The sequence below is a fragment of the Psammomys obesus genome, unplaced genomic scaffold (assembly GCF_907164565.1).
Source record: "Psammomys obesus unplaced genomic scaffold, mPsaObe1.curated_primary_1811, whole genome shotgun sequence".
Taxonomy (NCBI): Eukaryota; Metazoa; Chordata; class Mammalia; order Rodentia; family Muridae; genus Psammomys; species Psammomys obesus.
Genome location: NW_026585687.1, coordinates 3,344,807 through 3,488,985, shown reverse-complemented (window position 1 = coordinate 3,488,985; position 144,179 = coordinate 3,344,807). Strand labels below are relative to the sequence as shown.

The 144,179-nt window shown below is 39.3% G+C and overlaps 3 protein-coding genes and 2 pseudogenes across 3 annotated transcripts; 4 read left to right on the top strand and 1 right to left on the bottom strand.

The window, feature by feature from the left end:
* Window positions 1-35,455: 35,455 nt before the first annotated feature.
* LOC129665593 (fibronectin type III domain containing protein 3C1-like) lies at window positions 35,456-92,971 on the top strand. The gene is made up of 26 exons (XM_055592354.1): window positions 35,456-35,533; window positions 36,682-36,798; window positions 37,140-37,215; window positions 60,534-60,610; window positions 64,589-64,862; window positions 66,250-66,867; window positions 68,076-68,131; window positions 68,945-69,084; window positions 71,072-71,131; window positions 71,576-71,714; window positions 72,402-72,455; window positions 73,510-73,631; window positions 73,735-73,909; window positions 74,929-75,015; window positions 75,217-75,355; window positions 75,939-76,010; window positions 76,468-76,586; window positions 76,710-76,815; window positions 77,222-77,328; window positions 77,541-77,654; window positions 78,641-78,790; window positions 87,349-87,623; window positions 87,935-88,147; window positions 88,624-88,790; window positions 91,753-91,874; window positions 92,636-92,971. The coding sequence occupies exons 1-26, from the start codon at window positions 35,456-35,458 to the stop codon at window positions 92,969-92,971; spliced, it is 3,993 nt and encodes a 1,330-aa protein (XP_055448329.1).
* A 1,475-nt stretch (window positions 92,972-94,446) lies between these two features.
* On the top strand, window positions 94,447-94,843 carry LOC129665306 (biogenesis of lysosome-related organelles complex 1 subunit 1-like; annotated as a pseudogene).
* A 10,881-nt stretch (window positions 94,844-105,724) lies between these two features.
* Window positions 105,725-109,902, top strand: LOC129665474 (U6 snRNA-associated Sm-like protein LSm6; annotated as a pseudogene).
* A 7,308-nt stretch (window positions 109,903-117,210) lies between these two features.
* Taf9b (TATA-box binding protein associated factor 9b) lies at window positions 117,211-125,218 on the top strand. Its single transcript, XM_055592694.1, has 7 exons — window positions 117,211-117,314; window positions 117,896-117,977; window positions 118,492-118,628; window positions 118,705-118,839; window positions 119,871-119,946; window positions 122,100-122,210; window positions 123,232-125,218. The coding sequence occupies exons 1-7, from the start codon at window positions 117,264-117,266 to the stop codon at window positions 123,402-123,404; spliced, it is 765 nt and encodes a 254-aa protein (XP_055448669.1). The 5' UTR covers window positions 117,211-117,263; the 3' UTR covers window positions 123,405-125,218.
* A 1,683-nt stretch (window positions 125,219-126,901) lies between these two features.
* Window positions 126,902-143,934, bottom strand: Pgk1 (phosphoglycerate kinase 1). The gene is made up of 11 exons (XM_055592681.1): window positions 143,741-143,934; window positions 138,448-138,498; window positions 136,365-136,520; window positions 136,093-136,237; window positions 134,046-134,149; window positions 132,705-132,824; window positions 131,022-131,136; window positions 130,475-130,654; window positions 127,958-128,135; window positions 127,622-127,720; window positions 126,902-127,317 (listed from the first exon to the last, which is right to left on the bottom strand). Exons 1-11 carry the CDS (start codon window positions 143,803-143,805, stop codon window positions 127,277-127,279), a joined length of 1,254 nt encoding a protein of 417 aa, XP_055448656.1. The 5' UTR covers window positions 143,806-143,934; the 3' UTR covers window positions 126,902-127,276.
* Window positions 143,935-144,179: the final 245 nt, after the last annotated feature.

The window sequence follows — 144,179 nt, the reverse complement described above, 5'->3', positions numbered from 1 at the left end:
AGAGGTTAAGAGCACTGGCTACTCTTCCAAAGGTCCTAAGTTCAATTCCCAGCACCAATGTGGTGGCTCATAACCATTTATAATGAGATCTGGTGCCCTCTTCTGGTGTGCAGGCACACATGCAGGCAGAACACTGTATAAATAATAAATAAATGAATATTAAAAATAAAGATCATAGAAAGAACAGAAATGAAGGAAATATACCTCAACATAATAAAGACAATATAAGCCTACAGCCAACATCATCCTAAGTGAACAAAAACTCTAAGCAATTCTGTGAAAATCAGAAGTGAAATGGGGTTGTTCACTATCCTCACTCCTTTTCAATATAGTGATTGAAAAACTAACAGGAGCAATAAGACAAGAGAAGAAAAATTAAAGGGAGAGAAATAGAAAAGGAAGTTAAATTATTTCTATTTGCAAATTATATATTATAAATAGAGATCCCAAAAATTCCACCAGAAAACTTCTAGAAATGATTTTAAAATTCAGCAAAGTGACAATTTACAAAAATTAGGTCCTTTTTTATACACCAACAAATACTCTGAGGGTAACCAACAGCTATCTGAGCAGACTTAAGCCAGCTCAGCAGGAAGAAAATGATACCTATTACTGTAAACCTTGCCAACTACCAATGGCTGGTAAGGTCATGGGCCATAGAGGAGAACCTATGTCAGTTTCCTAAACCAGTTTAATTTCAAATTGCATTCTAAATGTTTATCTTTATACCCACAGATACGTTTAATTCTCATTCCTCACCAAAGGAGCTTTATCAAGCAGCTAGAGACCATCACAGAATTCACAACTGGTCAAAGTGCAGAGAACATTTAGAATTAACTGAAACAGGGAACACTCATGAGGAATTTTCAGTTAACTGGATCATTTGAGGTTTATAACGTGAGTACAGAAGACTCACGTTTAAGCTTGGCCACACCTTCTGGCAGCCAGTCCCAAATGATGTATCTTCAGCACAACACCCACATCTAAGGCTCAGAACACATCATGGAAGAGGGAATGGAAAAATTGTAAGAGCCGGAGGAGGACAAGTATGTCTGCTGTGAGACAATGCTTCTAGATATGACAGAGAAGATGCACCCATGAAATTTCAACAAATATGGTCACCTAGACAAGACTTGAACAACACTATCAGTTGGCATGCCACCATGGATAGTAGATTCTCACAAGGCCCCTACATAAAGAACTATAGGCTACTAATGGATGTTGAGAGAAAATGAATCAGTCTTCTGTAAGGATGAGTTCCCTGATAAATTGTCCAATCCCAAATGGTATATATATATATATCACCAAAGGACTCAATAGGCTGTGTGTCTGTGAGCACGCACGTGTGTGTGTGTGTGTGTGTGTGTGTGTGTGTGTGTGTGTGTGAGAGAGAGAGAGAGAGAGAATAATTGAAGAGGTGGATGTAATGAATTTGAGAGGAGATCGAAGAGACATTGGAGGAGTTGCATTGGGGAGAGAAAAAGGTAGAAATGATGTAAAACAACACTCAAGTAAGAAATTCTCATCTCTTTAATTTAAATAAAATATAAAATAATGACTATAATGATTAAAATTTTACTATATATACAACATAAAATATTAAATGAAGTAGAATATAAATTTTGTATACTGTTAAACTTATTAGATTAAAATAGAATTTACAACTGTGAAGATTTTTTTGTAATCCTCATTTAACCATTGTATGTATTAGTTGTGGTTCTCTAGAGAAACTGAACTGACAGAATTAATAATATGGAGAGATAGAAGATATAGCAAGCAATAATAGATTAGATTGGGTCCAGTTAGTCCAAGAATTTCTGTCTCCCAATAGAAAGTCCAGGAATCCAGTCCATCATGAGGCTGAATGTCTCAGCTGGTCTTCAGTATATGCTGGATTCCCAAAAAAGTAGGCTCTAATACGAGTGAAGGGATGTGTGAGGGCAAGCCATGAAAGAGTTTACTTCTCCCTTGTCCTTTACCTAGGCTGACAGAAGTTGTGACCCAGATTAAGAGTGGGTCTTCTGACCTCAAGTTATATGGACTTAAGGTGAGTCTTCCTACCTCAGGTGATCCAGTTAACTAATCAGTCTTCACGAGTGTACCCTGCTTTAGTTAATTCCAGATGTAGTCAAGTTGACAACCAAAAGTCGCCATCCCTATTGGAAACCTGTTGTGGGGCTCTGCTGAATAAGGTCCAGATAGCCATTTATTTGCTCTTGGGCTATGATGATAGACTTCCTTTTCTCAGCGGGATTTTGAAAGTCTCTCCTGATCTGGGTGTTTCCAAGTCATGTAAGGAGGTCCCATAGCCCTCAGGGCAGATCAGGCCGGACCAGTCCCCTGATAAGGAAACTGCTCTAGCAGGCACCTACGATTCCTAGAAACTCCCCCACCCTGCTAAGGATCTTAGTCCTGCAGTGGCCTTCAATTGTACTTGGAGCTCGGCCACCCACCCCCATAGGATAATTAAGTACAGTATTTTCCTTCTTGTAATAGGACCATTAAATATCCCTGACCACCTAATCTCAGCAAATCAAACACATTCACCTTCAAAATCTCTCCCTCTGCCTAGGGTTTATATTACCCTTGATTTCACACAAATAAAGGTGTCCGCTGTTTTACTTCAAGACCATCTGAGAGTCATCACTTATCCTCCACCAGGCCTGACCTCTAACCCACTGGGCCTGGGCCTCACTGGGCCTGGGCCTCGCCAGACCTGTGTCTGGGCTGCAAGTCGACCGACCAGGCATGGGCTTTGGCCCACACCTCTGCGGTAATCAGCAAAGTAGCTTGATCAAGAGCTGTAACACTTTGGTATCTCAATAGAGTTTGGAATGCCCAAGCTTCCATTGCCACCAGTGACCTCATGCTAAGAAAGCTAAACTGTAACACTCTGTAGAAAACCTTTTCTACACTCCGGCTTAGCATACTTGGGTCTCACCCCAAGGTTCTCCAGCTGCTCCTAAGAGAAACCGAACCCCTGTTCTCCATCTGGAAGTTCCAGAACCCCAGGCAAGATCCAGAGTCCCGCCGATCTGAGAACAACAACCTGTAGCTAGGCAGGAGGCTGAGGCAGGAAGATCATAGGTTTCAAACTATCATGGAATACACAGCAAAAAAAAACCCTGTGACAATAAAAATGAAAGAACAAAAAGATAAATAAATGAGTAAAATAATTATTAACATTCAACAAATAACAAAGGAAAATGGCAAAAAGAACTAAAACTGAGACAGATGTAATGAAAACAGCTTTTATCCATTAATAACATTTCAAACACAAATAGATTAGCGTCTATAATAAAAAGATACAGACTATACTCAGGAAACAGACATGAAAGAATTAGGAGGTTGAGACTAACTTGAGAAACTATCTTTTAAAAAAAACAGTAAGTATACAGACACATGAACATAAATGAAGATAAGCTGCTATGTGCTATCTACTTTAGAATTAGTCACTTAGAGACTGGAGAAGAAGGAATAAAGAAAGATATTCCATATTAATGACTACTAAAAGAGAGAAAGAGTGACTGTACTTTATCAAGCAATCAATGGAAGAAAAAAACAAGTATATCCATTTTGCTAAGATAAAAAGGACAATTCGGCAAGACTCCATCAAATATATATATATATTACTATGCATCCAATATCAGTGTACTTAAATAAATAAGGCAAATGTTGACAGATGTAAAACTATAAAAGCACAATACAATAAAAGCAAACGTCAATATTCTCTCTCAACAATGAGCAAAACTTTTAAACAGAAAATGACTCAGGAAACAGCATGTTTGAACTATGCAAGCCTGGCAACCATGCCCGGTAATCCCAGCACTCAAGGATGCAGAGGCAAGCAGATCTCTGTGAGTTTGAGGCCAGCCTGGTCTACAAAGAAAGTCTAGGACAGCCAATGCTACACAGAGAAACCCTGTCTTGAAAAAAAGGAAAGAAAGAAAGAAAGAGAGAGAGAGAGGGAGGGAGGGAGGGAGGGAGGGAGGGAGGGAGGAAGGAAGGAAGGAAGGAAGGAAGGAAGGAAGGAAGGAAGGAAGGAAGGAAGGAAGGAAGGAAGGAAGGACAAAATATTCTACCCAACAATGTGTTTTTCTGAATAATGCATGTTTTTCTGAAGTTTACAGAGAACATTCTCCAGATGAGAATAATCTCTCCAGGCTAGATATGTTAGGTAATTAATAAGTAAAAATATTACAATGGAAATGATACACAATGAAATGAAGCCCCAAATCATTAATATAAGAAAACCCAAAATTCGGAACTGTATGGAGGATAAACGAGGTAATTTAAACTATTGAAACAAAGAATAAATCAAAACCAAGTATAAAACTCCGTCAGCCAAAAGAAAATGAAATGCAATATACCAAGATGTACAGTATGTAAGCAAACACTATGAAGAGGAGAGTGAAGTAATAAATATTTCCAGTAAGAAAGAAGAAAGCTATCAAATGAATAACAAGTCTTTCAAACTAAAGGGATTAGAAAAAGAACAAATTGAACACAGAGTTAGCAAGAGAAAGGAAATAACAAAGAGCAGGGCAGAAATAAATACACACACACCAACATTACAACCTGATCCTGGCATTCCTTCATTCATGCTCACCTTCCAAGTGACTCTAGATTGTGACAAGATGACATCTAAAACAAACCATCACCAAATATATGTACGCTCATAAATAAACAGAATGAAAGACAGAAAATATACAGAGAACAGGAATAAATTAGGATAAGTTTTTTATGGAAATGAAGTATAACTAACATGACAAAAGAAAGATTACTAAGAAACGCAGTACACGCCTTAAATCCAAGCATTTAGGGAGCAGAGGCAGGCAGATCTCTGAGATCAAGACCAGGCTGGTGCACAAAGAGAGAGAGTTCTAAGGCTACCAGGGCTATTCCAAAAATAGCCCTGACTGAACAAAAGAACAAAACACTTTAAAAATGCAGTTAAAATCACAAAGGCAAGTGGACATAGTTGTGAGTATCTATACTTGTAGTACGGAGAAAGTGGAGACAAAAGGATCACAGTCTAAGACTACCCCAGTACAAGGTCAGCCTCAGCTACAAATTAAGACCCTGTCTCAAAACACTAAAAGCTTGGAATATATCTCGGTGGAATAGAACTAGCCTAACTTTGCAAAGCAGGTAAAGATGCTTGCCAACAAATCATCTTCAGAATACACATTCTCTCAACTCGTACAGAACATTCATTGAGACAGATGACATAACAGCTTGTCTAATTTTTTAATTAATAACAGAATCACAAAAAACATGTTCTCAGACCACAATGAGATTAAAACAGAAATCACTATCAGAATTATACCTTATAACCTCCAAATACATAGATTTATTCCTTTTAATTTGTTAATTTATTTTATCATAATTTATTCACTTTGTATCCCAGCTGTAGCCCTCTCCCTCATCCCCTTCCAATACAGGCCTCCCTCCATCTTCTCCTCCCATGACCCTCCCCAAGTCCACTGATGGGGGAGGTCCTGCTCCAATTCCATCTGACCCTAACCTATCAGGTCTCATCAGGACTGTTTGAACTGTCTTCCTCTGTGGCCTGGTAAGGCTGCACCCCTTCGAGGGGAGGTGATCAAAGAGCCTGCCACTGAATTCATGTCAGAGACAGTCCCTGTTCCCATTACTAGGACACCCACTTGGACACTGAGCTGCCATGGGCTACATATGTGCAAAGATTCTAGGTTATCTCCATGCATGGTCCTTGGTTGGAGTATCAGTCTCAGAAAAGACCCTTGGGCCCAGATTTTTTGGTTCTGTTCCTCTCCTTGTGAACCGCCTGTCTCCTCCAGGTCTTTCTATCACCGGCTCTTTCATAAGATTCCCTGCACTCTGCCCAAAGTTTGGCTATGAGTCTCAGCATCTGCTTCAATACCCTGCTGGGTGGAGTCTTTCAGAGGCCCTCTGTGGTAGGCTCCTGTCCTATTCCCTGTTTTCTCCCTCTTCAGATGTCTATCATGATTGCCTTTCTGAAAGAGGATTGAGCATCTTACCCAGGGTCCTCCTTCTTGCTTAGCATTTTTAGATGTACAGATTTTAGTATGTTTATTCTATTTTATATGTCTAGTATCCACTTACTAGTGAGTATATACCATGAGTGTCTTTCTCCTTCCAGGTTACCTCACTAAAGATGATAGTTTCTAGTTACCACCATTTGTGTGCAAATTGCATGATTTCCTTGTATTTTAAGAGCTGAGTAGTATTCCGTTGTGTAAATGTACCACAACTTCTGTATCCATTCCTCTGTTGAGGGACAACTAGGTTGTTTCCAGATTCTGGATATTATGAACAAAGCTGCTATGAACATGATTGAGCAAATGTCCTTGTTGTGTACTTGAGCATCTTTTGGATATATGCCTAGGAGTAATAGACCTGGGTCTTGAGGTAGCACTATTACCAGTTTTCTGAGAAATCTCCAGGTTGATTTTCAGAGTGGTTGTACAAGTTTACATTCGCATCAGCAATGAAGAAGGGTTCCCCTTTCTTCACATCCTCTCCAGCACGGGTTGTCACTTGAGTTTTTGGTCTTAGCCATTCTGATGGGTGTAAGGTGAAACCTCAGGATTTTTTTTTTATTAATTAAAGTTTTATTTTTTATATTAATTGCAGTTTATTCACTTTGTATCCCAGCTGTAGCTCCCTCCTCCTCTCCTCCTCCCACCCCTCCCGTCATCTCCTCCTATGCCCCTCTCCAAGTTCACAGATAGGGGAGGACCTCCTCCCCTTCCATCTGACCCTAGCTTGTCTTGCCTCATCAGAACTGGCTGCATTGTCCTCCTCTGTGGCTTGGCAAGGCTGCTCCACCATCCAGGGGAGATAGTCAAAGAGCCAGCCACTGAGTTCATGTCAGAAACAGTCCCTGTTCCCTTTACTAGGATACCCACTTGGATATTGAGCTGCCATGGGGTACATCTGAGCAAGGGTTCTAGGTTATATCCAGGAATGGTCCTTGGTTGGAGTATCAGTCTCAGAAAAGACACCTGTGCCCAGATATTTGGTTCTGTTGCTATGCTTGTGGAGCTCCTGGCCTCTCCAGGTCTTTCTACCTCCCCCATCTTTCCTAAGATTCCCTGCATGCTGGCCAATGTTTGTTTATGAGTCTCATTATTTGCTTTTATACAATGCTGGGTAGAGTATTTGGGAGGCCCTCCGTGGTAGGCTCTTGTCCTATTTCCTGTTTTCTCCTTCTTACAATGTCTGCCCCGTATTCCTTTCTGAGTGAAGATTGATCATCTTACCCAGGATACTGCTTCTAGTTCACCTTCTTTAGGTGTACAGATTTTTGTAGGTTTATCCTATATTATATGTCTAGTATCCACTTATAAGTGAGTATATACCGCGTGTGTTTTTCTGTTTCTGGGATACCTCACTCAAGATAATCTTTTCTAGCTCCTACCATTTGCCTGAAAATTTCATGATTTCCTTGATTTTAATTGCTGAGTAGTATCAGGGTTGTTTTGATTTGCATTTCATTGATGAGTTAGGATGCTGAGCACTTCTTAGTGTTTCTCTGCCATTCGATATTCCTCTATTGAGAATTCTCTGTTTAGCGCTGTACTCCATTTTTGTAATTGTATTACTTTATTTGTTGCTGTTTAACTTCTTGAGTTCTTTATATATTCTGGATATTAGCCCTCTGTCAGATATAGGGTTGGTGAAGATCCTTTCCCAACCTGCAGCCTGGCATTTTCTTCTGATGACAGTGTCCTTTCCTTTACAGAAGCTTCTCAGTCTCATGAGGTCCCATTTATTGATTTTTGATCTTAGAGCCTGTGCTGTTGGTGTTCTGTTCAGGAAGTTGTCTCCTGTGCCAAGAATTCAAGGTTCTTCCCCACTTTTTCTTCTAACAGGGTTTAGTGTGTCTGGTTTTATGTTGAGGTCTTTGATTCACTTGGTCTTTAGTTTTGTGCAGGGTGATAAATATGGATCTGTTTGCATTTTTCTACATGTAGATATACAGTTAAACCAGCACTATTTGCTGAAGATGCTATCTTTTTCCATTGTGTGGTTTTGGCTTCTTTGTCCAAAATTAAATATATGTAGGTGTGTGGGTTTATTTCTACGTCCTCTATTCGATTCCATTGATCCTCCTTTCTGTTTCTATGCCAGTACCATGCAGTTTGTATTACTGTTGCTCTATAGTACAGCTTGAGATCAAGGATGGAGATACCTCCATATGATCTGTTGTTGTACAGGAATGTTTTAGCAATTCTGGGTTTTTTGTTTTTCAATATGAAATTGAGAATTGTTCTTTCAAGGTCTGTAAATATTTCTGTTGGTATTTTGATGGGAATTGCACTGAATCTGTAGATTGCTTTTGGCAGGATGTCCATTTTAAATATGCTAATCCTACTGATCCATGAGCATGGGAGATCTTTCCATCTTCTGACATCCTCTTCAATTTCTTTCTTCAGAGATTTGAAGGTTTTTTTGTTTTGTTTTGTTTTGTTTTGTTTTGTTTTGTTTTGTTTTGTTTTTCAAACAGGTCTTTCACTTGCTTGGTAACAGTCACACCAAGATACTTCATTTTATTTGTGGCTACAGTAAAGGGTGTTGTTTCCTTAATTTCTTACTCAGCCCTTTTGTCTTTTGTATACAGGAGGGCTACTGATTTTTTGTAGTTAATTTTGTATCCAGCCACTTTGCTCAAGGTGTCTGTCACCTGAAGGAATTCTCTGGTTGAATTTTGGGGGTTGCTCATGTATACTATCATATCATCTGCAAATAGTGATACTTTAACTTCTTCCTTTCTGATTTTTATCGCCTTGATCTCCTTTAGTTGTCTTATAGCTCGATCTATGACCTCAAGTACTATGTTTAAAAGATATGGAAAGAGTGGGCATCCTTGCCTTCTCCCTGATTTCAATGGCATTGATTGAAGTTTCTCTGCTATAAGCTGGCTGTATATTGTCTTTACTATGTTTAGGTATGTGCCTTGTATCCCTGATCTCTCCAAGACTTTAAACAAGAATGGGTGTTAGATTTTGTCAAATGCTTTTTTGGCATCTAAGGAGATGATCTTGTGGTTTTTCTCCTTCAGTTTGGTTATATGCTGGATTACATTGATGGATTCCTGTATGTTGAACCATCTCTGAATACCTGAGATGAAACCTACTTGGTCATGGTGGATGATATATTTTATGTGTTCTTGGATTCGGTTTGAGAGTATTTTGTTGAGTGTTTTTGCTTCAACGTTCATAGTGAGACTTGCCTGAAATTCTCTTTCTTTTTTGGGGTCTTTGTGAGCTTTAGGTATCAAGGTGACTGTAGCCTCATAGAATGAAGTTGCTATTGTTCCTTCTGTTTCTATTTTTGTGGAAGAGTTTGAAGAGAACTGGAGTTAGCACTTCTTTAAAGGTCTGGTAGAATTCTACATTGAAGCCATCTGACCCTGGGCTCTATTTGGAAGGGAGACTTTTGATGACTGCTTTTATTTCCTTGTGTGATATAGGACAATTTAATCTATTTACTTGATCTTTATTTAATTTCAGTAAATGGAATCTATCAAGAAAACTGCCCATTTCATGTACATTTTCAAATTTTGTGTCTTATAGCCTTTTGTAGTAAGACCTATGATTGTCTGGATTTCCTCAGTGTCTGTTGTTATGTCCCCCTTTTTGTTTCTGATTTTGCTGATTTGGATAATTTTTCTCTGCCTTTTAGTTAATTTGGCTAAGTGTTTGTCTATCTTGTTGATTTTTCTCAAAGAACCAGCTCTTGGTTTCATTGATTCTTTGAATTGTTTTCTTTGTTTCTAGTTCATTGATTTCAGATAGGTGTTGGATTATTTCTAATTGTCTACTCCTCTTGGGTGTGTCTGCTTCTTTTTTTCCTAGGGCTTTTAGGTGTACTCTTAAGCTGCTTGTATGAGATGCTTCAAACTTCTTTTTGAAGGTACTTAGTGCTATGAGCTTTCCTCTTAGCACTGCTTTCATTGTGTCCCATAAGTTTGGGTAAGTTCTACCCTCATTTTCATTGAATTTTAGGAATTCTCTAATTTCTATTTTTATTTCTTCCCTGACCAAGCTGTCATTGAGTAGAGAGTTCTTTAGTTTCCATGTGTATGTAACCTTTTTGTTATTTCTATTGTTGTTGAGGTTTAGTTTTCATCCATGGTGGTCTGATAGAATACAAGGGATTATTTCAATCTTCTTGCATCTGCTGAGGCTTGCTTTGGCCCTACTACATGGTCAATTTTTGAGAAGGTTCCTTGAGGTGCTGAAAAGAAAGCATACTCTTTTGTGTTTGGGTGAAAAGTTCTGTAGACATCTATTAGATCCATTTGATTTAGGACCTCTGTAAGTGTCATTATTTCTCTATATAGTTTCTGTCTAGATGATCTGACAGAATGAATGGAATGTTGAAATCTTCCACTATTAAAGTGTTGGGATTGATGTGTGATTTAAGCTCTAATAATGTTTCATTTATGAATGTAGGCGCTCTTGTATTTGAGGCATAGATGTTCAGGATTATAATGTCCTCTTATTGGATTTTTTCTTTCATGAAAATGAAGTGTCCCGCCTTATCTTTTTTGATTAATTTTGGTTGAAAGTCTTTTATTAGATATTAGGACGGCTAATCCAGCTTGTCTTCAGGGTCCATTTGCTTGAAAAGCCTTTTTCCAGCCCATTACTCTGAGGTAGTGTTTATCTTTGTCAAAGAGGTGTGTTTCTTGGATACAGCAGAATATTGCATCCTGTTTCTGCAACCATTCTGTTAGTCTGTGTCTTTTTATTGGAGAGCTGAGTCTGTTGATGTTGATAGAAAATAGTGACCAATGAATGTTAGCTCCTTTTATTGTGGAGTTGGTGGTGATAGTGTGTTTCTGTGCTTGTTTTCTTTTAATTTTTTGTTGTGAAGTTATTTGTATCTTGTGTTTTCTTCGGTGTAGTTGATTTCGTTGGATTGGAGTTTTCCTTCTAGTATCTTCTGTAGGGCTGGTTTGCTGTGTTGATATTGTTTAAGTTTAGTTTTTTCACGGAATATTTTGTTTTCTCCATCTTTGTTGCTTGAAAGCTTTGCTGCGTGTAGTAATCTGGTTTCACATCTGTGGTCCCTTAGAGTCCGCATGACATCTGCCCAGGCCCTTTTGGCTTTCATAGTTTCTGTTGAGAAGTCTGGTGTTATTCTGATAGGTCTAACTTTATATGTTACTTGGCTTTTTCCCTTGTTGCTTTTAATATTTTTTCTTTGTTCTGTAGATTTACAGTTTTGAATATGATGTGACATGAGGAGTTTCTTTTCTGGGCTAGTTTATTTAGTGTTTTGTAGGGCTCTTGTATGTTTATGAACATCTCTTTCTTTAAGTTGGAGAAATTTTCTTGTTTAATTTTTTAGAGAATATTTTTTAGACGTTGGAGCCTGGAATCCTTTTCCATCTATTCCTATTATTCTTAGGTTTTGTCTTTTCATGGTGTCCTTGATTTCTTGGAAGTTTTGTGTCAGGACCTTTTCTGATTTTATGTCTTTTTTGAGAGATGTATTGATTTCTTCAAGTGTTCTTTCGATGCCAGAGATTGTCTCCTGCATATCTTGAATTCTGTTGGTGATGCTTACCTCTGTGGTTTTTGATATGTTCACTACATTATCCATCTCCAGGAGTTTCTCGGTGTGTGAATTATGTTTTCATATCTCGCACCATTTCCTTCATCTGTTTGAATGTGGATTCCTGTCTGCCCATGATAACCTCTATTTTTTTTGTTTGTTTCCTCTATATGCCACTATATGTGCCTCTATATGTTCCTTTACATGTGCTTCTATTTGTTTGGCTGTATTTTCTTGTGTTTCTTTGAGAGTTTTGTTCATTTCTTCTTTATGTGCCTCTAATAACTGAATAAGCATAGATCATTTTCCTGTGTTTCTGATTAATTAAAATATCCATTGATTTTGGGGGTTGCTGATGAAGCCATAATATCATGATTTTTGTTGGAAGTGTTCTTACATGAGCCTCTAACCATGTGCTTATCTGTAACCTTCGCTGTTGGTTCCTGGAGCCTATAGTGCAGACGGGTCCCTCTGTCTCTGGTGTCTGGAGTATTCTTCAGGAAGATGAGAGAGGTCTACTGGTTTGAGAGTGGATGTTGGTGTTTCAGCTGTAGTCAAGGGAGGAAGGTCTCAAGCAGGTGTGTGCAAGTGCAGGAGTGTGTATGAAAGTGTGCCTTGAAGGACAGGGTACTAGTACATGTAGATGCCTGGCAGTGTGGAGCATAAGCACAGGTGGGAGTGCTGGTGCAGTTCGCAGGCTCAATGCACATGCGCAGGTGCCCTGAATGCCTCAGTGGCCCAAAGGCCTGTCATACTGTCCTCCAGGCATTCAGATCTGTCTGGGTTGCACCATCTTGGCTCTGGGCCCCTGGGAGACTGGACACCATCCTGGCCTCTGGGCCTGGACTCCTCTGGGAGACTCATAGAACAGGGGATTCAGTGTTGAGATAGCTGTCCTAAGGATCCCTATGTTACCCACAGTAGGGGGTGTAGGTGGGAGGGATCAGATGTCTGGCTGCTAGCATAGAGGGACCCTGGATCTGGGGCTCTGCACACACTCACTTGAAAGAGCACTCACTGGTTTGCAGGCCTATGTGGAAAGAACCAGGGTCCTCGTCCCCAACCCCCCCCCACCACCCTACTCCTCACCCCACCCCCATTCTCTACTCTCAGATTTGGGCTGGCAGAGGCAAATGAAAGTGTAGGAGATCTGTCAGTGGTGTCAGCTGTTTGGCTGCTTGGCAGGGAGACCATGCTTGGGATAAGAAACAGTGCAGGGAGTCGAATATTTCCCACTCTCAGACCCTAGAGACATCCACAGGCAACCTGGATCCAAACTGTCCCAGCTCACAGGTTGTCCCCTATGCTCAGGAAACCTCAGTATCAATGTTCTGGCTTCAGCCACCCTTCCACTCTCTAGTTTCTGAGTTTTGGATCCTCTGCCCCTCAGATATGGTGCCCACTGGTCATCGCCTTCTTGGACCCTCACCCCCACCCCAAATACATAACCAGTATACTTCTAAATAATGTCTGAGTTAATGAGAGAATATCGAAATAAATCTTAAAATATTTGAAAATAAATAAAAACTCAACTTAGCAAAATTTGTCAAATGCAGCAAAATTGTGTTTATACAACATTCTGCCTGCCCACCAGATCTTACTATAGATGGTTATGAGCCACCATGTGGTTGCTGGGAATTGAACTCAGGACCTTTGGTAGAACAGCCAGTACTCTTAACCTCTGAGCCATCTCTCCAGCCCAAGATTCATATTTTTAAAAGAACAAATAGTGAAAAACTTGTCACCTAAGATTCTACTCTAGGACACTAAAAAAAAAAAAAAAAAAAAAAAAAAAGTAAATTAAATCCAAAGGAAGAAGAAGAAATAGAAAAAATTAAAAATTAAGTACAAATCATTGAAACTAGAAGCAAGGAACAGAAAATTATTAAAACCAAAAGTTCCTTTTTTGAAAAGATCAAGAAAATTTATAAGTCTTTGGCCAGGCTAACTAAGAAGAAAAGAGAATTCTGTGAACATTTTTAAATTAATTAATATCATTCTGACTTAAACTGTTCCAAAAAAGAAACAAGGAAGAACACTTCTGAACTAATTTTATGAGGCCAGAATTATCCAGATTCCAAAACCAGACAAAGATACTACAAGTAAGGAAAATTAAAGCACACTCTCTCTGATTAACACAAATATGAGAATACTCAGCAAAATATAAGCAAATCAAATCTAATAGAACATTTTTAAAAGCATTATTATGAACAACTGAGATTCAGCTCACAGATGAAAGGATGATTTAACAATGCAAATCCATGAGCAAAACACACCACTAGCAGAATGAAGGACAAAAACCATCTGAACATTTTAATAGGTGTTAAAAGGTATTTGACAAACACAGTAACTTTTCATTATTGAAACTCATAAATTAGCTAGAAGATGAATTATTCTAAACTTGATAAAGACAATATATGACAGTCTGTAGCTAACGTTGTACTCTGTGGCATAAACCAGAAAAAATTTTGTCTACAGTCTAGAAACAGGAAAGGAATGCCCCATCTTGTCAAAAAATATGTAATAAGCAAAAAATGAAATTAGTTCCTTACCTTACAGCATAAACAATGATCCACCCACAATGAATTAAATATTTAAGACTTAAAATTTTAGGAAGAAAACAGAAGATAAGATCCATAGTATTGGGTTTAGGAGTCCTCTTTTGGATATGACACCAGAAGCACAGCAAGAAACAAAGCGAAAGTAAATAAGTAAGATTACATCAAACTAAAAACGTTCTGCACAATAAAGGAAACAAACAACAAGATTAGAAGACAACATATAAGATGGGAGAAAGTATCTGCAAACCGTTTACCTAATATGGAGCTGATATCCAGAAAACATAAAACTCACAGCAAATATACATAGATAGATAGATAGATAGATAGATAGATAGATAGATAGATAGATAGATAGATAGATAGATAGAGATAGATAGATATTTAAACTACCAATAGCCTAGTTATAAGATAAAATAGATGAAACACTTAAGTAGATTTTTTTTTCAAAGAAAACTCAGAAATGGCCAACAGGTACATAAGTGCACTACCATTATTCATTGTCACAGGAAATCAAGACCACAGTGAGGCACCACATCTATTAGGATGGCTATTATCAAAAGTCACAAGATAACAAATGCTAGTAAAAATGTGGAGAAATAGGAAACCTTATACATTGTTGGTGGGAAGGTAAATTAACACATCATGGAAAATAAGCATAGAAGTTACTCAAGGTGCTAAAAATAGAGATAACATATGATCCAGGAAACCTACTTCTAGGAGTATGACCAAAGGAAACAAAATTAACACCTCATGAGGATATCTACACTCCCAGGATCACTGAAGAATTATTCACAAGAGCCAAGACATGGAAACAACCTATGAGTTTACAGGCATAGAAAATTACTATAAAATATTATTCAGACCCAGAAAAATAAATGCTATCTGATTTCATTGATATGTGAAATTTTGAAAAATGAAACTCATAAATGTTGAGTAGAGCTGAGGTTTGCAGATCAAAGGTAGAGTAACAGAGAAATGATGATAAAAATTACAATTTTTGTCTATAACACAAAATTCAGAGGAATTCTAACCTCTAGCATAATGACTATAATTAAGCAATGCTTAAGCACACTCACCACAGTCACGTAAGTGGTAACCATGTGAGGGTATCATGGATCTCCTCACAGCAAATATCAAAAGATCACATTATACACCTCAAATACATATAATTTTTCCATAGATAATCTTGATTCAACAACTTTGTTTGTTTAGGACGTGCCTGGAAAATTAGAAAAGCATACTTCTAAGCATGCATGTGAAGTCATTTCCTGAAAAGAGAAATAGAAGAAAGATACACTCAAGAAGACTAAACAGAACAGGTAACATAAATTGCTGATCCCTTTACATGGGAACAACTCTGAAACTGACTGAGACATAAAATATGCCTCCAGCCAAAACTTCAACAATACATAGCCAATAAATCCTTGGCTACAATAACCTCAAAATTTATTATGCCATTCTTTTAATGGGCATGGATAAAATTGGTTTACAATTTAGTTTCATCCTGCACATCTCACACATTTATAATTTTAGAACTGTATAATACTTGTGAGAAGTTATAGGTTTGCAGAACAGGAGGGATTGGAACCATGAGGAGAGATGAACCAGACCTAAGGTATGACTAAAAGCAAGTATAATGGGTGAAATCTGAATGGTAGGAAACTATGGAGGCTTGGAGGTTTAGGATGGAGTAACTATTGTCCAGCACTATGCTCTAGAGTAATTAAATAAATGGTAGTCTCTGTGTGGTGATCTGGGTATGCAGCTGGTGTAGGAATAACCCAGGCTTAACTAAAAGATGAATCAATAATAAATATTAATAACCCACAACAACACACCTTCAATATGAGTTACATATTCCTCAGGTGCTAGGCTCAAAGGGAATAAAAGAGAAAGCCAAGATGCTGGAGAGAAGGCACAGTGCTTAAGAGCACTGTCTGCTCTTCCAGAAATCCTGAGTTCAATTCCTAGCAACCACGTGGTGGCTCACCACCATCTCCACTGGGGTCTGATGCCCTCATTTAGCATAAAGGCATACATGTGTATAGAGTACTCATACATAAAATAAATAAAATCTTTTAAAAGAGAGAGAGAAAGAGAAAACCCGGTAGCAGGATTACACAAATGCTCATATTCATTCTCCCTCCCTCACCTCTTCTCCTCCTCCTCTTTATGGGCCACTGTAATATCAACTATTCTGCCACTATAATATAAATTCCTCTGCTACCATGATACTCAGAGTGTACTAGCATACCAGGTACTCTGCTCTGTCATATTCTCTATACCGTAGAGGACTGGCTCTCCTGAAAGCAAGAGTTAAGATAAGTCTTTCCTGCTCTTTTAAGTGGTTAATTCAAGTACTCTATAGCAACAATGAAAAAGTAATAAATTTTTGTTCTCTTTTATACCTTAATAAAACTAAAAAAAAAAAAACTTCCCTGTTATAAAAACATGGAGGTAATCCCCAAATAATTTCATTGTGTAACTTTCATATTTCTATTATAAATTGCTTAACATTGGGCTATAAATACTTTCAGATGAAGAGTGTATTATATGACATGCTTTTTTTTTTTTTTCTTTTTCTTTTTAGTTACATTTTGTTAACTCTGTGTCCCAGCTGTATCCCGCTCCCTCATTCCCTCCCCAACCCCACACTCCCTCCCTGGTCTCCTCCCTGCCCCTTTCCAAGTCCACTGATAGGGGAGGACCTCCTCCCCTTTCATCTGTCCCTGTTTTATCAGGTATCTTCAGGGCTGGCTGCAAAGTCCTCCTCTGTGGCCTAACAGACTGCTCCTCCCCTGGGGGGAGGTATGACATGCTTTTTAAAATAACTACTATTAAGTGCACTAAGATTCCTGGATTTAGGTGTCACAAATAATATTTTATACTAAATCTGCTACATGAAGTCTCTTTCCGGTTCACCGGTTCAACCTGACACATCTTTACAATGGCTTTGTCCTTTTTGGAGTAACCACAATCTGTTGATAGCCTAGCATAGGAACTCACGCCTGTAAGCCTAGCACTCCAGAGACAGAGGCAGGAGGATTATGGAGAGTTCAGTGCCAGCCTGGGCTGCATGTAAATTCCAGGCCACACCCAGTTCACACTGTAAGATTTTTATCTCAAAAAAACAAAACAAAACAAAACAAAAACTGAAAAGCCAAAAAAGTTTTTAGAAATGCTAAACAATGCTTATTTGTTATTTGGATGCATGTTTACACTTAAGAACTACCTTGACTTGTTTTCCATTCTGTAGTTTGATAGTAATTTTGGAGCATTCTTTAAAATTTTTCTCTCATTTGTCACCCAATTCCTTTCAGTAAGGTTACTGTTTATAAACTGTTTGGAATAAGGCTCACATTTCCAGAAGTCCAACTCAACTTCTATTAGAGAGAGGCATGTGCATCTATGCGTAGGACGTGACTATTTGCTAGGATACTGCCGGCCTCTAAGAGTTTTTGACTATTGAGTTACTTAGGCTTAACTCGGCCACTGAGGGTACTTTCGGTGTACGGTCTCTACATACCACTTCTTTTTAATTTAATTTTATTTTTTTCTTATCAGTTACATTTTATTCACTCTGTATCCCAGCTGTATCCCGCTCCCTCATTCCCTCCCAATCCCACCCTCCCTCCCTCCCTCATCTCCTCCCTGCCCCTTTCCAAGTCCACGGATTGGGGAGGACCTCCTCCCCTTCCATCTGACCCTGGTTTATCAGGTATCTCCGGAGACCGCCTCTTTTTAAAACCCTCTGTTTCATGGTTGCCCAGACCTAGACTACATTCTTTTAAGTAGTATGTCCTAATTAGCTGTCATTTATCTGGTGAATAAGTTATCTACCTCTGTATAAGCTTTTGAATGCCTCTACAAAGAAATTGTCTCAGATCACATATACTGATTAACACAGCACTTGGGGAGCCATAAGCAGACTCCCTTGCTTTACTTTTTTTTTTTTTTTTTTTGAATCAGTTAAAACAGGAGATCATGAAAGGGATAGAAATATTAGTAAGACATGACCCTTGCCCCTCAAAAGGACTTCTTTCAACTGTGGCAGCCTTCCGCGGTCCTAAAACATCTCCTTCACCAGGCAAGGTGCAGTGCTGCAAACTGAAACATGGGCCTCTATGCCCTACACACTGTGAATGTTTATGTGGAGAACAGCACAAAGTTGATAATCAAGAGACCAATTTTGCCACTAAAGAGCAAGCCTCTTCACTCACTGTCTTTTACTACTTCCTTCAATAAAAAATGCAAATGATTAGCTTAGCTGTCCTTAGCTGTCTTCTAAGTTACAGCTGTCAAGGCATGTTCTTTTAAATCATTGGCCCACTGAGCCTCTCCCAGAAACTTCTTGTGTCTGCCCTGCATCATACAGATTAGTTCCTATGAGAGCTTAAACATCAAGGTCCCATTAACTTCCCTTATAGCTTCCGGTTCCTAGTTTCCAGGACCTGCCTAACTCTGTGAGCTCACTCTGTTCTTATTGTTCCTTGTCTCTTTTTGCACTAGTCTTACCTTTATCTGAGACAGGTAGTTCCCATTCCATTCCACAGATCTGTCGTGCTTGTCTGATGGCTTCAATCTTCGCTACTGGGAGATAGTCTCCCATTCCCCCACACTACCTCAGTTTATGGAGTTGGGAGTATATCCCTTTCTATCTGATGCCAGCATCAGAGGGCTCTAAATTATAAGTCAGCTGAATTGAATTGAATTGAATTGAATTGAATTGAATTGAATTGAATTGAATTGAATTGAATTGAATTGAATTGAATTGAATTGAATTGAATTGAAATGAATTGACTGAACTTCCTTCTTGAGAATCACCACATCACAAACCAGGCTCCTGGCACTTGTCTTCTGTCAGACATTAGCATCCCTACAACTCTTTTTTTTTATATTAAATTTATTTTTTTATTTATTACAATTTATTCACTTTGTATCCCAGCTTTAGCCTCCTCCCTCGTCCCCTCCCAATCCTACCCTCTCCCTCTTCTCTTTCCATACCCCTCCCCAAGACCACTGATAGTGGAGGCCCTCCTGCCATTCTCTCTGACCCTAGCCTATCAGGTCTCATAAGGACTGGTTGCATTTTCTTCTTCTGTGGCCTGGTAAGGTTGCCCCTGCCTCCCCGGCTCAGCGGGAGGTGATCAAAGAGCCAGCCACTGTGTTCATGTCAGAGACAACCTCTGTTCCCCTTATTAGGGCACCCACTTGGAGACTGAGTCTATGAGCCACATATGTGCAGGGGTTTTAAGTTATCTGCATGTATGGTCCTTGTCTCAGAAAAGACCCCTGGGCCCAGATTTTTGGTACTTTTGCTCTCCTTGTCGACCTCCTGCCCCCTCCAGGTCTTTCTACTGCCCGTTTCTTTCATAAGGTTCCCTGCACTCTGCCCAAAGTTTGGTTATGAGCTTCAGCATCTGCTTTGATACCCTGCTAGGTAAAGTCTTTCAAAGGCCCTGTTCCTGTCCTGTTCCCTGTTTTTTCCCTCTTCCAATGTCTATCATGATTGCCTTTCTGAAAAAGGATTGAGCATCTTACCCAGGGTCTTCCTTCTTGCTTAGCTTCTTTAGGTATATAGATTTTAGTATGTTTATCCTATATTATACGTCTGCTGCTGGTCTAACTGGATATTTATTGTAAAAAAATGCAAATAAATCTTCAACTCTTAAGGGCAGTTTGTTTGTTTACTCTGGCCCAAGACAGGCTAGGGAATTTTTCAAATCCTCTTATTAAAGATGACAGGAATGGAGGGGTGGAAGTTGGCAGAGAAGCGGGAGCCTGGCCACACCATTCTTTCTGAGTTACAGCATTTTATAAGTGCCCTTGCTCTTTCCCTTCGCAAATCCTTTTGTTAGAGAACACTTGTGTCCAATCCTATGATTCAGCAATTTCCTCTTCTGGACCCTTTCACTTTTGAGCCGCAGCTGCCACAGACCCTTAAGAAACAGAAGCCACACAATAAAATGGCCAAGGAGATAGGTTTGCAAATTGGGAGTGCTAATCTCTCAAGAGAAAGCAAGAAAAGGTTGGCTGGTCCCATGATTGCGCAAATTAGTGAATAACGTCATATACAAAGAGGCAAAAAGGCCCTGATAGGAAAGAACTCGCAGCATTGGCTTTCCATCCCTGGGCCTGGGGGTTGGTGGGGTAGACACACACCGAGTCAATGTCCTTTGATGCCCATCGATGAGTTTTAACCCGCTTTCAGAAAGCCAGGCTGCAGAGGCTGGCAGCTGTAAGGGACGGATCTGGGGTGGACCAAGGACCACCTGCAGAGTCGGTAGACTCACAACTGTCTACATTTGGGAATGGGAACCTCTCTCAACACACAGACCCTGGCCAAGAAAATGAGAACCGCTGCACAGTCGCTACTAAATTCTCAGCCCAAGCGACCTAGAAAATGCCAAAAGGACAAGAGAAGAGCAAGTAGATAAAGTTTGGTTTGTATTATTCTTTCCCTGTTTTTTTTGGGGGGGGAAGGGGTGAATGGGGTGCAATGTCTTTTAGGAAACTCGCTTTGTTACCCAGCCTGGCACTCACTTAGGCTCATTCTGCCTTGCCTAGACCTCAGAAGCAGAGGTCCTTCTGTACTCCCAAACCTCAAAGGTTGAAATCTAGGAGTGCTCAATCCACCACTCCCAGTTGTTCCTTTAATAACTTGTTGCTTGCACACTATAGCAATGAGGTCCAGGGCTTTCGGAAAAGCTCAGGGGCTTAAAGGACAGAGAAGACCCAACAGGGATAATAAGAAAGAATGGGATCTTTGTCAGCACGGGTTGAGAGGGGTGGTCAAGGATCCACGACCAGTTACCGCCCCCTCCCTCCCTTTTCCCCTGACCTGGTGGCCTGGTTAGTCTGTTGGTACCCTTCTGGGGCCAAGGGCCTGTGACCCTGCTGCGAGGACAGTGGGGGGCGGGGGGCACAGCAACTCTTTTTTTTCCCCCTGTCACTTTTTCTTTTCCACCCCTCCCTTCTCAGTCTTAGGGCTTGGAACAGCTGCTGCAGTAGCTCCTAACTTTGTGCCTTTCTTCTCCCCGCACCAAGGCTGTTGGCGTCTTTGGAGACACGAGCTAGCCACCCCACCAAGGGGGCGTGAGCAGCCTGGACCAGGACGAGTGCATGCTGAAGGGGCTCCAATAGTGCGGTGGTGACGGGATGGAAAGGGACAAGGAGCACCAGGAGGCTAGAGAGGGGCGGGGAGGGGAGAGGGGGCGGGGAGGGGCGGGACAAGCAGGCCAGGGGCTGGATGTGCCTGTTGCTGAGATGCTGATGGATAGGGTTACGGGGCTGTTGGGGCCCGCTCGAGGAGGTGAGGGGATATTTTTAGAGGGAAGAGTTTCTGAGTTTGGGATTGGGAGTGGGGGAGGGCGAGAGGACACCAGAAGTTCCTCCTACATGTGGTCTTTCATCTGGATTGAGACCATGTAAATGGCGCGGGCCCCCGCTAGCCATTGGGTGCCACATGGACCTTCCAACTGCTCTCTAGTGCCGTGCGTCCGGCGCTCGGCCCCTTAGGTCCCGTCAGCTCTGTCTTTCTTCCCTTAGCTTCGCTTGCTTGTCTTTGTATTAGTGACTGTTTTCCAGCCTGATCTTTTCTCTTTCTTAATCTTGAATTGGTCACTGTTGCCGAAAAACTTGCTATCTGAACTCAGAACGAGAAGTACCTGAATGAAGAGTGACGCTTTGGGAGAAGCATTTTTGTATCTGCTTAGCTATGCTCCTTGACTTTGCAGCAACTATACTTTTCCATGTGCAATTAGTCACAGAATTCGGAGCTCTTACTCTCTGTGAACGCTTTGCAGGAAATCTTGTCTAATTCTGTCCAGGGCTTTTTTTTTTTTTTTTTTTTTTCGTTATACATTGACTGGTAAGTGAACTAGGTGCTTATTTTATTGAGGGGAGAAATTTAGATTCTCTGAGGAATGTACATAAGAGGCTTGCCCTGCTCGGGTCATCATTTATTTAGACACCTAAGGGATAAGTATTTATGGCTTGGTGGGGAGAGACTGTTTGGAAATCATTGGTGTTTTGTTTTATTTTGCTTTATTTCTGCACTTTTGTTTCCCGCCTTGAGGGTATTGTTATTTTCATGGATGTAAATATTTTTCCAGCGCTTAAAAGAAAAGTAACTGGTTATGTCCTTGCATTTTCTACCTAGTTTATTACTGTTGCTGTTATTACTTGCTTGCTGGCTTGAATGAGGTACCTTGTGAAATCAAGTTGCCTGGCTCCTTCCCGGTGGTACAGTTGAAAATTTTTCATCTTGAATTCTGTCTATTTAACAAAAGAACACATTAATTATTTTCAAAGAGTTTTTTTTACTCTGAATTCACTGAAGAAATTAGCAGTCATTTTCTCCAGTATTCTGGTAGATTAAAAGAGATCAAGAAACTTAAACATTGATTCGAAATTTAAACACCTGAAAAGGAGATATCGACCTTTTTGCTACCTCAGGGCTGGGTTTCTGCGCACCCAAGTTTCCTGAGTCTTGCAGGGCTCTGGCGCACTCTACCCCCTCCCTTGACCAAGTTCCACATAATGAATACACTTGAAATATGATTCTCAAAGTAATATCTGTGCCATATAGCATGAGTAACAGGAATACCAAGGAGCTTTCATGGTTTATTTTTGGAAATGACCAACACGATTATTTTTTACAAATTTGTTACCTTTTTGTTTTGCAAAGAACAGGAAATTAGTTCTCAGAAATGTATGCTCATGTCTTTCTCCACAAATGGAATATATGTTACCTTGAATCATTAATCAAGGCATAAAATGTTCATGAAGGGTTGCAAATTAAAGATAGTTTGTCTCCTGAGAATATTTTTATTTGAAAAATTTCTAATAACAACTTTTTCATTCAACAGTAAATAGAACCCTGAATGGCAGGATTGTAAAGCATACCTTTAGGTGACTTTTTTCCAGCTGTTTTTGTGTCCACCTCAAAGCAAGCCTGTGTTGAAGTCTTTCCAGACCAATGTGGCTCCATGCAGCTCATCACTGCTGAGTGCCAGATTTTAGCAGAAGAGTAAGTACCTTTTACTGCATTGACTTATTAAACCCTTGAAGCACTGAGTGTAAAAGCAGTATCACCTCTTATTTTAAATCACTCTGTGCCCAATAATACAATCCTGACATCCTAGGACCTCAAATCCAGCTTTAAGCTCTAGGCAAAACTACTTATGCTCTATTTCAGTAAAATTAGATTAAACAAGAAAACGAAATCTCAACTTCCCTTCTATTATATTGGAACTGTGTAAATTGCAAATTGCAATTGCAGTGCATTATGAAATTTATTCTGGAAATATTTGAGGGAAAGTACTTTTATAGTGATATGCTGCTTAGAATTGCCACCTTTCACGATCTCTCAAATCTTCACACAAAGAAGTTTTGTGTTTGTGTGTTCATTCAGTGTTGGTGTGTGTGTGTGTGTGTGTGTGTGTGTGTGTGTGTGCGTGTGGGTGTGGGTGTGTGTGCTTGCTTTCATTTGTTTTGCTGTGGTTTAGAATAAGAGTTTGACACTATCACCAAAATTTTCATTTCAAAATAAAAACAGATTTTTCACAATTTCTCATTCTGTTGCAATTACACTAGTGAATTAAATAAATTAAAAGACAGATTTAAACGTATTAAACATAAATTCGTTGCTAGTTTGCTAAAAGTTTTTCTGATTAAAAGATTCAACAATTAAAAGTAATTCAGCTATGTAAAAGTTCAGATTTTTGAAATGTACAATTTAAGATATTGTATTTTGGTTACACTTTTTGATGTTCAGCATAATTTGATGCTTAATAATAGTTTAAGTACATGAATTAAATAGATTGCCTAAAATTAAAGAATAAACAGCATTTTAAAAATCAGCCTTTTTAATGATAACATCTTGTTCTTCTATAGTAAGAAAGGCTGTGCTCTTCAGTATAAGAAATTCAATTTTAAATAGGAATATATGACAAAATAAAACATATTCAAAGATATCTTACCCAAATAATTTGTACATACTAATTCTTTAAAATTCTTTTACCAGAAAGTATCCTTTCTTTTGTCAAAGGGAACAACATTCACATCCAGCTTCTTGAGTCCAGGAAGGACACACACACAAAATATGACCCCACTGACTGTTGCCAAAGCTAAACATAACTTCTCAATTATGACTGGCATTTGTAGTTTTGACTTCTCTTGGAGGCATTACCTTTAAGTTGTAACATAGGTCAGATGGAAGGGGAGGAGGATCTCCCTTATCAGTGGACTTAGAGAGGGGAATGGGAGGAGATGAGGGAGGGAGGATGAGTCTGGGAGAGAGGGAAGGAGGGGGTTACAGCTGGGATATAAAGTGAATAAACTGTAATTAATATAAAAATAAAAATTTAACTTAAAAAGATGTAACATAAGGATTTCTTCCTGGAGAAAATTTGAAGTTAAAAATGCCATTCTGGATCAGCCCAATGATCAACCATTCCCATAATCCAAACCTGGTAGTGACACCAAAAATGTTTTGTGAAGAATATATCTGATTCTTATCATAAGCCTCAGAACACTAGATTGGCATTTTATACATCCTTGGTTTCCATTAATAACCCAAAATTGATCAATATTTTAAAATTTTATCTAGCTTCTCAGGCATATTTGTATGCTATATTCCCATAGGCATTCTATATTTTAAAAATATATATTCTCATCTACTTGAATGATGTATCAGTTATTAATTTACATTTGTCTTTAAAATCATTATGTCAGCCTTGAGTTTCCTCCAGTCAGTGCACACCTCCATGAATGGGGGATGGAAAGGTACCAAGAAGAAGGATCTTGATTTGGGTATTTCAACGCATGTTGTAAAAATGCTCATTTATCCTACATTTGCTCTCTCTTTTTCTCCTTTATGCTTGAGTTTACATTTTAAAAGTGAAATAGGAAAATAATTTTTTTAAAACAATATAAATCACTTGTCACACCATCCAACAAGAGTCAGCCACTGGTAAAGCCCAATTATAGTAGTGTCCAATCTTTTTTCTGCACATATGCACAGAAAAGTACTAGTCACTGTTGGATGCATGCTAAATATAGTTTGTTTGGGTTTTGTGCTTGTTTGAAAGTTTTTTTATTCATTTTTATATTTGTTTTTGGTTTGGGGGTTGTTTGGGGTTTTGAGAGAGTTATGTATGTGTGATTGTTTTTTGTCACACTAAGCCCTGTGCTCATTGTTCCTTAACCTCTCTTGTAGCTTGAATTATGGATTGCACCACTGTTGTTCTTTATCTTTCTATCCTAAAGTTCTACCTTTTAAAGTCAGTATTTAGGTATGCCTAAAATACTTAAGCACTGAGGTTTGGAATCATTTTTTATTACATCTGAAGTGTTATTTCTCTGCTTATTTCATTGAAAAACAATATATTCTACTCAAGTGTTGTGTCTTTTGGTTAACAACCAATTCCTGAGAAGTTCTCCAATGATATTTAAATTTGTAATCAACATCTTTTGCAAATGTATTCTATGCAGAAATTACTGAACAGGACACTAAGTATTATCTTTAATTTTTTTGTTTTCATCCATATAAAGTAATAATAACATGTTAAATCCCTGATTTTTTTCTTGAGAAAATGTCTCCCTTTGTAGTTAGGGCTGGCCTCAGACATGATTCTTCTGTCTTAACATCCTGAGTGCTGAGATTACAGGAGAGTACCACCAGGTCCAAATTCTACATTTTCAACTTTAAAATTTTCCATTCCCTAAAATGTGATAATTTCAAATTTTTAATTACATGGAATTTTATTTTTATTTTCAAATATTACCTCTTGCACCCATTTTTAGGGAAACATCTCATTGATATTATTTGTAATTTTCAACCTAATTTTGTAAATTTTTTTCACAGAACATGTTTTTTATCAAGCTAACTGGCTAACCCATAATTACTCAAGTATTATAAGTATGTGTTTCTAGAGCTAAGTAATTTTGGAAAACTTTGAAATAATGCTGGTGGTGATGGTGTATGTGTGTGCCTGTGCCTGTGTCTATGTGTCTGTGTCTCTGTATGTGTCTAGTCTGTGTTTGGCTTGATCCTGTGCCATTGATTTTCCACATTCTCCAAGAACTACTGTAGACTCCAATGGAGGCTGTGTTAAACATTTATGTAATTACTGTTACAGAAGCAAATGAATAGTTAATAATAGTCCTCTAATTTTATAAGAGAAAATAATTTAAGATGAAAGGTTTGAAATGTGTCTTCTCTGTTTTCTAATCTTAGAATAGTATTCCTGTGTTTTGTCATTTCTTCTATAGTGTATTGTATATATACATAATATTCAATTATAAACTATGTTTTTCTAGATACATACTTCACATATATATATATATATTCTAACTTAATTAAATATTTGATCTATCATAAGAGGTCTTTAAGTTTGCTAATAAAAATACATAGTTTATAGTTCATTCAAGAACCATTTATCGATCATTTTAAGCATCACTGATCTCTCCCTTTTCTTACTGTTTCTGGAAGTATTGTCATTATTATATGTTTTAATGTTTTACTGTACTTGGTTTAGCATTTTGTAACCCCACTTAACAAATAAGTTTGTGCTTAATATGTGTAGACTCACTAATCTGGAAATTTTGGTGCATTTTCACAAATAATTAATAGCACAAAATAGTAATTAGAATCCCTAGAAATTTAAAATCTTTCTTGAATTTTGAATGCTGGAACTTAAAGGGCAAAATGAATTAAGTTAAAGTATACTGAAAGAGTACTAAGACACTGGAATTCTTTTTTTTTAATGTAAGTTTTTATTATTTGAGGATTTTGTACTTGTATACAATGTATTTTGATCATACCCAACACCTGCTCCACTCTAACTCTCTTGTCTTTTGTTTTATAACACACTGAGTACAAAGCAATACTTCCAGAAAGCACATGGGTGTGGATCAGCAAGTGGCCAATGAGCACAAACCGGCAGAAAACTGGCTCTCCTTCCCCCAGCAACTATCAACTGCCAATAGCTCTTCACCAGGGGTGAGGTCTCGTGAGACCCTCCCCGGTGACTGGCTGCTCTGTCTTCATGAGTGCAAAGGCCATAAGATATGGGAATTCTTAAGGAACTTCTAGATAGAAGTAGAGAGCTAGCTCAGCAATTAAGGGTACTAGCTACACTTGTAGAAGATCTAGGTTCAGTTCCCATCACCCACATGGGGGCTCAAAAGCACCCAATACTCCAGATTCTAGGGGATCTGCTCTACCTCCTGACCTATGTGGGCACCAAGTACACATGCAGTGCATATGCATACACAGAGACAAAACACTCATACAAATAAACTAGAATAAATAAGTCATGCTTTTAATTTAAAAAAAAAACTAGGCGAGCAGGTAGAGAACATTTGTTTGCCATGTGCATTTTCATTAGTAAATTTAATACTTTGTTTTAGACCTCTTACCCTCATTACTTTTTATTAACACATGAGGGTAAGGCATTTTCCCTTCTGAGACCTGCAGATTGAAAAGCAATTTTTAATGGGAACTATGCAAGAGTGAAAAGTCAAAGTTAATCTGCATAGGAGCTAGGTGCTGGAAGCACACGCCTTTAATCACAAGACCCCTGAGGTAGGTGGATCTCTGTGAGCGAAACTAGCCTGTGGATACACAGAGAAACCTTGTCTCAAAAAAAAAAATCTGCACAGTCTTATGTGGGTGAATTAAGCAATAAGTATAAGTAATAAATATAGATATGATATGTTGCGAGGTAAACTGAGTTAGAAGATGAACTGAAAGAAACTGATTTTAAGTCAGTTCTCCATTTTGGCCTCCAGATTATTTGAACAGAGAAAAATGAGAAGTCATGAAATTCTTACACTGTGTTCTCTTTGTCTGAGCTGGGAATGTAGCTCCAAGATAAACCACTTGCTCAGTATGTGCAAGGCCCTGGCTTTGACCCTCAACACTGCAAAGAAGGAGGAGCAAGAAGGGGGGTGGAGCAAGTAAGGAGGAGGAGGCAGCCAAGGAAGAAAACAACGGAATGTCCTTCCTTAAAAGACTTTAAACTCCTCTAGTTCCACACACTATCAGGCTTATGTCAATCACATGTTAGACGCTTAGTACATAATAACAATAGAATAAAATGCCTACTTCATAAGCTACTGTAATGATTAGAAGGATTTATGTTTGAATAATGCTTAGAATGGTGCTTAGCATATATTGAAGGAACAATGTATTCTCTGTTATTATTGCAATTTCAACTCTTTTTAATGCTAGTTTTCATGTATGTGTGAATATATGAATGTGTGTGTGTCTGTTTGTGTGTGTATGGTGTGTGTGTGTGTGTGTGTGTGTGTGTGTGTGTGCGTGTATAGGTATGTGTGCATAAGTGTATATAAGTGTACTCACACACAATAAAGTACATGTGGAGACCAGAGGTCACTGTGTCTTGCTCAATATCTCTCCACCTTAGTTCTTTGAGATGGGTTCCATAATTACACCTGCAGCTTGCTGATTAATAGACTGGTTAGCTTGCAAGCCCCAGGGATCCACCTGCCCATCCTCAAAGTGCTGGGATCCTATGCATGCACTAGTGCAGCTGGCTCTTCACTGGGTACTGGGACTCTGACCTCAGAGCCTCATGCTTGGGCTACAGGCACTTTACCCACGGAGCTATCTCTCCAACCCTTTATTGTTTGTTTTCTTTTTTCAGATGTCTTTTCCTCCATTGTATGTCTTTTTATTTTGCAATAGTACTATAGACAAAGAAATGCCAGAGAAAACTTCATCTACAAGGTAGCATTGCAGAACTTAATACCACCATAGGTGACTGTCAAAGTATTTCTTACATCTTCACAGTGATAATTACCTGAGATTTGAAGTCATAATTTCCCACTATCACTCTAACTTCAGTTCTCCATAATCTCTTCAATGACATCTCCAACTCTCATGAACTCTGAGATGACATCATAAGGACAAAGCCCTTCACAGGAGCTTAAACCAGTGAGTACAGAGCACAGGATTCCTTAAAATTTGTTTGTTTTACTTAATTAAACTTCTTGAAATACTCTGAAAAGTCCATTTGGGGCAAAAAAAAAAAAAAAGCACATGTCCTCGTGAGTTAATAATGTATATAGCAGGATGAAAATAATTAATAACATTGTATTATATTACTTATCTCAAAATAGAAGGAATGTGAGTGTACTCATCATGAAGAAATGATAAAGGTTTAAAACAATGGACATGTTGGTTCCTATGACTTGATTTACTACATGAATCAAAGCATCCCATTCTACCTCATAAATATGTATAAATATAGTATGTCAGTCAAAATGTAATGTACTTTTTAATAAGGATATTTAATGAGTACTGTCTAGTAAACATTGCCTTACAGTGAGCATGGACTTTAAGCTCCCCTTCAGAGTTAAACTTGTCTTGAAACAGGGACTAGGGTTGACTTAAAAGGAGCCTGGAGGTAAGATCTTACTATGTCATCTGGTTAATTGACCACTTTAGGCCCCCTAGAGTGCTAGAAATATTAGCCAGAAGAGCTAGAAATATTAGTAATTGCATCATTCCTGAGGTTGTCATCTTCAGGGTACATTTCCTGGTCGAGCTGTTGTATTAATAAGAAAATGTAGGTGGAATGAGCTTTCAATAGATAACGTTACAGAAATGTACTCTTTTAAATTTAAATAAATTAGATATCTCTGATATTATCCACTTAAAATAGCAAATACCTTTTTTGCAGAAATAGTTTTATCTCTAAACTGGAAATTTTTCCTTTTTAATTTGAAGCTTGAACATTTGTTCATGTTATGCACAGGGAAAGCCAGTGATCCTCAAGATAATAATTAATTTATATAGTAAACTATTGGTTTAGCAAGCGCTCTTGTCTTTGGAAATAGAGCATTTGATTTTTTGAACACTTTGTAACTAGAACTATTTTGCCGTGATTGACTGCTAGAGTAGGGCATTTGCAGGTAAAACCTCCTTTTAAAAGCCTTTATTGAGCATTTCTGAAGTGCCTGCTAAGTACTCAGCAGCGTCGAATGCAAACAGAACAGAACTAGCTTCATTAGGAGCAAAGCCAGAATTTGGCCCCAGGTCTTTTGACCATCAGACTTTTCTATAAAACAATGCATCCTACCTTCTCTAACATAAAGCAAAAAATATTAAAATGTTAACATCACCTGTTCTCCTTCACTAAGACTGAATAAGCCCTTTATCAGTTATCTGCATAATTAATGCGGATATCAAAAAAATACAAATTGTGATTTATATAAAGTTAAAAGTTAAATCATTTCCAATGATAGCAAGCAGTGTTTACAAGGACCAATTCCTAATCAGGTTACATGTATGGTACTTTTTTTTTCTGCTTTTCAATAAAAGTTGAAAATAATGTCTAAGGTTCATGTATTCTCTTTGAAATGGCTCACACGTGGACTAGTAGAACACATACATAGGTAACTTCGCAAGCATTCTAGTTGTTGGAGCAGACACAGCGACAGATATCAAAGCTGCCTATTTGAAATATCCTTATTTTCTTACAATATAATAACCGTGGATATTTCTGTCGAATCATTCACTTAATTGAACTATAAAAAATTCCCAGAGCAGAATGATTTCTTGCAATCCTTCCTTTTGCTACGTTGGATGTTTATGATAAATGTGCCCAGTCACATAGCTTAGCTTCAATGTTTATGTAATGAGGTTTTTTTTCATTAAATTTTTATTTTTTTACATTAATTACATTTTATTTGCTTTGTATCCGAGCTGTAGCCCCCTTCCTCCCTCATTTCCTCCCATGCCCCTTTCCAAGTCCACTGATAGGGGAGGTCTTCCTCCCCTTCCATCTGACCCTAGCTTATCAGGTCTCAGGAGGACTGGCTGCAATGTCCTCTTCTGTGGCCTGGTAAGGCTGCTCCCCCTCTCAGGGGGAGGTGATCAAAGGGCCAGCCACTGAGTTCATGTCAGAGACAGTCCCTGTTCCAATTACTAGGAAACCCTATAGTGAGTTTTTTTTAATGCTTTATTGCTGACTGAGATAGGGCACCAGTACTTTTTAGTAACAGTTTCTGAACTTCTGAGATTGAAAAAGCATGAATCTAGAACCACCTTGAAATTAAAAGTATAAAAACATCTAAGAAGCCTAAATGTGTCTGTTGTAATATTTTCTGATCAATTTCTAAAGCTTTTTCTGCTTCTGAAAAGCACGTTGTTTCTCCAGGTTTTGTAATTCCTTATTTTGGCCACAGTTAATAAATTTTGTTCATATGAAGCAAATTTAATGAAATGAATTTCAAGGGACCTGTAGTTGCACAAATGCCACTCACAGTTTTTGTACTTTTTCTGACACAGCATTTTTCTTCTTTAGAATTGTTTCATGTTAACACATTACATTCATAGGCCAATTACAGTACAAATTAGTAGCAGAGTAATAGTGAATTTGTGAGGAAAATGGAACAGCAAAATGGAAGCATCTGTGGGATTTTTTTTCCCAAGAGATTTCAAGAGCCTAAAAAAATCAAAACTATTAAAGCTTCATTCAGAAAGGTACTTCACCTTACAGAGCAGTTAACTGACCTACTTAATGAGGTGGAAATTAGTTTAGTTTGGGAGAGAGGTATTTAATGAAGCAACCCTTGAAATTCTCTACACTAGAAGAAAAAAATCCTTTGCAACCAAGCCTTTGTCAAATTGTCCTCTATTGTGTACTTACTTATCTTACTTGTACCTAAATGGATGAAAGTTGTATTTAAAGCAATTGTTAGACCAACCACATTGTAGATAGGAAAAGTGTATACCTTTAGTCCACTTTTTTTCTATAATAATAATGATATAACTGAAAGTTCAGTTCTAGAGATTTTACACTTTGAAAATATTTTCTTGTGTATGCAAAAAGGATAAGTGTGTCTTCATTGAAATAATTGTGATAGTATGTTTAAAGTTTGGTGGTGGTTATATAAAGTCATAGTATGTTACAAATTTTATGACCATTATTTTGTGCATGTGCGAATATTTTGCCTATTTGTACACCATTTGCAGGCCTGGTGCCAATGCAAGGCAGAAATGGGCACTGGATCACTTGGAACTAGAGTTACAGAAGGTTGTAAACGCTATAAACCATCACGGATGTTGAGAATCAAACCTGTGTCCTCTAGAAAAACAGCCAGTGTTCTTAATCTCTGAGCTATCTCTCCAGCTCAAAAATAGTTATACAGTCTTTAAGAAATTGAAGATCTAAAGATGATTTTAACAGTTAGTTGTTTAATAAAATTAATGATCAAGTTATAAGAAGAAAACATAAGTCGCTACCCATACTCTAAAAAGGAATTCAATTCCTTACATAATAGAGATAACTTAACCTATAAGGCTTAACAATTTAAAAGTCCAGAAGGGAACTGAATACAATATAATGTTTGGTTATGGGGAAAGAATTTTAAGATGACCCTGTTTTAGAAAATCTGATACCAATTGTAGTTTCAGAACAAGTAAAACTTCTTTGTCAGTTTTACTGAAGAGTAGTTCTCTCCCTCAACCTGTCCACTGTGAATCTGTATATGGATGTCATCCACAAGCCAACAGATTTTAGCAGTGACACAGGAAATTATATCAATTTAAGATTACTCATGTACAAACGATTGGAAGTTCTGATAAAACTTAGCACATTATAGAGTGAGAAAGAGGAGACGGAGAGAAAGACAGGGAGAAAAGGAGAGGGGAGAGAGGACAAAAGGAGATTTAAGGAAAGAGAGAAGACACAGAAAGAGGAAAGATGGGAAGAAAAAAAGAGAAGGAAAGAGAGAAGAGGAAGAAAAAAGAAAGGAGAGGGAGGAGAGGAAGAGAAAAAGGAGGTGGAAAGAGAAAAGTTGAAGAAGTAAAAGAGAGAGATTCTGATTTAAAATGGTATTTTAAGTTGATCGATCCAGCCATCAGAATAGACCACAAAGCAATGACTTTTGCCCTAAATTAAGCCAATATCTCAATTACAAACGAGATATTTAAAATAACGTAAATTGCTTGGCACTCTTGAGGAGACATTTTAAAGCTCTTACAGAGACAACTAGTCACTATCTCTCAAACATAAAAGTATGTGTTTTTCCCTGCTAGATACAATCTAGATTTCTTCATGACTCCAAAACAGTTTTCTTTTCAAGATAATTATCTTTAATTTGGGGAAAAATATTCAATAATTAGGAATATCCTAGGACCACTTTAAAAGCTTGGAAAGGAAAGGAAATTATGACTTATGAGTGTTCTTTTGCTAAAGGTCTGTGGAATTGTCACAGGACCCTCATTTCCAGACTTGCCTCCTTCCAGAAAGGTTCACTCTTGAGCATCTTCTCTATCCTGAAAGTAACTACATTTTCCTTCCTGTTTTTCTTCTAAGTGTTGATTTTCTTGTTCATTGTCATCTATAGATGAAGTGTTTCAATCAAAAAAAAAAAAAAGAAATACAAGTTTAAATGTTTGAGTTTGAAGATTGACATTAGATTTGAGAAGTATGGTTTAGAGTACAAGACAGCTAAGGCAATTTTCTGTATTTCTAACATAATGTGAACTACTTAGTTCTTACAGCTATCTTTATAATATAAAACCTTATTTATTTTTTACATAACAGCTTCATTCGTTTTTTATTTTTATTTTTATTAATTACAGTTCATTCACTTTGTACCCCCCCGTACCTCCTCCCCTCCTCCCCTTCCAATCCTACCCTCCTTCTTACCCACCCATGTCCCTCTCCCGTTCACTGATAAGGGAGGTCCTCCTCCCCTTCCCTCTGATCTTAGCCTATTAGGTCTCATCAGGAGTGGCTGCATTGTCCTCTTCTGTGGCCTGGTAAGGCTGCTCCCCCCTCAGGGGGAGGTGATCAAAGAGCAGGCCAATCAGATTATGTCAGAGACAGTCCCTGTCCCCATTACTATGGGACCCACTTGGACACTGAACTGCCATGGGTTACCTCCATGCAGGGGTTCCAGGCCATCTTTATGAGTGGTCCTTGGCTGGAGTATCAGTTTCAGAAAAGACCCCTGTGCCCAGACTTTTTGGATCTGCTGCTGTCTTTGTGGAGCTCCTGTCCTCTCCAGGTCTTACTATCACCTACTTCTTTCACAAGATTCCCTGTACTCTGCACAAAGTTTGGCGATGAGTCTCAGCATCTACCTCAATACTCTGGAGGGTAGAGCCTTTCACAGGCCTTCTGTGGTAGGCTCCCGTCCTGTTTCCTGTTTTCTCCCTCCTCCGATGTCCATCCTCTTTGCCTTTCTGAATGGGGATTAAGCATCTTAGCCAGAGTCCTCCTTCCTGATTAGTTTCTTTCAGTGTACAGATTTTAGTATGTTTATCCTATGTTATATTTCTAATATCCACTTATGAGTGAGTATATACCCTGTGTGTCTTTCTGCTCCTGGGATACCTCACTCAGGATGATCTTTTCCAGTTACCACCATTTACCTGCAAATTTCATGATTTCCTTGTTTTTTTTATCACTGAGTAATATTCCATTGTGTAGATGCACCACAATTTCTGTATGCATTCCTCAACTGTGGGGCATCTGGGCTGTTTCCATGTTCTGGCTATTACAAATAAGGCTGCTACAAACATGGTCAAGCAGATGTCCTTGCTGTATACTTGAGCACATTTTGGATATATACCTAGGAGTGGTATAGCTGAACCTTGAGGAAGCGCTATTTCTAATAGTGCTTGTCTGAGAAAGCACCAGATTGATTTCCAAAGTGGTTGTACCAGTTTACATTCCCACCAGCAGTGGAGAAGGGTTCCCCTTTCTCCACATCCTCTCCAGCATGTGTTGTCACTTGAGTTTTTCATCTTAGCCATTCTGATGGGTGTAAGGTGAAATCTCAGGGTCTTTTGATTTGCATTTCCCTGATGACTAAGGACGCTGAACATTTCTTTAAGTGTTTCTCTGTCATTCGATATTCCTCTATTGAGAATTTAAAATCTTATTCATAATTCATGTCATAAATTAGAAATCAGTTGTTTGAATTAGATGTAAATGGATCAAATAGTCAATAACTTGTTTAATTAGACCCTTATTCATGTTGTTTAATGAGCTATCTTTGTCTTCACATGAACGAAGAGAAAACAATCAAGCAGAAACCGTCAATTCCATGCTTGGTTCTGTCCTATATGTTGCTTTAAATGATGTCTTAACATAATTCCACTTATGTCAAACATTCCTAAAAAGAAAAATTAAGATGTATTTTCTCAGAAGTACCTTTTCATGTTTTGTCATTTAAAAACATGGTTCTGACTACATTTAATTAATCTGTAAGTTTCTGTTTATTTGTTTTAGAAATATTACTTAATGTGAAAGTCAGTCCTTTTAGAGTCAATGGAACATCAACTTCTACCCATTCTTTCTGAAATCCCTCCAACAGTGCCAATTATCAATGGAGATCCCATGTACCCTGTAAGATAAATTTTGCTTCTTTTTATTTTCACTGTAACTGGTTAAAATATTATGAAATCTAGCATTGATTTTTATGATCACTTATTTAGAAAGTTTTTTTTCTTGTCTTTCTAGCATTGATTAGTTTCTTCGCAGGCCTTTCAGTGGACTTGGAGTGGGGCATGAGAGGAGATGATAGAGGGAGGGTGAGGTTGGAAGGGAATGAGGGAGGGGGCTACAGCTGGGATACAAAGGGAATAATTGTAATTAATATAAACAGAAAAATTAAAATTAAAAAAGGAAAATAACTTAAGACATCCAACACTAACTTATCCTACATAAAATTTCCCTTCGAATTGATTTAGCTGCTTTTTATACTCCTTTGCCTAGTTGTATGATATAGGCCCAGTCCTATATCATCATAAAGTTTCTACTACCTACAGTTTCATATCAAAACATTCTGTACCTACACTGACAGTCTTTTTTGAAATTGTGGGTTTAATGAAGACTAACATTCATCATAACTCCATGCTCATTCAGTTGTAAGTTCAGTTATCTAATATTTGAAAGTATTGTGTTTGAATAGCAATGATTTATATGAATAAGTTTGGTTTCTAGAAAGAAAGTGTTCTTCAGCATTTGCTCCTTTAATAGACTCCAGAAAAGGCCTAACGTAACATATAATGTAAAGAGATGACCAACTTTTTCTTCTTGAATTTAAAAATAAGCAAAGATGGTACTTTAGCATAATAACATGGACAGAAATGATTGAGATTGTATGCATGAAATGTCAAAATGACTAGTTTATTATTAGTGTATGATAATTTTTTGAGATAATTTTACTTTTCATATACAGTAAAATGTTTCATAAATTAATGAAAGGAGTATGTAAAATGTGAACCTACAAACAATAAAATTTAATAAAAACCAGGCATGGTCTTTAATCCCAGCACATAAGAGACAGAGGCAAAAAGATCTCTGTGAATTCAAGCCTAGTCTGGTCTACAGTGAGGCCAGCCTAGCCAGAGTACATAGTGAGACCCTAACTGAAAAGAAAAAGCAAAAATAAACTTACTATAATTATGTAGAGTCCTAATGTCTTATTTTTATGATAATAACAAGTTTATCCTAAAAGTGAAAAAATTGTAATCAAAATTACATTATTTTAGATGGAGAATTATCTTCTGGACCCCAATGCCATGGCAGCGTATTCTAATTATCCACAGATCATGACTCAGCCCAAGATGTATAACACCTGGCCTTCTTGTCCCCAGTACTGGCCTCAAGTATGTGTGAATTTCACCTTCAGATAAATTGTCTTTGCTGGGGTTTTATTTGTTTGTAGAGGTTTTGTTCTGGGGCTGGATGTAGAGGACAATGCTGTCTTTCCACCTCAATGCATCTATTTTTATGACCTTATTAAGATTTACTTGGGAGGGGGAATGAGCTGTTCTTACTAAGAGGTATTGAATTTCTCCTAAGTGTCCATTGACCCGATTACACTCTACTCCTTGAGCATTTTTAAAACCCCATAATTAGGGTAGCTGAATATTATTCAAAAGGGTAATAATGACTTTTTTCCATAGATTTACAAAAATATATGCCATTACATCTTATCTATTTCTAGATCGTATTTGTTCAAGTTAACCCCGGAGAGATCCTTACCATAAAGGCTGATGACGGATCCATTCAGAACATTCAAGGTTTGTCAAATTAGAATTAAATATGTTTTGTTTTACAGTCAGATCAAGTGAACCCAAATATTGGTGTAAAATTGCTAATAATTCAGTAATTTTCTTACTACTTAGGAGACGGAATACTCTTAAAACATTCCTCATTAGTAGCTTAACATCAACAGAAGACCCAGAGCTAATCTTGCTAATTTTTCTAGGAATCTTCAAAATGAACTTTTAAAACATGAAAGTCAGTTGAAGAATTGTATTTGAAAAAGACCAGACATTACAGCCATTGATTTTTACTTATACTTTTACTTCTGACTTCAGTGTGGGAATTTAATCACTTACCTTTCAATATGACCTGTGCTAAAGCTTTTAATTTAACAGTAAATTATTTGAATTAATATACTACAGGTTAATACAGAGGACTATATTTTATGTCCATTGGGATGTTTGGCATAGTTGTCAGACTGGAGAATACCAAAAGTTAATGAAAATAACTGTATATACATTTATTATTTGCACCAAATTATAAGGCCACAAAATGGCAAGTTGACATGTCAGGATATGCAGGCTAGTTTTTATACAGTTCTATATTTGCAAATATACATATATTTACAAATTTAAATGATATATGAATTATAGTGAATTATATATTCTTATCAAAGTTAAATTCAGGTTCATTGAATATACAGCTCAGTATAACTGATGAACAAAATAAAACATAAATTATTCAAAGGCAAATGTCATTAGATATTCTCCTCTTAATGGCATTTTCTCCTCTTTTAAAAAGATGCAAACATTTTTTTTTACTTCATGTATGTACATAACATATTATGATCATATCTTCATTGCTCTCTTTTGCTCTCCTCTCACCAATGATGTCCTTCCTTTTTCCTCTTCTACTTTCATGGGTGTACTTGCTTGCTTTTGGTGTCTCATTGAGTTTAGTTAGCATTACTTTCATGAGCATGAGCAAAGGGTTTTTAATAGAAGTATGGGCATCTTAGGAATGGCTATACTACTAAAGAAAATGTCTACCCCTTATAACCACCATTAACTGCCAATAGTTCTTCAGGGAGGTGTGAGGTCTTGTGAACTCTTCCCCTCTAACAACAGTTAACTGCCTGTAAATCTTCAAAGACTATATCTACATTCTAATTTTCTAAACATGCTGATAAATGGTAACCTGTCTTGTTAACCACCAATCTTTACAATCTATAGCAACAAAACTAGATATATTTTATATAAATATGTATCATATACAATGAGTGTTTAATTGATCAATTTTAGAGTGTTCTACAGATGGTTCCTTCAGACAGCTCATGTATTCACATTTCCAACAAGTATTTCTTTAATGACTAGCATGTACCATCATTGCACTATATGCATAGTAATAATAATGTTCAAGAAAGAGGACACACATATAAAGTTTGTATAAGTATTTTATATAAGTATTTAAATTATACAACCATATTTTGTTACGTATATATACAAAAATGATCTCAATTTCAGTTCAACAATAGAGTGTATTGCTTTATTTTCAGTCTTATTACTAACTCTTTTAAATTAAGATGTTTTGTTTTACGCAAATTTTTATATTCTAAAGTGGTTTTGATCTGCTGCTGTGCCAGGAATGACAGTAACAAGCCAGAAGTCCAGTAAATGTCCAGACCAGGCAAGAACAGATGCAGAAAAGATTGATTAAATCTTCAGAAATAGAAACACAGTGAGCAATTTGTAACAGAGAAAATCAACCCCTAGAAGGGAATAGGGTTCTTTTATACAGGTAAGGAAAGTTATTTAGTGCGGCTTCATGTGCCATTTGTATCGATCTGTATTTGCATACATGAGTAAGCCCCTCCCTAGCTTGTTAAGTAGTAAATTGCACAGTACCACTTGTTGTGGGTTTGCTCATTTGGGATAAGGCACCATGGATCTTGAACACTTTTTAGACTTTAAAACACGGTGTAGTCGTATACCTTTAATCCCAGCACTCAGGAGGCAGAAGTAGAGCCTAGGAGTATCTACCAGGATCTACAAGGCTAGACTTGTCCACATAGAGAGTTCCAGGACAGCCAGGGTTACATAGAGAGACTCTGTCTCCAAAAAAGATTTATTGGGCTTTAAATGTTTACATGAGGCTTCACAAGGCACTTTGGTTGGATTCCAAGTAGTGAGAGGCTAATGGTTAAAATAGGGGTATTGCTTTTATTTTTAGCCTTTTATCTTTAAATTTGCTCACTGACAGACCAGCAGAGTCATGTCATTGAGAAGGGGCAAGTATCATGTCCAGAGCTCAGAAGGGTTGTCAAAGGGGATTTATTAATGTTGCTGATATATCATACTGTTTGAAGACTGTGGGCAAAACATAGAAACCTTAAGAAGCACTTTGGAGGAGAAGGGGGAATGACAATTTCAAGTGGTTGAAGGCCTAACTAACATCAAGTTGGAGACTGCGAAGTCCTTGATGGAGGAAGACAGGCACTGATGTCAGTGGTAATAGGAATGAGAATGGGAATGGCCCTGCAACAGTATCTTGGGAAGTTAATGACCTTCATTCTGGAAAATACCAATTATACTAGACGGTTAAGCAAGAAAAGATGAGGGAGGTGGCATTATGTCTGTGAGTGAGCCCAGGAGAGAAAAGCAAGTCAGCCCCTTGTGTCCTTCCATAGGAGCCATCCATCAGAGGCTCTCTCCCTTTAATTACATGCCTGTTCTTTTAGTCTTATAACTACATCCTATACTATCCCTACTTAATTATCACATACATAACATTTCTGTTCCAGAACCAGGCAGGTAATTCTTGAAGTACTGTAAAAAAAAATAAAATAAAATCCTACCAGTTTAACTTTCCAAATGAAGCCTTTAGAAAATTAAATTGGTCCTGAAGGGATTTTAGGGCTACTGAGATGTGTTCTACTCCTCTAGATTATTTTGGCCAGCAAGTATGATAAGCATAAGGAGCCAATGTAAGTTCTCTTATTCTGGTACCTATGCCTGCCATCATGGCTCATCCCACTAGGAAGAGTATCAGCTGAAAAGCTCTTCTAGGTCAAGAGATCCTGAAAGATGGTACTGGGAGGAGCTAGATGAAAAGAGCAACTTGTATATCAGGAGCAGTAAAGGCATTGGTACGGGTATCAGATGAATTAGTCAGAAGACAACAAGAGAGCTTAGTTCTACATAGGAAGGAGGCTGCTGAGGAAATAAGGTGCATGCTGATAACTAGATAGAAAAGTAAGTGTAAAAGGAGTAAGTTGAGGCATAAAAGGAATTGTGGCAAGCCAAGACTATTCCGGATAAGAACTGAAGCTGAGTAATTTTATGTCAAAGTAATGAGAATGTTTGCTATATTTTTTTAATACTGATAGAACTTGGGTAGATCAATTTGGGCCAACTATCGGTCATCGGAGAGAGTGGAAACATGAACGGCTTCCTGAGAAGAGTCAGAATCTTGTCAAAGAGACAGAATGGGATGACCTAAGTGGCTAACTTGATGGAATGGATAGTTTTTATTTTGAGTTTTGTCTGAAGTGATTGAGAACGCATGCCTGCGAGAGCTGTACATTTTCTTGGATTTGGGAGTATGTTGTTTTGTCTTTTTGTCCTGTCTAACAGGAGAGTGAAGTCACGTGATGAAAGGATGCTTACAGGAATAGACTTTTTCCTGTAGCCATAACAAAGATGGAAATCTGGCTTAAGAGGCAATCTGATGGAAAAAGGATGTGAGGAAGGTACATTTGTGTTCACATCCAGTCATAAGAGTGTTGAAAGGTGTCCCGCAAGATACAGATTTAATTAGAAATGGAGGAGGGAGATGATCAGTTGTGTTCATGTAAATGGAGTGACTGGGTAAGAATTGATAATCTAGTTAGGAGTTATGGTCAGGCAAAGCCAGAAATCCTTTGCAACAGTTGAGTTGTATTACTAGAGGAGATCATGAACCTTTTGGAAAAGGTGATAAGGAAAAATGACTGTGGGGTCTGGGAATAGGAATGGGTAATAAAAGTAACAGTGGTTAAAAGTGCCACCATATGATGATTTTAGGGGGGCAAGTAAGTATATGGTTGTGAAGATTAGAAGAAACCCTCTGCTCCTTATAGGAGTACAGTGAGGAGTGCACAATGAGGAATGAGTCAACGTGATAACTTCAGTCCAAGAATACTTGAAGAAATTTCCATAAGGACCACAAGATGGCTCTGCAGGAAAAATTTCTTGCCATGCAAACCTGTAAACCTGACTTTAATTTTCTGTAAGCACAAACAAGGAGAGAACTGACTCTTGAAATTGTTCTCCGACCTCCACCCATGCATGCCTGCACTCATATACACATGTATCATTCACACACATAAAACACATACATACCTACATACATACATACATACATACATACATACATACATACATACATACATACATACATAGAAATCGCTAAAGGAAAAAAAGTCTTGTATGAGTTTTCTAAACTGAGTTGAGTCTTGGCAAAAGAACATCAAGGGAATATGAGGAAAGAGCATGTAAGATTATATCACAGAACACAGAACAGTGAGAGAAAGAGAACTAGCTACTCATTGGGATCTAGGAAGCTTTACAGGTCTGCTTCCCATGGGTCTTGTTATAAGAGAAGTCAGGGATCTCTAAGAGACTTGCGGAAGTAGTCCTTTTAAGCTTCTAGAGGTGGAACAGTATCCAGGCTGCACAGATAATGCCATGTGAAATGGCCCTGATAGATTTGCTGCTTTGGGGATAATGAGTAACAGGTGATAAAATCTGGTCCCAACAGTTTGAAAGACTGTGGGGAGATCTTTAAGGCAGGCTCAATCCCTTCGGTTAAGTGAGAAATGACCATCACTTTATAATAAAAACAGTGGAGACTCAATGTGATGAAAGTTAGATGGTTTATTTCATGACCTTGCAAATCTGAGTGCCAGCCTAGAGAGGCAAGTTCGCTGATTAAGCACAAAAAAACACAAGCCTCTTAATCCCATTCTCCTCTGGCTGAGTAATCAGAAGAGTGAAAACTTATCCTTTTATATTCCCTAACAGCCACTCTTGTCACATCTGCCTGGCTTGATGTTTTGAAACTTCAAAGCCCAACCCCAGTGATACTCCTCCTCCAACAAAGACAGCTACCCCAAGGACACACTTTCCAATCCTTCCTAACAGTCTACCAATCGCAAAACCAGACATTCAGATATACAAGCAAGCATATGGGGACATTCTTATTAAAACCATCACAGGGCCTCATGTAGCTCTTTCCTTAATGGAAGCAAAGCATAAGAAGGAAAGAAAGACAATGAGGCAAACCTACAGGGGTGGGAAGAGGTCTGTTTCTAAATAAACCCAAGAAGGGTTCTCTCATCAGAGAAAGGAAGAGAGCAAACTTTGCTTACAGGCTAGAATTTTTATCAGAGCTGATAAAAGAACTGAGATCAAGTTGTTCCTGGTAGTAGTTACTAGTAAACTAGGCTCTACAGAAACGTTATTAGGGGTGTTGATTTGAGGAAGTTGACTATGGGAAATTGAAACTGCTGGCCACAGGAAGGCTGTTTCAGTGGAATATAAGCATAGGAAGAAGGGGCATTCAAACTGAATGTAGTTTATAGTGAGGAAGGGATGGGTGTAGAGTGGCCTCCAAGTGCTGCTATTTATCTCTTGATTCAGGCTCTATGGCTACAAAGGAAGATGAGGTGGCATAGGTTCTTGCTCTCTTTCCTGTAGAAGAACATCAGTTTTGGAAGTGAAGGGCCTGAAGGATGAGGACAACCTTGACTTGTTTTTGAGATGTTGCTGAAGAGACTGACTGTGGAGTTTGCAAGGAAGAGGATCATCTGCATAGCCGGGTATATCCTGGCAGAAGTCAAGATACTGATTGGGATGAGTTCATCATAATAATGACATTGTGGGTTACAGAGAAGTAAGAGTACATGAATCTCTCCAGTTCTTAAACGAAGCATACACAGGGCTGAGGAGCCGTGAGTCCAGAAAATTCCAGTGGTGTACGTCAGGCAGGGAAAAGGTCAGAGCAGGATATTTGGAAGAGCTTCTCTGAGTGTTCACATTTGGGGAGAGTGAGTATGCCAGACAGAGATAGAGTATCCAAAGTCTAAGGGGTGGCATAGCAGTCTGAGGGGGGCACCACCAAGGTTAAGTTCTGAGGGTATTGGATTTTAGCAATGGGATTTTAGAGAAATTATGGGCAAGAATCAAATAGCAGGTAGAGATGGAGTTGGAGAGGGACAGAGGAGGACCAGGAGTTTGAAAAGAAGGACAAGGGGAAGTGAGGACAGTGACCTCCTCCCTAGCAGCTGAAGGATCTGGCTTTGGTCACTGATTGCTTAAAGGTGGACACTTCAGTTAGTCTAAGGAGTTCACCAGACTGAAGAGAAAGAGGTGTGCCAGTGTGGTAGAAAGTGTCGTTAGCTTGAGGCTGCACAGAGAGGAGTGAAGGCTGCCAGCAGGTATGGAGAAAGGAAACACAAGGGATGCGAAGGGGGACTTGGCAGGCCAGGCAAAGGGGCCTTTGGGTTGGCCTCCTAAAGAGATGTTGAGGGGGTTGTAGGCAGGTAAGAAATCTCTGGAGATTAAGTATAGTGACCTGACGGCAGAAGTCTTTGCCTCAAATCCAGTCATCCCGTGCTCACATTCAGTTTCAGGTTTGCTATCAGGCATGGTGCAGTTCCCCTGTTGAAGAAAGCCAAGCAGATATGGAGCAGGAAAGCCCAGTCTGCTACCAGGGACACATAAACATAGTGCCAACATGAGGAGAACAGGGAGGAGTTATGGAAGTTCATGAGGTTGATGGGTAGAAAGACAGTCTCGATGAAGTATGTAAGTTAGAACCCCTGTCTGAGGCAGGGAGAGTAGTAGGAGAAGAGACAGGTTGGGAAGTGGATCAGAGAGTATGTCATCAGCCCTCCTTGTCCTCCAGGATGCAGTTGAGACATATCGAGCTGGGTCTTTTGGTTAGGAACTAGTAGGACTCTTGAAATAGGTCTCCTGAAATTCAAACTCTGGTTGAGCTGAGCTGTTCTGCCTGTGTGATGGGGTGAGGTGGGGGGAGGAGATGAGTGATGTAGACAGAGGAAAGAGAGAGTGGGGCCCATCCTGGTCTTAGACTGCTAGGCCAGCCCAGAGTTGGGCCATTCAATTCCCCAGGGAGACAAAGCCTTTGTCTCTCTGATGGCCTTTGCAGTGAATGACAGCATCCCCTTTGGACAATATGAATGCTTCCAGGAGGAGAGGGAAAGGCCTCTCATTGATGATGGTGGTGGCCTTTGGTGTGAGGCAACCTGATTTTCTCCAAATCTAGGAGATGGAGTGAATGATGCTATAAGTAGGTAGGTACATGTAGAATCAGGATAGATGTAACTGCAGTGTTCCAGGCTGAGGGTAGGACCCTGGTGAGTGGAGTGAGCTCTGCCTGCTAAGGAATGGTCTTAAGAAGAAGGAAGATTGCCTCCTCCATTCACTGAGAATGAAAGCAGTTGATATTTTTATAATACCCATCAACAACAAAATCCCAACAAGGGGGGGGAGGTTATCCTTGAGTGTGCCCTCAGTCAACCAATCCAGGGTCCCAGGAATGGGAGTGGAATTGAGCTGGCGAAAAGCCTAAGGGCTTCATCTACTGTCTTTTTGAGTAACTGTGAGGTGTGTACGTGTGTACGTGTCACAAGCAAGGATATTATCTGTAGCTGGGAGCAGAGTGTCAGAGATTCTGGAGGACAGGCCTGTACAGAGGCTGCAGGGTAGAGAAGGCTGACGTACAAGACTGGAGGCAAAGGGAGGAAATAGAGGAGAGGACAGGAAAAAACAGGTTAATGAAACATAGATTGAAGGCTAGGGGACATAACAAGATCAGCAGTTGCCTGAAGTTATAGATATAAAGCCCCAGCTCTGACACATGGCTTCAGTTTGGTTAGATAAATGGGTTACAGGCTGGAGTGGTTAGTAGGCTAGAGAGCTTAAGGCCTGGTTACATATGTTAGGAAGGTAAAAGTGAACAGTACTTGGAGAAGAAAGCACCCTTGAGACCTAAGAGAGTGAAGTGAGTTTTTGATTTGTAGTGAGGGGGTTGAAAAAGGAGGGAAAAGGAAGAAATTAAGGGTCAGGTCCATTGGGTAGATGAGAACAACTGAACAGTTGACCTGATCTGAAGGCCCTGTATGAGGTGGTGGGAGTCCTTGGATTTAAGGGCTGCAAGAATAGGAGTATTTGGCAGGAAGGAGTTCTGGGGATGAGGATGACTGACACAAGGAAAAAAAAGATGATGTCTTTGAGTCTCAATAGCCCCACAGGGGAGAATAGGTATTGAGGTATTGAGTATACTGAGGAGGTGTCTCTGAGGTAGACATTCACCAGTTAGGAGACCGGGCAATTATTAGACAACTTATGTGCTACACAATGGAGTCTGCCTGGGAAGAAATCAAGAAGAAAATAAGAGACAGACAAATTTATTTTGGGTTAAACATGAGGGCTCTCATCAGGAAAAGACAATGATAGAGCAAATCTCTGTTCTACAGGTTAGGATTTTTATAGGGCTTGTGGTGGTAGGATAGTCAGTGGTCAGGGCATTTGTTGGCAGAGCTGAATGGCCTTATCAGTAAGATGAGTTGGTGGTGTCAAACTAGGATGTATATGAATGGTATTAATGGTTTTGATGTTGTGGAAACTGAAAACTATCAGTTACATGAAGGAAGAAGATAACATGGCTGCTTAAACAAGACCTGCACAGTGATACCAGTTGACATGCCAACGTAGATGGGGGAAATTCCATAGGCCCCACCCCTAGATGATATACAGAGGTAGATGATGATATGAGGTATAGGCAATTAAATACTGCTGAGAGAGCTATCACTCTTCTGCAGGGATGAGACCTTAATAGGTTATGTGTTCTCAAGGGCTCAGTGCCAAACACACACACACACACACACACACACACACACACTGCATATATATGCAACACTAAACTAAGAATTTTGCATTTATGTGTTTATTTTCATATATACAAATGTATGTACATATATATCACAATAATAAAGAATAAGACCATGGAGTTGAAAGTTATGGAGCATAGGAGGGGCTGGAGAGAAGGGGGAGGGGAGACAATGTAATTATATTTTAATTAAATAAAATGAGTCTTCTCAGGTTGGAATGGGGCTGCCTTCAAGATAAAATGGCTGTTCTTTTGCTCTCTAAGAGACAGTTATTACAGTTAAGACAACCTTTATAGAATCTTTATTCCAAACCAATTGATTTCTACCTGCAAACTGTGCTCCTCTACCCGTCTTGGTCCTCAAAATCAGTTCTTCCATAAATGTTTCCCATATACCAGCTGGAAGTGTTCCGTTCTTCTGAAGGACTGGAATTATAATGTATGTAACTTCACCGTTTGGCGGGGGAGAGAGCACAAACTTAAAATAATCTGAAATGTGCTCTCTGTAGAGTTTAAGCCATCAAAGCCATCGAAATACCATAGGGCTGCATGTGAGCCTTAACTGTAGGCCACTTGCCTAGCATGTGCGAAGGCCCAGGGTGTCAATCTCAGAGCAACTCAGCCCTACCAATATGAGAGAAGGAAAAAATAAAGGAGGCAATGCTGAGCATGTGGTTCATAGTTAGAACCCCAACACTTGGGAGATGAAGACAAGATCACAAGATCCAGATTAGCCTGGGCGAGACAATAATGCCCTTTTCCTAGAAAAGGATCCTTAGTACCCTCATTCCTCAGTTGACAGCATCAGCACAGAAAAAGATACTTAAGAGGACAGTTGTGAGCGATCCCAGTCTCTGAATGTTCCCCTGGCTGGGACAGTCCCTATTCTAGTGCCCCAAATGACTACAAACTAGGCATAGTTTGGTGGGTGGCCTCAGGTTTGGACAAATCTTTGCCCAGTGTCCAGAGTATTACAACAAAAACTTGGTCCATGTGGACCAGTAATGAAGTGACAGGTTTCTTCTTCAGAAGCCCCTTGGGCTGGTCCTGTATGGCCAAGACAAGCATGTGAGATTTAACCTGTAACTAGCAAAATTCTTGGCTTTTTGAAGCTTAAGTTTGCATCATGTTGTTAAAGACATGAAGGTTCAAGTTGAGAAGTTCCCTCTGTGAGATCTTTGGACCATCCTCAAGGTATTATAACTTTCTTCTTAATGGCTGTGGCTGATTGAGAAATGAACCAAAAGTGGAGGACTTCCCAGAAGCTCAGGTTTAAGATTCACAAATTTATAAAGCCTAGGTTAATCAGATTGAAAGGGGAGTTGGTTCTCAATTAGAACCAGTGTGACTATCTTTCTGGCCCTGTTTGGCCATGACAGCTGAACTACTGGAGACCAATTAGTGTTCTGTCTACGGTCAGCCATGGCTTTCTTCAAGTGATCATCAGATGCCTGACAAAGAAGACTGTCAGCATGGACCTCAGCCATCCTCCAGAAATGCTCCTCCTCATCCAGAGTTAAAGAGGAATAACAGATGATATAGTCAACCAGTCAGGTCAGGCCAAACAGTTGGGTAATGTGGAGAAACTATCTACGGTCGTGGTCAGCAGGATCCACAGAAAAGGGAAACAATGTGGCTTCTATTCAGGCCAGTGGGATTTGGAAAAGGAAACTACTCAAGCTGGTCCCTAGTGTCTGGTGACCTCATGTATGGGGAGAGATCACAGGGTGGGAATCATATAACAGAGGAGCTGTGAATGATGATGAGCCAAGGCAAAGGGTCTGGGATCAGGAGCACATTTGGGGTGTGAGGAGAGCAAAAGAGGTGGAGGGCCAGGAAGCTGGAACAGAGGAGGCAGGCAATGCCTGTTTCCTGATGGCAGGCTCTCATCAAAAGGAACGAGAGGAAACTTCCACAGGTGAGGGATTCTACAAGGCTTAGTCTTAGAAAGGGGCTACAGGTGGTGGGGCTTGGGATTTTCCTGGATGATCAGAATAGGTTATGGGATCAATGAAATGGTATTCATGGTTAAATTGGGGTGTGCAGGAATGGTGTATTCAGCTAAAGTCTGATTTCAGGAAACTGAAATTGTTACTTCATGAAATGGAGTAATAAGTCAAAATAAGAGGATCATGAATCTTGTCACTCAAGCCAAGAACCTTGTCACTCATACATCAGTAGGAAGACAGGGCAACTAAGTCTCTAATGGTACTTCCTGCTAGGGAGGAGGGTGGTCCTAGGAGCCAAGGGTCTGAAAGAAGAGGGCATCTTTGAGGTGTTCTTGTGATTTCACTTCTCTAGGAGAAATTCAAGTGATCCTGTGAGCCAAAAGTTCTGGAAGAGGGTAGTGAGCAAAGGAGGCAGAGGAGCCCAGGATGATCAAGGTGAAATGGGGCAGCTAAAGGAAGCAGCTAGGACAATGACGATGCCAACCATGAGCTGGGGTCCTGCAGAGGGGCAGTGGCTCTATCCCTTACCTTTGTGCTCCATCTCTACCAGAGTTGACTTCCTGATAAAAAAGTAGCCCCAATCATTCAGAAGTACACATACACCCCTAAGGGAGGCCTGCAGGAAACCGAAATCCTGTGTGACAACAGCAGTTGGTCCCGAACTGTCAGGAGCCCATGTGCAGCATCTTTGAGATTCCTAATACTTGTTTGCAAAGAAGGGTTAACTGGCGAAAGGTTGCTCACAGGATGGAAGTTCCTGTATCCATTTTCATGAGGAACCCCCCCCCCCCAAGATTACTAACAGGAAGATCATCTTCACAGCCCAGTGTATCCTAGCAGGGGTCAAGATATGGGTTGGGATTTGTGTGTCAGGAGGGAAAATTTAGATTGTGGGGCAGAGGAAGGTAAGAGTACATACACTTATCTAATTAACGGGAAGACACATGTATGCCTAGGAGCTGCAAATGCAAAAGATTCCAGTGGTGTATGTCAGGCAGTGACAAGGTCAAAGCAGCATGTCTGAAAGAGCTTCCCTAAGTGTCCATATTTGGTGTTAAGCGTATGTGTGCCAGAGGGAGATGGAGTGTCCAAAGGCTAAGGCTGTGACAGGCTACATAGGGTGGCATGACAATCTGAAGGGGACACTTCCTAGGTTAAGTTGAAAGTATTTGTTTTCAGGAACGGGAGTTCAGAGAAACTATGGGTATGAATTTAATAGCGGGTAAGAGATGCATTGGGGAATAAGAAGGGTTAGAAGAAAACTACAGGATGGGGAAAGTCAAACACAAGGAAGGGATCAGAAAGCCAGTCTCTTCCTTTGTAGACGGTGGATCTGAGTTTTGGCTTCTGGCTGATGAACGGAGGTTGTTTTCAGTTCTAAGGAGTGCTTCAGATTGAGCAAGGAGAGGCAGGTTAATGTTGTGAGTTGGGGAAAGAGTGGTTAGGGTAAAGGTTGCAGAGACCAGGTTGTAAGCTGTCAACAATCAACAAAATGAGGGATTACGGTCAGGAGTTGCATAGAGGGGGTTTGGTAGGCTAAACAAAGGCCTTTATTGTTGCCAGTGAAAAGATGCTGAGGGGGTTATAGGCAAGTAAGTAATCTCTGGAAACTAATTATGGTAGTCTTTTTGCAGAAATCTTCACCTCCATCCCAGCCATCTTCATGTGTGTACTCAGATCCAGCAATGTCCTGTCAGGCATGGTGGAGTTCTGGTTCTAAAGCAAGTCAGCCTATTGACAGAAGTCAGTAAAGCCTTTTTTAGTTACCTGAGGCAAGTGAAGGCAGATCCAACAAGAGGGGTTGATGGAATCATTAAAGGACTTGAGGGAGTTCGTAATGAGTAAGACAGTCTGGTTTACGTATCAGATAAAGATCCAGGCCCCTGTCTGAGAGGGAGGAAAAAGAGAAAGAAAGAGTGCAGAGCTAAGTGGTAGACTGGGGAGGGTGCATTAGTTCATGTCCTCTAGGATGCAGATGAGGCACATCAAGGCAGGTCCTGTGTAGGTGGAATAGTATTTAGTAACTAGTGTGTTCAAGTCCCCAGGGTCAAAGGGAACCTTTGTTATGGAGGAGAAGTGGTACCAATGGAAACAATCTTGACATTTGGGCATGCAAGGGTGGTTAGAATGAGCTTGTGCAGGCGTTCTAGGTTATTTCCATATGGCCCTTGGTTGGAAAATCAGTCTCAGAAAAGACCCCTGGGCCCAGATATTTTGGTTCTGTTGCTCTCCTTGTGGATCTCTTGTCCCTGTCCAAGTCTGTCTATCTCCACTTCTTTCATAAGATTCCCTGCACTCTGCTCAAAGTTTGGGTATGAGTCTCAGCATCTTCCTTGATACCCTGCTGGGTAGAATCTTTCAAAGACCCTCTGTGGTAGGCTCCTGTCCTCTTCCCTGTTTTCTCCCTCTTCCGATGTCCATCCCATTTGCCTTTCTGAATGAAGATTGATCATTGATCATCTTACCCAGGGTCCTCGTTCTTGATTAGCTTCCTTAGGTGAATAGATTTTATTATGTTTATCCTATATTATATGGCTAATATCCAGTTATAAGTGAGTATATACCATGCGTGTCTTTCATCTTCTGGGATACCTCATCCAAGATGATCTTTTCTACTTCCCACTATTTGTCTGCAAATTTCATGATTTCCTTGTTTTTAATTGCTGAATAGTAGTCCATTGTGTAAATGTATCACAATTTCTGCATCCATTCCTCAGTTGAGGGACATCTAAGTTGTTTCCAGCTTCTGGCTATTAAAAATAAAGCTGCTACAAACATGGTTGAGCAAATGCCCTTGTTGTGTACTTGAGCATATTTTGGATATGTGCCTAGCAGTGGTATAGCTGGATCTTGAGGAAGCAATATTCCTAATTGTCTGAGAAAGTGTCTGATTGATTTCCAAAGTGGTTATACAAGGTTACATTCCCACCAGCAATGGAAGAGGGTTCCTCTTTCTCCACATCCTCTCCAGCATGTGTTGTCACTTGAGTTTTTTATCTTAGCCATTCTGATTGGTGTAAGGTGCAATCTCAGGGTCACTGGATTTGACATTTCCCTGATGACTAAGGATGTTGAGCATTTCTTTAAATGTTCCTCTGCCATTCAATATGCAAGAGGGTCTTTTGATGTGTTCAAATTAGAAGGATGTGTAGACAAAATGAGGTGCCTATACATTAACTCAGAAGGGTTGGGAATGGGAGGGTTACAAGGAAGATCAGGAAGTTTGAGTAAAGAAATCCAGTCCTTGTTTAGCTAAAGGGAGAAGCAGGCTAGATTGTTTTGTAGGTGCCATTTGCTCTTTGTCCTTTCCCAGAGAGCTGGTTATGTTAAAGATTGTAGAAACTTCCAGAAATTTTTAGGACATAGCTGGTCCATTGATAAAAATTTCAGAGCCATTGTCAAATTGAATGGGAATCTAGTACCCAAAGTGAGGAACGCTTTCTCTTAGTATCCCAGAGGATGCAATAAGGCACATTTGTTAGAAGTGAGGAACACCTCCACTCAACCTTTGAAAGTACTACCAGGAAGAATTTGGTGCATCTTACAGGAGAGAGGCATGAGTTCAACCATAAGTAGATGAGTTGGAAAAGATGGGGGCCTAATGTTAGCTTATGGAGAGAACCTTTGACAGATGTTACACTGTTTACAGAGATCCTGTAAGAATTCTTTCTTAAGAGAGCTGAGATGAACGTGTATACCTAGGACATTTCAGAGGGGAAAGTGGTTGACCTGTAAACTAGGAGTGGCTCTCTTGGAGGAATAAAAGATGAGGAAGAAATTACTAGGTTGTTAAGACACAGTAGGGTTCTCAAAAGTTGGCTTTGGTGGAGGTATTCTGCTGGTATGGTAAGATAAGTTTGAAAGGGAGAGAAGATAAGTAATATAGCCAGGTGAGAAAGATAGTGGGGTACATTCTGGTCCTTGGACAGCTAGCAGGCCCAGAGTTTAGGTAGTCATTTTCCCAAAGTGGAATCTTTTGGTAATGGGGCTGCTTCAAGGAAACAGGGGATAAGTTTCCCATTAATGACAAGGTGCCCTTTGAAGTGAGGAAACATTATTTTCTCCAAGTTTTGGAGTTTGAATGAATGATGTTATAGGTATATTTAAAATGTGTGTAGATGCTAACTGGTATTTCTTGCTAGGTTTAGGACCCCCTAGGGAGTTCAATGAGCTCTGCCTGCCAAAAAGTAGTCTGAAAAAGGAGGGGAGTTGCCTCTGCCACCCACAGGGGGAAGCAGTCAAGATCTTCATGATACTCCTCTAAGACCATTATCATAGCTAACTGGATAAGGAGATACCTTGAGAAAACTACCATCAATGGACCTATCCAGAGGTCCGGGAATGGGAAGTGGTAAACAACCTTAGGGGCCTCATCTATTATATTGGAACAATTATGTGGTATTTGGACTACACAAAAGAAGTTACCTGTATTTTTAGAGAGAGCAGAGTGGCTACAATTCAGTGGATGCCAGGGCTGAAAAGGAAGGTAATGTGACAAGATGGGGAACAAAAGGAAGAAGTGGAGGAGAGTGCAAGAAAGCTAATCATGTTGCCCATGGGTGGCAGAGAAAACATAGATTGAAGGAAAGTAACTCTGAAGACTCTGGGGCTGAACAGAATGTCATTTCCTAGAACTGTGGGATATAAAGGGGCAGCTCTGAGATATAGTTTAATTTGTTTAGAGAAATGAGCAACAGGCTGGAGTATCCTACTGGTTGTGATTATGAGCACTGTACAGTTGAAGGTTGGAAAAAAGGTTGGGAGGAGTTGGGGAGCCCAAGGGCAGGAGTTCCTGAGGGCCTGCCTCAGGGTTATAAACCTTTGTGCATGTCTGGAGTGGAAAGCAGATGACTATGAGGTCATCTTTGAATGGAGCATATAAAGGTTGAGAGAGAATAGCAACGTTGGAGACCTACAGCCTCTGTGACACAGGACTGAAAGGAGGTCTCTCTGCCTTATGAAAGGTAATTGACTGTGCAGCAGGTCTATCTACTTGGAGAAGAATGCTGTGGGAAATGGAGACTATTTTGGAGGAGAAAGAGGGAGAGTTGGAGAGAAAGACAGGAGAAACGAAGGAAGAGAGGCTGACTGCCACTGAAGAACTTTCCCAAAATGGTAGGAGCTCTCTCAGAATCCCTGCAGAGAACCATTTGGGTAAGTTGCTGGGAAAAGTTAGAGTCAGGGTCAGTCCAAGTGAAGGCAGAATAGTTTTAAGATTTGACTGCAGGATAATGGTGAAGAAGGCAACTTTGAGGTCCAAAATTGAAAGGGGAGTTGATGTCTGGGGGATCTGAGACAAAATGCTAGTAGGTTGGGGAGATACATGGGTGAATGGGAACTAGGAGACAGTTGCCTTGTCAGAGGTCTTGCACAAGGTGGTAGGAACACTGGGCTTTCAAACAATAAGGATGGGCATGGTGGTGGTGGTGGGTTTGTGGGCATGGAGATATTCACAAAGAGGTGAGACGTGATGGGTTTGAGTCCCTGAAGCCCAGCAGGGGAAAATAGGTACTGAAGATTTAAGATATATCAAGAAGGACATCTGGGGGAAATGAGCAGATTGTTGGGTGGTTTGTATCCTATGTAATAGGGTTGACTTTAGAGACAAGAACAGGATTAAGGGATGGGAAGGAGTCAGCCGCAGGTTCAGCTAGCACAGGAGGATAAGTTAATAATTTGACAGCTAAGAGAGACTATGGTGGATCCAAATTTATGAAGCAAGTCCCTTCAGAGTAAAGGAAATGGACTGTGGGGTAATTTGAGAAATGAGTGCACAAAAGTTATGTCCTAGAAGAGCAGACGAAGGGTGGGTATGATATGTGGAGGCTTTCATGCCAGTGACAAAAAGTGTTTCTTATAGTTGGAAAAGCAGTGAGGAGGAGGACAACAGAAGTGTCTGCCACTTTGTTATCTAGGGGCCATGTTCAGTGAGCAAGTCACCAGGCTCCAGAGCAGCAGGTAGAGGCACCAAGTGGGAGATGGTTTGGAGGAGGATCAGCAGCAGCTCTAAAGGTGGAATCTCCAAGGGAGAGAGAAGGGTGCGGTCTCTTTCAAGAGAAGAATATAGGTAGAAGAGTAGGATTGACACAGGAAAGGCCAATGGGAAGCAGCCTTGTGATGAGCTTCCTGTGACTTTCTGGTTCTAGTCCTAAAGTTTAGAGAAATGAGCAACAGGCTGGAGTATCCTACTGGTTGTGATTATGAGCACAGTTGGCCAAGTCAGATGTCCCATTCAGATCACAGAGAGGTGTTGTCCAATTTACATCACCACCAGGCCATTTACTGGATCAGATCTCACTCCCTTTAGAGAAGTTAGACAAAAAGCCCCTAAAAGGAGATACTGAAGGTTTGAAGGAAATTTGGAAACTCATGGTGGTGAGGAGGGCTCAGGGTGTTCTGAAGACCCCCCGGCAAGTGGCCCTGTAATATTGTCAGTGAACTATGGGACATTTCTTGTAGAGGTCAAAAAAAAAAAAAAAAGAAAGAAAGAAAAAAGAAATGGCAGCTGGGCAGTGGTATCCCATGCCTGTAATCCAAACACTTAGGGAAGCAGAGGCAGGTGGTTTCTGAGTTCTAGACCAGCCTGATCTACAGAACGAGTTCCAGAACACCCAAGGCTACACAGAGAATCCCTGTCTCAAAAAGGGGGAGGGTGGCCAGGCATCCCAGTAAATAATTCCTTGACCTCTCAATCTGGGCAGTACCTGAGGGACCAATCTCCTAGTCACCTTAAGACAGCAGCAGACAGAAGCGATTACTGAACTCTTATAAGTACAGAGCCAGAAGCCTCCACAATGCCAGAAATGCTAAAGAAGGGAATATAAGAGGATGTGATGGAGAGAGGGGAAGATAAAGAAAGGAGAGAAAAAGAGAGGAGAGAGAATGAGAGGAGGAAAAAGAAAAGAGAGGAGAGAGGGAGAGAAAGAGAGAGTGCCAGCCTAGTGGATTACACAGTAACTAGAGTGGGTTGGAGAAGGCTAAATTCTGCATATTGTTTGGGATGTCCAGCAGCGTCCTGACTAGGACGCCATACTTCTATAAAACAGCCAAAAGATTGACCTTCATGCCATATGAAGCTAAGACTGAAAAAAAAAAAAAAGGCGTAAAGGAGAACAGGGTGAAAGCCAAGGACTCCCCAGGATAAGCTGCCACTGTCAGATGCTTCCTGGGTTGCAAGAAGATGCTGACTCTGAGGAGATGGTTCCACAACAGTGAGGAAAGGTTTATGTTGAAGTAAACCTAAGCAGGTCTCTCATCAGAGAAGGCGAGAGAGCAAACTTCTCTTATCAGAGCTGTGGAAGTGCCTGAGGTCGGGTTGGGCAGGTAATAGACATGGCTAAACTAAGAGTCTCAGGAATGGCATTAGTGGTATGAATGTACGGAAGCTGACTACGAGAAATTGACACTGCTAGCCACAGGAAGGAGGGACGATTCAAACTGGAATTTAATGACAGGAGAGGATGGGCCTGGAATGGAGATTGCCTCTGTGTCATGTTTTTGTTCTCTCACAAAATCTTGGGCAAGTTACTCTTTTTTTTAGGTTTGATCTGAGGGTGGGTTCTTTGGGCGGAGGTTGAGCCTTCCCTCACAAGGAAGAGAGGTACTTTTTGCCTCCAATTGGCCTGTACTTTTTAGATTGGACATGTCCTGAAGGAAGTGTATAGCCCAGTAACTTTCAGAACTCAGCGAAAATGTCCTTGCTAACAACAGCAACGACAGGAAAGAGTCCTTTGGCCCATAAATGAGTTAGTTCCTTGTGAATAAACAGGGTGGCCACTAGATGGAGCTCGAGAGTTTCCTGAGATAAGCGAGAATAGACAATTGTTATTAAAGATCCTGAAGGCCATGTCTAATAAAGTGAAGCAAGAGTTTAGGATTCCTTTACGCTTTTATCTAATGTCTGGAGAGATTTTACTTGTAAAATGTATAGCCAGGTTGTCTTGGCTTTTTGACATACAGCCAGATTAGTGTACTTCTACATGGTTTCAACAAGCCTAGATTGAAAGCAAGTAGGATTCTTGGGAGCATCCCTGTGTTGTCTCCCACAAGGTGTTATAGTTATTAAGTTCAATAATGACCCTTTTCAAAATTTTCTAATAAACAAGAAACTGTCTTGGCGAAACTTTCCTCATAAGTTTCCATTTTAGTGCTCTGAGATGGCCAGTGAAGCTACACCACACCATAACCCTGGCCTAACTAACCAGACTGAGCAGAGCCTTTGGTAGTGATAAATAAAGACTTCTCAAGACCGTCCCCCAGAACTAATTGTAGAGGTCATGAAATTGTGTAAGGCACCTAAGGCATCTCTCTCACAACTGAAGATCATGCTGCAAAGCCATTAAGACTTAGATATAAGGAACCTCAGAGTCTTTTGATAAATTAGAACAAAATAGATCTAATTGTAGATTGTAGTTATAGCTTAATATGCCATGAGGTGGCAGGCATTCTTGAGCTAGGAGTGTGTATAAGGGCCATTTTTTTTACATTTATTTTTATTTTTTTATATTAATCACAGGTTATTTACTTTGTATCCCAGCTATAGCCCCCTCCCTCATTCTCTCTCAATCCCACCCACCCTCCCTCCCTCATTTCCTCCCTGCCCTTTCTAGGTCCACTGATAGGGGAGGTCCTCCTCCCCTTCCATCTGACCCTAGCTTATCAGGTCTCATCAGGACTGGCTACAATGTCCTCTTCTGTGGTCTAGCAAGGCTGCTCCTCCTTCATGGGGGAGGGGGTCAAAGAGTTCGCCATTGGGTTCATGTCAGAAGTAGTCCCTGTTCCCCTTACTAGGGAAACCCACTTGGATACTCAGATACCATGGGTTATATCTGAGCAGGGGTTCTAGGTTACATCCACTGTTTTTCCAAACAAGAGCCAATTTTTTTTTACAAAAGAAAATAAGATATTTTTTTTTCTTTTTAAGAGTGAGAATCAAATTTAGACCAGTTTTTAAGACCACAACCGAGTGTTCAGTAAGAAAAAGTATAAGGATATGAGAAGCCATTGCATGGGTCTGACACAGTTGCATTGTTCACCCAGAGAATATTTCTTGAGGGCAATGAACTACCCCTGTAGTCAGAGGTAAAATCACTGTCACCATACTGACCAGTCTGAAGAATGCTTTAAGCTGGAGCATACTCTGAGAACAGAGACCCTTCTGTTTTTTAAAAGTTAGAGACAATTTTATTATATAGCCATACTCATGCATGTAGTCAATTAACATTGAAAGGAAATCTCCCAGACCAAGCGTGACCACAAAACAGTTCTGAGGGAAAAGAGAGGACTCGTGATCCTGGAGCAGTTAAAAAAAATGGTGGGTATTCCTGTTTAGAAAAGTAGTAGCAAACACTGGGACAGAGAAAAGGAGAGGGACAAAAGAAGGAGGACTCTTCACTATGTGGGAATTAAATCTGGACAAGCTGCCAGCCACAACGCGTGTTCAGAATGGCTTCTTAATCTTACAGATTTATAATGGACTTCCTTTCTTTTCTGCTGCCTTCAATTCCCACCAAAGATTAGCTTTGAGCCAGGCACAGTGGTGCAAGACCAGCCTTGTCTACAGAGTCCAGGACAGCCAAGGCTACAGAGAGAAACTATGTCTTGAAAAACCAGTAATAACAATAATAATAACAACAGTAATAATAGAAGAGAAAGAAGGGGGGGGAAAGAATAGCTTTGGCCAGAGTCTTTAAGTTGCAAACAAAAAGTAAGTTTTTCCACAGAAACCAGAAGGAATTTCTTGATGAGTGATAATTAGTTGAGAGTCTTAGCTCAGAAGCCATTGGAACTCACTGAAAATGCCCCAAGCTTCCTTGGCTGACTACCATAATCACCAGACTGGAGAAAGGTCCAAAGAGGCAAGAATGGGTACCTTCCAGCCACCAAAATGTTGTATTAGAAAGAACAGTGGCAAGCCAAAGGCACCATGGTAAAAGTATTTACCAGACCTGAACAGATAAGGAAATATTAAAGAAACTACAGTAAAGTCTCTAATTCCATGGAATGACAGACTTGTGCTGCTCTCAACCCTGGCTGGGGGAAGCTTCTTACTGCAGAGTCTGGTCATGCAGTTAATGCAGAGACTTTCTAACTTTTCAAAATGCTGAGAATGAGAAATTTTGACTCCTCGGCAGTAGATAGATCATCTATATCAAAACACACACACATGAATGCACACATGCACACACACACACACACACACACACACACACTCATAAAACAACAACAAAAAGTTCAGGGAATAATCTTGGAAGTATGATGAGAAAGAACTTAAGAGCCAGAGGATGGAGAGGTTTACTTCTGAAAGGCCAGCCTCTGGACTTGACATGGTTGCTGTATACATGGATTCAGCAGCTGTGGTTTTTGAAAAAGACCTTCAAAAGATCAAGAGAGTTAAATTCCAGCATGGAGCGGGGTGCAGCTTCCATGCTCCACCCCTCTCTGAGGAGTAATGGCAGTTGATGACTATTGAGGGTGGGCTATTTCTCTTTGTGGGAGGACTTCCATTAGATTGTCCATGCCTCAGTGCATGGACCACACACACACACACACACACACACACACACTGGCAGAATTAATTGAACTTAGTGGATTATATTAAAAATTAAGAGGGTGAAATAAGAAATGGAAGGGTGAGAAGAACTAGAGAGAGGGAAAGGGAAGGATATATATGACCAACACACAGTATATGTATATGTATATGTATATGTATATGTATATGTATATGTATATGTATATGTATATGTATATGTATATGTATATGTATATGTGAAATTACCAAAAAGGAAAATATACTGCAGAGACAGAAACACAGTAAAAAAATTCTTCAGAGAAAGAATCACCCCTTGAAAAGGAATAAAAGTTCTCTTACAGGAAAGTTATTTAGTCTTATCTCATGCCATTTCTGTGGGTCTGTAACTGGATAAGCATGTAAGCATCTCACTATTTTGTTAAGCAGTACATTTCATTAAGTAGCATCCATTTTCTTGAGATTGATCATTTGGGGTACGGTTCATTGGAAGTTTCCTGTTAAGAAGTGAAGAGGTCTTCTTGCTCTTGCAGAGGACCCAAGTATAGTTCCTAGCACCCACAAGACAGCTTACAACCATTTGTAACTCCAATTCCAGTAGATTCATCACCCTTTTCTGGACTCTGCAGGCACAAGAAAACACATGGTCTACATACATACATATAAACACTTATACACATAAAATAAAACTAAATCATTTTTAAAAGAAGTTAGAGTCTAATGTTCATATAAGACATCTCAAGTCACTGAGGTAAGGTTGCAGTTGCTCAGTCAGATTGTTAAAGTGTGGGGAATTTCTGTTTTTATTTTGCTGGGCTTTTTGTCTCTGCACTTGTGTCTCCAGAAAATATCATCTAATAACAGATTTTAAAGAGTTGGTACGGAATGTTTATCATGAACTCACACAAATGACCATTCTAGGGCCTTCAAACTAATGCACTATGTGAACTAAATACTAAATATAATATTTCGAATCACCCAAGGGATGATGACAAATCAGTAGCTGCATTGTAGCAGCTTTCAGCCGCTATGCAAATATGTTTGAGATATTAAGAACATGGGATCGAAAAGCGCATCATTGCACATTGCACATCAATGACTTCCTAGTAAGTCATTTCCTAAAAACGATTTGCTCTATTTTTCGAGGATTTGACTTCTTTTTGTTTTCTGTGGATGATTGTTTGGCATGCATATATGTCTGTTCACCAGTGCGGAGGAGAGAGGGATCATCAGATGCCCTGGAACTTGAGTTCACAAAGAGTTATGAACTAACGGTGGGAGCCCGGAATTGAAGCCAGGCTCCCTGGAAGATCAGCCAGTGCTCTTAAGCACTGAGGGATCCATCTGGGCTCCTGTTTCACTTTTTTTTTAATGATTCCTTTCATTTTGAAGTTATACTATAATTATATCATTCTCTCCTTTCCCTTTACTCTCTCCACACTATCCCATATACCCCTTCTTGCTCTCTTTAATATTCATGGCCTCTTTTTCATGAATTGTTATTATATACATATGTATGTATTCTCCTTCATATTATTCGAAGGAAGACCTAATATAACAATTCCTTTCATTTTTATTAGGCAATATCACTGCAAGAAGTTATTTTATGACACAAAGTAAAACTTTAGGCAACCGTGCTAAGTGAGAGAACATTACCAGAAAGCTGATAATTCATTTTCATTACAGTGAACTTGCCAATATTTTTAAAATATATATTTTACCCACTACTCATTGTATCTCTTGATTATATTCCACTGAAAGAAATAAGTTTTCATGGATTCAACTATACTTCAGCAATAGGCTTTGTGAATACACAGAAATATCCTTTCAGAATGGTTATTGTTAAATCTTAGTCCTGGTTTCCAGCAAAGTTAACTGTATTCTGTAATGGACTTTGTTTAACATTTATTAATAATTCTCTTAGGACCTGCAGACATACCTCTGATAGTACCAGCCAATAATTTGCCACCAATCTACGTTCCTCCTGGTTACATAACTCAGGTATGTTACTGTGGTTTTTGTTTGGTGTTTAAATGTTCATCACTTAACTTTTTTTTTTTTTACTGTGTCACTATATGATAATAGATACTTTACTGTTATCATTTCTTTAAATTTTGTTTTTAACTAAAGCTTTAACTGTAATTATTTCAAGTGTTTGACTTTAACCAAACCTCCCTTAGATTGCCTCATAAATGATACCTAATTTTTTACTGAATTTGGATCACTTAATATTTAATAATCTTCCATTATTTTGAAGAGTCTATTCATCCACCTTAAATGCCATTACAATTCTTATAGTATGGCTTCTGATAATGTATAATCTTTAGTCCTTAAAATCAGTTAGTATTTTCAACTCAGTAGTATTTCATTCTTAAAGGCCTAAGAAAACTTCTAAAATTTCTCAAATAGTTATTGTGCACTTAAAATAGTAGCCAGAGAACACTTCTACTGGAATTAATAAAATATTCAATGGCCTTGGAAATATAGTACCTGAGAAAATGTTTTGTTATTCTCCTTATAGCCTTTGTTTTCATGACAAATTGGGTTGATATTGCATAGTCGTATAGATGCAGAAGATGCTAAACATGATAATATAATGTACTTCAACTCTGAAATTATTTACTTGTTAAAAGGAAAACACCTAGTGAAGATATGAGTGTACAGATGCCTGCACTCAGCAATCCACTTTAAAGAATTTGTAAGACAGACATGTTTACAACTTTGGAATGATACATTATGAAAACGTACATATAGTATTTTTTTACAGTGTTGTTCATAATCACAAAGAGGGTTAAAAATAAATCCGATATCTATAATTGAGTGAGTGAATAATATGTTCAGATAACGATGCACTATAAACCTAAGTGCCTTTAATCTCAACACTCAGGAGGCAGAAGCAGGCAGGTCTCTACCCAGTGAGTTCCAGGACAGCCAGTGCTGCACACTGAGACCCTGTCTCCAAATTAAATACAAAAAGGGGGCAGATTATAAATCTATACGGAAAAGTCTTCAAAGGTATATTACTAAATAAAATAGGAACGTGTGGAATAGTGGAATAATGCTGTTGGGATATAATAAAAAGAAGGAAATAAATTTCAGGAGTGTTCATAAGATATTAACAGTAGTTTCCAATTAGGAAGCATTGAGTAAATAAAGATTAGGAAGGATACTTTTTTTTATTTTTTATTAATTACACTTTATTCATTTTGTATCCCCCCCATAAGCCCCTCTCTCCTCCCCTCCCGATCCCCCCTCCCTCCCCTTTCTGCATGCATGCCACTCCCCAAGTCCACGATAGGGGAGGTTCTCCTCTTCTTTCTGATCTTAGTCTATCGGATCTCATCAAAAGTGGCTGCATTGTCCTCTACTGTGGCCTGATAAGGCTGCTCCCCACTCAGGGGGAGGTGATCAACGAGCAGGCCAATCAGATTATGTCAGAGGCAGTCCCTCTTCCCATTACTATGTAACCCACTTGGACACTGAACTGCCATGGGCTACATCTGTGCAGGGGTTCCAGGTCATCTCCACGAATAGTCCTTGGTTGGAGTATGAGTCTCTGGGAAGTTCCCTGTGTTCAAATTATCTTGTTCTGTTGCTCTCCTTGTGGAGTTCCCGTTCCCTCCAGCTCTTACTATTTCCCACTTCTTACATAAAATTCCATTCACTCTGCCCATCAGTTGGCCATCAGGCTCAGCATCTGCTTTGACAGTCTATACTGCAGAAGCTTTCAGAGGCCCTCTGTGGCAGGTTTCAAGGTTGTTTCCTGTTTTCTTCTGGCTTTCAGAGGCCCTCTGTAGCAGGTTCCGAGGTTGTTTCCTATTTTCTTTTTCTTCTGATGTCCATCCTCTTTGCTTTTCAGGATGGGGATTGAATATTTTAGTTAGGGTCCTCTCTTTTGCTTAGTTTGTTTAGATGTACAGATTTTAGTGGGTTTATTCTATGTTGTATGTTTATATGAGTGAGTATATACCATGCGTGTCTTTTTGCTTCTGGGACAACTCACTCAGGATGATCCTTTCCAGGTCCCACCATTTACCTGCAAATTTCATGATTTCCTTATTTTTCATTGCTGAGTAATACTCCATTGTATAGATGTACCACAGTTTCTGCATCCATTCTTCAGTTGAGGGGCATCTGGGTTGTTTCCAAATTCTGGCTATTACAAATAAAGCTACTACAAACATGGTTGAGCAAAATCAAAGACCTCAACATAAAACCAGACACATTAAATCGGCTAGAAAAAAAAGTGGGGAATACCCTAGAACTCATTGGTACAGGAGAAAACTTCCTGAACAGAACACCAACAGCACAGGCTCTAAGAGCAACAATCAATAAATGGGACCTCATGAAATTGAAAAGCTTCTGTAAAGCAAAGGACACCGTCATCAAAACAAAGTGACTGCCTACAGATTGGGAAAGAATCATCACCAACCCTTCATCTGACAGAGGACTAATATCCAATATATATAAAGAACTAAAGAAGCTGAAAAGCAACAAACCAAGTAATCCACTTAAAAAATGGGGAGCAGAGCTAAACAGAGAATTCTCTGTAGAGGAATATCGAATGGCAGAGAAGCACTTAAAGAAATGCTCAACCTCATTAGCCATTAGGGAAATGCAAATCAAAACAACCCTGAGATTTCACCTTACACCCATCAGAATGGCCAAGATGAAAAACTCAAGGGACCACACATGCTGGAGAGGTTGTGGAGAAAGGGGAACCCTTCTCCACTGCTGGTGGGAATGTAAACTGGTACAACCACTCTGGAAATCAATATGGCGCTTTCTCAGACAACTAGGAATAGCGCTTCCTTAAGATCCAGCCATACCACTCCTAGGCATATACCCAAAAGAGGCGCAAGTACACAAAAAGGAAGGATACTTTTAAATTATATGTTGTATTTTAAGGTTTTGAAATGCATAAGAAATTACCTTTTAAAAAAAAAAAGAAAGCTAGCTATAGCAACACATGACGGAACATTTTTTTTTTTTTAGAAATTTGAGATTAGATGATAGTATGATTTTTTTATTTTTTTATTTTTTATTAATTACACTTTATTCATTTTGTATCCCCTCATAAGCCCCTCCCTCCTCCCCTCCCGATCCCACCCTCCCTCCCCTTTCTGCCTGCATGCCCCTCCCCAAGTCCACTGATAGGGGAGGTTCTCCTCTCCTTTCTGATCTTAGTCTATCAGTTCTCGTCCAAAGTGGCTGCATTGTCCTCTTCTGTGGCCTGGTAGGGCTGCTCCCCCCTCAGGGGGAGGTGATCAAAGAGCAGGGCAATCAGATTATGTCAGAGGCAGTCCCTCTTCCCATTACTAGGTAACCCACTTGGACACTGACCTGCCATGGGCTACATCTGTGCAGGGGTTCTAGTTTATCTCCACGAATAGTCCTTGTTTGGAGTATGAGTCTCTGGGAAGTTCCCTGTGTTCAAATTATCTTGTTCTGTTGCTCTCCTTGTGGAGTTCCTGTCCTCTCCAGCTCTTACTATTTCCCACTTCTTACATAAAATTCCATTCACTCTGCCCGACAGTTGGCCATCAGGCTCAGCATCTGCTTTGATAGTCTGCAGGGCAGAGGCTTTCAGAGGCCCTCTGTGGTAGGTTCCTAGTTTGTTTCCTGTTTTCTTCTTCTGGCTTTCAGAGGCCCTCTGTAGCAGGTTTCTAGGTTGTTTCCTGTTTTCTTCTTCTTCTGATGTCCATCCCCGGAACATATTTTAATCCCAGTACTCAGCAGGCAGAAGCAAGTAGATCTCTGTGAGTTCAAGTCAGCCTGGTCTGCACAGTTAGTTCTGAAAATTTCATCGTGAGACACTGTCTCAAAAGAAATCAAGCTACCTGGGAAAAAAATGAATGATCTTACCTTCTTGACTATTGGTCCGTGATGCTTTAGGTTTCTAAATTAACAGCATATGATATATATCTAAAACGTAGTCATTTCTACGGATTTTAATGTGTACATCTGATTCCATTTTAGGTAGTGGAAGAAAATGGAATTCAAAAAATCATCGTTATGCCTCAGACACTTGACTATCAGATGCCTGTGGTAGCTCCTGCGCAACAACCCTTCACAGCAGCACCACCGCTCACATACCCGTCAGCCCCTCAACTTTTGTACTCCCCAGCTCAAGGGGACTTTCCAATAACTTACATCCAAGAATCTGTTCCGCAGCAAATGCCGCCACCTCCACCACTACCACCGCTGCCAATGCTACCACCACCACCACCATTTATCTACCAGGAACATCTTGGTAATACATACTTTTCTTCTATTCCAATTTTATTTTTTATTTGTATGAAGTGTTTGTCTGAAATGTACATCTGTACACCATGTGTGTGTGTGCAGTACCTGTGGAAAACAGAAGAGGGCATCAGATCCCCCTGGAACTGAAGTTAGACAGTGGTTAGCTGCCATGTTGGGGCTGGGAATTGAACCCAGATCCTCTGCAAGAGCACGCAGAGGTCTTAACCACTATGAGATCTCTGCAGCTGCAGTATATACTTTTCTTAAATGCCAAGCATTGTCACTGGTTGAGATCCAAACACAGACGTGATATGGGAGTACGAGTGAGTCTGTCTGGGAATTGAGAATGCTGTTCAGTTAGCAGAGTGCTTGTGCGGCGTTCACAAAGCCCTGGGTTTCATCCCCAGTACCACAGAAAATGAGACATGGTGGCACATGCCTATAATGTCAGCATTCTCCATATGGAAGGAAAAGGATTCATCTGCTAGGGTTTGAGGCCTGCCTTGGATACATGTGATGTTTTTTTGGCTCAAGAAGAGGAGGAGTAAGATGATGATGATGATGACAACAACTATCTCAAAAACCAAAACAAACAAACAAAAAAAACAACCAAACAGAAAAGAGCAGGAGGGGAGGGGAAAGAACTAGGAGGGTAAGGGGGAAATATGGGCAAAGTATGTGATATACTTTTCCGAAGATGTTTTTGTGACGCATATCACTACATGCAATGAATATGTGCCAGTCAAAACAGAAAATTTTACAAAAGTGGAAAGAATACGAAATTTTCAGTTTGTTAAAAGCAAACAGATTTGGACAGTTATTAAAGTGGAAAAAAGCAGAGGATGATAACATTTCCATGAATGGTTGCATATCATGCATATATCTTAGGACTGATGATAATCTATAGGTAAAATGCTTATAAATGTTGAAAGTTTATGACCTAGGTAAAAAATACTCATTAAACCGAATTTTTATAAGTATTTGTTTAGTTTCTATATAGCATGTAATTTGTGATATATATTTTTCCTGACTGGTCTATAAAATTAGGTTGGAAAATCATAAAAATCTTGACTATTAATGCTATCTACTGAGAATATAAGAGACACTGGAGGACTGTCATCACAATCATCATAAGACCTAAGATTTGAAAGTGAAGTTACTAGGAAAATACTGTATTTGCTCAGGTATTTTTTTGTGCCTATCCTTATATCATAAATACATATACACAGAACATATACATAAATACTGAATATTTAGATTGAAGCAAAGTAAGAAAAACTTTTAAAGTAAAGCATGATTATTTATCAGTGATCTTTTGATGGTTAGGTGAAAGAAAGAACTTAAGAGAATATGATAATTATGATGACTGAACATTATCACATGGTCTCTTTTAGAAACCTACTCTCATGAAAGAGTAAATCATAACCAGTTTGATGAAAAGACTGTTAAGATGGGAGAATATTCAAAGAAGAAAATGAGAGATTGCCAATTTGATGAACATAAAACCAGCTCTCTGTTTAAAGATGCCCCTTTGCTTCTGAACAAAGCTGTAGACATGCCTGGTACTTCTGCTGCTCTCTTTCCTTGCACTGTGGATACTGCTCCAGGCACTCACACTGACAACAAAATCACTAGTTCTTCTGATCATGCCCCTAGCACTTCTACCTCAAACACCACTTTTTGCTCTGACGTCATGAACAGTGCTCCAGGTCCTTCCAGAAGTAATTACAATCCAGTCACCTCTGACGGAACTCACAAATCATCAACTACTGATAGTATTCCAAGCTATGCTTCCAAGGCTGCTTGCAATGCTTTCACCTCGGAAAATGCTCATACCTCCTCTTCAATTAATAAGACTCTCAGACCTTCCGGTTCTGCCAGCATTTCCAACAATACCTGGTCTTATACTGGAAACACTCATGAAAAGAGAGAAAATAATATGGGAAGTGGAGACAATAAGCAGAATTCAGGTGGAAAACAGAAAATTCAGTCATCAAATTCAGCACTGAAAGGTACATCCAGGAATCCAATTTTGTTGCCGATAAGTACTCTCAACGTGTTTTTAAATAAATGTCTATCACACATAATCATTTATTTAGCCTTTGTATGTGAATGAGGAAAATGAGAGGGCAATTTGGGGGGATTTGTTTTCTTTTTTCAAACGTGCAGATCCCCAGTTCAAACTCAGGTATAGCGCTGGGGGCAAATCACCTTTACTCACATTCTCTGCTTCTGCTTCTTCTGTACCTCATTACAGCTGCACCTACATTTTTTCCAATCTGTTTTGAATTTATTATTAGTTGACAAATAATAAGCCTACATTTATAAAGTACAATGTGACAATTTGACACATACTTATATATGTAACATATAAATATAATGTGGAAGTAGTAAATGAAGCTAACTAACATCCATCTTCTCACTTACCAATTAGGGTTGGTTTTTATTTTTTCTTTTTCTATGTTGAAGCATTTTAAATGTATGTTCATTAAATTGAAATATACCTTATATTGACTAGAGTCACCCTGCCATGAAATAGCTCTCAAAACCTATTCCTCCAATATGAAATTTTATTTCCTTTGATCAGGAAGTACCCATACTCTTCCACACTGCTCCTATTCTCTGATGTTTCTTTCAATGTTACTAAATTCTACATGCAAGTGAGATCATGACATATTTGTTTTTCTGGGCTTACCTTATTTCATTTAGTGTAATGTCCTTCAGGTTTACATATGTTGTAGCAAACTGGGACTTTTATTCTACCTTTGAAGTCCAAATAGTATATGCAGAACTCATAATTAGGCTGTCTTTTAAAATCATAAAGAATGTTAGAATGTATCTCAATGGTGAAGTGTGTGTATAGTATGCCAAAATCCCCGGATTAAATTCCTAACAACACACACACACACACACAACTACACATGAAATGGTAATAATAATAATAATAATTCCTTGAATGTTTTTCTAGTTGTTTTCTAAGAAAAATTGCAAATTTCAACTCTTCTTAGTTTGTCTGGTTTTACTTAAATAATTTATAAATATCCTTAGAATTTAATACATATTTTGACCAGGTTCTGTTTTAAATATTATAAAGTATAATAAGGTCTTAGTAGTTTTCATAGTGATGATATATTTGTAGTGTGATAACAGACATAACTCTTTTCTCTTGTTTGTGTCAATATATTATTTTGTTTGAACTGTTTTTTTTTCTCACTTTCAGAACACAATACAAAATACAGAATACAGCCATGCTCTTTCAACATTGAAAAACCTGTGGTAAGTAACAAAAGTGATGATTTCATCTTCTTTTACCTTTTCAGTCCAAACCATGAAAATTCACTACTATTTTTCTTTGAAACATTTACTGGGTTAAAATTCATGGCAGTTCAGTGTCCAAGTGGGTTACCTAGTAATGGGAAGAGGGACTGCCTCTGACATAATCTGATTGGCCTGCTCGTTGATCACTTCCCCCTGAGGGGGGAGCAGCCTTACCAGGCCACAGTAGAGGACAATGCAGCCACTTTTGATGAGAACTGATAGACTAAGATCAGAAAGAAGAGGAGAACCTCCCCTATCAGTGGACTTGGGGAGTGGCATGCATGCAGAAAGGGGAGGGAGGGTGGGATCGGCAGGGGAGGAGGGAGGGGCTTATGGGGGGATACAAAATGAATAAAGTGTAATTAATAAAAAAATATATATATATAAACAAAAAAAAATTTTCATAGTCTTCATCAGCAATGCAATAACCCAAGGTGGAATTATTAAAGATAGGATTAGTGGCTAATTATTTACTTAATTACTTATTTAATTAGTAAATAAGTATTTAAGCACCTAATATGGGAATTACACATAATATCAAATGAAACTTTTAAATAAGGCTGTATTCAAGATTACAGATTAATCTGAGCATGGTGGCACATGCCTTTAATCTCAGCACTCAGGAAGGCAGAGGCAAGCAGATCGCTGTGAGTCTGAGGCCAAGCCTGGTCTACAAAGCAAGTCGAGGACAGCCAAGCTACACAGAGAAACCCTATCTCAAAAAAAAAAATACAGATTATCATTATACTACTTGCATTTTCTTCATTTCAGGTTTCTAATATTCAAACACGTTCTGCTATTATTTCATGGAGTCTGAACAGTACTGAGAAATACGATATTAATTCTCCTATGATATTTGAGTTGGCACTGTCTAGCAGTGGTAAAAATGGAATCTATAAAAACATTTATACGTAAGTCTTTTTCATTTTGTCTCATTATTTAATTCAAATATACTGTATAAACATAAAAATATAGTCATTGTGCTCCAACTTATATCTAGGCTGAATTCTTCATTTTTGCCTAAATTCTTTTTGACAGGGGTAAGTTTCTAGTAGTAGGTTACCTAATCAATCCACAAAGCCCATTATGATTATTTTATGTTATTTAAATATCAGTTCATCAGCCAGGCAGTGATAGTACACACTTTTAGTTCAAGCAGATGGAGGCAGATCTCTGAGTTGGAGGCCAGCCTGTTCTACATAGTGAGTCTAGGACAGCCAGAGCCACACAGAGAAAAACCAAAATAAATTAAATAATTAATTTAATTAAATAACTAAGTAAGTAAGTAAATATATGCCAGCTCATCCATTTTCAGCTACAGGCTTCCTATTAGACAAATTTGAACTCAAAGATAAAAAAATAAAAATAAAAACTCCAGGTCCTCCTTTCACTTGGTTCATTTTAGAAACAAAAAGCCCCACATGATGGTATCTTTGGGTAAAGTAGTGAGATAATTTACATTTCAGTAATAATTCAAGATTTGGACTCTACTAAGAATCTCATTCCTGGAGCTGGTTATAAGAAAGAATTTGTAACAATAGCAAGATAAGTTCGGGGATGTGAATCAAAAGATAGAGCCAGGACTAGGGAGAATACAATGGATAATACCATGAATATATCCAGATGTTCTGAACAGCAGCCAGCCTGGATGAGAATGTAAACAGAGAGAGACAGGGAAGAAAAGACATGCAAATATAGGGGAAAGGACAATTATATACCCACGGATCAGTTAGTAAGTGGGCCACAGAATCATATACAATACTTTGAAAATAATACCTACCAATTTTATTTTCTAGAATTTGTCATCTTCAGCCAGAGACTTGGAGTGAAAATGGGAATTTATGTAGTTTTATTTCTTTGATAATTAGGTAAAATTGTGAGATTTAAAAATCACAACCAACAATCCTCTCTATCCTATCTAGGGGAGACGGGGGAAATGCAAAATTAACTTGAATGGAAATATTTTTCTGGTATGACATGTACTTTACAAGTATCACTAGTTTAAAAAGAAATAAAACTTAGCTGTCAGCATTGGGAGGAGGAGGAAGAGGAGCCACAGCAGGGAGAGGGGGTTTCCTGGTGGTTTACATCTCTGATTACTCTTCACTTTGAAGTACTCTTCACTTTTTAGGCCTTTGCCTAAAAGTATCAACATCTTCCATTTTTAGAGGGGTCTTTTTAGGATCTAGAGCTAGAAGGAGTTCCTTGGTATGGTGGAGCACGAAGGTGCTTGTAAGTGTTTGCTCAGGAAGACGTAAATACAGGAATATAATCTTACTGTTTGTGTAACAGATGGGATCCTACCCAGAAACATGAATCCCTCTGAAACTGAATAAATGAATTGCGTGAGACATGGTGTTCTTTGAAGTTTTGGTATCTACATTATTTTAATGACCTACTTAAAGGCAAATCTGTACTATTTCAGTTAAATATATGCGGTAGTAAAATGCAAATGGACTGCTCTGAATTAGTAATATAATTTTGGTGTGTGGTACAAAGATTTACTGAACGAAGGGACAAGCCAAACTTGGTACTTTTGGTGGCTGCTTTCCTGATGACTACCAGCACCTTCCCACCCTCTGAACTTGAGCACCTGCCTTCGAGACCTCAAGCAGCCCTGAGGTATGTCCACTAGCTGGTGAAAACCACATACCTCCCAGATCATACCATCCCTCAAAAACTTGATATGCTTGGTGAAGCGCCGCTACTCCTCAATGGAGGCTTCAGCCAACTAATAACGTTATTTTGCACAGATATAATGTGGTTTAAAGATAGCCAAGCTTCAAGGAAAACTGTGGTTCATTGTCAGCTATTCAGTTATCATGAAACTAGGAAGAACTGCTTGCTTAGCTGTTAAATATATGTGAGATCCCATATAAACAAAGGTTATCTTCACAGTGGTGGTGGAGTTACTGTAGCCCTACGTGATCTACAACCTTGCATGCTGTACTTTTTAAGGTAAGAACTCTGTCATACAAGACCTACCACCAGCCTGTGGCCAGCCAAGAGTCCTTAATCTATGAGTTTAGTGCTTAGAATTCCTGAAGTCAGTCTAGCTCTTTGCCAGCAAAGTGGCCTTTCCTTGCAGCTTCAAATAACCTGACCTGCATGCTCACGTAATTACGCAACCATAGTTTAGACTCATTAGGTTACCAAAAAAAGAAAATCGATGAAAAAAGAAAGTGGGGGAAGAAAAAAAAAGGATCAGTGAGAGTGGGTAGGGAACAAAAGAGCATAAGGGAAAGGGGAGCATTAGCATATATTAAAATGACATACTGAAATCCATTACTATGTATAATTAATATATGCTAACAAACGAAACAACAACAAAAAATGTGTCTAGAAACACACGCTTGCAACTCGGTACTTGAAAGTTTACAACAATTGCTGTTACCCTTTCAGAGTTACGACCATAAGAGGCACAGAACACCGAAGTGTGTCTGAAGTGGTTAGCTTCACAACACCAGGCTGTGAACCAGACCCTCCTCTTGCACCCAAACTGATTAACAGAACCAAGAACAGCTTGAATTTACAGTGGAAAGTAAGGATTTTACTGATGAAAGTGTCTCAACGTGATTTTCAAACACTATCCTGTATTCTGAACTTTAAAGACAGATTACGCATGCTTTATCTAACTCCAGTGCTTTTCACAGTGATCTTTCTCTTCTGTCTAAGAGATCATGCTACAGGCCAGGTGGTGCAGGCTTGTAATCCCAGCACTCAGGGAGGCAGAGGCTGGTGGATCTCTGTGGGTTTGAGGCCAGCCTGGTCTATAGAGTCAGTTCCAGGACAGCCAAGGCTACACAGAGAAAGCCTGTCTCTTAAAACAACAACAAAAGAATTGTGATTCTAAGAGATCATGCCAAGTGAATTGAGAAATGTCGATATAATTTTGATAATTAATAAAAAGAGAACTGCAGTTAAATTTGGGGGTTAATCATCCCAGTTACCAATAAGTCTACCTTTCCATGTTTTTAGATATTCCTTTTAATTGCTTCCTTTTATGCAGTCTGGAAACATGAAGTATAGAATCAGGACGTGTCTTGTAGACTGAAAAATGTGTTTTAACCTTAAATCCAAATTGTCATAAAAGTAAAATATCCAAAGACAAACTTTTACAGTAATTTATACCACTTTCATTGTGTATACATACATATATAATATTTGTGGCACATATATGTACTATATAAAAATAACCCAAAATAATTTATCATTATCATCTTTTCAGGGTTCCAATGATAATGGATCCAAAATAAGCAGCTTTCTTTTGGAATGGGATGAGGTATGCACATTTATTTTTAATTATATTTTTATTAAAAATATTTTTTCCATATAATATATTCTAATTACTGTTTCCCCTCCCCTCCCTATGTCACCTCTATACAAATCCACACCCTTACTTGTTCTCATTAGAAAACAGGCATCTGAAAACAAAAAGATGAAAATAATAATACAGTAAGATAAAATAAAAACAAACAAACTTGAATAAGATACAAGAAACAAATGAACAACAACAACAAAAAAGGAGTCAAAGAAAAAGCATAAGGAACATATATAGGCACAGAGATACACACATTCGTACACACAAAATCTTTTAAAGATACAAACTCAGAAAGCATAATATATAAGCAAAAGACTTGTAGGGGTTTTTAATGCCAGACAAAGCTTTATGAGCCAAAAAAAAAAAAAAAAACTCCAAAATTACCATTGGGTTTGTTGTTGTTGTTGTTGTTGTTGCCCAACTACTGCTGGGCATACAGCCTGCCCTTAACTGTGGTTTGTACACCCAGTGAGACTCCATTGTAAGAAACTAATTTTTTTCTTTGCAAGCGGTTATCAGTTGGAGACAGCTTCTGGATTAGGGATTAGGGCTTGTTTCTAGCTTCCCTTAACAGTGCTTGTTTCCAGCTCCCTTTCCGTCAGAATAAGGCAGGCCTCCCAAAGATAACCAAACATGCATATAAGACTAGGAACATATCTTCATATCAAGCTAGATGAGACAACCCAGTAAGAGAAAAAGAGTCCCAAGAGCAGGCAAAAGAGTCACACACACACACACACACACACACATACACACACACACACACACACACACAGCCACTGTTAGGAATCTCACAAGAACCAAGCTAACAGCCATAACATATACATAGAGGACCTGGTGCAGAACACTTTGGGGTTTGAAAGGACTAAGGTACTTTCTCAAGACCCCATCGGGCTTAGACCTGATGCACAGTTATTTTTTAAAATCACCTGATTGTGAATGATTAATGCTATGGTGAACATATGTTAAGTGTGATGTTTTAAAACATTCTAATATTTTTATATGCATTGTCAAGGGTAAAGGTGAAGACTTCAAAAGTTGTTACAGTGGCCCCATGAAACAGCACAAGATCATTAAACTGCGTGCTTCTACAAAGTATTCATTCAGATTAGCTGCCAAAAATAACTTTGGCTGCAGGTACATTGAATTTTTTTGTACCATTGAAAATCTGCTTTTTAAAGTCTGAAATACTGCATTCAGATCCTGAAACTAATGTTTTCATATTACCATATTCTTTCAGTAATTTCAGTGAAATAGCGGTCTTCTATACATCAGGGAACACACCTCCAACACCGCTGCCACCTAAGCTGAAAGAAGCAGGGGTCTACAGTTTGTCACTAGAATGGTGTGCCCCGAAAAACCTAAGCCCAAATGACATTGTTACTTATGTGCTAGAGATGGATGAAGCAAAATATGTAAGTTTTCCTTTTTTAAATACTATGGTCTAAATTTAGCCTCAGCGTTCAATTCTTTTTTATACTCACTTCTCACTTGGGGAAAAAAAAAAAAAAAACAACCTTGATTCCCTGTGTTCTGAATGGGATCAATGCAGAGCCACTGTTGGGCAAGTCTGCATAGGCCTCCTTATCCCCAAACTAGCTTAATGCAAGAACAGCACCTCCATGTCTCTAGCTCCAGGCCTGTTCTGGATGACTCCCTGTGGTCACAGATACATTTCAGCACCTTCACAGAATTCTGCCAAGCTATGTGCTTTCTTCATCTCAGTTTCCTCCTGCGGGTGGGCAACTACTTCATTCCACTCTGAACTTCCAAATCTGTGTCAAAGAGCTAGTCAATTTAAAAAACAACCATAAATTACTGTGTACATGTTACCAAATTTTAAATAAAGCAGATAACATTGAGGTATGTTCTGGGTTGTAACTAATAGGCTAGTTGCTTTCGTGTGTGCTATCTTATTAAATCTTGAAAAATAGAACCATTGAAATAGAAATTCTGTCCATTTTTTTATTTAAAATAGATTCTTCTCTCATATAATACAGTTTCCCTGACCAGTTTCCCTTCCCTCCACTCCTCCCTCTATACTCCTCTGTACCCCAGATATAACCTCCCTTTCCGTCAGAATAAGGCAGGCCTCCCAAAGATAACCAAACATGGCATATAAGACTAAGAACATATCTTCATATCAAGCTAGATGAGGCAACCCAGTAGGAGAAAAAGAGTCCCAAGAGCAGGCAAAAGAGTCACACACACACACACACACACACACACACACACACACACACACAGCCACTGTTAGGAATCTCACAAGAACCAAGCTAACAGCCATAACATATACATAGAGGACCTGGTGCAGAACACTTTGGGGTTTGAAAGGACTAAGGTACTTTCTCAAGACCATTCAGGTAGACAACAGATTGAAGCTATACCTTGAACCTGGGCTTTCTTCCTAAATTTTATTGTCCTCCATTTTCAGGGATTAGGTTTTAAACCTAAATACAATGGAGAGGACCTCTGCTGCACTGTAAGAAATCTTCAGAGAAATACTACATACAAGTTTCGGGTATGTGGCATGACTTATAAACTGGTGTTGTGCTTGCATATAAGATCACTGAAGAAAGCCAACTGCTGGTGCTTTCCTTTGAAATGAAACTTTACTTTGCATTTAACTCTTGTAAGTTCTCATTCATCTGGCACACTATACATTCTTATGCCAGACATTTATTTCCAGTGATCAACAAAATATTCTCTTTTACTCAAACAGATTTTTGCCTACAATCTGGAAGGAAGAAGCAACTCCAGTGGAGAAGTAAGATATAGTACTCGTCCAGCTAGCCCTGGATGCCCTAAAAAACCATATGTCATGGGAGCAATCCAGGCACGTCAAGTGAAAATTGGATGGGGTAAATAATGCTTCTGTGTTTAAACTTTGTTTTCTCAATATTAGTATTTATTACTGAGGAGAAATCTTTCTGCAACTGCCCTAAGCAAAATATTGTCATTTGCCTGTGAAATATTCTGCCATATGAATGAGTTTAGTTGTAAACCCTATTTTTTTTTAATTTGCTACTGAATTTCCTATTGCTAGCTTAACACATGAAAAACTGTTGAACTTTGTATGGATCCTTAAATAACATTCTAAGTGAAATGTATTGATATCCAACATAAGGACCATAGTTAGAAGTCTGTGTCAGAGATAAATGTCAGCTTAACGAGAAATTATATTTATGCAAATTTATTACCTCTAAACTAGGAAAGTGATAATTATTCCACATACACTCATCATTTCAGTCTCTTCCCAAGAACTTTGAAATGCTCTCTAAATGACTGATGAGTGATATCAAATGTCTATAGCTTGTATTATGTTGAGATTATTAGTATATAGATATTAATATAACAGTGTGCCATGATAACATTTTATGAGATAAAATTTTAGTGAAAGACTTGTGTTTTCAAGAATCACTTACAAATTATTTCTCCTCTTAGACTCACCCAAAGATAATGGTGGGATGAACATTTCAAGTTACAGTTTAGAAGTTAGTGAAAATTCAAACGGTGGTAAGGCAATACAAATTTTAAAAGATTTTCTTTTGGTATAATCTTACACTCATCTAGAAATTATGAAAAAAAATAGATTTCCCCTGTAAAATTTTCACTTAGCTTCACCGAATAGCAGCATCTTATGTAACCATAGTACAATTATCAGAACGAGAAAATTGGTATTAATACACACCTATAAACCAAATCCCAGAATGTAATTGGATTCCTTTGGGTTTTTATAAGAAATAACTATTTACTGATCCCTTATACTTTTTGTTTAATTCTACTGGGAATGAAATTATTTTAACAATCATAAAAAAAAATTATTGGATCAAGTTCTTTTCCAAAATGGTTGTTTCTTAGCACACACAAACACACACACACACACACACACACACACACACACATTGCATACATTAGTTGTTAACAGGGTTTATAGATAATTTATGAATAAATTGAACCAATTTTTTTTCAGCGAATCTCTGGAACATAATCTACAATGGCACGCTACAAGAATTTCTGTATGATGACCTCCAACCAGGCACCACATATAAACTGAGAGTCTTTTGCACTTCATCTATAGGCCAAAGCCAGGTAAGAAAGCAGAAAAAGTCTTCAAATTGAATATTGAAATAAACTGTTATATTATTAAAAGTCTTCCAAAGCTGATCTTGAATTGAGTATAGTAGTAAAATGCTTCGTTCGTATTTCTCTTAGCCTTCAGAGGTATTGACAATTCAGACACCTACTCTTCCTCCTGAGTCTTGCCGTTCACTGTCCTTAAATGGTAAAACAAAGGGCAAGAACAACAACCTTCTCCTTGGTAAGTAATGCTTCCTATGTGATTGACAACTGTCCTTAAACTTCCTGTCCTGTGACTTTTGTTTTGTTTGCATGTGCTAATATTATCAACTACAGTTTCCTTTTAGTACAGAATTGAATAATTCTTAGCAAACCAACTCTTGGTGATTGAAAACCAACTTTCTAATGTCTAAGTGAAATTATGAACTTAATTGATACAATGAGCTTTGAGTCTCTAAGTATTTTAAAAGTTTTCTTAATTCACTCTACCATATGTTGTATGTTAAAGAAACATCACTAAAGACTAGAGACTTAGTGTGGAGCTAGATGATAATATGTGTGCTTAGTATTCACAAAACACAGGGTTCAGTCACTAGTACAACGATAAGTTTGGGGGGGAAACTGAGGGCATTTTATATATGTTCTAGACAAACGTTCTGCTAATGGGAACTTGGAAACACCTTTGCGTGGCAAAAAATCAAAAGGTCCTCGGAATGACAGAAAGGAGTGCCCCAACTCTGAAAAGAAATGTGCAGTAAGTACATTGATTCCCGCAAAAACCCACAGTTTCTGGTTACAAACATAAAACAGGAGTAGAAAGTTATATCATTTTGGTGGCCCACTTGTGCTTCATGTCACTTTGAATGAATACATGCTTGCAGTGTACTTTGCTGTCAAGGTGAGGAGTGACCACGCCTGCAAAGTCGTGCATGTGTTTGTTGATTTGTATGTCTGTTTAATTTGTAGCTTGGATCTCAGGCAATGAAGTGTGGAACTGTACAAGCCTGGCACCCTCCTTCTCGGTGTGGTACACCTGTGCTAACCTGCAAGGCTCCAACCTGTGTTATTGTCAGTTGGGAAGTATGTTACCAATTCAACACTTTATTCATTTTGCTGATACACAAACACGTTAATCATTTAGAGCATTTTGGGGAGAAAAATGAAATGAATCAAATTAAAGTTAGATCCCAGAACCCTCAGACCATGTTTCTAAAGCATACCTAGGACCCAATACCACTCAGATCATGAAGACTACATAACTAATAATCTGCTCTTCGAATCTCAACGAACATTTGGGGACCAAAGTAAACTAATTGAATTTTGGGTAACTAATTGAATTTTTAAAGCTACTGCAAGAGACAGTGAAGGTAAAGCAATTTTTAAGAAGTTTAATTTTCTATGGCTCTAAGGACTGGTCTCAGGGCTTCATACATGCTAGGCAAGAACTCTACTTCTGAACAATAGCCCCAGCCCAGATTAGTATCTTTTGAAGAACTTCATTGGGAAATCTTCTGGCACTCTAATACATAACTACAATGTGGTACGTACACAGTGTTTAAGATTTAAAAATATACTTGTACAGCCATGTGAATGTCTTACCAAACTAATTAAACTTTTAAAAATAAAGAATTAGCCTAATTAGTTAGGCATATAGGTTTATTTAGGTTATTCTTTTTTCCCCCTAATCTCAAGCAATGATGTATCTTTTTTAACCTTGACACAAAAGGCTTAGTCTGTTAATAATGCATGACAGAACTGATTATTAAACTAATAAAGGCTAGATCACCAGGGCATGTGACTTATCATACTAACCAATGATAATTTTAAACAATATTAATACATCTGTTTTCATTCCTGTAATATGTGGAATTAGTAAGTCCTTTTTCTTACTTTAATTTGTGTCTTTCAGTGTTACTACAGTGTCCTGCCTGTGTTTGTTTCTACACATCTCCATCCTGTATCACTTGATGGATTACAAGATTTCATGTGCTATTTTTCTCCCGAGTATCTAATACGGTGATCGCTTAGAAAAAGAATTGAATTTCTGTGTCTGTTCCATCTTTCAGATTCCTAAATGCAATGGTTCTGAAATCACTGATTACCGACTACAGTGGGGGCAAGTTGAAGATTCCATGAATTTGATTTACACTGGCCCTTGTCTGAGCTATGAAGTTAAAGGTCTTATTCCGGCAACCACGTATTTTTGCAGAGTCCAGGTAAAGCTGACATTTCCTTCACTATAAAGAGGGCAACAGCTATTAACCTATATGTCCCACATATTTAATACTAGAGACATTTCCAATGTAAATACCAGAGTAGAGTCAAGAAGGGAAGGATTTTCACATCATGAATATTGCTTATATTTAACAACAGCATTTGGGGTTCCTTCTTTTGTTATTTAAAGGCCACGTGATTTCACATGTATTTCCCATTCCATCTTGATATGCCATATTTCCTTTATACTTTTCTGTTTTTCAATTTTTTCTTAACTTAGAAATTACCTAAAATGCTTATTAAAAACACTGAGTGACTCCAGCCAGGCTAGTAGTACATGATTCTCAGACTTTTGGAAGCTGATGCAGGAGGGTTTCCACATATTTGAGATCATCCTGGGATAGTAAGTTTAGGGCTAGCCTGGGGTACAGAGTAAGACCCTCTCTCAAACAAATATACCTCATTCAGGCCAATGTAATCAGATTTTGTTGGTGGTGGTGATGGTGATGATAGTCTTGGTGTTGGTGTTGGTGTTGGTGTTGATATTGGCATGGTGGTGATTGGTTGGTTGGTTTTGGTGTTTTGACACAGGATTTCTTTCTGTAGCCTCAGCTGTCCTGGAACTTTCTCTGTAGACCAAACTGTCCTTGAACTCAGAAATCCAACTGCCTCTGCCTCTCAGAGTTCTGTGATTAAAGGTGTGTCCTGCTATTGCTTGACCAATTAGTTCCTAATCTCCAAGTGTGGTACTCACTATATTTAAAAAGCATGTACAATGACTGCAAGAAGAAAAGACAAAGGTTCTCAAAGTCAAGGACAAGTTTATTTTGAGATCAGTTTGGACAGACTCTGATCAGAAGTCAAGACATCAGACAATGAACTTCTTTTACTTTCTAAGGTTGTTAAAAGGCTTGGGTTTTGAAAGCGGCTACTTGGGTGGGGGGGGAGGGGGTGCTGGGAATTTTCCTGAATGATCAAAATGGTTTTATTGGTTAGATGAGATGGTGTTAGTGATTAAACTGTGATGTGCAAGAATGGTATATTTAGTTAAAGTCTGGCTTCAGAAAACTGAAACTATTTCTTTCATGAAAGGGAGGACTGTTTGGGCCAGAATGGGGTTGACTTCAAGGCAAGATGGTCAGGCATCTGTTCTCTCAGTTTAAGTACTATGGTTTGGTAGGAAGAGAGAGCAAGCAAGTCTCTAATAGTACTTTCTGCTAGAAAGGGATGATGGTCCTAAGAATGAAGGGTCTGAAGGAGGAAGGCAGATTTAAGATGTTATTGTGAAGTGATCCTGTCAGCCAATACCTTCTGGAAAGCATAATAAAGCAAAGGAGGAAGAGGAGTCCCAGGATGTTCATGATAATCAGGAGAAACAAAAGGAACAACCTAAAATGTGAAAGGTTCATCATGAGATGGAGGAACTGCTGAAGAGAAATGGCTCTGTCATTTATTATTTTAATTTAATTTTATAAGCATGCCTGCCACCCACAAAGGCCAGAGGAGAAGGCAGGAGTTCTCCAGAAACAAGCTTTAAAGGTGGCTGTGAGCCACCACGTGGGTCCTGAGAACTGAAGCCAGGGCCTCTGGAAGAGCAAAACTTGCTGTTAATTGTCAAGGCATCTCTCCATCCCACTGGCACCATTTCTGCCAGAGCGGACAAACAGGTAGAGAAATAGCACTGTTCATTCAGAGCGGTGCATTCAGAAGTGCACAAATAGCCCCATGGGTGGCTTCTAGAAGACAGTTCTGCGTGAGAACAGCAGTTAGGTAACATATCTGGTATTGGAACCTTAGGAGTTAATGTGCACTACTCTTGATGCTCTCTAATAGTTGCTTGGAGAGAAGGGTTACCTGGTTATTCACAAGGTGTAGGTCCCAGTATCCAACTGCATCAGGACTTTCAGGGTTGCTAGGAGAAGGATCATCTGCACTGCTTAGAGGCCCTGATGGAGGCTAAAACCAAGATGGGTACATCAGAAGGGAGAAGAGACTGTGGGGTATAGAAACAAAAGAGAACATTTCCCTTATCTGATTAACAAGGAGGCAAGTGTGGATTTAGAGAGTGCAAGTCCAGAAGATTCCAGTAGTGTACGTCAGGCAGGGGAAAGGTAAGAGCAGGATATCTGGAAGAGCTTCCTTGAGTGTTCACATTTGGGGTGAGTAAGTGTGCCAGGCAGAGATGGAATATCCAAAGTCTAAGGGGTGGTATGGCAGTCTGAAGGGGACACCTCCAAGGTTAAGTTCTGAGGTTATTGGATTTTAACAATGGTATTTTAGAGAAATTATGGGCAAGAATCAAATAGCAGGTAGAGATGGAGTTGGAGAGAGACAGAGGAGGACCAGGAGTTTGAAAAGAAGGACAAGGGGAAGTGAGGACAGTGACCTCCTCCCTAGCAGCTGAAGGATCTGGCTTTGGTCACTGATTGCTTAAAGGTGGACACTTCAGTTAGTCTAAGGAGTTCACCAGACTGAAGAGAAAGAGGTGTGCCGGTGTGGTAGAAAGTGTCGTTAGCTTGAGGCTGCACAGAGAGGAGTGAAGGCTGCCAGCAGGTATGGAGAAAGGAAACACAAGGGATGCGAAGGGGGACTTGGCAGGCCAGGCAAAGGGGCCTTTGGGTTGGCCTCCTAAAGAGATGTTGAGGGGGTTGTAGGCAGGTAAGAAATCTCTGGAGATTAAGTATAGTGACCTGACGGCAGAAGTCTTTGCCTCAAATCCAGTCATCCCGTGCTCACATTCAGTTTCAGGTTTGCTATCAGGCATGGTGCAGTTCCCCTGTTGAAGAAAGCCAAGCAGGTATGGAGCAGGAAAGCCCAGTCTGCTACCAGGGACACATAAACATAGTGCCAACATGAGGAGAACAGGGAGGAGTTATGGAAGTTCATGAGGTTGATGGGTAGAAAGACAGTCTCGATGAAGTATGTAAGTTAGAACCCCTGTCTGAGGCAGGGAGAGTAGTAGAAGGGACAGGTTGGGAAGTGGATCAGAGAGTATGTCATCAGCCCTCCTTGTCCTCCAGGATGCAGTTGAGACATATCGAGCTGGGTCTTTTGGTTAGGTACTAGTAGGACTCTTGAAATAGGTCTCCTGAAATTCAAACTCTGGTTGAGCTGAGCTGTTCTGCCTGTGTGATGGGGTGAGGTGGGGGGAGGAGATGAGTGATGTAGACAGAGAAAAGAGAGAGTGGGGCTCATCCTGGTCCTAGACTGCTAGGCCAGCCCAGAGTTGGGCCATTCAATTCCCCAGGGAGACAAAGCCTTTGTCTCTCTGATGGCCTTTGCAGTGAATGACAGCATCCCCTTTGGACAATATGAATGCTTCCAGGAGGAGAGGGAAAGGCCTCTCATTGATGATGGTGGTGGCCTTTGGTGTGAGGCAACCTGATTTTCTCCAAATCTAGGAGATGGAGTGAATGATGCTATAAGTAGGTAGGTACATGTAGAATCAGGATAGACGTAACTGCAATGTTCCAGGCTGAGGGTAGGACCCTGGTGAGTGGAGTGAGCTCTGCCTGCTAAGGAATGGTCTTAAGAAGAAGGAAGATTGCCTCCTCCATTCACTGAGAATGAAAGCAGTTGATATTTTTATAATACCCATCAACAACAAAATCCCAACAAGGGGGGGAGGTTATCCTTGAGTGTGCTACCCTCAGTCAACCAATCCAGGGTCCCAGGAATGGGAGTGGAATTGAGCTGGCGAAAAGCCTAAGGGCTTCTTCTACTTACTGTCTTTTTGAGTAACTGTGAGGTGTGTACGTGTGTACGTGTCACAAGCAAGGATATTATCTGTAGCTGGGAGCAGAGTGTCAGAGATTCTGGAGGACAGGCCTGTACAGAGGCTGCAGGGTAGAGAAGGCTGACATACAAGACTGGAGGCAAAGGGAGGAAATAGAGGAGAGGACAGGAAAAAACAGGTTAATGAAACATAGATTGAAGGCTGGGGGGCATAACAAGATCGGCAGTTGCCTGAAGTTATAGATATAAAGCCCCAGCTCTGACACATGGCTTCAGTTTGGTTAGATAAATGGGCTACAGGCTGAAGTGGTTAGTAGGCTAGAGAGCTTAAGGCCTGGTTACATATGTTAGGAAGGTAAAAGTGAACAGTACTTGGAGAAGAAAGCACCCTTGAGACCTAAGAGAGTGAAGTGAGTTTTTGATTTGTAGTGAGGGGGTTGAAAAAGGAGGGAAAAGGAAGAAATTAAGGGTCAGGTCCATTGGGTAGATCAGAACAACTGAACAGTTGACCTGATCTGAAGGCCCTGTATGAGGTGGTGGGAGTCCTTGGATTTAAGGGCTGCAAGGATAGGAGTATTTGGCAGGAAGGAGTTCTGGGGATGAGGATGACTGACACAAGGAAAAAAAAGATGATGTCTTTGAGTCTCAATAGCCCCACAGGGGAGAATAGGTATTGAGGTATTGAGTATACTGAGGAGGTGTCTCTGAGGTAGACATTCACCAGTTAGGAGACCGGGCAATTATTAGACAACTTATGTGCTACACAATGGGGTCTGTCTGGGGAAAAAATCAAGAAGAAAATAAGAGACAGACAAATTTATTTTGGGTTAAACATGAGGGCTCTCATCAGGAAAAGACAATGATAGAGCAAACCTCTGTTCTACAGGTTAGGATTTTTATAGGGCTTGTGGTGGTAGGATAGTCAGTGGTCTGGGCATTTGTTGGCAGAGCTGAATGGCCTTATCAGTAAGATGAGTTGGTGGTGTCAAACTAGGATGTATATGAATGGTATTAATGGTTTTGATGTTGTGGAAACTGAAAACTATCAGTTACATGAAGGAAGAAGATAACATGGCTGCTTAAACAAGACCTGCACAATGATACCAGTTGACATGCCAACATAGATGGGGGAAATTCCATAGGCCCCACCCCTAGATGATATACAGAGGTAGATGATGATATGAGGTACAGGCAATTAAATACTGCTGAGAGAGCTATCACTCTTCTCCAGGGATGAGACCTTAATAGGTTATGCGTTCTCAAGGGCTCAGTGCCAAACACACACACACACACACACACACACACACACTGCATATATATGCAACACTAAACTCAGAATTTTGCATTTATGTGTTTATTTTCATATATACAAATGTATGTACATATATATCACAATAATAAAGAATAAGACCATGGAGTTGAAAGTTATGGAGCATAGGAGGGGCTGGAGAGAAGGGGGAGGGGAGACAATGTAATTATATTTTAATTAAATAAAATGAGTCTTCTCAGGTTGGAATGGGGCTGCCTTCAAGATAAAATGGCTGTTCTTTTGCTCTCTAAGAGATAGTTATTACAGTTAAGACAACCTTTATAGAATCTTTATTCCAAACCAATTGATTTCTACCTGCAAACTGTGCTCCTCTACCTGTCTTCGTCCTCAAAATCAGTTCTTCCATAAATGTTTCCCATATACCAGCTGGAAGTGTTCCGTTCTTCTGAAGGACTGGAATTATAATGTATGTAACTTCACCGTTTGGGGGGAGGGAGAGCACAAACTTAAAATAATCTGAAATGTGCTCTCTGTAGAGTTTAAGCCATCAAAGCCATCGAAATACCATAGGGCTGCATGTGAGCCTTAACTGTAGGCCACTTGCCTAGCATGTGCGAAGGCCCAGGGTGTCAATCTCAGAGCAACTCAGCCCTACCAATATGAGAGAAGGAAAAAATAAAGGAGGCAATGCTGAGCATGTGGTTCATAGTTAGAACCCCAACACTTGGGAGATGAAGACAAGATCACAAGATCCAGATTAGCCTGGGCGAGACAGTGATGCCCTTTTCCTAGAAGGAAAAAATGAATTAAGTAGTGAGTGTTTAAATATTGCTGAGTTGGACAAAGGTGGTATGTATCTCAGCAGAATACTTGTTTGTCATATTCAAATCACTGTGTTCATCCTTAGTACCATGAAAATAAAGAGAAAGAAAGAAATTACTGACAAATATAAGGTCAAATTTTAAGTCAATTTTTCTTCATTTATTTCATTTTTTTTTTTTTTACTTTATATACTTCTTAAGTCATATTCTTTTTTCTTCTCTTCCTCTTAGTTTGGGTTTAGTCCTCACTGTCCTAGCTCATTGATATTGTTTGAGATCTTTCTGTGTTTTCGGATGTAGGCATTCATTGATTTAATCAACTTTCTGTTGTTTCCCTTGAGTTTTGGTGTGCTGTCTTTCTATTTTCATTTGTTTAAAGAAAAATTTAAGTCTCCCTCTTGACTTCTTTGACTATTAGTTGTTCACAATCAAGGTCTTTATTTTCCATGCATTTATACTATTTCCTCAGCTTTCCTTATTATTTCTAGTTTCATTTTATTGTGAATAGAAAAGATAGTCAAGGGTTCAGTGAGTAAAACTGCTTGCCACATATGTATGAGGATCTGAGTTCAAATTCCCAAAACCTACATAATAGCATTTGCATCTATACTTTTAGAACTCTTACAAAGAGATAGGAGGAAGGGGCAGGAGAAAGTCTACTAGCTTACAGGCCAACTTCACTGGAATACGCAGCAGAAAAACAAAAAAGAAACTCTGTCTCAAACTACTTAGAAGACAAGGACCAATTTCAAAGCTTGTCCTCTGACACTACACACATACATTGTACATACACACCCATCATACACATACACAAACACTATCAAAATCATTTCAGTTTTGCCAGACTTTTTGAGAGTCACTTTGTAGCCTGTCCTGAAAATGTTCATGTGCTTCTCCAAAGAATCTGTATTCTGAAATTGGGGGTTAAATATTCTGCAGATGTACACTAAGCATATTTGCTTTAGGATACAATTTAACTCTGTTCTTTCTTTGTTGATATTCTGTTAGGATAATCTGACTATTGCTGAAAGTAGGATGCTGAAGTCTCCAATTATTACTGCATTGGAATCTGCCTCTCCAATTAGGTTAATCATAATTTGCTTTATATATAAAGGTGTTCCAAAATTTCACAGATAGCCCTTTAGAATTCATTATATAATGATACCCTTTGTTTCTTCATATTCTTTTGATTGAAGGTTATTTTTTTTCTGATATAAGTACGGTTACTTCTGCTTTCGTTCAGATTACATTTGCACAAAATATCATATTCTATGCTCTCTTATTCAGTGTGTGTGTGTGTGTGTGTGTGTGTGTGTGTGTTCTTAAAAAAAATAAGTGTGTTTCTTGCAAGCATCCTATAATTGGGTCTTGTTTTACAACCAGTAACACTTTTTTTTCTTAAGATAAGATCTTTTTATGTAGCCCAGGTGGCCTTGAACTACTGATCCTTCTACCTCACTTAAGAAGTACTGGGATTATAGGTATGTGACACCATGCCTGGCACTCTGTATGTTTTAATTAGAAAAGTTTAATACAGAATGATCTTTGACCATAGTAGAATCAAATTATAAATCAATATAAAAAGAGCATAAATGTTTATCAGATAGGAATTAAATGATACATTTCTAAATTATTCATGGTCAAAGATGAAATCTCAAAGAAAAACACATTTAATGTTCAGAACTATAGTCATGAAAGAAACTCAAGTCTATACATTAAAAAACACTTAGAAATTTCCATTCCCAGATGGTTTCACTGGAGAATTCTACAAATAATTTAAATAGAAATTAACAGTGAGTTACATCTCCCTTTCAAGAAAATAGACACTAAAATAAAACCATAAACCAAGCCAACCAAAATGGCATGTATAGTTGTCTCAACTACTCAAGGCTGAAATGATAGGATCCCTTAAGCCCAGAGGTTTTGGTCCAACCTGGGCCTTATAAAAAGAAATCTGTCTCCTAAAAATAAATAAGATATAAAGAGACTGATCAGCAGTTAAGAGCACTGTATGCTCTTGCATAGGACCTTGTTTCAATTCCTAGTACCAACATGGCATTTCACAACTGTCTCTAACTCCTTTTCCAGGGGATCTGACACCCTTATACAGACATGTAAGCAGGCAAAATACCAATCTACATAAATAAAAGTAAATAACTTTTTAAAAAAATAAATAAAAGAGCCAGGCATGTTGGCACATGCCTTTAATTCCAGCACTAGGGAGGCCAGTTTTGAGGCCATCTTGGTCTACAAAGTGAGTCCCAGGACAGCCAGGACTGATACACAGAGAAACCCTGTCTTGAAAAAACAAAAATAGAAAGTGTTAAACTTATAAACAAGAAATCTATTTTTTAAAAATTTGTAAAAATAAATAATAGGAGAAGATCTTTGTGATCTTTGTTGAGGCAAACTTGTGATACCAAAATCATAGGCCACAAAATGAAATAGTGGTAAATTTGACCACTCAAAGTCTAAAGCTTTTACTTTTCTACCCTCTAAAAAGGATGAAAAGTATAATTTTCCTAAAGTATTCATATTAATAGTCTAGACTTTCTCTCATGTGAACTCCTTACATTCCTAAAGACACAGCCTGTAGGTCTCAGCATGTATTTCTGCTGTGTAGAACCAAATTGTTGAACTATGAATGTAGAACTCATTGTTGTGTTATGCAACAAAATGGTTCGTGCAGAGAAAATAGTTAAAGTTAATTGCTGACAAATCATGTGTTTTACAGGCTGTAAATATAGTTGGGGTTGGAATGTTTGGAGGAACTGGAAAAATAACTACACCTGGAACTGTCCCAGCAGTAGTTCCAATGTTACAAGAAGTTGAAAACAAATTGCCTGCCAAATTGTCTTCAACTTGCCTAGCTATCCAATGGGAGGAGCCAGACTGCCATGGCTCTCCCATCACCGGATATAACATTGAATATGGAGATAAAAAAATCTTGACTGTCAAAACAGTAACAGAGCATGTCCTGAAAAATCTACAACCTAATACTACATATAGGTAAGTCACCCATATCTTATTTGGGTAAATGGAAAGAATGTTGAGAATTTCGAGCAGATCTACATGTCTGTATTTAATACACTTCAGATTTCTTTTAAAGATAGTTCTGCTTTATTAGTGAAATTTAGTAATAGCAAGAGCCCATTTCTGCTTTTTATCAATAATTTTCAATAGTAGCTATATTAGGAAACGGCCTTGTAATCAGTATGATAGTCATTCTATGTAGAGATGTAGAGGGTTGGCTTACATGAAGAAAATAATTTTATATATTAAATATAAATTCATATATTTTAATTTATTTTTACCACTAGAATCAGAATTCAAGCTATCAATCATTATGGACTAGGCCCTTTTAGCCCACCAATTAGAAGCAAAACCAAGCCACTACCACCAGATCCTCCACCTCTTAATTGTGCGGTCTACAGACACCAGAGTCTCAGACTCAAATGGGGCACCTCCTCAAGCAAAAAACCACTTGCCAACTTTATAAGCTACAACTTATTCATGGAAGATCGATATGGCAGGTAACTAGTTTTGCCATTTAATACCTACTACAATAAAAAGCAGTTTAAATTGTCATGTCTTGCCAGGCATTCTCTCTCTCTCTCTCTCTCTCTCTCTCTCTCTCTCTCTCTCTCCTCTCTTGCTCTCGCTCTCACTCTCTCTCAAACACACACACACACACACACACACTCAATATTAATCCAAAATAATTTCAGTTCCTGTTGCTGTGTGAAACAATACTTTCAAATATTGTCCATGTTTAAGCTGTATCTTTTCTCTTCTTCCTCATTTTCCTTTACCCAGTGCAGTGTAAGTACCGAAGAATAGAAGTCATGGGAGAAAAAAAAAAAAGCCCAGCATCTTGACAGTATATGATCTTAAGACCTGGTTTCCTTCGGCCTTTTTGTTTATTTTACCTTACTGGCTTAATTTGACTTCCTGGGCTTAACTGTTGATGATAATGTTGCTTTATTAATCTTTATCTTTTTTCTCTCAGATTTTCTGTCATTTATCAAGGGTCTGATTTGAATCACAAAGTGCAAAAATTGAGTGAATATACACAATACAAGTTTAAAATCCAGGCATGTAATGAAGCTGGTGAGGGACCAGAGTCTGATATCTACACTTTCACTACTACAAAAACCCCACCTCCTGCACTTAAAGGTAAATAGTGTACAGAGACACTAAACATTTTATTAATTTCTCTACAGCACATATATAAAATTGATCAGTTACTAGAAAATACTGTATTAAAAGAAGTAACCAGGCTCAGAAAGATAAATGACACATGTGCTCTCTCATATGAAAACTCCTGCTTCTAAATTTTTATGTAAATATATTTAAGTGACAATAATGATGACCCGAGGCCAGGAAACTAGAAATCATAAGGTAGGGGGGGAGACTCTAAAAAAGGGGATATTGAGGGCATCGAACACATATAATGGGAAAGTGGACGTGGGAATACTGGATGTTGAGGCGTACAAGTAGGATGAGGAATTAGGAAGCTGGGATGAACAGCAACTGGGGGACTTAAGGAAACCTATTATTTTATTATTTTATTTTGTTTGCTGATTGAAAATTAAATATTGGGGCTGGAGGGATGGCTCAGTGGTTAAGCACACTCGGTACTCTTCTAAAGGACCAGGGTTTGAGTTCCAGTACCCACATTGCAGTTTACAATTGTGTGTTCCAGGAAATCCACTGCCTTCTTCTGGCCTCCACAGGTACCAGGCACACAAGTGGTACAGACATACATTATGCAGGCAAACAAGTACACACATAAAATAAATAAATAATTTTAAAAGTAAATTATATCTTTAAAAAATTTAAAAGTAGTAATTTTTAAAATTTACTAATAGATTACAGAAACAGGTAGTACTTAATTATGGATTTAAGGGGCAATGTAAGATTTATTAAGACTTCAGGCCTGGTTGTGGTGGCCCATGCCTTTAATCCCAGCACTCAGGAGGCAGAGGCAAATGTATCTCTGTGAGTTCAAGGCCAGGCTAGTCTACAGAGTGAGTTCTAGGACAGCCAAGGTTACACAGACAAACTCGGTCTTGAAACACCGTGAAAATGGCTTAATAAGACACTCACAATCAATATTTTTCAATCAATATTTATCTTAGTAATCATCTAATTCTACCACTGCCGCTTTTAAGAGTAAGACAAGGAGCTGAAGAAATAGCTCAGAGGTAAAGAGAAATTATTGCTCTTTCAGAGGACCCAAGTTCAATTCCCAGCATCCACTTGGTGGTTCAAAACTATTCATAACTCCAGTTCCAGGGGATCCAATGTCCTCTCTGACCTCTGGGAACAACAAACACACACACTGGTGCCCATGCCTATATGCAAGCAAAACAGACATAATATAAAATTAATAAATCTAATAAAGATTTAGAAAAAAATGTGAGACAGTAAGTCCCACAGATGGGAGGCAACTTGGCTAAAGGAGTCTCTGAATCCACAGCAGAGCCATGATTAGAACTGCTGGCTCTTCATTTCCAGAATGGTGGGTCTTTCACATTGTCATATCTACTCATTGCTACACATTATATTTTCTCAGATGGTTTGTTGTGGGGAAAAAAAATCAATTGACAGGTTTAGCTATACTTATTAAAGCTAAAATTTACATGTAAACTTTAAAAAGTTTATTTCTAAAACTATGAATTTATTCTCCTTAACATTATGGTGGGGTCCACCAGAGAAGACTGCTCAGACATGGGTTTAAAGCCAATAGAAAGTCGTTATTAGCCGGCCAGAGACTGGGTTTTGGGGATTCCAGTATAGCACTGAGCCTTTCTCAGGGTGAGCTTTTAAGCACACCTGGGTATGCTTAAGTATGTCCTGGGTTGACATACTCCATCCAGTTAACAAGAACATTTAGCCAGAAGTAGAACTACAGAAGCCAAAAGCAAGGTTAGTGCATTTAGAGACTTTCCAGAACTATGGACTTTGATGGGTAAGGCCTTTGTTTCAGATTTGGCAGGTGGTGCTGTCTAAGCGCTGAGTTTTATGGCCTGGATGGTACTTCCACCATGGAGTCAGTTGTGCTAAGGTCTAGGGGCCTGTTACAGTCAGAACAGTAAAATATTATATGTCACACTAACAATAAGTCCAAGTTCGCAGTTCTCAGAACCTCGGGTTTGAGGATTATTTTCCCTTTTCCAGTTGTGATGTTTGATTGATCTAATATTTCCACATGAGTTCAATAACTATTTTTTATCTATTTATGTACATCAATGTTTTGCCTGCATGTATGTAACTGAGAAGGTGTTAGATGCCCTAGAACTAGAGTTATAGACAGTTATAAGCTGACATATAGGTGCTGGGAATTGAACCTAGGTCCTCTGAAAGACTATCCTGTGCTCCTAACTGCTGAGCTATCTCTCTAGCCCCCAAGTTCAATCACTAATATGAATCCATTCCTGTTCACATTTGAGTTTAACTACTCATGCTTAGATGAAAATAATTATTTCTTCTTTTTCTGACTACTCTCCCTATATATTTAAGCCCCATTTTCTTGAAATGTAGAGACTAACAACATGAAATGATTAATCTGCTCCTTCCTACTTCACACAATTGCTGAACTCTTTAAAAAAATCATTTATCCATACATGAATGCTAAATATACAATGTATCATATAAATATACAATGTATCATATAAATACAATGCAGATTATTCTAGAAGGAAAGAGAGAAAATTAAAATTTATAAAATATGAATAAAAAAATCTAAACAAGAATTATCAAGTTACAACTTCGAAGGTTTTTCTTCAATCATGATACCTGATGGTAAAACAAAAGTTTTTCCAATAATAAGTATAGTTCTGTTGGGAGTGTTGGTGCATGCCTTTAATGTCAGCACAAGGTGGGCAACAGCAGGGGAATATCTGTGTCAATAAGGCTAATCTTGTCTTCAGAGCAAGTTCCAAGCTAGCCACAGCTGCATAGAGAGACCTTTCTCAAAATACATGAATATCTTTTTTTTAAGTATGCTTATCTATTTCTCATATTAGGTCTACAAGTGTTTGTAATGACTATATACTTGTATGAGTCATTTCAATGTATTCACCATCATTTAGAAAAAGGTAGAACCTTCTAAAATGTAATTTTCCTTTTCCAGCACCTAAATTTCATGTACTGCATAACAACAGTTGTGAGATAAAATGGGAGTCCTTGCAGCCAATGAAAGGTGATCCCATTGTTTACTGTCTTCAAGTCACCAATGGAAAAAAGACTGAACAGGTACACGCTCTCAAATTTAGCCTTTACCATTCTGCCAGCCACGGTAGCACATGACTGTAGCCTCAGCACTTGTGGAGTAGAGGCAGGAGGATAGCGGTGCACTTTGGCTACATAGCAAGTTTGAGGGTAGCCTGGGCTCTAGGAAACCTTGCTTTAAAAAAAAAAAAAATCTGAGCAGTAGTGGCACGACCCTTTAATCCCAGCACTCCAAAGGCAGATCTCTTAGTTCTACGTCAGCCTGGTCTACAGAAGTTCCAGGATGGCCAGGGCTACACAGAGACACCCTGTCTCAAAAGAATGTGTAAGTCTATGTCTAACTGAGGTTTGAGCTTTTGGCGAGGAATGTGTTCTTTTTAAGGTGCTTAAAGTAACTAAATCTTATTCCAAAGTTCCATCTTATCTATAACATTTATGTACATAATCTTTATTTGGGGACAACTAGCTTATTCATTTAATTAAGTCATTACCATTGAATTGTTTAGTATTTCTTGATTCCACTAGCCAAGATACATGATTCAAATACATAATGTAATCAAACTTTAACAATTGTAGGGTTTTGCTATGCTTCATTGAACATAGTTATCTAATTAATACTGAATTCCTTCAGAACATCAGAAACATTGAGGAAAATTTTACTCTTGTTCTGAATATGTTCATGAAACTAATGAATTTTTGTTTTTCTTGTCATTAAAAAAAACTATACAATATATATTTTTAATTGGAAAGAAACTAAAATTTTCATTTAATCCCTTTTTCTTTAGATTTACAAAGGACCGAACACTTCTTTTACCTTTTCCAACTATCTTGCAAATTCACGATATCGCTTCAAGGTCTGTGCTGGACGCCAATATGAATATTCAAATGGCATGCAAGAGCTCTGGGGGCCATATAGCCCCAGCACACTTTTTTCGACTTATAAGCATCACTCCAAGAATGGCAAAGGCAGTGGAGGTAAAGGAAAAGGCAACCACAATGAGAAAGATGAAAAGTACAAGACAGAGATAAGTGATGATACCTTTGTTCTAATCCTTCTGATAGGATTTGCACTTATTGCCATTTTGTGTGCTGTTGCAATTCAGTACTTCCTGATTAACTAGTCTATTCTTTTAGGAAGTAAGAACATAAATTATATCAAATTTAGAAAACCTTTGATGCATCTTAACTCATTCTTAAAGATAAAACTAATTGATAGAAACTAATAACAGCAAAAAAAAACCTAAAAAAAAAAGAAAAAGAAACCTGCCTTAATTTTAAGAATTTTTTGTGACAGTAAAGGAGATTTTTAAGAAAACAGGTGTACCTTGAATTTTATCATTTTGTCAACAAAACATTACATGGTTATGTAAAACTAAGACCTTTTGTTGAAACTATTACCTGGTTTAACTATGATATAACAGTATTTTGGAATTTTATTTAGAACAAAATGAGAAAAATTACTTCTAAGTGTCCAGTTAACATCCATATGAAGTAATAAAAAGCATCTACCAAGCTTTTGTACTCTTATTTGTTCAAAATAATGTATTCAGCTATTGGTTTCTGCCCTGACATTTTGTGTGTTAGTTTGGATTATCTAAGGGAACAAAACTGACAGAATGAGTACAGATATTAAAGGGGGATTCATCAGACTGGCTGACAGGATATGGTCTGGATAGTCCAACAACAGCTGTCTTACGACAAAAAGGCCAAGTATTAGTAGTTGCTTCATCTCCAAGGCCGATGTCTCAAGCCAGTCTGGTTCTGGAGCCCCTGAGGATTCCTGCAGAGCTGCTGGTTTTCAGACTGCATTGGAATCCTGAAGAAGGTGGATTTAATACTGACCATAGAAACAGGAGAGATAAAGTTGCCAGGGAGAGTGAGGAAAAGCAGGTAAATGTTTCCTTTTCCTGTGTCCTTAGAAAGTGTGGCCCTGATTTAGGGTGGGTCTTTCCGCTTCAAATAATTGAATTAAGGAAATCTCTCACAAGAGTACCTAGAACTTTGGGTTTTGGTTGACTCCAAATGCATTCATATTGACAACCAAGATTAGTCATTATGCTTTCATAGTGGAGAAATAGTAATTTATAGCACTTTTCTATAATAGGAACTAGGAGAAATGAAGTGAGGACAAGGAGTACAATTCTATAACACTGTAAGCTCTTAAAAATACACCTGTGCTGGTTACCCTCTCAATGGTATTGTTGAATATTGTATACACAATCATATTTATTCATGTGTATACAACTTATTATAATTGTTTTCTCTCAAAATAGATGGATTCATATACATTTCTATTTACACATGAAGCATCTCACCTAAGTTCCCACAGTTCACGCTCCAGGAGCTTTTCTCAAAGTCTGTCAATAAACTTACTGCCCTCACTGAAAATGTTTAAAATGCTACCTTCTATTTCAGTGGTTTTATTAATGTTTTAAAACTGAATGTGTTAAATTCTATAAGACAATATACATGTGTAATGGCCACTGACAATTTTGCCATATTCTGTGATATAAGCCTTTTGATCAGTGATATTATGAAAGTACCAGCACATGGAACCAAGGCACAACCTAGCTCCCACAGCCCTAGGGAAGGGCCTATCGTGTCCACACACAGCCAGACTCGACCATGCTCTTCTGCCTACTCAAAGAACACCAGACCAAGCAGAATGAATTCAAGCAGCTGCAGGAGAAAAGGAGGCGAGAAGCTATCACTGCAGTGGCCTGCCCAACCTTTGGTGGATCACCTCAATGTGGGTGTAGCCCAGGCCTACATGAACCAGACAAAGCCAGACCATGAAGACACTACAGGTCCAGGCTGCCCAGTTTGTCAAGCAGACAGGCCAGTGGATTGGAAAGGTAGAGAATTTCAACCAGGCACTTAAGGAAATTGGGCATGTGGAAAACTGGGCTAGAAGCATCAAGCTGGACATGCGCACCATAGCCACTGCTCTGAAGTATGTCTACAAAAGGCAGCTGCAGTCTGCTTCATCCTAGAGTAAAACCCACCCCTCTTATCTCACCCTCCTGGACAAGAGGGAGCTGGTGGGCCATGAATAAAGACACAAGCTTCCAGTCAAAAAAATGTCCAGTACATTTTGATACATACTGGCTCAGTCTTTCACTAAGAAAAATAACTGTTAGTCCATAAGACAATTGCAACAAACCATTTGCATTCCTCTTGATTTCTGAGACTAGCTTGTAACCTTTGCAATAGATTTGATGTTGTAAAATAAAAGGTTATTAAACAATAGTACAATCCTATCCATAATAAGCCCATTGACTAAGAAAATTGACTGAGCTGAGCAGTGGTGGCACAGGCCTTTAATCCCAGCACTCAGGAGGCAGAGACAGGCAGATCTCTGAACTCAAGGTCAGCCTGGTCTACAGACTGAGTTCCAGGACAGCCAAGACTACACAGAGAAAGCCTGTCTTCACCACCACTCCCAGGAAGAAAGAAAAGAAGAAAGAAAGGAAAAAAGGAAGAAAGAAAGAAAGGAAGGAAGAAAGAAAGAAAGAAAGAAAGAAAGAAAGAAAGAAAGAAAGAAAGAAAGAAAGAAAGAAAGAAAGAAAGAAAGAAAGAAGGAAGGAAGAAAGAAAGAAGAAATAGTGAAAATAGTGGCTAGCATAGATGCATGATTGACTATTACTCAGCTGTAAAGAAATACAAAATCCTGTCATTTGTAGCAAAATTTTTAGAACTGAAAGATAGCCTGTAATGGTAGGGCACAGTATTTTACCTCCCACCCTTATAGCACCCTGGAAATAATTACTCATGAGACTCAAGTATTATTTTACAAATACCTAGGTCATATAGCTAAGCTCTTCTCTGACTAGCTCATAACTTAAAATAATTCATTTATTCTAATTACAGTCATCCACGTGGCCAGTTACCTGACCTCAGGCACCATGTGTTCATCCTCTTCATATCTTGACAGCTGAATCTTCTGCACCTGGCTCTCACCCAGAATCCATTCTACCTGCCGGATGTCACACCTATTTCCTGCCTCAGCCATAGATCATAGATTTTTTTTTAATTGATAAGTGTTGCATCCATACAATACACAAGATATTCTTTCTACAAGTCTCCTTTTCAGTCCAATAAAAGTTTCTTTTTCTTTTAATAATAAACTAACAAACAATAATTGTGGAACAGTTATGAAAACTATTAGGTAATATTTACATTCACAATGCCCAGTCCATATGCATTTGGCAACTTAGGAGAAACTATTCTATTATGTATCTTATCTTGATGAGTTTAGAGTTCTGTACCTCAATCATTTTCTATCCTTATTTCCATTATCAAACTAAAAATGTCTTCTTAAGCCCAAAATATCTTAACTCCTAAACAATTAAGCTTAATTGTAAGACTATAACTATCTAGTCTTCAAACCCATCAGAGACTTGAGAAGGAAATAAACATTATCTAAGTTTATTGGCAGTACAGGCAAGGAGCTTCTAATATTAAGAATTGTCAGACAACTGGCTCCCTAGACAGTCACGCAAATTTTCTCTATAATGTTGGAGCATCATCTTCAGCCTTCTGGCCCAGAATATCTGACAGACATATTTGTAAAACAGGAATTATGAAGGACTTGCTTACCTGTCTTGGCAGAGCTTGGCAGTCAACTTCCCTACTTCCAATGTTTGCCCATTGCAGACTGCACTTATCTGCAGTGAAGCAAGAGAATTTTTGCCCAGTGGCTAGCTTGCCACAATTGGAGCCATCTCCTAATGGAGATTCTTCAATGCTCATCAACTTCTTTCAAGTTGAATGGGGTGCTGCCAAGAGCTGACACGTCTCGTTTCCAGAAAAGCCTTAAAATAATAAAAATATCTTTAAATGGCATATTCTATATGTCTCTAGGTTTTTGAAGACCACCCATTTATCTATACACATTTACATAGTGTTTAATCATTATCTATCTATAGTAAATCTGAATAGGCAAATGTTACTTGTTTCTAGCTATTCACTATTAGTTTAACCTAGGATGTATATTTTGTGATAAACTAGGCAAGTGACTGACATGACTATGAGTTTGACTGACTATTAACTTATAATACATAAGTATCCTAAAGTTTGTAATAGCAGCTTTTAAAAGGACTGGAAGTAAACCCTTTATTTTAAATGAGTACAATGGTCCAATACCTTGTAAAAGAGTTGAAACATAATTACGTTGTAACAAAAATAACCTTAATTCTTGTTTCAATGTTCAAAGATTTATACCAATGAAAACTTTAAATTTGTATTAATATAGAAAATTCTAAATCAATGTAAGATTATTGATTTATAAAAACATTCTTTGGTTTAAGTGTAGATTCATCAAAGAATTTACCTTCTTCTCAGCACCTCTTGGAACCTTCTCCAAAATAGATCATATAGTTGGTCACAAAGCAAGCCTCAACAGATACAAGAAGATTGAAATAATCCTTTGTATCTTATAAGACCATCATAGAATAAAGCTGAACCTCAACAACAACAGATATAGTGAAAAGCCTAAACACACATGGACACTTAGCAACTCTCTACTCAATAACAGCTGGGCCAGGGAAGAAAAAAAATTAGAGACTTCCTAAAATTCAATGAAAATCAAGGCACAACATACTCAGACTTATGGGACACAATGAAAGCAGGGCAAAGAGGAAAATTCATAGCACTAAGTGTCTTCAAGAAGAAATTTGAAACATCTCATTCAAGCAACTTAATGGCTCACCTGAAAGCCATAGGGGGAAAAAAAAAGAAACAAACACACCCAAGAGGAGTAGACAGCTGGAAATAATCAAACTCAGGGCTGAAATCAATAAATTAGAAACAAATAAAATAATTCAAAGAATCAATTAAACCAAGAGCTGGTTCTTTGAGAAAATCAACAAGATAGACAAACCCTTAGCTAAACTTACTAAAAGGCAGAGAGACACTATCCAAATCAATAAAATCAGAAATGAAAAGGGGAACATAACAAAAGACACTGAGAAAATCCAATCATTAGGTCTTACTTCAAAAGCCTATAGACCACAAATTTTGAAAATCTAAATAAAATGGACAATTTTCTTAATTGATTCCACTTACCAAAACTTAATCAAGACCAGGTAAATAAACTAAATAGTCCTATATCCCCTAAGGAAATAGAAGCTGTCATCAAAAGTCTCCCATCAAACTATTCCAAAAAATTGAAAGAGAAGGAACATTACCATAATCATTCTATGAAGCCACAGTCACCTTGGTACCTAAACCTCACAAAGACCCAACAAAGAAAGAAAAATTCAAGCCAATCTCCCTTATGAACATTGATGCAAAAATACGCAACAAAATACTTACAAACCGAATCCAAGAACACATCAAAGATATCATCCACTATGACCAAGTAGGCTTTAGCCCAGTTATGCAGGGGTGGTTCGATATATGGAAATCCATCAATATAATCCACCATATAAACAAACTGAAAGAAAAAAACCACATGATCACCTCCTTAGATGCTGAAAAATCATGTGACAAAATCCTATTCAGGTTTAAAGTCTTGGAGAGATCAGGGAAACAAAACACATACCTAAACACAGTAAAGACAATAGCAAGCAAATAGCCAACATCAAACTAAACGGAAACTTAAAGCAATCCCACTGAAATCAGGGACAAGGCAAGGCTGCCTACTCTCTCCATATCTCTTCAACACAGTTCTTGAAGTCTTTGCTAGGGCAATAAGACAACTGAAGGAGATCAAGGGGATACATATTAAAAAGGAAGAAATCAACGTATCACTATTTGCAGATGATATGATAGTATACATGAGTGACCCCAAAAATTCTACCAGGGAATTCCTACAGCTGATTAATACCTTCAGAAAAGGGGCTAGATACAAAATTAACTCAAAAAAAAAAATCAGTAGCCCTCCTGTATACAAAAGACAAATGGGCTGAGAAAGAAATTAGGGAAACAACACCCTTAACAATAGCCACAAAGGACATAAGTCCCTTGGTGTGACTCTAACAAAGAAGTCAAAGACTTGTATGAAAAACACTTCCAGTCACTGAGCAAAGAAATAGAAGAAGATATCAGAAGACGGAAAAATCTCCCATACTTGTGGCATGGCAAGATTAACATAGTAAAAATGGCCATTTTACTAAAAGCAGTCTACAAATTCAGTACAATTCCCATCAAATTACCAACACAATTCTTTACAAAACTTGAAAGAAAAATTCTCAACTTCATATGGAATAACAAGAAACCCAGAATTGCTAAAACAATCCTCTACAATAAGAGATCTTCTGGAGGTATCTTCATCCCTGATCTCAAGCAACAGTAGTAAAAACTGCATGTTACTGGCATAGAAACTGGCTGGTGGATCAATGGAATCGAATAAAATACCAGAAATAAACCCACATACTTATAGACACCCAATTTTTGACAAAGATGCCAAAACCATATAATGGAAAAGAGATAACATCTTCAACAAATGGTGCTGGTCTAACTGGATATCTACATGTAGAGAAATGCAAATAGATCCATTTTTATCACCCTGCACAACACTAAAGTACAAGTGGATCAAGGACCTCCGTATAAAATCAGACACACTAAACCTGTTAGAATAAAGAGTGGGGAAAAGCCTTGAACTCGTTGGCATAGGAGATAACTTCCTGATCAGAACACCAATTGAACAGGCTCTAAGATCAACAACCAATAAATGGGACCTTATGAAACTGAAAAGCTTCTGTAAAGCAAAGGACACTGTTGGCAAGACAAAATGACAGCCTACAGATTGGGAAGGGATCTTCACCAACCCTGTATTGGACAGGGGACTAATATCCAGAATATATAAAGAACTCAAGAAGTTAAATAGCAACAAATCAAGTAATCCAATTAAAAATGGGGTACAGAGCTAAAAGGAGAATTATCAATAGAGGAATATCGAATGGCAGAGAAACACTTGAAGTGTTCAACATCCTTACCTATCATAGGGAAAATGCAAATCAAAACGACCCTGAGGTTTCACCTTACACCCATCAGAATAGCTAAGATCAAACTCTCAAGCAACAACACATACTGGAGAGGATGTGGAGAAAGAGGAACCCTCCTCCATTGCTGGTAGGAATGTAAACTTGTACAACCACTCTGAAAATCAATCTGGTGCTTTCTCAGATAATTAAAAATAGTGTTACCTCAAAATTCAGCTATTCCACTCCTAGGCATATATCCAAAAGATGCTCAAGTATACAACAAAGACATTTGCTCAACCATGTTTGTTGCAGCTTTATTTGTAATAGCCAGAAGCTGGAAACAACCCAGATGTCCCTCAACTGAGGAATGGATACAAAAATTGTAGTACATTTACCAAATGGAATACTGCTCAGCTATTAAGAATAAGGAAATCATGAAGTTTGCAGGCAAATGCTGGGAACTAGAAAAGATCATCCTGAGTGAGGTATCCCAGGAGCAGAAAGACACACATGGTATATACTCACTTATAAGTGGATATTGGACACATAATATAGGATAATCATACTAAAATCTGTACTCCTAAAGAAGCTAATCAGGAAGGAGGACCCTGGGTAAGATGATCAATCTTCACTCAGAAAGGCAAATGATAGGGACATCAGAAGAGGGAGAAAACAGGGAACAGGACAGGAACCTACCACAAAGGAACTCTGAAAGACTCTACCCTAGAGGGTATCAAAGCAGATGCTGAGACTCATAGCCAAAATTTGGGCAGAGTGCAGGGAATCTTATGAAAGAAGGGGGAGATAGAAAGACCTGGAGGGAACAGGAGTTCCACAAGGAGAGAAGCAGAACCAAAAAATCTGGGTCCAGGGGTCTTTTCTGAGACTGATACTCCAACCAAGGACCATGAATGCAGGTAACCTAGAACCCCTACCGAGATGTAGCCCATGGCAGCTCAGTTTCCAAGTGGGTTCCTTAGTAATGGGAACAGGGGCTGTTTCTGACCTGAACTCAGTGGCTGGCTCTTTGACCATCTCCCCCTGAGAAGGGGTGGGGCAGCCTTGACAGACTACAGAGGAAGACAATGCAGCCAGTCCTGATGAGACCTGATAAGCTAGGATCAGATGGAAGGGGAGGAGGACCTCCCCTATCAGTGGGCTGGGGGAGGGGAATGGGTGGAGAAGAGGGAGGGATGGTGGGATTGAGAGGGGAAGAAGGAGAGGGCTACAGTTGGAATACAATGTGAATAAACTGGAATTAATTAAAAATAGATAAATGTATAAAAAGAGTAGATTCATCTATATATATGGGTATCAAAAAAACTTAAAAAAAATTTATCAGTATATACTAATCTATGCCAATGTATCAAAATATTTAAAAATGACAATAGTTCTCTAGCTAAAAAGCAGATTAGAATAATCTATCCTTTTCTCCTATTATTTCTGTGTAATATTCCTATAACTGTCTATTAATTTAAATTTTTAAGCCAGATGCAGAAAGAGAAAGAGAAATACCACATGACTGTAGCTCATATACAGAGACCTAAAAAACTCAGATTGAATAGCACTAGAGGTTAGGAAATGAATCAGACAGGAAGAAGATATTGGCTACAGGATATTGAAAGGCAGACAGAGGTAATAGCTCATAGTGTTCCACAGCATGGTGGACTAAATAATATTCAGAACATTATAGAGAATTACAAGAGAAATGTTCAAAGGCTGTAAGCATTTTTAAAAGAAAAAAAGCCAATAAGAAGGCTCAAAACATAAATATCACAGAGATAAGAACATGGTTTCTTCAGTGTGTGCTGCATACATGTGTTAAAAATATCAGTGTACAATTATTAAGTATTAAAATGAAATAACAGTTGAAAGTGTTCAAATCACACAGTGAAAGAAATACATTACAGGGTTGGCAGAAAGATGGCAACTGAGTGAGAAAGTCCAGTGTAATCTCCCCCACGGCACACCAATTTCAACAGGGATCCCTGCCCTGATCTGTTTGCCCATGCTCCCAGGAGGCCAGAAAAAAAAAGCCTCGGTGGTGTTGTTCTATAAAAGAAGCACTGGATGAAGCAAAAAGGAAGGAGCTGCCTGTGATGCTTCTCCCTCTCCTTCATGCAGCTCAGCTGAAGACACCTCCCACTTGGGAAAGAGAATTAAATCTAGACTTCGACTTGGGACCCCACACCCTCTGGGTCCCAGGCCTTATCCTCAAACTGCATACCTGGCCCTCCCTAGCCTGGTAGCTAAGGGACCACCTGCAACAGCAACACCCTCTAAACCTCACGTGGCAGAGCACTGAGAGCATTCCACCCAGATAGATGCAGAGAAGGAAAGCGAGAATAATACTCTTTCTTGGAGCTCAGTGCCTAGACCACTCCACTGAGACCTGATACTGAACAGGGCCCAAAGGTCCCTGTCTCCCAGGCCAACATGTTAAGATGGAACCTTGAGATAGGCCCAGCAGCAGGCAAGGACCTATTGTCTGGTGAGATCCACTTCCAAGCTATATGTCCACAAGCTGGACACAAGGAGAAAAAGGAGGTGAGTGCCAAGTCACTCCACAGGAGTGGCAGACTAGCCTCCCATGATGAAGCCCAGCACGAAGCAGAATCCATAAGCAATGACTGTCCACAGGCCAGTTTCCAGAGGAAAGCCACCAGTGTTTATTGTAGCTCCAAGTGGAAGCTTGAAAGATAAACTGCCATTCTTAGACACTTTCAGCTTTGTTCTCAGTAAGACAACAATCACAGATTTAGGACAAACCAGGACTGGGGTGCCCTCTAGTGCTGAGGTAGCAGAAATGTACACAGACTCAGAAAATTGCCTACAATTTCTGGAATGACAAAATCAGATCGTGGAAATTAGGGAAAAAAAGTACATGTTCCTTCATTTAACACACTGTTACACACCAACAAGCACCAAGTACTTTCTAGGATCCAGGACGCCATTTAATAAATACAAATAAGGCTCTAGAAATCGATTACATAATAACCCATACCTGAAAGGCCTCATACCAAAAAGTTCAAAACAGCTGCTTTAAAGAAACTCAATGAGCCAGGCAGTGGTGGCACATGCCTTTAATCCCAGCACTCAAGAGGCAGAGGTGGGGCTCTGTGAGTTCCAGGCCAGACTGGACTACAAAGTGAGTTCCAGGAAAGCCAAGACTGCACAGTGAAACCCTGTATTGAAAAGGCTAAAGAAAAAAAAAAAAAAGAAAGAAAGAAATTAAATGAGCTTTAGTAGAACAGAGAAATAATCCAGTAGTATTAAGGGAACATAGAATGATCTTTTTAATCAAACATTTTTTTTATTTTCTGAATTTTGGTTATTTATGCCCAGGCTGGTAAAACATTCAAGATATATTGGCCTCTGCCTCCTGAGCACTGTAATCTTCCTACAAAGGTTGTTGAGCTGAAATGTATTCTAAGTGAAAATTTTTTTATTGTTTATTAATATTAGTTACATTTTATTAACTCTGTGTCCCAGCTGTATCCCACTCCCTTATTCCCTCCCAATCCCACCCTCCCTCACCTTCTCCCTGCCCCTTTCCAAGTCCACAGATTGGGGAGGACCTCCTCCCCTTTTGTCTGGCCCTGTTTTATCAGGTAACTTCAGGGCTGGCTGCAAAGTCCTCCTCTGTGGCCTAGCAGGACTGCTCCTCCCTTGGGGGGTGGGGAAGGTCAAAGAGCCTGCCATTGAGTTCCTATCAACATGATAGAAAGTATGAGTGGAAGAAGAAATCAAACAGGAAAGAAAATGAGAAAGCTTTAAGATGGAATACTTGAAAATACACAATCAGGTTTGAAAGAAAAATAAGAGAAATAAAGAAAGCATATGGGAACTCCATAACAGCTTTATAAGAGCAAAATGTTTCACTTACAAAGGCAAAAGAGACAATATTAAATGGGGTAGAAAGCTCAGTGCATTTGCTGCTCTGCCAGAGGACCCGGGTTCCTTTCCCAATACCCACATGGCTGCTCATGACAATCTGTTAACTCCAGAGGAGCCAGTGCCTTCTTCTGGCCTCTTCAGCATGGCACACACACGATGCCAGACACACATGCAGGCAAAACACCCATATACATGAGATTTTTTTTTAATATTTTTTAAGAATCCTTGAGAGGTGGCATGCACTCAGGAGACAGTGGCAGGCAGAGCTCTGAATTCTAAGGTAGCCAGAGCAGCACAAAACAAAACAGGAGGAGGAGGAAGGATTTTCAAGACAAAGATACACTTAAAGAACAAGAAGGTCAAAGCTCACCAATTAGGTTTAGTTCAACTGACTCTATACCAAGACATTTTATAATCCAGTTCCAATGATGACTAATAAAAAGGAGTTATCAACGAAAGAAGAAAAAATAACATTTAAAGGTATCCAATTAACCTTTAGCCTTTTCAAGACAGGGTTTCACTGTGCAACCTTGGCTGTCCTGGAATTCACTCTGTAGTCCAGGCTGGCCTCGAACTCACAGAGTCCCACCTCTGCCTCTTGAGTGCTGGGATTAAAGGCATGTACCACCATTGCCTGGCTCATTGAGTTTCTTTTTTTTAATTTTTATTAATTACATTTTATTCACTTTGTATCCCCCCTGTAACTCCCTCCCTTCTTCCCTCCCAATCCTACCCTCCCTCCCTTTTCTCCACAAATGCCCCTCCCGAGTCCACTGATAGGGGAGGTCTTCCTCTCCTTCCTTCTGATCCTAGTCTATCATGTCTCACTGAGTTTCTTTAACGCAGCTGTTCTGACAGAATCTAAAAACAAGGAGAGAGTAAACAAAGATTTTCACAGTACCAAAGAACAACAACAAAAAAATGCCAATTCAGAATACTAGTATCCAGTGGAGTTATCCTCTACAAATGAAAGTGAAATAAAGATTCTCAAATAGTAAAAGCCAAACAAATTTATAGCCATCAGATCTGTCCTATAAGAAATGTTACAGAAGCCAGGCACGGTAACACATGCCTGTAATCCCAACACTCAGGAAGGCAGAGGCAGGCAGATCTCTGTGAGTTCCAAGCAAGCAGAGTCTACCAAATGAGTCCAGGACAGCAAAGCTACATGGAGAAACCCTGTTTTAAAAAGAAAAAAAGACAGGAAAAAAGGAAGAAAGAAGGAAAAAAAATGAAAATATTCGAAAGCATAAAACTCACCGGGAAGGATAATTATGTAAACATGGTCTGTGAACTATTCATATATTTACTATGGATGGAAAAATCAAAATAATAACTACATTAATATATTAAGAGATTAGCAGTGAGAATTTAAAGCAAAAAATACCCAACTATATACTGTCTACAGGAACCCAGTTTAAATATGAAGAAATAAATAAAAGTAAAACGATACACAAAGAGAGATCATGCACAAGACAGGAACAGTTATCTCTATTTCAGGCAACAAAGGCTCAGAAAATTTATCAAAGATAAATAAGGATATTGCACAATGACAAAAGGATTAATTTTCTCATCCTTTAGCCTTAATTTGTATACACCTATTAATAGAGGTCCAAATTGCAAGAGACAAACACTGACAAAATAGCAATGAGAAATAAGCAAATCCACTATTCTCCTCAGAGACACCAACACCCCTTACTAAGAGAGAAAGATAGGACAGGCAGAAGACAAAGGACATACCTGACCTCAACTGTATCACTAACCACTTCATCACAACTGAGAGCTATATCTAAGAACAGTAGAATACATAAACATATTCTTTATGAGCTCACATGGAGCATACACTAAGGCAGACCACATTCTGGCCAAGAAACATGCCAAAAAATTATTTGTTGAAATTTAAACAATGGGTGAGGGCTCCTGATTCAGCTGCAAGATGAGCCTAGAGCCATGAGTGGTGAAATGGTAAGGAGTTATCCAAGCTGCACAGCTAATTAAGTAGCAGAAGAAATTAGAAGTCAGGTTTCCTACCTTTCATGACTGTTAAAAATGAGTCTGCAGAACTGTGAACAGTGATGAACGCCTATAATCCCAACACTCCAGGAGGCAGAGGCAGGTGGATCTCTGTTAGTTTGAGGCCAGCCTGGACTACAATGTGAGTTCAGGGATAGACAAGGCTACACAGAGAAACACTCAACCAAGGACTATTCATGGAGATAACCTAGAACCCTGACAATGCAGCCACTTCTGATGAGAACCGATAGACTAAGATCAGAAAGAAGGAGAGGAGGACCTCCCCTATCAGTGGACTTGGGGAGGGGCATGCATGCAGAAAGGGGGGGGAGGGTGGGGCCGGGAGGGGAGGAGGGAGGGGCTTATGGGGTGATACAAAATGAATAAAGTGTAATTAATAAAAGTTAAATAAAAATTTTAAAAAAAAATTATAAAACTAAAAGAAAAAAAAGTTTACGGAAGCAAACCCCTAGTGACTTCTTGAAGCAGATCACCAAGTGATCAGTTGTGGTGAAATTAAATTCTGGCATGGAATGTTGATATAAATGGACAGCTGAAGAATAAGTATGGTATTGTGTTCATACTAGGAAACAATGTTTTCCACTTAAGTACACAGAAAAGAAGGATGCCAGGAAGCGTTCTCTTCAAAGTCAGATATATTATATTATATTTTATTATATTATGAAGTGAATTTTGGTTCTTGTATATTAATTGACCTTTTTTCATATTGGATGGTGGTTTTGTTCCTTTTTTAATTGACATTGGAATTAGAGAGGTGTTACATTATAGACTGAATCTTAAAGTTTAAAAATAAAAGAAATTTAAGCAATGTATTTTGGTCATACTCATCCGTCATTACCTCCTTCCAATTCCTCCAAGTTCAACTATCCCTACTCCCTCACATCATGTCTTCCTTTTTTGTTATTACCAACTCTTTGAGTCCAATTAGTACTTCACATGTTCATGGGTGTGGGGCCAGGCACTAACAGATGGACAACCTATCAGCAGCTACATAACCCAAAACAGAGTAATTCTCTTTCCCTCAACAGCCATCAACTGCCAATTGTTCCTCCAATAGGAGGAGGGCCTTGAAAACCCCTCTCCCATCCAGGATGGAATTTTTAACTGGCTTGGTCTTGTGCAGGTAGGTAAAACTGGTGTGGGCTGATGTGCATGTGTGCAGTATATACGCCATAATCAGAGGTCAGCTTTTCGCAGCCCTCCCTATCTTCCACCTCTTACACTCTTCCCCCCCCCCACTCTTCCAAGATCTTCCTTGAGCCCTGAATTGGGAAAGTTTGATATAGATGATTCACCCATAGCTGATCTCTCTCAGTTCAAAGTAGATTAAGCATGGCACTTTGTCAGTTAGAAATCTCTGCAGCAAAAAGAATCTTCTCTGGCCAAATTTGAGAGCAACATAAATTGATGGTATAAACATAATATTCCTCTGTGGCCTGGCAAGGTTGCACCCCACCCCAGGAGGTGGTGATCAGAGAGCCTGTCACTGAGTTCATGCCAGAGAAAGTCCCTACTCCCCTTACTAGGGACCCCACTTGGAGACTGAGTCTATGGGCTTCATCTGAGACAGGGTTTTAGGTCTTCTCCATGCATTGTCCTTGGTTGTACTATCTGTCTCTGCAAGGCCCCCAGGGCTCAGTATTTTTGGCTCTGTTGGTCTCCTTGTGGAGCTCCTGTCCCCTCCAGGTCTTTCTATCTCCCCCTTCTTTCATAAGATTACCCGCACTCTTCCCAAAGTTTAGCTATGAGTCTTAGCCTCTGCTTCAATACCCTTCAATCAGTAGAGTCATTCATAGGTCGTCTGTGGTAGGCTCCTGTCTTGTTCCCTGTCTTCTGCTTCTGATGTCTATCACATTTGTCCTTATGAATGAAAATTGAGCATCTTCCCTTGGGCCCTCTTTGTTGTTTAGTTTCTTTAGGAGTATAGATTTTAGTATGCTTATCCTATATTATATGGCTAATATCTACTTATGAGTGAATATATACCATGTGTGTCTTTCTGATCCTTGGATACTTCAGTCAAGCTGATCATTTCCAATTCCCACCATTTGTCTGCAAATTTCATGATTTCCTTGTTTTTTAATAGCTGAGCAGGATTCCATTGTGTAAAAGTACCACAATTTCTGTATCCATTCCTCTGTTGATGGACATCTGGGTTGTTTCCAGGTTCTGGCTATTACAAATAGAGCTGCTACAAACATGGTTGAGCAAATGTCCTTCTTGTATAGTACAGAGGAAGACAATGCAACCAGCCCTGATGAGACCTGATAGGCTAGAGACAAAAAGAAGAGAAGGAAGACCTCACCTAACAGTAGACTAGGGGAGGGGCATAGGGGGAGAAGAGGGAGGGAAGGTGGAGTTGGGAGGAGACAAGTGAGGGGGCCATAGCTGGGATACAAATTGAATAAGCTGTAATAAATAATAATTATAGTCATAAAGACATTCTGAAAAAAAACATAAGTATTTAGAAAGCAGTTTGATAACATGACCGCTTAACAACATTAGGTTCTCTTAGAGCCTGTGATTTTCCTAGTCATGAGCTTTTTGACAAGGTGTGCAGTGCAGAGCAGGAAATCACTCCTATGGGTCAGACCTCGTATCCAATCAGAAAGCAGTTAGTTAACCTCCATAACCATGATGTCACTTTAGAATGTAACCCGAGCCTGTAATTTAATGAAAACACAAAGTATTAAGAATAGAGAAAACAATATAAAAAAGAATAAAGTTGAAGATTACATGTTTTGTCAATTTCAAAAGTGATTACAGCCAGCCTTGGCAGCACAAGCTTTTAATTACAGCATTTGGATGGCAGAGGAAAGCAAATTTCATGAGTTCAATGCCAGCCAAAGCTATATAGTGAGATCATATCTCAAAAAAGTGATAATGCTCCAATGATCAGGACAGTGTGGTAACAGCATAAGGATAGCTATATAGATGAATAATATAAAGTAGAAAAAAGTTAAAACCTCTTAAATTTTGAGCAATTGACTTTCTTTTTTTTTGCAATTTATTTTCAATGAAGACTAGAAAAACAATTCAAGGAAAAAAAATATTTTTGTCAACAAATGTCACTGGGACAATTGAATATCCACACGCAACAACTTGAGCTTAGATTCTTACCTCACATTAGACACCCAAAAGGATGTAGATTAAATGGGAAAGCTAAAACCATAGAACTTTTAGAGAAAGCATTAGAAGAGCTTTCAAGGGTTGGTGAGACGGCTCCGTGGTTAAGAGCACTGAACTTCTCTCCCAAGAGGACCTGGGTTTGAGTTCCAGAACCCACATGGTGGCTCGCAGCCATCTGCAACTCCAGTCACAGGGGATTCAATGCTCACTTCTAGGTCTCACTGCACTGTACATACGAGGTGCACAGACAAGCATGTAGGCAAAACATCTATACACGTAAAGTTTTGTGTGTGAAGAGAGAGGAGAGTGAGATAGCATGCACCACAGGTAAGTTATGGTACCACCTCAAAGTACTGTCAAAAGGTGAAACAACTTTACAATTGAGATTCACAACCAATTTCATATTCGTGGAAGGAGGACTTTTCAAGAATAAAACTGTACTGGGTAAAGTAGCAGCTACTCCAAGGGAGGCATTTAATATTTGTGGGTCTTATTGACCTTCGGATGTGATTTTTTTAAATTTTTTAAGATTAGCTTATTTTGTGTGTAGGGTGTTTTGCCTGCATGTATGTGCACCAGGTATGTGCATGGTGTCTATTGAGCCAGAAAAAAGATTTCTGATCCTCTGAAAGTTGCATATAGTTGTGAGGCACCAAAGTGCTCTCAGCTGCTGAGCCTCTCTCCAGCTCCTGGCCTTGATTTTATTCTGGATTTAGATGAAATTAAAAAGGGATCTTGTGATGCCTTGTTCTAGCAAGTTGTGAAACTAGTGTTCCTTGATATTCTGGCTAACAAGAAAATGATATGGCCCTTCCCTATGCACCAGACAAACTCCTAACAACATTCAGTACTTACCATAATAGAGAAGCCCTTTGATATCAGGGAATGCTTCTAGGAGCGTTCCTTCTTTTAGTCAAAATCAGGCCACAGAACTTCAACCAGTATAATCAGATTTTCAATATAGCCAAGATTAATCTGGTCAAACTCAGAGGCGTGTCAAGTGAGCATAATCTAGCGTAGATATAGGTTCATCTTTCATTCTCCCCTTATTGCAGGCGTCCTAGTCAGAGTTTCTATTGCTGTGATGAAATATAATGGCCAAAATCAAATTGGAGATGAAAGGTTTTATTTTGCTTACACTTCCACATCATAGTCCATTACTGAGGGAGGTCAGGATAGGAAGTCAAACAGGTCAGGAAGCTGGAGGCAGGAGCTAACACAGAGGTCAGGGAGGAGTGCTGCATACTCACTCACTCATCATGGCTTCTCTGCCTGCTTTCTTATAGAACACAGGAGTACCAGCCCAGGGATGGTACTACCCACAATGGGCTGGGTCCTGCCCCTATCACTCACTAATTAAATGAATTTCCTTCAGCTGAATTTTTTTTAAAGATTCATTTATTATTTATACAACATTTTGCCTGCACAGCAGACCTTACTATAGATGGTTGCGAGCCACCATGTGGTTGCTGGGAATTGAACTCAGGACCTTTAGAAGTTAAGAACAGCGAGTGTTCTTAACCTCTGAGCCATCTCTCCAGCCCCCCTTCAGCTGGATCTTACAGAGGCATTATTCTCAATTGAGGTTCTCTCCTTTCAGATAACTCTAGCTTGTGTTAACTTGACATAGAACTAGCCAGCATATAGGGTTTACTTGCTGCATTACTGGACAGGGTCTAGTACTAAATTGTAATAGAGGCTATTATCAATAACAAAATGATTATTGGTTCTTGTTAAAGATCTCAAAGCCAGGAACTTATATTATGAAACTTGGGCCACTAAATTGTGTCCCAAAATCCAACTGGGTCTCATTAGAAAGTCAATTTGTTTTTTCTTTCTGGATAGTCTCAGGCTATTGTGTTTATCCTATAGTATTTGTCTACAATTGATTATGAAGTATTTGAGTAGTACAAATTTTCGCTTGACTATCCAAGTGGAAATCAGGAGCTGTGTGACTATCCATTGTGATCATTCTAGTTATTGAATTACACTATTATTTTTTTTTCTTGTTATGATTATAGATCATGGATTTAGACTAGCTTGTTAATTCTCCAGAGGAAAACAGTGATTGGCATGATTTCTGCTACTTGCAGAGAAAAACGGCTTTTAGTTGTACTATTCACAATGAGGAAACTGCAATTCACAATGTTTACAAGAGGGGATCAGCCTTTGCTCCTTGATGTTCTCCAAAATAACCTGTATTTGGCTCATTTTAAAGAGTTTCAGGATGGCATTATGAAGAAAACATGATCTACCAGGTGCTCCTAAATATTTTTGACATAAGAAAATCCTAAATGGATATTGAGCTGCCATGGGCTACATCTGAGCAGGGGGTCTAGGTTTTATCCATGAATGTACCTTGGTTTGAGTATCAGTCTCAGAAAATACCCCTGAGCCCAGATATTTTGGTTCTGATGCTCTCCTTGTGGAGATCTTGTACTCTCCAAGTCTTACTAACTACCTCTTCTTTCATTTGATTCCCTGCACTCTGCCCAAAGTTTGGTTATAAAATTTTGGTTATAAGTCTCAGTATCTGCTTTGATACACTGGTAGGTAGTCTTTAGAGGCTAGAACTCCTGCTCAGACGTAGCCCATGGCACCTCAGTACCCAAGTGGGTACCCTAGTAAGGGGAACAGAGACTGTCTCTGACATGAACTCAGAGGCTGGCTCTTTGATCATCACCCCCTTGAGGGTGGAGTAGCCTTGCCAGGACACAGAGGAGGACATTGCAGCCAGTCGTGATGAGACCTGATAAGCTAGGGTCGGATGGAAGGGGAGATGGACCTCTCCTATTAGTGGACTTGGAGAGGGGCATGGGAGAAGATGAGGGAGGGAGGTTGGGATTGGGAAGGAATGAAGGAAGGGGTTACAGCTGTGATGAAAAGCGAATAAAATATGATTAATGTAAAAAAAATAAAATTAATCAAAAAATCTTGCTATGTAATTTTTTGTGTACTTGGCACCAACTGAATGAGGAAAATGACTACACTATAATCTATTTTATAGGTATTCATAATTATGAATGTAATGGCTAAATATGGAGTAAAGAAAATAAGTTATATTCTGGAAATTAACTTGAAGACTTTACTTCCTTAAGAACTTTACATTATTCTACATTTAACTGTATTAAAACACTATTTCTACAAAGAAAAAGAAGTAGTGGTGAAAAAAGCATAGGCCCCTTTGTGAAGGATAACAGTAAATGATGACATTAGTGCATTGCTAAATATTGAATATAATAATTAGATGGAGAAAAAGATCTCTCACATTCTCTTTGATTCAAATATAGCAGTAGTGTGAGTTCTATTGCTTTCAAAGAACACACACCAAAGCACAGTTAGAGAAAAGAAGTAGTAAGATTTACTTCCAGAAGTGAGAATGGAGAGACTCAAAATAAGCACATTCTATAGATTGGAGGGAATTTAAAAAAAAGAAAATCCTAGCTAATGGGTAAAGACAGCTGAGTTGTAAACACGGGCTAAATAAATAAATAAACAAAGGTTAAAAAACAACACTGTCTTTACATCACTACAACACAGATTATCTGTTTTTCCAGAGTGACTGTCACTGCTTTTTCCCATACATATAAAGGGTCACCTGAATCTGTTATGACCCAATGGATTTCTCCCAGAGTGGTTTTTTTTTTTTTTTGGGGGGGGGGGGTGTATGATGTGGCCAAGATTAAAGCAAATCTTCCCAAAGCAAAGCCAATGTTGAAGTAATAGCCAGGACAAATACAGTGGTCTAAAGTGCTGGCAGGGAGTCTCCTTGGGTCATCTGTTGCTAGAACAGGTTCTTCCCTAGATTTCTGAACTGGACCAGAGTTTTCCGGGTAGTTGGGAGGTGCTTCAAGCAGTCGAAGCTCTTTGGATGACAGTTGAAATGATTACTTAAGAAGCGTTTAAGAGTTTGCACAGCCTCTGAGAAAGTGTCCAGAGAATAGACGTGCTTGCCACCATGCTAATGGCTATGTATTTCTGGAAGACTTGAATAACCTGGACAAACAGCTATAGTTTCAATCTGGCCTCCATTTTGGCCTCAACCTGCATTAGTCACCCAGTTCCACTCTGGAAGCTGCGGATAAGTCAAGGTACCAGAAAGGAAGAATCAGATAGCTGGTCAATTGAATAGTCCAACTGCTGGTGCATGAGGGCTTTGGTCACTTAAAAGAAAAGGAAAACAGGTCTTGAGAGATGGCTCAGCCATTCAGAACACTTACTGCTTTTGGTTGTGTCCAGCATCCATATCAAATGGTTCACAACCACCTGTAACTCACATTCTGGGAAATTCAATGTCTTCTGGCCTCCAAGAGCTACTGCACTCACTCATATGGTACATACACTCATGCAGGCACAAATAAATAATAAATAAATCCTTTAAAAAATAAAATAGGAAAATTAAGGAATGCTGACAATAAAAACAAACTTGAAAATAACATTTCTTCAAGGAATTTTACCTAATAGTGCTTAACTCTTAGCCAAATACTCTTGATGGCAAGTGGATCCTCCTGATCTCTTTCAGGACATACACACAGTAAAATAGGAAGGACAATAACCGAAATAAAACATACTTCATAATATACAGAAAAGAATATAAGTTTTGGTATGGTAGAAAGGGAAGTAGAAAGACATATGCAGAGAAAACCAGTTTGTTTGCCTCCCATTAAGATACGAGTTGAAAACAGCAGCTATCTATCATACAGACACAGTGGTCACTGTCTGTAATTGCAGCACTTGGGACATGAAAATCACAAGTTTAATGCCTGCCTGCTTTACATGGTGAATTCAAGGCCAGCCTGAGCTACATCACAAGACCCCGTCACAAACCAAAAAAACTATAAAAAGGAAATAAATAAAGAAAAAACAGTCGAATTAGTTTAGAGGTTCAAAATACATAAATTATTATAAAGTTACTTTGATTGCTCTGTATGGCTAAGTTATTGTTCCTGGTTCAGAAGGTATAACTGGAATATTCTATGAACAAATAAGAAAGAAGCTTCTCAGAGTACAGAGCCAATTGGGTCAGGTTTTACGACCAATCATACTTTCTACAAATGTTCAGTGTCATTTTTAGAAATGTGTACTTGAGCACAATGGAGTTTCAAGCCTACTAAATGGATTCATAAAGATATTAATAAAACTGTAGAAAATATAAAAAAATGTTTCTGTTTTGTACAAACACAACGTGCATTTTGTTTAGTTGTGTTCATATTCAAACAACATGAAAATATAAATAGTAGCATATTCCATTCAGTCAGTCCATACACAACGAGCAAAGAAAATCACAAGATATTAACTGACTAGATGTACTATATGCAAGTCTTGTACACAATTTTGATGATTTTCTTGCCTAGGATATTGAAGATTTCATAATGAGAGTTTTTGCTACTTTTTCAGCTTCCTTAAAATGAACAAAGGTACCTGAAATGTTTAGTTTACATACGTGGAAGGAATAGCTTAAAATATGTACCTGCAAAGTGATTATCATAACATTTGGCATAGAAAAGATGTTAAAATTTTGGTCTGATATAAACTCAAATTTTAATTAAGGTAGAAAAAGAAGGAAGTGCATTTAATTTGGAAATACACTAGGGATGAGAACAGACAAAATGATATGCTGTTTCTCCAAAAGAGCTTGATGATTTTGGAAGAGATGATGAAATACCATGACCAAAATTAACTTGGGGAAGAAAGGATTTATTTCATCTTACAGTTGTAGTCCATCATTCAGGGAGGTCAGCGCAGGAACTGAAGTAGAGATCATGGATGAGTGCTGTTTGCTGGCTTATTTCCCATTGCTTGTTCTGCCTAATTTCTTGTACAACTAAGGACCATCTGCCCAGCAGTGAACCACCCGGAGTTGCCTGGGCCCTCACACATCAATCATTAATCAAGAAAATACTCCGAAGACTTGCCTCAAGGCCAGTCTTACAGAGGCAATTTTTTCAGTTGAGGTTCCTTCCTTCTTCCAGATGACCCTGGCTTGTGTCAAGTTGTCAAAAAAACTAATCAACACAGGCATTATGTGTAGTTTGTGAAACAACTCTCACAGAAGAAAGAAAAAAAGTGAGTTGTATTTGAAAATAAAAGTAGCTTCAGAGCACATATGGACACAGACACACAGACATACACACAAATACACACGTCACCAGAAAAAGCACCAGGGTGAAGCAGTACTTTCATTTCTTTGTAGTATTCTCTTTAAATCTGTGTATTTGCTTTCTACAATTTCAGTTGCCTGTTATCAACCCTGGTCCAAACTTGTTAAATGAAAAATTCCATAAATTAACAATTCATGAATTATAAATTTCAAGTTGTTCTCAGTAGTGTATTAAATTCTGCGCCCTCTGATACTGAGTCATCCCTTTGTGTAGTGCATTCCAGCTATACATGGATTTGTCCATGAGTTATTTATCCATAACTGTTTTGGTTGTCATATGAACTGCATGTAGACAAGTAACTGTTATTTTACTTAACAAATGGCCCCCAAAAAAATGCTATTAATAAAACATAAAAAAAAACACACAAATGGCCCCAAGGCACAAGATTAGTAATTCCGGAAATTTGAATATGACAAAGTATAATAAATTGTATTGGGGAAAGATGATAAAAGCAAGGTACTCCTTGTATATTAAATAGGCAATTTTTAAAGTCAAAACTGTAAAAGTCAAACAGAGCCTTTTTTAAACTGTTATAGACTATGTACAAATTATTTATTAGTTATTATTTATTTATTAGTTTCTATTTATTTGATACTGTTATCATTGTTAGTTTCAAATATTGTTCAGCTGTTTTACGAGTATAGCAAAAACCCTACGGAACAATGGTCAGCTGTTTTACAAGTGGAGGAAAGACCCTACGGAACAATGAAGTTTCCCACGGGGCGGGGGGGGGGGGTAAGGGGGAGCGCGTGGGAAGTGCATCAAAGTTCAAGATGGCTGCTGAGTAGTCGGTTGATCCTGATGAGAATGCCGAGGCGTTTGCTGAGGTAAACTGCCCTACCCAAATTGAAGGGTTCTCTAAGCCCCAAAAGTTTAAATTAATATGTGGGGGTACTACCGGAGAATTTTAAGTAAAACAGTATTTGTTATAATTAACATGCTTTCGGTTGTGAGAAAGTGACGGAGCCTTATTTGGGAAGCCTAATTCTATAATCTTAGTAATCTTGGTAAAGATGTTACCATCGCAGCTCTAGAACTAAAAACCAAGACACAAAGAGATGTGATGTGATTTTGTGAGGTCACCCTGATAGGATTTGTTGCTAATTAATAGGCCTGATTGCATCTGATTAGGCGTCACGGCAACCATTTTAAAGGCGGAAGATAGTAGAGCCTTTGATGAATATAGGAACAGGATTCTCCGACTCATTTTAAGTCAGGGACCGTTAGCTGGTGCCTTTTTTATTCTGGCAGTGGGGAGTAGTTGTCATGGCGTGAAAGTCACGGCTATAAATTACAGAACTCAGAGGACAGGTCTCCAGACTTGTCTGGCGGGAAGAGCCTTTAACTGCTCTGCTCTCTCTTTGTGGGTCCCTATGCTTAACGTATTCTGGAAAAAAAAATAGGAGTGGGCAATCTGGGAGGCAAGGAAGGGCCCAGTTTTGACCTTAGTACTTGGAACCCCTCAGTCTGTGAGAAGGGGAGAGAGAAGCGGGTGTTTATATCGGCTTGACCAAATCCCCATAGGTGAAGAATATTGTCTATTGCAATGTTTCTCAACCTTTCCAATGATACAAACTTTTAATTTTCATTGCTACTTCAAAACTGCAATGTTGCTGTTATGAATTGTAATGTAAATATCTGATATGCAGAATATCTGATATGCGACCCCCGTGAAAGGGTCCTTTGACACCCCACACACACCAAAGGGTCGAGACCACCAGGTCTATTGGGTAGGATTGACAGATTTGAACAAGAATTTAGAATACCCAGTTAAATTTGAATGTCAGCTAAGCAGCAAATAATTTTGTAGTGTCACTATGGCCCGTGTAAATGTAGTGATAACCGTTTTACAAAAAATGTATTCATTGATAATGTGACATCCAAATGTAAGGGACTGTTGTGTTTGCCAGAACCACATTCACCCTCAGGCGGGTGGAGGGCGAAAGGGCGTCTGCGGGAATTCCAGGAAACTCAGAGGACCAGCGATCATTAAGCCGAGTGAGGCTAGTCCGAACAGAGCTGGAGATGCGTGGGGCATGGTCGCTGAGCATTTCTAAGGCGACTTCCCTGCACCTCTCCATCTCAGAGGCTGCCTGGGTGCACCGGTCGCTGTGCCCACACAGGTTGGAGCTCATGGCTGGGAACCCGCCCAGGCCCGCGAGCTGCTCGCTAAGACCGCCTTCCATCCCCCACAGGGGAGGAGCCTGAGCGAGGTGGAATCCGCCCGCTGCTCCCTCTCCCTGGTTGACGAGCCGCTAGAGAAAATGGAGCCTAGCAAGATGGCGCCTCCCAAGAACGCTCCGAGAGATGCCTTGGTAAGCGCGAGGGAAGAGGGGCCTGGCGTACTCGAACCATCAGGACCTGTGAGGAAGGCTGGACCCAGAGCCGGGCGGGGGACGAGGGTGGCTCACGCAGCGCTGGCAGCTGGGCTACGTGGCCAGGAAAGGGCAATGGGAATCCCCTGTCCCCGGGGCGCTGTCCTGTCTTCCGGGGAGCTCTTCCAAAGCTCTGCTGCAAGGCTTTATCTCTCTGGCCCGAGGTCTCCCGGACCCCCAAGTCCGTAGCCTCGCCGCTTCCCTGCGAGCCCTGATGGCAACATGGGTTCAAATGCTAAGTTCCCTCACTGTCACAACCGAAAATGACAGCCAGCTGGAGCCACCCTTTCCTCTGCCTGGAAAGCCAGTAAAGGCCATTCTTGTGCCTTTGCTCCCACTCTTGCTAAAAAGTTTTCAGCAAGAGGGTAAGACTGATTTTGTGTTGCAACTGACACTGGGTAAGGCACAAGGAGGAGCAGTAAGGGACTTTGTAGCAAACATAAAAATATGCATTCAGTCCAGCCTTGATTTCCTTCATTTACATCATGATTCTGGCTTTTTCTTTTTCTTTGAATCCACAGGTGATGGCCCAGATCCTGAAGGACATGGGAATCACAGAGTACGAGCCAAGGGTTATAAATCAAATGCTGGAATTTGCTTTCCGTAAGTTACATACATACACCCGAAAAATTGACCTTTTGAATTAGAAAAGATCATTTACTGTAACACTTTCAACCAAATTCTGTTGTTACTAATCTAGAAATGAGTAAAAGCACTGAATAGGAGCTCATGTTAAGGGACAGAATTATATATTATTTTTAATATATTAATATAAAATATGCATATATTTATTATTTCATCATATATATGGTATGTCTGTTTAAATAAAGTATCATGTGAATTAGGGAAATTAGTTATTAAAAGCAAACTTCATAAACGTTCCAGAAATTACTGGAACCTTTTCAAACAAGGAGCTTCAAATACTAAGATGCCTTCAGGTCAGTCTTGGTGGCACACAGTGTAACCTAGGCCTTGAGAAGGGGAGACAAGTGGATCAGTTCAAGGTCTCCCTTGCTTTACCTAGTGAGGCCAGTATGGGCTAGTTAAGATCTTGCCTTAAAACAAGATATATTAAGACTTCTCCATTCATTTAAGAAAACTTATTTTGCTCTTAAAGGCTATGTGACTACCATTCTCGATGATGCAAAAATTTATTCAAGTCATGCTAAGAAACCTACTGTTGATGCGGATGACGTGAGACTGGCCATCCAGTGTCGGGCTGACCAGTCTTTTACCTCTCCTCCCCCAAGAGATGTGAGCAAACATTTATTTGCAGTTATTTTTCCTTACGCTTTAAAAATTCTGTTTCTAATGAGGATTTTTCTCTTAGTTTTTACTAGATATTGCAAGGCAGAAAAATCAAACTCCTTTGCCACTGATTAAGCCATATGCAGGACCTAGACTGCCACCTGATAGATACTGCTTAACGGCTCCAAACTATAGGCTGAAGTCCTTAATTAAAAAGGTAAGAATTTCTGGGCAGCTGTAGTAGCTCATGCCTGTAATTCGAACAGTAGGAAAGCTAAAGCAGGATTCAAGGCCATCCTGGGCTATGTGAACGTCTTATCTTAAGAAGGGGTTGGAGGAATAAGTTTCAGTTAACTTATGGTTTTTATTTTTAAAGATTTATTCATTATACATAGAGTGCTCTGTCTGCATATACACCTGCAGGCCAGAAGAGGGCATCAGATCCCTGCATAGATGGTTGTGAGCTACCATGTAGTTGCTGGGTATTGAACTCAGAACCTCTGGATGACCAGACAGTGCTCTTAACCACTGAGCCATCTCTCCCACCCCTAGTTTATGTTTTTTTAAAAGGTGTAAGTAAGCCAGGCATGGTGTTACAGGCCTTTAATCCCAGCACTCAAAGAAACAGCCAGGCGGATCTCTGTGAATTTGAGGCCAGCCTAATCTACTCAGAGAAACCCTGTCTCGAAAAAGGAAAACAAAATAATTCCTGGAACTTTTTTTTTTTAATTTTCCAGAACTAGAAGGAACTTTATTATTGCATCTTACCCAGTGGAATTTTTTCTTATCTTACAACTGAACCTAAACTCATAGCCATAGCTTTTTTATGTGAGATCCAATAATAACGTGAGTGATATGACATTAGTAATCAGACCCTTTTTCAGACATGCGACCTAAGGCTTTCTCAGCACTGAAAAGTGAACTCTCCCTATTGGGCCACATTTGTTCTCTGAAAGTCTGCTGTAAGACAGTTTTAATTTAGGCAAAGTTAGGATACTGACTAGTTAAAAATCTAATATTATAATGCAAGTGAGCATTTGTCTCCATAAGACTCTATCTTAAATCTTATATAAAATATAGCTATAAAACTTCAGTCCTCGGTAGCATGATAAAAAGAAAAACACAATTAAAAACATTATTTTTTGCAATGGATCATACACTAATAACACACATCAGCAGTTAACAATTGAACTTCTAGTTTAGGTTTCAAATCTTAACATTAAAACTAACTTGTTTTTAAACCTCTAGGGACCTAACCAAGGAAGACTTGTTCCTAGATTAAATGTCGGTGCTGCTAGTAGCAGACCTTCTACTCCTACTGTAGGTAAGTAAAAGGGCCAAATGGCCTTTCTGAATAGTAAAAACAGAGCCTCAGCATTTGTGTTTGAACCGTAACTCAAGTCAAAATGGGAGTCAGAAACTCCAATATGTTGCCCTTGAGAATTTTGCTCATTCTCTGATTTAAGGGGGAAAAAATGCATTTCAATCATATTCAGTTAAAAAAAAAAAAGACTTATCCCAAATGACATTGACCCAATTCTTGTTGGTATAAACTGTGATTTCAGAAACACTTTACCCTTAGCTGTGTTTCTACCTTCTATGAGTCAGGTCTCCAAACACACCCATGCCAGCTACCTACTTATATAAGAACTTAAGGAAATGTCTTGATAAACTGGGTACAGGTTCAAAAAGCTCAAGGTTCTTTTTTTGGTTTGGTTGGTTGGCTTGGTTTGATTTTTTTTTTTTTTTAGACAGGGATTCTCTGTGTAGCCTTGGCTGTCCTGCACTCACTTTGTAGACCAGGCTGGCCTCAAACTCACATTACCTGCCTCTGCCTCCCTGAGTGCTGGGATTACAGGCATGTGCTGGCATTACAGGCATGTTTCACTGTGCCTAGCAGCTCAAGGTTCTTAAAAGTAGTTTTTAATACTTACCTTTTAAAAACAGTACAAGGACCGGCCCAGGTAACATGGAAAGACCCCATCTCAAAAAAAGACAAATCATACTAATCATCCTCTATTGGTCAGTGAGAGTGGACATTTCTGACATACAATGTTCCAAGCCTATCTTATATTTTTATAACCATGTTTTAGAATCAACCACTGCTCCAAAGAGCCTTGGTTCTTTTTAGTGAATAGTATTTAATAATGATTACTTATACTATTTTAAAAAGTTGTTTTCTAATTTTCATGTTTTATAGAAAAAAAATCTTTTCACTTGTATTAATTTCATGGCTCTTTCTGCCATTAACTCGAGTCTTATAGGTGTCATTATATTTTAAGTATAATGATTTTTTTTTTAAAACTGGGTCTTACTCTGTAACCCAGAATATCCTTAAACTTGTATCCTTCAGCCTCCTGAGCATTCAGATTACACCTGTAGAATACTGCGCAGCTAGCATTTGACCTTTGAAGTGTGAACTGTCTCTCTACAGTCTGAGGATATAAAGTTACAAGTCAGCATTTTTTTTTAATTTATTTAATTTTATTTTATGTGTGTTAGTGTGAAGGTGTCAGATTCCTTGGAATTGGTGGTACAGACAGTTGTGAGCTGCCATGTGGGTGCTGGGAATTGAACCCGGGTCCTTTGGAAGAGTAGACAGTGCTCTTAACCACTGAGCCATCTCTCCAGCCCCACAAGTCAGCATTTTAAAGTTAGTTGTATAGCTCATATAATCTGTATATGACCTCCTGGGAGCAGAAATTTGCGTAACTTTTCAGTCATATACTACTCACCTGTATATTCACACTAAGTGATTGTCAATTGTTTTGCAATTTATCTATGATGCCCAGACATGACTTGAACCCTAAGTTCAAGTGTTCTGCCTGTCTCTGCCACAAGACTAGCTGGACCATATAGGTGTGTGAAGCTGTACATAAATAACAGTAGGGTATAGCGATCAGTTACATGTAACAGGCAAGGAAGCCAATGTCAGGTACCAGTTACTTTTTTACATTGCTAGTCATTTGTTGTATATTCTTGAGGGTTTAACCACCTATAATGTAAGTCTTAGCCCAAAATTTCTATTAAAGAATCAATCTTTAAAATTAAGCAAACTTACATTTTTAAAGCACAGTAAACATATTTACTAAAGTAAGAAAAAACTCCCAAGAGAGGAATTACAGGGAAAGAATACCCATTGTAATTTTAATTACTCTGCCCTCACTTTTTGGTTGGTTGTTTGTTTTTGGTTTGGGGATTGTTGTTTTCAAGACAGGGTTTCTCTCCATAGCCTTGTCTGTCCTGGAACTCGCTCTTTAGACCAGGCTGGTCCCAAATTCACAGAGATCCTCCTGCCACTACCTGCAGAGTGCTGGCATTAAAGGCGTCCGCCAACACATCCTGGCTTCTGCCCTCATTTCTCCTCTCCCATCAGTCCTCTGTACTTTAAAAGTATATTCCTGTAAGCTATGGTGTATAGAATATAAATGTGTAATAAGTCATCTAACTAATATGATCTGTTCATTGTAACTCCAGCACCCCCACAAGCAGGATCTGTCCCAAATAAAGTTCCAACTCCAGTGTCAGTAACCAGCCAAAGATTTGCAGTGCAGATTCCACCTTCTCAAGCCACACCTGCCAAACCAGGTAACGTGATATGAAAGTGGGGTACAGAATTCATGAATAATTCTCAATTAAAGAGCAGTTTGTATTCTTGTAGGAAGACTTGCTTTAGTGTCACAACAGGAAGTTTATAGGTAAAGCTACAAATCAGGGTTCTTCAAGCAAGGTCTGTAAGATTACATGAAGTTTTACATATACCTAAAATTTCAGGAGGGTGGTATATTGAGTGTGCTCATCAAATCCTAAAATACTAGAAATGAAAAGAAATTGGGCTTCACAGATTTAAGGTATCTTCAGAGAAAATCACTTCTAGTAAAACTCAAGAAAATGATACAATTTAGTGATAAGTATGTTCTAAATGTAAATTTGAATGAAAAGGTGCCTTAATTCACTTCATAGGTGGCAGATAGGATTGGAATAATGTGAACAGACTGCTGGCGCAGCAGTTTTCTAATGTGTATCTTTAGATTGCACATCTTTTGAAATATATCTCCATACAAGAAACAACTTAAGATAAAAGCTGAGTCAGCAAGATTGCTCTGTTGCCACCTTGCTTGATGACCTGGGTTTAATCTCTAGGACCCACATAGAGAGAACCAACTCCTGAAAGTTGTCCTCTGACCTCCACATGTGTTCCATGATACACACACATAAGTAGGTAGATGCAATTGTTTAGAAAAATGCCCTATGAGAGAATCATATCTCCTGGCCTTGCACAGGAATCCAGTGTACTGGATGCTAATTACAAATTCAGGTAATTAAAAAAAAAACAAATTTTGTTGACTTTGCAACAGGTTTAGGGAGATTTAATATTTATGCATACATGTGTCCAAACATGCTTATGCCTGGTAAACATTACTATTAGCAAATTTAAGGTAAAAATGTTTAAAGACTGAATCCCATTCTTAATAATTACCTGTAGCTCTTCTATGATGTAGTTATGTGCTATGCTATTGAAACTTGTATAAAAAATTACATTCTGCTTTGTTGACCACTTTCAGATCACAGATTCATCTGTGGGGTTGGGGATTTCTTCTCTTTACAGCTCCTGCAACAACTTCAGTCCAAAATGTTCTGATTAATCCTTCCATGATTGGGCCCAAAAATATTCTCATTACCAACATGGTTTCCTCACAGAACATAGCCAGCGACTCAAACCCACTGAAGAGGAAGCATGATGATGACGATGATGATGATGATGACGATGACACTATGTAAGGAATGTCTATTTTACATGCATTATAATTGTCATGCCCATATGGTAACTGAACAGCCCAATTCTTTGTAAGTTTTATCTTTAGAAATTTAGTGGCAATATTTTTCACATTAGTTACACCTTGATAGGATTTGTTATGAGTGAAAATATTTTCTCAGTAGGCTTCAGGTATACAAGTACTTGCTTCTAGACAGCTTCATTAATGGTGAGTGTTGCCATGGCAATTCTATTTTTAGAAGCAGTTTTCTGCCATGTGTCACTGACAGCAGCACTTGGATTTCAGTTCCTAGTCTCATTTACATTTAAACCTGACTTTCTTTTGTTAGGTGAGCCATTCACATTAGCACCTTTTTAATCAAATCTCTCAATTTAGGAAACTGTTTTTGAAATAGTGGATTTAGAGGGGTGCTAAATCTATTTTGAACATATTTGGGTTTTAGTCTTTTCTAACTCCCCACCTCAACTCGTTACCTAGATTCCATTTGCTTTCTCTTCCCCTGTCTCATGGCCTTAAGTCACTTGCCATTGCCCTTAAATCTAAAAGACTGTCCCTGGAATTTGTAATAAGCCCTAGATGCCTGGCATTCATTCTACAGTTCCATTGGATCTGAGTGTCTACATTTGCTCTTTTTCACTCGTTAACAGAGCATTTGGGTCTCAGCCCTTGCCTTTCAGACCTGTTAAGCTTTTCTCATTGACAGGCAGTGTTGCATCAGCTACGTTCCAAGTTGACAGCATCAGGGCCTTTCATTTTAATAACTAACTGAAAACCTGCCTTGGTAACTTAACACTGGACCTGGACAAAACCACTGAAGAGCAAATGTTTTCAGTTGTTTTTCTTAGCACCTGCATATATGCTTTGGCCACTACTGCTTGAACCAGTCTGTTGGTTCCATTCCGATCACCTTTCTAGCTGCTGCTGAGGGTGTCAAGCCTAAAGGTAGATTCTAATGATCCGCCTTCCCTAGCAGGCTAACAGGGAAAACAGATTAGTGTCATCTGACTCCATTTAGATGTGACCTACAGAATTTCCCAACCATTATTTCTAACGCCTTCTATTTTGTTTTTTCTTTTTCCTTGTCTTTGGTTTTTCAAGACAAGATTTCTCTGTGTAGCCTTGGCTGTCCTGGACTCGTAGACCAGGCTGACCTCAAACTCAGATCCAACTGTCTCTGCCTCCCCCAGTGCTGGGATTTCAGGTGTGCGCCACCAGGCCCTGGCTTTCTATTTTGTTTTTATACACACCTACAAGAATCATTGGGAAAGTCAGCAAAGCTTTTTTTTTTTTTTTAAGTATAAAGAGAACTTTTTGGTTTTAAGTTCCATGTAGCCAACACTGGAAAAACATAAGCAGACGTTTCTGAAGCCTTTATGTTACTTAGAATTTATAGCCAATGGGTCATCAAAACTTAATAGTATCAGCAAAGGATGATATTTGACATATGAAAAATAGTACAGTAACAAGACAAATGTTTCATCCCAGTTTGAATGTTTAGGAATGTTAGGGAAAGTTTATCTGATCAATATAAGAGAAACGTGCTTTATACAACAGGGATGTCACTACTTGAATGTTCTCAGGGAGGCCAAATATCAGAAAGCTTAGGTTCTAGTACTACTTTCATTTACCAACAATGTGACCTTACTTTACCTCTGAGCCTTGTTCTCACTAGTAATAGGGAAATAACAACTACCCTGCCTACCTCACAGGGATGTTGTGAGGGTTTAGTTTAGTGGTATGTGAAAGTTCTCAAGATTATAAAAACTATTAATTATTAATGTATTTGTTCCAAGGTTATTAATAAAAAATTAACTATCAGTGACTGCTCATTTTCTTGACTAAAGTGATTCAAGGAAAGTGTATAGCAATTCAGATATGTATCAGAAGACAGCATGCTTTGCAGGGATTAGCATTTGACTCATGAAAAAAAATAAAAAACGTGGGGCTAAATCTTACAAACTTAAGACACTCTCTTCAATGGGAATCTTTGCATAGAGCTCAGTACTGAACTAAAACTGGCCTTAGCAAGGTTGCTTCTGGGGAGGAAGCCAGAAGACAGGAAGGTGCCTTTACAGTGCATACCCTTTTTGATTACATGTAAATCTCTGCCATTGGGTATAAAAAAAGCAGCCAACAGTGAACTAAAGAGCACTCAAGAGGCTCTGGCTGGATTGGAGTCCTTAGTTTCTAGCTAGCTTGAACAATATTGTAAAATTCTTGTCATTCTACACACACCCAAAAATGTAAATATGGATTCCTTAGATTATATGGGACCTATATGGACACATATACTCAGGGATTAAAGTGACTTTACGACTTAAAATCTGTGCCTCTTCAACATTTTATCAATTTATTAATCCTATATTAAATCTAGTAGTATACCTTTGTACTATTCTAATTCACAAATACAGGAATAGTTCATTACTAGCTATCTTTTTTGATTAGGTTATAAATTCCTTCAGGAAAAAAATTCCTATTTTCTCTCCAGTGTGTCTCATAGTACATAGTGGTACTGAAATAACTGGCTGTTTGCTAAGTTACTTTCTCTCTCTATATATATATATATACACACGCATTTACATTATCATTTATTACAATTTATTCAATTTGCATCCCAGATGAGACACCCTCCCTTGCTGGGGCATAGAGGGAGCATGGGAATGGGAGGTTACTACTTTCTCTATTTTCTCTACTCATCCTGTCTTAAAGGGAGATGGTTTAGCAGACTTCTACTAACTTAAAACATATACTGTAATGCTCATAACTCTAGTGAATGTTGGACTGAATCAGTGGTGTAAATAACTGAAATTAGTGTTTTGTTGTTGTTAAGACAGGTCTCACTTTATTACTTTGGTTGGTGTGGAACACACTATGTGTTAAGATCAAAGGCATGTACCATGCCCAGCAAGAAAAAAAATGTTAATTACGAAGAAAATTAAAATGACAAATGGCACTTACAATTTACACCTTTAGGTAAAACAGGATCTCATATAGGCCAGACTGGCCTAACTCACTAGGTAGCCAAGGATGAACTTCTTTGCTACTCAGTGATGGGATTACAAGCAAACACCATGCCCAGATTCTTCACAATAGTAACTTCTGATCTAATTTACAGCAGTGGCAAAACTACTGAGTATGAGGAGGTGTATGTGGGACCGAGGCTACTGCTTTCCTTCTTCAAGCTATGAAACTGAGACACATTTGAAATGCTTGGTACTTTGAGAACCCTAAAATGGGAGTCAAGAGAAAAAATGCTCACACTAGGAAAAAGAATGGGAAGAACGAGCTGGGGCTTAATTTCGTTGGTGGGTAGTTTAAAAGCCTTGGCTTTTTATTTTATAGCTTAACTGTTGAACATCACAAAGCAACAGAGTAGGCCTTCAATAAGGAACAGGCATTTATCTAATCTCTCCCCACCCACACTGCTGTAGCCAATCCTTCCCTCAAAATGTAGATATTTTTCCATTCTCACCCTTCCTAACAAAGTATAACAGGAAAAACTCCAGTTTTAGTGGACATCTTTATTGTTCAATTGTTCAACTTCTCCTACAGCTGGAATTTCAACATATTTCCATGCTGAGTCATGAACAGTGACAACACTAGCCAGAGGCTGCAAAGAGAACTAAGCTTTCACAGCTCACTTCCTTTTACAGGCAGAATATAAATAGATGCACTCTAGAATGCACAATGGTTTTAGTCACTAAGGAATTTAAATGGGATCTTGAAGAATGTAGACAAATCCTGATGCGGCAAAGATGAGCTGAGATGCTGTGCAACTGTTTAAGGGTTCCTGGTGCTGGCCAACTCCAAATGGAGATGCAGAAAACACTAAGTTGACTTAGGGGCTGTGCACAGACACCAAAAGGCAGATAAATACTAAACATTGCTGAGAGCATCCACCCCAGGAAGGACTTTACCTGTTTTCAAGAGAGCACAGAGACAGCATTACTGTAAGATCCACTAAGCTACCTCTGCCCCTTTTTGTCCTACCAATACGAGCTCTTTATCAGGTTTTAGGGCAAGAGTTAAAAACTCCTGCATTCCAGGTCCCAGGTCAATTAAAATGTGTTCCTACCTACCCCTCCCACCAAGTAGGTGCAGAAGCTTTATTTGTGATACCTAGCTAATGTGACTGGCCAAAGCTCTCCACTCTTCCCCACCTCTCAGAGTGCAGTCCTCACCCTGCCTTCAAATAAGCCACAACATGGAGAACCACCTCACCTTCCAGGAGCTCTAGACTGGCACCACCTCCAGTGCTCACATGGCTGACCTTATCTTCTGTGTTCCATTTGGCACAGCAAGTGGCAGTGTCTCCACCACCTTTTGAAATGAAAATCAGAGGGAAAAATAAGTTTTTGGCACCAAAACTGTGCTTCCCAACTGAAAATATAGCCAAATGACCCAAAATGATCCCCCCAATCCCATCTCAAGATGCCCTATGAACAACACCTTCATGAACTGTCAGCTTAAGATTTACCCAGAGCCAGAACCCCCCCCCCTGCCTTCCCCTGACACAACTGTTATGTGTTAGTGTGGGTTTCGTACAGGACCCCTTACCTATGATAGTGATGCAACCTCTAGAAGTAGCTTTTACCACTTCATCCATGAGGGACTTGGTTCCCTTGGCAAAAGCTTCCCATTCAAAGACCCCAACAGGTCCATTCCAAACAATCTGCTTAGCTCGAGCCACAGCCTCAGCATATTTCTTGCTGCTCTCAGGACCACAGTCCAAGCCCTAGAGAATAACACAGTCAAGAAAACTTAATAGGACCAAATACCACCTCCACCAAAAGTATAATGTAAGGCTGAATATCCAAAGTTTCTACTAAGGCCAGGCAGTGGTAGTGGATGCCTGTAATCCCAGCATTCAAGAGGCAGAGGCAGAGGCAGGTGGATCTCTGAGTTAGAAGCCAGCCTGGGAATACAAGATGAGTCCAGGACAGCCAGGGCTACACAGAAAAACCCTGTCTTGAAAAGAAAAAGTTTCTACTAGAATCAAAATGTACAAAAACATTCAACTTTATTAAAGATCAAGCAAGAGGAAAATCTGATGTTACTTAAAAAAAGCATTTTTGATCTCTATGGCAGCCAAGATCTAGAGATCAGTGGTTCTCAACCCACAGTGATTCTGCCTATCCAAGGAGATATGCTGAGACATTTCTGGCTGTTACAACTTGGGATGTGTACAGATATCCTATAGCTTGTGGCATTTTACATATGTCACAATGTAACAACAGCCTCAACACAGCTGGAAATGACTGAGAAGTACTGAAGGTGATCAAACCTTCCGTGTGTCAGACTCTCCAGGAACCCTTGCTTGGATCCCACTCCTAGCATTTTATTTACTAGGTTTGAAATAGGGCTCAAGAATGGGCCTCTCCCCCCTCCCATTTTTACTTGATCTCACTATGCACTTTGACTGGCCTGGAATTTGCTATGTAGACCAAGCCAGCCTCAAATTCAGAGTGGTACCATGCCTGGTATCATGCATGTGTATATGACACACGTATATGGGGGATCCCACAGTGGCCAGAAAGGTGGGTGGATCCCCTGGAACTAGTTACAAGCGGTTGTGAGCCTCCCAATGTAGTAGGTACTAGGAACCTAACTCTCCCCCTAACCATTAAGCTATCTCTCCAGACCCTAAATTTGCCTTTTAAAAACAACTTCCCAAAGTGATCCTTATGGAACCATACTTTGTGAAACAATGTAATAGCAAAATGTCTAACAAGAAAAAGAAAGATAAGCACCAGCAATCAACATGATATGATTTTAGCTATCAAACTAAAGGTATAGTGACATAACAGGAAGCAGAGGCAGGGTGATACAGTCTAAATTGATATGGTCCAAGGTTCACCTAAACTATATAACACAAAAGATAAAGACTATGATGAAAATGAAAAAGAGAAGGCAAACTACGGTCAATTATAAATCTCTCATATAAATATATTTTTCATATATTGCTTATAATTAAGTGCACTTTTGTTTTTTGGTGTTTTTTGAAGACAGGATTCCTCTGTGTAAGTGCTCTGGTTGTCCTGGTCAGCGTTGGCCTAGAACTCAGATCTGCCTGCTTAGTGCTGGGATTGAAGGCATGTGCCACCACTGCCCAACCACTTTCATTATCTTTTTTTTTAACAAATTATGAAACACTATTCTTTTTAAAGATTTATTTATTATTTATACACTACTCTTCCTGCATGTGTGCCTTCAGGACAGACAAAGGCACCAGATCTGATTATAAATGGTTATGAGCTACCATGTGGTTGCTGGAAATTCAACTCAGGACCTTAGGAAGAACATTAGGTGCTCCTAACCTTTGAGCCATCTCTCCAGCCCCCACTTTCATTATCTTAATGTCTTCTGAGAATGTTTTTACTTATCGTGATTATTGTGGGGAGCACAACTTTTGGAAACCCATTCTCTTCCTTTCAGTACAGGTACCAGAGATATAGCTCAGGTCCATTAGGCTTTTACCTGCTGAGCCATCTGGTCTACCTTAAAAGTTTACTTAAAATGGCTTGTAGCTATTAGCAGTGTAATCCAGCTCAAGCCATTAAAGTGCAGAGTACTATCTCTAGCACAGGGTTTGCCCTATTATTGATGAAAAGAGCAATCTGATAGCACTGCTTTCCCTGATGGATTTGGCCTCAAGTGCCCACTACAACATCTGTAGTCCTCTTTGACAGACAGTTCCCATGGAGATTATTAATATAAAATGGTTGGGGGCTGGAGACATGGCTCAGAGGTTAAGAGCACTGGCTGCTCTTCCAACGGTCCTGAGTTTAATTCCCTTAACTACATGGTGGCTCATAACCATCTATAATGAGATCTGGCGCCCTCTTCTGGCAATCAGTTGTACATGCAGATAGAGCACTCATATACATAAAATAAGTCTTTAAATATATATGTATATGTTTGTGGGACAGAAGGGATGCAGCTCAATGGTAAAACACTTAACATCTGTGAGGCACTAAACTAGATCTCCAACGCCACAAAATAAAAATGTCAGATGAATGAAGGAATATCAAAAATTTGTTATTCCTTAAACAACCAAACAACCAATTGACTCACCATCCAGCCAGCAGGTATACCAGAGGCAATAGTAGCTTGGCCAGTCTTGGCATTCTCATCAAATTTGTCAGCAGTGACAAAGTCAACAGGCAAAGTAATCTTCACACCATTTTTCTCAGCTTTGGACATGAGATCTTTGACAATCTTGGCTCCTTCTTCATCATACAGAGATGTGCCAATCTACACAAGAGATGAAAATCAGCCCCTAAACTAAGAACATGACTAACAAAACAGACAGGAGTAGTGGTCCTCAACCCTCCTACTGCTAGGAACCTTTTATTTTCTTTGCTACTCCATAGCTAAATTTGCTAGATATGAAATATAATGTAAAATCTGATGTGCAGGATATCTGATATATGACCCCTGTGAAAGAGTCTTTTGACACCTAAGGGGTGTCAACCCACAGGCTGAGAACAAAAGCTAAGCAACTCCACAGGTGGAATGAAAATGTTCTTAGGATTCACATTAAGTTTATATATACATTACATTAACATAAACTGCTATCATTAATGAGCCATTTCACAGCCACTTGCCATTGGCTCCCTACCTCCATATTGTTGAGCACCTTAAGGAAGGTAAAAGCCATCCCACCACCAATGATCATCTCATTGACTTTGTCCAGCATATTATTGATCAGCTGAATCTTGTCAGCAACTTTAGCTCTAGAAGAGAAAGCAAAAATCATAAGCACAAACAATTGACAAGTCTAGTGCTAATATTCAGGGCCACAACAGGAGAAGAGGAAATGCCTAAAACATCAAAGGGACTGCTGAACTTTGCATTGTTTTTCCAACACTTTGTGCTTTGAAGAAATCTTTTCATGGTAGGGCTAGAGAAAGGATACTCTAAGGCTGAGAGCATAGCCAAGTATGAAAGCACTTGTCTTCTGTGTGTAAAGCCCTGGATGTGATCCTCAGCACCACAAAAGCAGAAAAACAAAACCTCCCCATCTAAACAACCATGGCCCTATCCAAAATTCACAAGGCCCAGATGGCCAGATTAGTAACTGAGGGTCTGAATGAAAATGTTCTCCACAAACTCATCTTTGCATGCTTAGTCTAGAAAGAATGAGGAAACGTGGCCTTATTGGAGGAGGGATGTTACTGGGAGTGGGATTTAAGGTTTCCAAAGCCCATGCCAGGCCCAATGTCTGTCTCTGTCTCTCTCTGTCTCTCTGCCTAAACAAAACAACAACGACAAAAAAAGGGTTCATGGTATCCCCAGCTTCAAGTGTTCAGAGGTCTTGCAATATAAAATCAGGTCAAGTCAAAGGAAGACTGCTGTATTTCAGGGTTATTCTAAAACCTCAGTACAACCAACAGAGAACATTCACTCCCATATTCCAGATCTTCAAGAAAGCTAAAGCCGCACAGCTCGAATGTTAATTTGAAGCCAAAGTCTGATGCTTTGAACTCAGGAAACAAAAAGGTTCAATGTTTCCAGGAAACTTACCGTTTTTCAAGACAAAACAAAACCTTACACTCATCAGGGTTATTTTTAAGTACCCAGAAACAGGGCTCATGAAACTTAGACAGCACCTATGCTATGTGAAATTGACCCCCAGTTTGAGTCATTTTCATCAGGAAATTCTGAGTGTACTTAAGTCTTCAGGGTTGGGAGAACAGCCCATAAAAGAGTCATGGTCCTCTAAGCAGAAAGATGCTTCTACCTAAACAGCCATGCCAACTGAAAGGCGGATTTCACATGCACCAAGCAATAAATCCACTCAACCTTCACTTCTAAATGGTTTTTTGTTTTTTTTTTTTTTAAGCTAAACTACTAGATTACCACTATCCACACACTGCCTTTCACTAAAATAGATAAGTTATCTCTCCCTGGTTCCCTCTACCAGATGAGCAGCCCTACAACCCTGCCTCAAGACTACAATTTTAATCAGAAGTCCTTTTTCCCAGACTACCTCCTTAGAGTCCTCCCTTTGTCCTCAGATGGCTACAGCCCTACAACCCTGCCTCAAGACTACAATTTTAATCAGAAGTCCTTTTTCCCAGACTACCTCCTTAGAGTCCTCCCTTTGTCCTCAGATGGCTATTAGCCCTGGACTGTTACAGGATTTCCCTAAACCCCACTCTCAAATCTGTTAATAGTCCCTTTATTAAATTCTCCTCAGCTACCCAATGTGATTGCGCTCTCTGACCATAAAGCACCCCAGTTATGGCCACTACCAGGCTAATACTATTTAAAGTATATGATACAAATGTGTTCTTCATACCCTCCCAAGATAGCCAGGAAGGGTCGCTCTGGATTCTCCAAAGCCTTGGCAAAGTAGTTCAGCTCCTTCTTCATCAAAAATCCACCAGCCTTCTGTGGCAGATTCACACCCACCATGGAGCTAGGGAGAAAAAGAAAACAAAGGTATTCAAAAATCTCATCCCATTCTACCATTTTTACCCTACAGGCCAGCTCCTTATCACTAAAATGCTTTCACTTCTAAGAAACCAGTTTCATCACTAAACTGCAATAACATCTTAGATAACTTTTCTGACTAATAGTTTATGATCAAGGGGTTTATAAAAAAAGCAATGAACTGAAGTAGAATTTAAGAAACTCAAGTAAGGGTTGTAAAGATGGCTCAGCAGTTAAGTTCACTTGCTGCTCTTGCAGAGGACCTGGGTTTAGTTCCCAGTACCCACAGGACAGCTCAAAACCCTCTGTAACTCCACCCCAGGGGATCATATTCCCTCTTCTGGCCTCTGAGGGCACTGCATGTACAGGGTGCAGAGAATCGTGCAGGCAAAATCCAAGGTTTTTTTAATGCACAGTTAATAGTTTAACAACAGGCCAAAGGTTATATAAATCACAGAATATAATTAGCCAGTTGATGAAAACATAGATGTTTTGATGTTTAAAAGGAGGGGAGGGAAATCTATACAAGGTATCCAAAGTTAAAGAAACTTATTCCTGAAGCTCCACAATAAAAGCTTTTTCATTCAACAGCTATCTGTATTTCCACATAGAATGAGGATATTTAACAAGGACCATATATAGCTCCAAGTAGAGCTAGAAATTAAAAGGATGCGTCTCTTGGTTTCTATTGCCAACTTGAGACAACCTAGAATTCCCTGGTAGAAGGAACCTCTTGCTCAAATTGTTTGTGAGGCATTACCTTGATTGCTAATAGATAATAGATATAGGAGAGCCCAGTCCACAATGGGTGGTACCATCCCTAGGCTGGTTGGTGGTCCTGGACTATAAAGAAAATTGGCTGGCACTGGTGGCATGATAGCCCATGCTTTTAATTCCAATAATCAGGGGGCAGGTAGATGTGTGTGTTCAAAGACACTCTGGTCTACAGGATGAATTTCAAGCTAACCAGGACTCTGCCTCAAACAAAAAGGTAGTCAAACATAAACCAGTGAATGAGCCAGTAAGTAGATTTAGTTCCTCTCAACTTCTCTCAGTGACGGATTGTGCTCAAGAAGCATGCCAAGCAAACCCTTGCTTCCCATATTTTGCTTGATTTTGAGAAGCAGATGGCAAAAATAGCCTAGAATTTGAACCCAAGCACCAAGAATCACTGTGTTCTGCCTAGTACTGACAAGGCTCCCAGTACCTGTGGGCTCGGTGTGCAGTCCCAAAAGCATCATTGACATAGACATCTCCTAATTTGGACAGTGAGGCTCGAAAAGCATCAATTTTGGCTGGCTCGGCTTTAATCTGCAGGAAAAAAAAATGTGGAAAGGAAACTTAGAATCTTCTTAAACATCTTGAGACCAACAGGTTATCTTTTTCTCCCAAATATTCCAGGACCTTTGGTCATTTCTTGTCACCTTTGCCTCCCCCTGAAAAATGTACCCATGTATGTGTACCCACATATATATATATGCACACACATGAATATCTAAGAATTTCAAAACTAAAGTTTGAGGGAGAATAGGATAAGTTGAAAGCTTTTCATGGAAAAGATGCTCTAGAAATTAACAATCAAGACATGTCTCGTTTTTGACCTGTTAATTCTAAAAATAACAATGTAGGTAAACTGAACATTCAAGTATTGAGGTGGACAGATGGCCCAGTGCTAAGAGCACTTGCTGCTCTTCCAGAACTCATCCTGGAGCTCACAACTGCCTATAGCTCCAGTGTCAGGGAATCCAAAATGTCCTCCTGTGTACCTGTACAGCCATGTACTCACACATGCGCGTGCGCATGCCCACGCGCACACACATACACACAGGCACGCACGCATGCACACACCCACAAAATAAAATAAACTTTTTAAATTAAATTGCCTTCATCTTGTTTGTGTCCAATTTAGGGTTAGTTTAAAACTAACTATTCCTGCAATCTTAGGCACTCTAAACCATTGGTTCTGAATAGCAAGTGAATTGGCAAGAGCTAAGAAAGTCAGAGACTAGTATAGTAAGTTCATTGATTCCTGAATCATCCTACATCAACTCCAGTTACTCCTGACATTTCTAAGCACTAGAGTGTGTTCATCTTGAGTTTCAGTTTTAAAGGGCACCAAATTTTAGGCCAGCGCTTGGCTAGTTGTACTGTAGCAAGACCACACCAATGCAGGATAGGGCCAAGCTCAGGACCTTCAGTGCTAAGAAAAGAAACTGCTTGAAAGCAAGCACTACAGGTGACCTTAAGAAATGTCAGAGGTCAAAGGGGGGACTGATACATACCCCTCAGAGCATCATGTTCTCACATCGTTCAAGTCACGAAAAGGAGAAAAATACTAGAAAGAGCCTTTAGCGTTCCTTCTAACCAAGGGTAAATCCAAAAGCATGCTCAAAAACGCAGTTCTACTAGTTTTCATACTTGAATTCTGTTGTCCGGTCTAGTAACCAGTCTTGCAGATTGTCTACAACAGCCTTTCTATGACAATAGACTGTCAACAACTGCAACTGACTACATGACCTTAGGTCTACAACATTTACTATCTGGTTCTTTGTGGAAAAAGACTGAACCCAGATGACAACCTTTCTGAAACCCCGGCTTTTCTGAGATCTGTTTCTTTAGCAAATGAGGAGGACAACTGTAGACTAAAATGAAAATAGTGTATTTCCTAAGAAAGGGCCTTGAGTCAGGTGTGGAAGGACAAGCCTGTAATCCCAGCACTTGAAAGGTGGAAGAGTTCCAGGTCGTCCTAAGCTACATCAAGTTCAAGACCAGCTTGAGTTACACAGCACAGGAGCAACCCTGAGACCTTGTCTCAAACCACTCCTATACAACCGAAGCAAGAAAAGCCTTAAGTAATCTCACTATGACTATTACATTCACTGAATATTCTTATTATCCAATAGAATTCAAAGGGATTTCAAAACATGAACAGGAAGAGAGGTTTTGCAGTGCTGGTCACATTCCATTCCTTGACCAGGTAGTGATTATGAAGTGTGTCTATACTCTGCAATAATTCAGAATACATCATGCTGTGCATTTACACAATTGTTTCTGCAGTGCTAAAGATTGTGCCCAGGAAACTGTACACTGCCACTGAGCTACATCCACGGCCCGCATTTGTACATGTTTACATGTATGTTACACTTTAATTTAAAAGTTGGGGAAAATAAAAATGAGCTTCTTCTATTCTTCCATTATGACCGCCTATAAATTCAGGCCCTAAGGCCCAATAAAATCAAAATGATAGGCCCTACCTTGTTCCCAGAAGCATCTTTTCCCTTCCCTTCTTCCTCTACATGAAAGCGAAGGTTCTCTAGCAGGATGACAGTCCCAGCTGTTGGGTTGGCGCAGGCATTCTCTACTTCTGGGCCCACACAATCCTTCAGGAACAGAACATCCCTGGGGGAGGGGCAACAAAAAAAAATCAAGAGACTAGAGTAGGCTGAAAGTTTAGAATTAGAATCTATGACAGCATGGTGACTCCCTCACCTCCCAGAGCTCAACAGCACTACAGCTCTGTACTTACTTGCCCAGAAGAGATTTGAGTTCTGCAGCCACTGGCTCTAATGAGTACTTGTCGGGCATGGGAACACCATCAGGACGGCCTAGGTGGCTCATAAGAACAACCGACTTAGCTCCATTGTCCAAGCAGAATTTGATGCTTGGAACAGCAGCCTTGATCCTAATACCAAGAGAAGACAGAAGAATGTTATTCTGAGGGATTAGTGGGAACTATTTTAACTTATGACTTCATAAAATAAAGCCCTGTTTCTTCTCTAAGCTTCAAGTCCGACAGTAGCAGAATTCAGATTTGAGTTCAGGAGAAGACAAGCATGATACAAACCTGGCACCTGGAACTACTTAGTCTCATCATGGATCTGCTCCTCATGCAAAAAAGAACTTAGCAAGTTTGAGGCTGCTGTCTACAGCAGGACCTGCCAGGGTTAGTCCTTGGTATTTAGAGGAGCTGGGGGGGGGGTATGTATCTGAGTTGGTAAAGTGCTTCCCTGGCATGCACAAAGCCCTGGGACAATCATCAGATTTCACCTCTGCCCAAGAGAAAGAAAATGAAGTATCATTCAGTCACAAAACAATCTACATATACATAAAATAAGTCTTTAATTAGATAAACAAAAAAACCTCTTGAGGCTGGAGATAACTCAGCAGGTAAGAGCACTGTCTGCTCTTCCAGAGGTCCTGAGTTCAATACCCAGCAACCACATGGTGGCTCCCAACATAACGTGATCTGATGACCTCATAAAATAAATGAACTTTATAAAAAAAAGACTTAATTTAAAATAAAGGGCCAGGCTTCATGGCATACACTTGCAACCCAACACTTGGAAAGCTGAGACAGGAGGATCTAAAGCTCAAGCCCAGCATAAGCTGAGACCCTGTCTCAGAAAAAAATGTCTTGAAATAAAGTCTTTCTTATATAATTTTCTCAGAAGCCACACAGTACTATTACTTAAAAACTCTGTGTCTGCAGGGGCACTGGAGAGATTGCTCAGTGGTCAGGAAGGCTTGCAGCTGCTCTAAAGGACCTATGTTCAGTTTCCAACAGCCATGTCAGCTGTCTTACAAACAACCACCTGTAACTGCACCTCCAGTGTTATCCAATACCCACTAAAGGCAACCACCACACACACACACACACACACACACACTTAATTAAAAATAAATCTTTACGAAGAAATCCTTCTTCTAAAGCTAATACCTAAAACACCAGGTAAGCTAAACTGCCTGAAGTCTGTTTTTTTTAAGAGGCAAAAGTAAATTAATCCTCACACCCAAAAAAACCCCACACTATCTGGGATATTTAGGAATCTGATTGAACTACATATAAGCTTAAAAATACTGATATTGTAAATTGTTCTCTTGCATAGTTTGTTTTTTAAGAAGTCAATTAACCTTTATTTTTTTAAAAGGAGTATCTCCAAATTCCTTCAAAAATAATTTTTAAACAAGGACTCTCAGGATGTTTTTGTTGTTGTTAATGGAGTTTGAGAGAGGTCTGGAACTTTCTGTTTGGAATATTTTTATTCTGTTTTAAAATATTTTTATTAATTATTCAAGAATTTTATACAATGTATGTTGATCATATTCACTTGTTTTAGCTCCCTCAGTGAGACAAGTTTTTGAATAGCCTAGGATGGCCTCAAACTGGTTTTGTAGCTCAGGTGACTTTCAGCTTAAAACTTAGGCCCTCCCAAGTCCACTCTCCTAAGCACTATGATCCCAAGGATCATATGTACATACCACAATATCAAGCTAAATTTTTTCTTTTTTCTTTTTTTAAGTTTTTTGAGATAAGGTCTCTTTAAAGACCTGGCTGTCCCAGAACTAATTGTGCTGACCAGGTTGTCTTCAATCTCAGAGATTTGCCTGCCTCTGCCTCCCAACTGCTGGGATTAAGGCATATATCACCACACCTGGCTTAGGATGATTTTTTTAATACAATAATTTTTAAAATCCCACACTGCAAAACAGGTTAGTAAAGACAAAAATCCCGTGATTTTCAGTTGCTGTATGTCCACACTATAAATAGAAATTTGCATCCCATATACTCACACATCTTAAACCCAAGCTAGGTTTAGTCAGGATCTTACCTTTGGTTATTTGTTATCTGGTTATTCTTCATAGGAACATTGAAGTCCACCCTAGAAAAGAAAAAGGTTGCAGTTTCAGAGATATAATCAACAATTTAAAAAGCCAAGTCACACCTTTAAAATAAGAGGCATTAAAAGAGGGTTGGCAAGATGGCTCAGGTGGTACAGGCACTTGTTAGCAAGCCTGGCACCGAGTTTTATTCCTTAAAAAATCTCCAGTTGCTTTGGCATGTGCATGTACACATATATGCACACAAATGTCATTTTAAAAATATTAACCAGACAGTATTCAGTCACTGTCAAGAGTGCCTGGGATTGGATGGCAGACAAGGACTTCGTGGTTATGGGTTCATGTTCTACTTGTTTCTACACAATGTACTCATTTCAGAGTAATTTTTGTATATATGACTTGTATCTTTTTAGATATGTAGCTAATATAGTTTTAAAAATTTTCAAACCACAAGAACTAGTCCAGAACACCTGGGAAGCTAAAGTCAACTATACCTCATACGTCCCTGGCCCTGTTTTATCACTAGGAACCAATTCTGAACTTGTTTCTGTATGGTAGCTGATTTTATTATTTTTTTTTTTTTGAGGCAGACTATGTAGTGTAGCTGTTTCCATCTCCTGAAGTGTATATCAAATATATCCCAAGACCATTTTCAATTAGTTATTCTTAAGTCTGTGAAGTTATTATAGTATCTAGCTCACAGTTAAGAGAAATAAGCTAGTAAATGCTATAAGGCTTGGAAGTGGCACAGTATCACAAAAGTGTTAGCTATTATATGCTAATGAGTCCCCAAACTGTAATTGTTATTTCAAAGAGCAACCATACTAAACTCATTACTAAAAATACCTAATACCACTAAGTTAGGACTGTTACTGTCCTTGACTGTGAAACTCCATCTTTTCCTATCTGTTTCCTGGTCTTTCCTGTCTGCAGCAATGACCACAAATCCTGCAGATCCAAGACTTCCTCTTTAACTTGAACACTAATCTACCTTGATCAGGAGCTTGAGGAACAGTCCTCAATTCATTTAAGAAAGCCTTAAAAATTAAGAGGCACTATGCCTCTGAACGAAGAAATATACTCTAATTGGTTTCAGGCACTTAAGGCATCTTCTTTAAATAACCTGAGCAGGTCCTTGCCAGCCATAAATGTGCAGACCAAAGCAGATCAAGTATCCCACAACCATGACTGACTTCCCCTCTTGCAGCCTGCCAGGAAAGCTAACAGACAAAAAGGGTTAACTGCACAGGATGAGCAGTGCAGCTCCGTGCACCCAGAACCTTACAGGAAGGAATGCCTTTGGGCTGAAGTGATGAAAGCTTACTGGTGAAAACTGGATTAGTTTTCTCGCTGCCATCTTGATTACCTTCAACCTTCACTTATGGTGTCCTAGATTCACAACTTTGCTTTTAGCTTCTCTTCTGAGGACTCCAAAGCAGGAACAGCATTGCCTACACATTTCACTTGTACACACGTACGTACACACACACACACACATACACAATGCACCCTTTTCTACTTCCCAGGATTACTCAAGCTTTTTCTCAAGCACAAACTCAAGTATCACTACATATACCATATGCCAACTACTACGCCCCAAGAAGCCAGATTCAGCTACCCTGCCCTGATAAGCCAGTTAGAAACAGGCAAATTAGTAGGAGGATTAGTAGGAGGAATCAGAAAAAGGACAGTGATTCAAAGTCAACATAAGAGACAAAGCAATCCAGTGACCTTCCAAATCCATCTTCAGGAACCTGAAGTTCAAGTACAGAGCCAGGCAGGGATACACACACCTGAGCAACTAATACATCTCCCCACATGTCAGCAATCTAAAGATCAAGGTATGGTCCCACCCACCACTGATCCATCTTTTTCTTAAGGTTTAACTGCCAGAAAATGGCTCAAGCTTTTCTTCTCCCAGCAGGAGATTCCTGGGGGAAATCCCAATTTCTTAGAGACCACTGTTTGTCTAGTAGCTAAACCATCTCCTCTATATTCATTTCTGCTGACTGGTTACACTACCACCAAATACTGATGAGGATGCAGAAAAACTCATCACTCATGCACTCCTAACAGGAATGCGAAATGGTGCAGAACCTTTCGGGAGCTTTCCTGGGTTAAAGATAGGATGCTCAGTGGCAATCCCAGTTCTAGTGTTTTAACAAAGAAAGTACAGCATGTGACTAAACCAAGACTTGCACCAAAAGAAAAAAAAAATCATAGCAGCTTCAATTGTAAAACCCCAAACTGGCAAAACCTTGCCAGCCTCCAATGGATGAATGATTCAACTATGACACACCCATACCATGAAAAAGTACCCAGCAATGCAAAAGAACATGCTGTTGGTACATGAACCTATTTAGATAATTATTGGATGAATACTGAGTGAACAGTGCAAGTTAGATACTGTGTGTAAATATAGATACAACATTTTTGAAATGACAAGGTTTTAAAAGTAGAACACAGGTCAGTAATCAGTCACTGGGGAAAAAATGAGTTTCTGTGCAGCCTTTGCAATCTTCTACAAATTTGTAATTATTGCAAAATAAAACTCTTTTTAAAAGTTAAATGGTGGTAGCAACAGCACACACCATTAATCACAGCACTAAAGAGGCAGAGGCAGGTGGATATCTGTGAGTTTAAGGCCAGCCTGGTCTACACAGTGAAACCCTGCCTCAAAAAACAAAACAAAAGAATCTTAAAATATTAAATTAGAATTTCAAGTCTTACTTGAAACCTAAGGATTCTAAGCCCAGTTCTACTAAGAAATCTCAAGGGAACCATGCCCACTGTTGCCTCATGGTCTGATTGCTAAATTACGTTAGTGTGGTGGTCTCTGCTGCTTTTTTCCCCCTACCAGGACTGCTGCTTTGCAACTCACTCACAAAACAAGTGAGGTTGGGGGAAAAAATGTACAAGAAAAAGAGAAGTACAGCAAAGGATGACTAGTAGTAACCTATGAGTGAAAAGGAAATGACATGACAAAATCAGCAGGAAATTTACTCAAATGGCCTGGTAATAATCAACTACAGTTGGAGGGAAGGGAGGGAAAAAACCTGAGGCAGAATCCGTTGGGGTTTCTGGCTATTTTAAGTATCTCCAAAAGGAGCTGGGGTGTGACTTAGTGGTAGAGCGATCAAGTACAAAATGGCTACTGTTTGATACCCCCAACAAATCAACTTCTCTTGCCAATTCAAACCAAAGAACTAGACAATCAGAAAAGTGCCCTTCTATACAGGGGAGAGGAGGCAAGTGAAACAGCCACTGCTCCAGGAGTCCCATTCCTGAGGCACTGCCAGCAACTACCACAAAAAGCACAGGGTATTGAGCACAAGGTATTGAGCTCACCCACGCATGGCTGTCTGGACTCCTCTAAAAAGCAAACCTACGATGCAATTCCCTATTCAAGATGCATTAATTATCAGGAAACAAAGAAGTGGCCTAAAAAAGAAAAACAAGTCCAATGCATCGATATTGCAGAAGGAAAGGAGGTTGCAACCTCCAAAGTCTATTTCACCCTATCCCTGGGTCATCATGTCGAAGTGTTTTGAGAATCTGATTGGTAGCTAAAGAGACCCAGATTCCAGTCCCAGCTCTGCCACAAAATTCCTAGTTCAATAGTCTTGAACATGGCATTTTCCACCAGCAAAACTGGACTTGCCAATCATCACAAGGCTCAAGGTTAACCTGTGGTAAGTGAAATTTTATTTGGTGCAAAGGAGAAAATCTGTTTCCTCCAGTCTCATCCCCAGATTTCATTTATTTTAAGACAATTTTCCCTGTGGAAGAGAGCATAAAACCCCAAACTGCCATTACAGGAAGATGACCAGGAAAATGCCCCTCTTTCAGCAGCTGACGAGGCCAGCCTCAAGCCAGTGGAGGTAGAATTAAATAATTTAAACCTTTAAGCTAGTTTTAAATCAACATCTACCTGTGTTGATTTCCACAAGGCCAATCTTCTATCCTCAGAGCAGTATCAAGGGCTAGCTAGAACCTGCCCTTTATTAATATGGTGGCTCGGATCTCTATTCTATCCTGATTACTAAGGCCTATCACATAACATATATTAAGTGTTTTGCATGAACATAATACACTGGGTTCTGGCTATCGGCACAGTAACAAGGCCACCTACCAAGTAATATTGGCTAGGAAGAAATATGTGCTGTACAGTTCTCAAACGCCAAAGTGCAGAGGCTCCCTTACATACATGTTAGTATCTGAAAGATGCCCTCAGTTGAATTGGACCAAATTGTGAAAGGGACCAGAATTACATCGTTCACATACTGCCAGTCAACCACTTGCCAAAAAAAAAAAAAGTCAAGCCAGCACAGAGTAGTCACTGCATTTATCTATGACTCTTCAAAATTACCATCCTTGAGTCCTAGTTACATGGACAGGCAGGTCCATCATTTCTGAATCTATTAATCCTTCACTTCTGGCACACACTATACATTATGAAAAGTAGAAATGTATAAGTCTTCATACACGCCAGTAATTCTATCAGGTAAGGGAGAAGCCAACTTAGTAAATGACCAGGGATCCACGTGTGCCGCATAAGCCTGCCATGTGCGTGGGGGCCTTCCTCACTTGTAATATCCTGCTTCTCTAGCCACCTCTGAGGGTGAGGTTACAGGCCTCCAAATACAGGGTGGCCACACCCTGCATGTGTCACAATCCTGATGCAAAACCAAGGCCAGGAGTCCAACAGCAAGGTAGAGCAGCTGAGGCCTGTTACATAAGATGTACAGACCATCCAGTAGGCTTCACCCTCCCACCCACAGTTCTTTGGGAAAAGGGACCTCCACTCCTGAGCATTTTGAGCAACATCCTCTAGGAAATAAATTCTTCTGTACCTGGAACAATGAAATGATTTCGTTAGGTATGGTCCAAGGACTGTGGAGGAGACGAAATTAAATGACCTTTCAAGGTCCCTCAACTGGGGCCTAGAGATTTGCAGGATAAGCATTAGGTCCCATCTCGCAACAGGAGCCAAACATGTACCCTGGAAATGAGAGAAGGATCGAGTCCTAAAAATCTGAGCCCTTTCTTGGGGAACACTATTGGTCGCTTTTTATGTTGGAAGAAAAGCAGTTAAGAAGCATCAAACCCGGGTACAGTCTCCGTCCCAAGGGGGTGAGGGGAACAGCCCAGACCTGCAAACCCAGGATCCCCCGAGACCCAGCTGAAAAGCAAGCTCAACTTAGGGTGCAGAAAAGAGTGATTGCCAAGCCCAGAGAGGCTGTGGAGAGCTCCGAGGGCTTGAGGGCAGCAGTACAGGATTACCTCATCACGACCCGCTTCCCCTTCACCTCCAGCTTGTCCAAAGTCAGCTTGTTAGAGAGCGACATTTTGGCAGCACGGTGGGGTCAAGACGCCCGGAACCAAGAAAAAGGAGACCACTGCGAAGGACGTGCGCTTTTGAAGCGTGCGGAATGCGAGACCGCGGGAGAACCGGAGGGCGCCCGCCCTGCCCCTAGCTCCGCCCTTGGACCCGCCCCTTCCCGGCAGCGGCTCCCAGGGAGCGAAGCAGCAAAGCTGCTATTGGCCGCCGACTAGAAGGCCGAACCCCCTTCCATTGCTCCGAAGCGCTGTCCATCTGCAAGGGACTAGTGGGACGTGCGACTTCTATTTGTCACGTCCTGCACGGCGAGAGCAGCGGAGGGGGGGGAGGGGGCTGGGGGAAGGGTAGCTTTCCTGACCAGGCGAGTAGAAAGTGGCGCGG

What these genes read in the sequence shown, in the direction of transcription:
- LOC129665593 (XM_055592354.1), top strand. Translation starts at nt 35,456, where the DNA reads ATGGAACATCAACTTCTACCCATTCTTTCTGAAATCCCTCCAACAGTG. An exon ending in TCAAGTGAAAATTGGATGGG is followed by an intron (nt 75,356 to 75,938) that starts GTAAATAATGCT and finishes TTCTCCTCTTAG; the next exon opens with ACTCACCCAAAGATAATGGT. An exon ending in ATGGAAAAAAGACTGAACAG is followed by an intron (nt 91,875 to 92,635) that starts GTACACGCTCTC and finishes CTTTTTCTTTAG; the next exon opens with ATTTACAAAGGACCGAACAC.
- Pgk1 (XM_055592681.1), bottom strand. Translation starts at nt 143,805, where the DNA reads ATGTCGCTCTCTAACAAGCTGACTTTGGACAAGCTGGAGGTGAAGGGG. An exon ending in ACTGCACACCGAGCCCACAG is followed by an intron (nt 132,825 to 134,045) that starts GTACTGGGAGCC and finishes TTTTCTCCCTAG; the next exon opens with CTCCATGGTGGGTGTGAATC. An exon ending in AGGTTGCATCACTATCATAG is followed by an intron (nt 127,721 to 127,957) that starts GTAAGGGGTCCT and finishes TCATTTCAAAAG; the next exon opens with GTGGTGGAGACACTGCCACT.
- Taf9b (XM_055592694.1), top strand. Translation starts at nt 117,264, where the DNA reads ATGGAGCCTAGCAAGATGGCGCCTCCCAAGAACGCTCCGAGAGATGCC. An exon ending in ACCTTCTACTCCTACTGTAG is followed by an intron (nt 119,947 to 122,099) that starts GTAAGTAAAAGG and finishes TTGTAACTCCAG; the next exon opens with CACCCCCACAAGCAGGATCT. An exon ending in AGCCACACCTGCCAAACCAG is followed by an intron (nt 122,211 to 123,231) that starts GTAACGTGATAT and finishes TTCTCTTTACAG; the next exon opens with CTCCTGCAACAACTTCAGTC.